The sequence below is a fragment of the Homo sapiens genome, chromosome 7, assembly GCF_000001405.40.
Source record: "Homo sapiens chromosome 7, GRCh38.p14 Primary Assembly".
In the NCBI taxonomy this organism is placed as follows: Eukaryota; Metazoa; Chordata; class Mammalia; order Primates; family Hominidae; genus Homo; species Homo sapiens.
In genome coordinates, this window is record NC_000007.14 from 128,156,585 (window position 1) to 128,271,459 (window position 114,875).

Sequence of the window (114,875 nt, forward strand, 5' to 3'; positions counted from 1 at the left end):
CCTGTAGTCCCAGTTACTTGGCAGGCTGAGGCGGGAGGATCTCTTGAGCCCAGGAGGTCAAGGCTGCAGCAAGCTGTGGTCACGCCACTGTACTCCAACCTGGGCAACAGAGTGAGACCCTGTTTCAAAAAAATAATAATAATAAGATAAAATAAATAGCCACATGCAGCTAGTGGCTACCATATAGGACAGTGCAGCTTTGGAGTAAGAAGGAAAATCAGAGCTTTGTATTCAGCCCTATCTTTGCTATGGCAAGAAAAAGATAGCTGTGTGCCAGGAAGACCAATGTAAATGCCGGCTCTGGTGTGTTTGGTTCCAACATTTTCTTGTGACTTACACTGCCCTGCTCACAGTCTCCCATCCAGGGAAGGTGTCTAGACTGTTCCTTGCAGAAGAGTGGCCTCTAATTGGATAGAGAGGTGGACTGCTGACCAAAAGGCATTCTTCTATTCACCGGTTGGCCAGAGTGAAAGAAGGTGGCCTATGATGGTGTCTCTGAAGGGAGCAGTGATGATTGGCTGAGTCTATCAGGTTGCTTTCTTTAGAATTTTTAAAGGTTTAGCCAATCAGCAGTGAGAAGAGAGAAACAGAAACAAGGAAATTATGGCTGAGAGACCTGGGTCCCTGACTGCTGTCGTGTCTTAATCCCAGCTCCCAACCACCTGTAACCCTAAACAAACATGCAAATAAAATACCCTTTCCCTTAAGTCGGATGGAGGGACTGCTTGCTCTTTGTTTCAAAAGAAATTAAGTAACTAAGATTCCTCCAACTCAGGGTATCTCAGCCTGGGCACTATTGACATTTGGGGCCAGATAATTCTTTGTCGTGGGGACAGTCCTATTAATTGCAGGATGCCCAGACATCCCTGGCCTCTACCCACCAGGTGCCAGTAGCACCCCACACCCACCCACCACCAGTTCTGATAACCAAAAAATGCATCCAGACGGTGTCCAATGTCCCAGGGTGGGAGTGGATGGGAGCAAAAATCTTCCACCCTTGAGAATCAGTTCTCTAACTGTATCCCAAATCCACCTCCTCGGGCCTTCTTAGGAGGAAAAGATAAGAGCAGCAGTTTATTCCTAGCAGAATCACAGCTCTCCCTCCTTCTCTTCTCCAGGCTAAATAAAGATAGCTTTTTTAGTCTTTTTCCTAGACTCTGTTTCACAGATACTGATGGAGACATCTAAAGATGAGACTTGGAACCATTTGGTTGGGAGGGACTCTTCTCTTACTGTACCTATTTATAGAGCCGGGGGTGGGGTGGGCAGAAACATCTGTGCAGCCCTGTGACAGTGGAAGCTCCCTGGTCAAGGAAGTGGCCGTGCTAGAAAGGAGCATCTCCAAGCTCCGCACTGGGCTGAGTGGCAAACGGCTGATTTATAAGAAGTGGGGAAGCGATCCTCTGAGGCCAGCAGGAGTTGTCTCTTACCATCCCTCGGAGCATTCCAACTGTTTCGGGGCTCTCTCCACTGGTATTCTCAGGGACACCTCAAACTAAATCAAAATAGAACTGCTTGTCTTCTTTCTCAGATCCATGCTTTTGCCAGTATTTTCCACTGTGGCCACCCACTTTCTCAAATTGAAAGTCCGAGGGTCTCCTTGTCTCATCCCTCTCCCTCACTGTCACATCTAACCCAACACTGAGTGCTCCAAATTCTTCCTCCTTGAATCTGCCCCTCCCTCCATTCCCTCCACCATGATTTTTGTCCCTGGATTATTTGATCAGCCTTTGAACTATTCAAATTGTCTCATTTCTCCCCTGCTCCCATCCACTCTGCACACTGCAGCCAATATGATCTTTAAAAAATGTATGAATCTGTTTCATGCCTGTTTAAAACCCTCCAGTTGCTACCTATTGTCTTAGGATGAGATCAGAAGTTCTCAACAGTGCAAGGCTCCCCGGGATAGGCCTGCTCTGCATCCAAGTCTCACCTCCTTTCACTCTTCCTCCCAAGGGATCGCTCCAGCCCCCATGGTCTTTGTTCAGCTCCTCAAAGATGCTATGCCCAGTGTGGACTCAGGGCCTTTGCACATCCGGGCTCTGTGCACATCCATCCTCCATCTCCTCCTCTGGAGAACTCCTAGCTATTCTTCAGGTCTCTTCAGTTTAGATCACCTCCTAAGAAGACCTTGCTAAGGAGGCCTTAGGAAGTCCAACCAGGTTCAATCCCCTTGTCATACCCTCTCGTAGAACCATGTAATTTTATTGTCTAAAGTTAGGTCCCCCCAAAACAAAGTATGGGTTAAAGACTTGAGAACAGGTCATGTATTGGAGATGCAAGCACAGAAATCAAGAGTACAGAAATGGGGAGAGATGGAGAAGGAGGAGAGGCCCGTGGAAGGGAAGGGGGTGTTACTAAGGTTGCTGGGTTTACAAGGAGGCTGACTACTCCAGGACTCTCTCCTGTCATTTCCAAGAGGGCTCACACAGAGTTGGAGAAGAACCCGGGGCAGGAAATGAAAACCTGTCAGTGCACAAGCTTCAAGGGGGCGACTTATGGCAAGCGATGAATTTGTGCTCATGCGGGACTGTCCACCACAGCCATGGCCGAAATCAGAGGTGGGTCAATGGCTGGGCATGGTGGCTTTTGCCTGTAATCCCAGCACTTTGGGAGGCCAAGGCGAGTGGATCACTTGAGGCCGGGAGTTCGAGACCAGCCTGGCCAAGATGGTGAAACTCTGTCTCCACTAAAAATACAAAAATTAGCCGGGCATGGTGGCGCATGCCTGTAATCCCAGCTACTCGGGAGGCTGAGGCAGGAGAATCGCTTGAACCTGGGAGGTGGAGGTTGCAGTGAGCCAAATTGCGCCATTGCAGTCCAGCCTAGGTGACAGAGGAAGACTCTGCCTCAAAAAAAAAAAAAAAAAAAAAGAAAAAGGTGGGTCAAAGGAATCCAAGACGAGGAACCAAAGAAACAAAGAAACACCTCCCACAACCATCTCATTGCACTTGCAATTACTACACCTGCTTAATGCTTGTCTTCCTTTATTCATGAGCAAAGAGCCTGTGTCTGTTTTCTTCATGGCTACATCCTGATGCCTGGCCTACAGCCACAGAGAATACTCAGGCACACAGTAGGTAATCAAGTAATAGTTGCTGAATTACACTGAATTAAATTGAACTGGGGTTAGGTGAGGGGTGCCTAGGAAAAAAGAGCCCTGAGGTTCTACTCAGAATTTGACAGCCCCCTATTCCTGTTGAGATTTGTAGTCAATTCATGAGTTGAATGTTGGCTTTATCATTGCCTCTTTGTTTTTGTTTTTCTCTTGTCAGTTCAGGTTTTCTTTTTGCTTTGGAAATAGACTTCCTTGCCTCACCTGCACTGTCCCATCCTACCTTCTTAGCAAGATCACGTTTCTAACTCCCTAAACTAACCCTCATTGAGCTTGATGATTAAAAATGCCAAGAAACTTCCTTACTAGTTTGTGATAGTGGAATGTGATGTAATGAGTCCTCCTTTAAAGCATCTCACTCCACATTTGTCCTCTCATTCTACCAGTTCCGGAGTGAATGTCCCTTGTCCTAGGTTCCTTTAACCCCAGCTTTTGAGGGTTCTCTATTTATCTGCTGCCCATGTATTTGAGATTTGACTGCACCCCAGGAGTTGTGCTACATTTTGTGGCTACAAAGACAGTCAGTTCTGTGCTTGCCTTCCAGGAGCTCAGAGGGGTGATAAACTCATAATCAACTGTAAAATTCTAAAAATGTGATAAATGCAGGGGTGAAGCAAGGATTGGGGTATCATGGGAGTGCCCTGGGGAGACACCTAACTGCCCTTGTGGGTCAGGGAAGATTTCCCGGTAAGGCAATGTCTGAGCTGAGTTTGGGAGGTTGTATAAGAGTTAATCACACCAAAGGGAACAGGCGAAGGGCGTTGCAGGTAGCACAGTGGGGAGGCCCGTAGCTTCAGAGCATTTGGGTCAATGTGGAAGGAAGACACTGGCAGAAGAAGAGTTGGGAGAGAGAGACAGCAGCCAGCTCAGGAAGGATTTTGTGTGCTGTGCAAAGCCTTCTCCATGGTGGTGACTGCCTCCTTTCTCATTAGCCGCTTCCTCAGGAACTCCCTACATTTGACTTGCATCCCCACCAGGCCACTCTAAACGCTCCCTTGAAAGCTCCCATCATATTTCCAAGTCCCACCCAGGGGGAAGGGTTATACAGGTGTGCATGCCAGAAGCCAGGACTCTTGGGACCATCTTAGAATTCTGCTTACCATATAGCCCATGAGTCTATGCCCTATTGCCTCATTTTTCAAACTCAAAATATTTTTTTAAAATGTTCCCAAACTGACTCCATGTTTCAAGTTCACCATTTAAGGAAATGAGGCCATGGCAGAGACAGCTCTCCCTCAGTATCTGAATTCCTTTTCTTTTTGAGACAGTGCCTACTCTACCATAGAGAATGCTGCAGAATTTTTAGCTGAGTACAAGGCCACTCTTAGCTTCCCTTGCAACCAGGTGTAGCCATCAGATTAATTTCTGGACAATGGAATGTAAGTGAATGTGATGAGTAGCTACGAGGAACCTCACTCAAGAGATCCTGGCTTTTGCTTTTTGCCAGTTCTTCTCCTTTTCTTTCTCCATGTGGATGCCGGAACCCAAGTGCCACCATCTTGTACCATGAGAATAGAGACCACACCCTAGGGATGGCAGATGAGTGAGCTGGCAGGGCCCTTTGTCTCCAGGGACTTTGTGGGACAGAACTGCCTTGCCAGCTTTGAACTGCATACTTCTGAACTTTTAACTGATAGGGATATAGACTTCTATTTTGTTTAAGCCACAGTTGATGTGAGTTGTCTGATGCTCACAGTTAGATATAATCCTAACCAACACAGGGTTATTTCCTTAGTCCCTCTAGACTTGAAAACTTAAATTTATTTTTCTTCCTTCAATCTCTTTAAGCTCTTATGTCCACCAACGCACTAAATCCTGTTGATTCTTCCTTTGTGCTTCACCTCACACTCATCCTTGCTTTTCAATTTCCATCGCCTTTCTGGTCCCACAGTATTCTCTGGATTCCATCCCCCTCTGTCCAATCAAGACTGCCAGCTCCCCAGATTCCTGAGGTATTACGTTCATCCTGAGGCATCACCTCAAACCGCTCAAATGTGGGCTGCTATTGTGCTTAATAGGATGGAGTCCCAACATCTTGCCACATCATTAAACCATTCGATAATATAGTCCTAACCTAACTTTTCTGTTTCTCCTCCCTCTGATACACACCTTCCCCAACACCCAAGAGAGCCCCCAACACAGCCCATTTTGTTCAATGTCTTTGCCTTTGCTTTATCCTAGAGGGTTTCCACCCTGGCCGCACATTAGAATCAGCTACAGAGCCATTCAAGATGGTGCCCTGTGTGTTAGCGCTCAATGCTGGAAGGCATTCTCTCATGTGAGCCACAAAACTACCCTGTAAGATGTAGTACTCTTACTGTCACCATTCTACAGAGGAGGGAACAAGAAACTTAGGAAGTTTAGGACATGGTTCCTGGTCAGATGGCCAGTGAGTGGGAAGCCAGGATTTCAGCAGATAAGATTTCCCTCTAAACCACTACTCTATAGTCTCTTAAACTATATTACAAGTTAAAAAATAATTATTTCTGATAGTATACCACATAATTGCCAATAAATCACAAAGTATGAGTGAAAATTTAAAAAATATATAACTGCGTAGATCTCACCCCAAACCAATGGCATCTGAATTTCTGAGGAGTGGGGCTGGAGTGTCTTTGCATTAGCTTTAGGGTCAGCCCAGCCTTACCCCTAAGTGATTCCAGTGTGTAGCTGGGGCTGAGAACACTTCTTTATCCAGTTGCTCCCATCTATGTCTCTTCCTCTAGTTCCTTCTCTCCACCCCACGTCCTACTGGCCTTTGGGATTCAGTCTAAGTGTCATCTCCTGTGTGGACCCGGCCTGCTTTCTCCAGCCTGCCAGAGTGCTCCATTCTCTGAACGCCAATTGCAAAACTTGTCCACCCCAGCTGAGCTGGCACCTATTCTGCCCCTCGGTTGGAATTTAGCTCTTGATTTTATGCCACTGGATCCCTGGTAAGTTTCCATATTTAGTCATTTGCTTCTCAGCTACCTCCACCTCTACCCCAAAAAGAGTGACAAGCATAATCATGCCTCTATCTGAAAGCAAGACTTGAACTCAGGGTTCTGCCAAGTGGTATTTTTGGCCCAGGGCTCTTTTCCTAGGGATTGGAAACCAGAAACATGTGGGGAAACAGATTGTGACTGAGGGGCAGGGGCATCAGCATGGCAGAGGAGTGTGGAGAGGGCCCTGCATGCCTCTCAGATGCAAGCTTGGAAAGTGGCAGGATGATGATGGAATGATGGTGCCTCTAGGGACGTTTGGACCTATGAGCTGGGAAATGTTGAGAGAAAAGCCTGGGCAGGGCCTGGGTTAGAATTTGTTGGTCACGGAAGAGGAATTGAGAGAGGAACAATTTCAGCATAAGTGACATTGGGCCAACTGAGGTTGTTGAATGACTGAATGAATGGCTCTTCAGTTGTATTCTTAGGAAGAATTTGGGGGGCTGCAGCACCTTCGCTGCCAGACAAGAGAGGCAAAGAAGGGGTCAGATGGAGGGTCTGTTGGAAAGGAGAGAGTCTGTGGCCACCAGAGGCCCAGCCAGCCAGAAGCCAAATCCCAAGAGGGTATCTCACTCGGCCATCTGCCCACCTGTAGCCCCTGGATTTGAGGGCCATTGATTCCTTGGCTGGGCCAATTTCCACTGCAGTCGAGGTCATTGCCAGGTCTCCACGTCTGTGCTGATAACTCTGCTTGATGATCCCTTTCCTCCAGTGTATGAAGGAGGTGGTGAAAGGAATTGCAGGGAAGGAGCATCACTTATCTTGAGTTATACCAGGACCTAATGGCAGTCCTGGAATCAGAAGCCAGCTCTCTTAATTCCTGACCAGGCTCTTTCTTCTTGACTCTGTTGCCAAAGTTAGTCACTTTGCCATTGTGGGGCTCAGAACAGGGCCTCTGGTTGGGGACTGGGGGGCTCTCCTCCTGGCCCATGTTCAACAGGAGGTCCCGGGTCTTCCCTGGCTGAGCCTATTCTTGCAAACTATGTGGGGGCTGATGTAGGACATAGAGTGGCCTCTGGGGAGACAGCCTTGTGGATCCTCACTAGGTCATTGGCCCTTCTGGCCCCATTGCCATCAGCGTCATATAGTGAGATCAGCTGCCTCCAAGCCCCATGGGAGGCCTGGTGTGAAGAGCTCAGCTCAGCAATGAAACCTATGGCCCATGTGATCAACAACATCCTGATCTCAGCAGACTGCTGATAGAAGGAGAGGTTAAGACCTATTCCAGAGCATGATTGGATTGGACAAGACAGCCAAGGTGCTCAACACATCAAAGAAGTCTTTCCACAAATGTGGCCATTCCTGCAGTGCTGCCATGGGGGAGCCACGACAACTTCAGTTCAGGCAACAACCCTCACCCCTCAATTGTACTCCAGCCCAGGTGACTGGGCCTGTGGGGAATGTCTAACCCAAGGGCTGTGATCTCTGGACACCCCAGGAGCCTAGAAGTGGCCTGAATCAGAGGCTCTCATTAACCTGGTGCCGACCTGAGTCATTCTGATTCTCTCCTTCATAGTAATTTGAACTGGAGATGTGGTGAGAAAGCCAGAAGGAGGCAGGGACAAATGAGTCATGAGCAACCTTCAGCGCAGCACTCCAACCTGGCATCTTGCAGCTCCTGCTGCCTCAGAGCTACAAGATAGCCCAGGGAGTCAATAGAGCCCCAGTGCCAAACAGCATTCCAGGTTCCCAGCCCCCTTCCCCTGGCCCCACCCCGCTGCATTCCAACGATAGCTAAGTCTGAACATACCTGGACTCCTAATTCCCTCCTACCCTTGTGCCTCCTCACAATGAGCCTGGTTACCTGAAGCAGCCTGTTACCAAAGGCCCCCTCAGTGGCAGCACAGACACTACTGGGGAAGAGCATCTCAGAGGCAAAGTGGGGTGCAGCTGTCCCTCCCACACAGAGAACTCCTCCACTCCCACCTTGGAGGATAGGGAGTGTTACATGAGGAGACCCGGCAGGCCCCTGGGACTCACAGGCTGCCATCAATGTGCTGACAGGCCTGGGATGCAAGGCTGAACAACCTGGGGCAACAGTGTGTCCAAGATAGGGCTGGGCCACAGAGAACCAGTCACAAGCCTGCATGTGTGTGCTGGGCAGGCAGCTGCCACATCCTTGCTGGCTGAGTCAGACCCCTTGGTCACTGAGTCTCCAGTTTATTGTTATTCACTGAATAACAGAAGTTTCTGTGGGCCCAGATGAGACTGGGGTCTGTCTGTCTTGTGATTGTAAGGCACTGGCTTTCCTGCCAAACAGCTCATTGCGCAGATCCAGGGCCTCTCTCCTTGGACCTGGGTGGACTCCAGGATCTCCTGCTGAAATAGCCAGGCCTCTCCTAGCCCAGGTCTTCAGAGATATCAACATCAGCACCACTCTGCATCTCAGGACAGGCCCTCGGCTGAGAGACAGTAAGCAGATTGCAGAGCTTCCTAGGCACCTACTGTGTGCCTGAGTGGCACAGCTGGGCCACATGGAGCACATGGAGATGGGTGAGACCAGCTTCCAGCTCTGAGAAGTTACAACCCAGCAGGGAGATGTGCAGCTTAGAGAACTAATCATCCCACATTGACACTGCAATGTGATCAAAGCCTTGAGAGCCATTCCCCATGATCCAGGGACTAACGGTAGGTGAGCTCATAGCTCTGGGGATCAGAGAGGCCTGCACGGAGGAATCAGCATTAGACCTGGGTTTTGGCGGCTGCATGGACTTCGACATGGAGAGGTAGATGGGAGCAATGGACTGAGGCAGTAGGTTCCCAAAAAAGGGACTTTCAATCTTTGCTGACACAACATTAATGTCAGTTGTGCCCAGGACTGTGCCAGAAGCAGCTGGGGGAACAGAGGTGAGTGCCATGTGGTCCCTGCCATGAGAGAGGGCCAAACAGGCAGATTTTGGCTGCAGCTCAGTGGGACAGGAGCTGCAGGTGAGGGAAGGGCAGCAGCGGTGGAGCCCAGCAAAGCAGCCTTGGTGCATGTCTTGCTGGGAAACAAGCACAGAGAGAGGGAGGTGGAGCCATAACCTGACCCTCCCCATCTCCACTTGATTGAACCTGAATCTGAAGGCATTGGAGAGCTGCTTTCGGAAGTCTGGAGCAGAGGCTGATGATATGGAGGGAAAGACCACAGATGCCATCTTTTTGGGGGCCAGCCTCTCAATGTCACTATTCTCCGAGTGTCCCTTGATCAGGTTTCCCCAAATATGTCTCCAGGGAATATGCATATGGTGGCAAGTGTTGGTTCACTCATTGCTGAGTGAACCGTGCACAACGGCAGGGGCAGGGGCAGGAAGAGGGCATCTCATTTCTTCAGCACATTCTAGGTACTATTGCTTGTCATCTTCACAACCGCCTGTGGGGTGGGCTCCATGACCCGGTTTTACAGTCGAGGCCCCTGCAGCTCAGGGCGAGACCAGCGGGGCACATGCAGAGGGAGGGCCAGGCAGCTCCCAGGGGGCCAGGCCAGGCATGTCCTCTGCAGAACTTGTTCTTTGGTGGGCTCCTACCTGAGGCGGGCAGCTGGGTTTGTTTGTCCACGAAGGTCAGTGCGTGGTTGCCTGCTCATCATCTCTGTGGTCAGCAAGGAACAAAGGCCAATAGGAGAATACCTGGGGTCAGGGGGCTGGGGGAACGGCGTGCTGTGCAAGACATCAGTAGGCTCTGTGCATGCACAGAGACCTTGGGGGACGTTTCCCTAAATCTCAGGCACACTCTTACACCCTCTAACCCCCCGCCACCCCCCGCCAGAAAAAATCTCACCCTGGGCGAGACAAGCCCAGGGTGAAATGAACCAACAGGGACCTCTCTGCGCCCTTCACCCGGTTCCTCTGGGAGGAAGGGGAACGCCAATGCCCGGGAGCGGCCTTTGGGAGGAAGGGGAAGGCTAATGCCCTCTCAAATGCTCTTCCCTGCTTCCCGCATCTACTCAGGTGTGTGAGGGAGCCCGCGGAACCCGCTCTGCCCAGCCGGCGCGCCCTCGACCGCCCTCGGAGTTCCGCGGCTCCGCGCGCCGCCTCCCCGCCTCCGCCGACATTCCGAGGCTCCGCGTTTGCCATTTCGATCTGGAGGCGCATTCTCCTCACCCTCGGAGAGAGACTGGGTCAAGGGCCCAGGCTGGGAAGAAGGGACAGCTAGTAAAGGAACTCTGCCCGCCTGGCCGGCGGAGAGCCGCAGAGAGAGGACGCTCACAAAAGTCGGTCGCTACCCGGCCCAAACGATTGTGGAGCCGGCGAGAGCAACTGGTCCCCCAGTCCTCCTCCCTGGAGGAGGTGCGGGGGCGCGGCAGGCGGGCTTGGCCCACCCCAGCCGAGGAGCTTGTGGGGGACGGCGGGCGGCCGGCTGGACCCCTGCAGGGCTTCCCCCACTTTCGGGAGCCCGAGCGGCCGAGGGAGAAAGGGCAGGGGCTCTCCGCCGTCCGTCTGGGAGAGCAGCTCCTCCCAGTCGGGCCCGCAGGTGTGGGTGGGGAGGGGCCGTGTCCGCCTCCGTGCTAGGTAGAGGGTGGGAGGAGGGACCTTGTCTGTCCCCCTCAGCTGGGTAGGAAACCCCGACTCGGACCTGTCCTTGAGCGCGGGGGATCTGGGCACCCCCTCCCCCAGCAGGTTCCCGAGAGTCCGCCCGAGGGTAGACAGACCTAGGCGTGGTGTGCACGCGCGCGTGTGTCTGTGGGTGTGCGTGCGAGCGAGGCAAGAGGGTCTTGGCGTCCCCCGCACCCTCTCTGCCGGGTTCTATATTTTGCCTTTCTTTGTTCTCAAAATAGTAGGCGAGCGCGGCCGGCGCTGCCCTGGCGAGGGGTGGGGGCTCCGCGCTCGCTCGCGCGAGCCGAGTTAGCTGCAGGGTTACAAACAGTATCTCCCTGCTCCCCCGGCCTGAATTAATGTGTTACTATTTCGGGCGAGCCAGTGTTTCCAGGGGAAACCTAATGACGCAATGACGTCAATGCAGGTCAGCAGCAGACTCTCCGGGAGGGCGGGCGGGCTCCCGGCTTTCGGGCTCGGCGCAGTCTGCGGGCGGGAGGGCGCCGGCGAGGTGGCGAGGGCGGCTGGCGCGGGGGCGCGGGAGCCCCGGCTAAGCCCGGGGACGGGAGGGCGCCCCCTCCCAGCGCCCGAACCCAGGCAACTTCCCGCCGCCCGGGCAGGAGTTTCTCCGTAGCCCACGGACATCCGGGAGGCTTGTGGAGGGCAGGCGGGTAACCCCCACTCCCACCCCACCTTTATCCAGGGGCAGCCAGAGGAGCCAGCAGGTCGGGACTCGCTGAGGGGGCTCCACGCGGGGCCTCCCACGCACAGGTACGCGCTGGTCCTCGGGGTGTCCCCAGTTTGGGAGGGAGACACGCACAGTCGCTCCCGTCCACACTCCTCTCGTGTCCTGGCTCCATGACTGGGAGTCTGGGGAAAGAAGAATGGGTGTCTGAGACCTACCCCTCCGCCGGTGTCGCCCCGCTCTTTCTGGGCGTAGGAGCGGGCTGCCTGCCCCTCTCCCGCACCTTCCTGGTCTCGGGCTAGAACTGGGGCTTCCCATCGGCCGCGCTTCCCTTAGGGGCGCCATCTGAGGTCGGAAGCAAAGCTGGAGGGGCGTCCAGGCCAGAGGACGCGGGCTGGGGCGGGAGCCTCGGCAGCCTGGTGGGAGCTGGTGCCCACTGCAGGGTGCGTGTACGGGGCTGCCTGCGTGTGCTTGGTGTGTGTCACTTCTGGGAGCGTACCCCGTGTGTCCACGGGGTGTGTATGCGCCCACGGAAGTCCTCTGTGCATGCGTGTCTGTGCCATAGGCGTGGGAACACCTCGTGCACCCATGGTACTTGCCCGGAGAGTAGGAAGCCAGCGAGGGAGCGGCCCTGCTCCAGGGTCTCTTCCCTGCTCATCCCTCCAGCTGGCCCAGATTACACCCTACTCACACCCGGGTCGCGGCCCACTTTCCCCATAGCCGCAGCTTCCGGCGGCTGCACACTTCTTAGTGCTCATCCTGCCTTCTCGCCCCAACTCGTTGTGCCCTTCCCTCCTTGGAGAGTGAGTAGAAGAGGGGATGGGGAGGAATCCGTTTCCATCCCCCGCGACCCCCTCACCTAGGGCGGAGGCGCAAGCTCTGCTGGGTGCTCTCCGCCCCCTTGATCGCCGCTCTCGGTTTTCAGCACCAGGATCCGGACAGCTCCCCACCTGGCCCTGAGGGGCCTCTTTCCTTGCCCTGGCCTGGAACGCCCCCGCCCTGGCCTTTATAGCTTCCAGCTAGCTCCAGTACCCTATCCTAGACCCTCTTCCCTGCCCCCAACACAAACACACATCCGGCCTTCCCATCCCGGACTTCTGTCGGGTGGCCAGGAGCACCCAGGGCCAGAACCTGCCTGGGAAATCTCTGAAACTGACTGGCAGGCGTCACCACATCACAGCCTGTCTTTCTCCAAAGGGCAGTGACTGAAGAGAGACTGCTACAGCCCTGCTACAGGCTCCCTTTCCCACCTCAGTTCATTAAAATAAGTGAATAAAGCCAGATTCCTTCCCCAAAGGCTAGCCAGACTTCAGAAGGCACTCTTAGATCTAGGATTTTCTGGATTCTTGAAACGCAACTGGTGGACCCTAGACCCCCTTCCAGACATTCTCACAGCCCCTCCTTCCTCTCTTTTTCTAAATCCAGGCCTCCTCCGGTGGAAGGGGATGGAATGAACCCCAACCATCTCTCCATTTCCAGCAGCAGAGAGGGTTCAGATGATGTCATGGCTTTGGGGGCGCTGGATGGGAGATGTATGTGCAGATTCTCACCACAGATGTGCCCTGGGCTCCCCAAGACACCTCTAGAGGTGACTTTTGTGGGACCACGGCTCTGTGCAGACTGCTTTCACTGGGATGTGGCCACCCAGAGACCTCTGAGGATGCTCGCATCCCAAGTGGAATCCAGGATACAGCAACTCTACCTGTGGCTCTCCCCACTCCTTTAGCTGACAAATGCTCGTATGTTGTGTGGAATATCGTCCTAGACACCTCTCCTTAGTGAGAGAGAAAGGTGTCTCCTTAGTGTCATCCCAAACCCTCCAGGAAGAGCAGAAAGGGCCTGTGTGATGCCCTAGCTGATTCAGGGATAGGTGAAGAAAGTCAAGGAGAAGTCCCCTCTCTCCATCCTGCCTATCCTACTTCTGAGAACTTTGGTAAGCTGGAGATGGGGAGCCCTTCTCCTACCAGGGAATTGGGCAATTTTTCCTCTCTCCACATTCTTCTCTCTCAGGCAGCAGAGACTAGGCCAACCTTGTCGGATCTGGCCCAGGACAGATCCATGTGTTGTCTTTGTTCCACTGAGGCAAAGGGCAGGAGAGGAGATCTGGGCTTGGAGAGGAGGGTGCCTCTTTGCAGAAGCTCTGGGACCTGGGGTGAGGCAGTCACACTCTCCGCACAAAATGGCCTTTTCTCTGAAGCAGACATTGTTCTGCCTACTGCTGAGCTACCAGAGAGAGGAGAGAAAAATCCCCCCAGGCTGGGGACAAGGGAAGGAGAGGCAGCCACCCCAGTCCAGTGGCACTTCCTTCTGACAGGGTAGAAGTCTAAGCCCAGCTCCTGTGACATTCTCAGAGTGTCCACGGGTCTCGAGGGAAGCTGAAAATGGCTGTTCTCTCAAATGAATTACTTTTCAGACAAAAAGAACAGCGTATGACTCAGTTAAGGAGGTGGCAGTGTGGACAAAACACACAGAGAGCAAGAGGATGAGCCTTCCACTAAAGGTCAGTGGTCTCCCCAGGGTCTTTCAGCCCAAATTCAGTCCCCTGGGAGTGCAAAGCTGCCACCATCTGCCTAGCCCCATGCCTGACCACTTTCCAAGCTTCTCTGGCTCCATGACCTTCCTCTGTGCTCAGCTGGGTAACATCTGGCTGCAGCCTCATGGGAAGGCTGGCCAAGATCGGGCAGGTACAGAGAAGTTTGCTTGTGGATATGAGCATGGCTTCTCTGGTTTTGCACAGCAGAGACCTTGGAGAGGAAAGCCAGGGAAGGTGCAGGACCCCACCCTGCAGGAAGCCAGCACAGTGACATGGTACTGGTCATTGGGGAGAGAGCCTGAGCCTCTGCAGTTGTCCTTGTCTGACTGCAGACATCATGGGCCAGAGGAGCTTCTGGTCTTTTAAGTGCCCTGGGTCAGGTGCTTAGCAGGGAGCTGGACTGATGCAGCACCATGCCCAAAACAGGGGGTCAGATTCTCCCTTCAGCCCCATGCTGTTTTCTTAAGCAAGTCCTTATGATGAGCCTCAGTTTCTCCATCTGCATAATGGGGGTTAACTGAAGCAGAGAAGGCACCCACAGGCTTGTCCTGAGTGTGTCTGAACAACATTTTATTTGCATCTGAAGTCAGAGCTTGTCAGGAGAGCTGGCTCCTTTGTTCACTAAAATGTCTGGGTTCCTGAGAGGCTCAGGGTGCCTTCGGGTATGGGAAAGGCTGATTCAGGTTCAGTGGTAACTTTATCATCTCCTGGCCAAGTTCTCTTCCTGCCAGGGTCTCGGCCTCTCCCTGTAGATGGAAGCCCACGTCCCACTGTTCAGAAACTGGGGACCCACTGTGCCCACGGGAAGCATGTATGGAGAACAGCTCCAGGCTGGCCAAAACCACCCCTCCCTGATTCCAAATCAGGACTCCAGCTGGCAGCCCCTATGCCCCAAAACAAAGACAGGAGGATCTATGGAAAAATGGAAAGAGTTCTAAAGTTTACTCTTGGGGACAAGAAGCTCAGGGTCTTCCATCCTACAGGAAATCATGTGGAGTCCTCGTGATTACCTCACTGTGTGGCAGCTGGACCCCTGGGCACAGTGGGGGCTGAGCCAAGGTCTGAGAGAGCTGGGATAGGTAACTAACTGTGTGCTCGTCCCCAAGTGGAGCTTCCCAGGATACCCAGATCTCATGCCCAAGGCCGCTGTTTGGATTGTGCAGCCATCACAGGAATACTCACAGTGTGAGTGCCCTCGAGCCATTTTATTGAGGGTGAAGTCCGTGAGACTGGGAGGGCATCCCCTCAGCGTAGAAGAGCACCCCGTGGGCAGTGGCTCTGCTTCCCCAGAGGCTGCAGGGTGCAGGGTCGGTGCTGACAGTGGGGAGGGGGCAGGATTGACCTAGCCCTATCTCTCCTGGCTGTGTGACCTTGGACTCAACATTTCTTCTCACAGTACGAACACAAATGAAGCACCAGCCATGGCCCTTCATGGGGCTGTAGTTACAGTTGATGAGATACAGTGAAGACAAGTGTGTCACGGGAGTGGGCAGGTACTGTTGACCCCGAGAAGACCCCAAATGCTGTTCCCTCCTGGCAAGCTCTCCTGCTGCCAGGGTCTCAGCCTCTCTCTGTGAATGAAAGCCCAAGCACCGCCATTCAAGAATACAAGGAGGTCCCCACTCCAGGAGGGGGGGATTTAGGGTGTAAGTTAGCATCAGAGTCCACAGCTTTGTTAAGTGACCTGTTCTGGCCACCTCCTATCTGCCCTGTTGGTAAACAAGGGATTCCCTGCCCTAAATAGTATGAGATGGCTGAACATACAACATTGGACAATGGCAGATGAGATTGGCAGCAGTTTATTCGCCACCTGCCTTCACAGCCTGGGGGAGGAGGACACAGCACGCCATGCAGGGCATACGAGGGTTGCAGCCGGGAGTGGCACCAGGAGCTGAGCCAACAGCAGGGGCTGTGGGAGGCAGCTTTATAGTGACAAAGGGTGTGGTATCCCTGGTTCCTGCAGGAGGCTGTGATTGGCTTGTTTGAATAAATACGTGGGCTGGCTGGGTACTGAAACCCATTAGGCTGAAGACCAGGTGCAATGCGGCTGTTCTGACCAATAGGAAACTAGCCAGGTGGGGAGCTTTTCTCCCTGGGTGGGAAAGAGCATGTCTGGAGAGAGCTGGGGAATTCGTGGTTAGGCCTTTGGGACTCAAAGATGTCAAGACAGCCCTTGCATTGTGGGCCTTATAATAAAGTGCTTCAGGCCCTGTGCCCAATCTCACTAACCTTTGCAACATCCCTGTGAGTTACATTTCACAGATGAGGAAACTGAGGCAGGGTATGAACCAAGACCACCCAGGTCAGGTTTTGTACCCAGGTCTCCTGACTCCACAGTACATGCTGTCTGTGTCTGTCAGGGAAGACACCTGTAAGCTGTAATCACTTCCCAAAGCTGGCGCAGCAAGTGGCACTGTCTCCGGATGCCCTGGAAGTTCTCTGCCCTTTTCAGAAGAGGATTCTCTGCAGCTTTGTTTCTAGTTGGGATGTAATTGAACAGAACCTCAGACCCTCTTTGGTGCCTATTGATTGCAGATTGTGGAGCTGGTAAATGGATTTGCATATTAAGTCAATGATATTTCTATTCTGAAGGTCAAGGCTTCCGAGTGTGGAGTTGAGCTGACCAGATTGGTGGGGAGACCTGGGTTCCAGCCTAGCCCAGCCCCTCCCTCACTTTGTGGCTTTGGGCAACCTTTCCTCCTCTGGGTTCAGACTTCTCAGCAGTAACCAGAGGGGACTAGATGGGCCTGAAGACGCTTTCAGTTTTGTTTTGAGATGGGATCTTGCTCTGTTGCTTAGCCCAGAATGCAGTGGTGCAAACATAGGTCACTGCAGCCTCGAACTCCTGGCTTCAAGCAATCGTCCCACCTCAGCCTCCTAAAGTGTTACGATTACAGGTGTGAGCCATCCTGCCCAGGTGGCCTTTCAGTTTCATTGGGCGATGAATCCTCAAAGTCTTTACGTGTGGAATAAAAGGTCCTATGCATGCAGGCAGAGGATTAGAAGGCAAGTGGTGGGAGGACATTTTTGCTCCTGTGGAGTCGGGAAGAGTCATGTTGACTTCGTCTTTTGGGGTTAATAGATGGTAAGATGGTAGGAGTGTAAGTCTGAATCTTTCCCCAGCCCCCAACCCAGCCCAGCCTCGCCTGCCTTAAGAAATTGACCGTACTTTGCTGGCTAAGGCCTATTTCCAGAAAGTGCTCTGAGGACAGAAAAGTCTGTGAAATTTTGCCACCTGGTTTTTAGAGCCCTGGAGCCCTGAAGTTGTCAGCCCAAACCCAGCTCAGCCAGGCAGACCCTCACCTCCAGACCCATCTCTTGGGGCATGGGCATTTGCTACACCTTTTAATGTCTTCCTTCCCCTCCTGTAGGGTTGCTGGATTTAGCAAATAAATGCCCAGTGAAATTTTAATTTCAGATAAATACAATTATTATTTTTTTAGACACAGGGTCTTGTTCTTTTGCACAGGCTGGAGTGCAGTGGTGCAATCACAGCTCATTGCAGCTGCAAACTCCTGGGCTCAAGTGATCCTCCTGCCTCAGCCTCCTGAGTAGCTGGGACTACAAGTGCCTCACCCTGCTCGGCTAATTGCAAAAAAAAAAATTGTAGAGACAGTGTCTTGTCATGTTGCCCAGGCTGGTCTCCCAAAGTGCTAGGATTACAGGTGTGAGCCACTGCACCCAGTGTCAAACAAGTTTTAATATAAATATGTCTCAAGATTCCCTGTTCCTAGGACCCAGAACCTGTCCTTATCCGGAATCTGTCTCCTCTGTCCTCAGCCTCTTGCACTTTGAAGGCCCAGGGTTTCTTCCGCCTCCAGGGACAGGAGTGTGTCAGCTTGGCCCAGGGACTTGGTATATGTCTGTATGATGCTGATAAAACAAAAAATAATAACAGCAGCTGAGAAAGCTGAGTTCCAAGCTCATATCACCAGGGGTGGGCTGGATTTGAACCTGAGTTTTTGTGTCGTTTTGTGCTCTTCTTTCAGCGCCAGGGTAGATTTACAGAGTCAGCTCACAAGAGAGGAATCTGGTGCAAACCTGCAGGCTTATTGCCGTGGGTCAGGTGGCAGCGCCGCGGTGTGTGCTGAGAGCAGCGGGTGGGCCCTGTCCCTGTGCAGGGCCAACCAGCCCACCATGACGTATTCAGGCTGCAGGCCAGATTGCTTTGCAGGGGTTGTGTTTGATTCCACCTCTCAGTCTGCCGACAAATGCAAGTCCTCGTGACTTCCCCTTTGGTGGCCTGGGCTGTTACTGAACCATCTGCTCCCTAGCTGGGCTTGCAGCTGGGAGTTCATGCATGATAGGAACTTTTCCTGCCAGCGTTTGGCGTTTGAAGCCAACCTGATGGGTTGGGATGCAGTGATGTCCTCCATATTTCGGGGAGGTGAAGACAGGCTCCTATGTGGGTACTCGTCCAAATTCCATTTGGGGCTTCATGACTTCCAGACATCTCCACTAAAATTGGGGTAAGGAAGTGGGAGCGTGAATTTTAAATCTCATTTTGGAGATGAGGCTAAATTAACTTCTCTGAGATGACACAGTGCGTAGCTAGAGAGCCTCAGGCCTGACTTCACACTTACTCTTCCTTCTGGAGTCATGATCTCTCATATCTGTGGCCATTCCTTGGAGGTAGAGCCTGCAAATAAAGGCTGTCACCCTGGCTGCATATGAGAATCACTTAGGGAGGTTTACAAATGCTCAGGTTCAACCTCCAGAGATTCTGATTTAGTTCATCTGGGTGCTGCCAGGCACCAGTGGGTAGTGAAAGCTCCCAGATGATTCTAAGGAGCACACAGGGCTAAGGGTCATCACTGAGGAAGTGAGAGATGGCGTCGGCCAGGGGCTCCCAGACCTTACTGCACATTGGAATCATGGGGGATCTTTAAAAATACTGACAGCTTGCTCCCTCCCCCGGACATTCTGATTTGATTAGTGTAAAAATCAGGCTTTTGGCCAGACGTGGTGGCTTGAGCCTATAATCCCAGCACTTTGGAAGGCTGAGGGGGGAGGATCACTTGAGGCCAGGAGTTCGACACCAGCCAGGGCAACATCCCCTGCACCCCCATCTCTATTTTAAAAAATTAAAAATTAGCCAGACATGGTGGCATGCACCTGTATTCTTAGCTACTGGGGAGACTAAGGAAGGAGGATCCCTTGAACCCAAGAGTTCTAGGATGCAGTGAGCTATGATGGCACCACTGCACTCCAGCCTGGGTGATAGAGTGAGACTGTCTCTAAAAAAAGAAAAATTTAACGTTGGGCACAGTGGCTCACGCCTGTAATCCCAGGACTGTGGGAGGCCGCGGTGGGCAGATCACTTGAGATCAAGAGGTTGAGACCAGCCTGGCCAACATAGTGAAACCCCATCTCTACTAAAAATACAAAAATTAGCTGAACATGGTGGCAGGTACTTGTAATCCCAGCTACTTGGGAGGCTGAAGCAAGAGAATCGCTTGAATCCAGGAGGCAGAGGTTGCAGTGAGCCAAGATCATACCACTGCACTCCAGCCTGGGTGACAGAGTGCAACTCCATCTCAAAGAAAAAAAAAATTTTAAGATTTTAAAGAAGTTCTTCAGACGATTCTAATATTCAGCAAAGTTTGAAAACCATTGGCACAGGATAGGGGCCTTGCTCCTCTGAGTGTGGTCAGCAGACCAGCAGCAACCAGGTCACCCAAGAGCTTATTAGAAATGCAGAATCTCAGGCTGCACCCTGGACCCATTGAATCAGAATCTGCATTTTCTTTCTTTCTCTTTCTTTTTTTTTTTCCTTCTTTTTCTTTTTTCGAGATGGAGTTTCGCTCTTGTCACCCAGGCTGAAGTGCAGTGGCACAATCTCAGCTCACTACAACCTCCGCCTCCCAGGTTCAAGAGATTCTCCTGCCTCAGCCTCCCGAGTAGCTGGGATTACAGACATGCACCACCATGCCCAGCTAATTTTTATATTTTTAGTAGAGACGGGGTTTCACCATGTTGGCCAGGCTGGTCTAGAATCTGCATTTTAACAAGATTCCCAGGTGATTTGTATACCTGTTAAAATGTGGCCTAGGGAATGATATGATGATGAGGCAAATAAGGGTGTAATGTTCAAGCCAATCCCTCTGCTCATTCATTTATGCAGTCATTTTACTGACAATCACTGACTACACTGTGTATCACTGTGCTAGCACACGCCGGGTGCTGCGTATTCAAAAAGGAACAAAGCCAGGGGTGAGGCAGGCACACAGCTCTTGGTTATAACACAAGGGTAATACCAGCACCTATGGAAGCTTGCAGAGCACACTGTGCGAGAGAGCACAGGAATGTGCCCTTCACTGCCTAGGAAGCAAAGGAATCGTCTCGCAGGGCCTGGGATGTTCAGAGGTAACAGATGCTCAGGACAGCTGCAGGAGAGGTGAGCAGTACAGGATGATGAAGGGCGCCCGTGTCCTTCAGAGGAGCCTTGGCATTCGCTGTGGACAATGAGGTGCCTCTGGAGACTTTAGATAAGAAGGAGAAGAATGTTATGAGTCAGACTGGCCTTTGTGGTAGAGAACTCTAGAAGAGAAAGTGGAAGAACTGGAATAGAGAAAACCTGGTGGTCATCGACAACAGTAGTTGGGACTCAGAAAGAATCCAGAGGCTGGCTGGGTGTGTGGTGGCTCACACCTGTAATCTCAGTGCTTTGGGAGGCCTAGCAGGGAGGATTGCTTGAGGCCAAGAGTTCAAGACCAGCCTGAGAAACATAGTGCGACTCCATCTCTACAAAAAAAAAGAAAAAATAAACGAAACAAAAAAAGAATCCAGAGGCCTCTTGATGAGGAGGATGGCAGAGGGGGTGGAGAGGAGGGCCAGGTTCAGGAGATGGTTCTGAGAGAGGATCTAGGTCCACAGGATTTAGGCAGATTGCATACAGGGTGAGAAGGAGTGAGGATGAGCATGACTCCCAGATGTGTAGTTCAGGCAACTTCGTGGAGGTGGCACCATTCAGTGAGATAAAGAACTCTGGAGCGCCGGGCACAGTGGCTCATGCATGTAATCCCAGCACTTTGGGAGGCCAAGGCGAGTGGATCACGAGGTTAGGAGTTCAAGACCAGCCTGGCCAACATGGTGAAACCCCATCTCTACTAAAAATACAAAAATTAGCTGGGCGTGGTGGCGCTTGCCTGTAATCCCAGCAACTCAGGAGGCTGAGGCAGGAGAATTGCTTGAACCCAGGAGGCGGAGGTTGCAGTGAGCCAAGATTGCGCCACTGCACTCCAGCCTGGGCGACAGAGTGAAACTCCATCTCAAACAAACAAACAAACAAACAAACAAACAAAAAACAGAACTCTGGAGGCAGAGCGAGCCTGGACAGGTGGAGCAGGAAATTGTGAATTCAGGACTGGAGCTGAGAAGCCGAGGCTGGAAGTAGATCAGGGTGTCAGCAGCATCCAGGGGGCTGCTGAAGCCATAGGAGTGAGTGGAGTAACTTAGGGTGGGAAAGGGAGAGGAGAACAGACACTGGGACCACATTATTCAAAGGTGGATTGGAGGAAGAAGAAAAGGAGAAGTGGGGAGGGAGGTTGGAGAGTGGGAAGGAGCCAGCGAAGACAAAACTTGAAAGAACGGATCAGAAGAGGAAACAGAACTCCTGGAAACAAAAACACATTCAGGAGGAAGAGCATGACTGTGGAGTAAAGTGCTGCAGAGAATGTAAGCAGGAGATGGGGACTAGCAATGGGGTTTGATAATGAGGCCATTAGCCAGTTTCTGAGCTAAGAGGAAAAAGTTAAGTGGTTAAAGATGCAGAGGGAGAGAAGGTAACTACAGAGCTGCATCTCCAGGCGCTGGGAGTAGATGGGATTCAGAGCACATAGAGGAATGAATCTTGGAAAGCAGAGGGAGATGGACGTTGTTCCCATCAGTGTTCTCTGACAAGGCACAAAGGCGTCTGCTGACAGCTGGGAGGAAATGCTGGGCTGGGCGGCCTGAGTCGGTGGCTGGGCCTCTGCGGAGTGGGACAGAGGTGGGAGATGGGGCCCCTGTCTGCAGTGGCCCCAGCAGCCTGCATTGCATTGTATTTTTTCCAGCTACAGAGGCTCAGGAGGTGAGCAGAATGAAGGTGGGTGGTTTCCCTCAAGTTTGGGGATTAGGCAAACTAAAGGGCAAGAAAGGAAGGACAAGGGTGCTGTGAGAGCACCACTGGCGCCACCATATTCAGGGTCAAATTTCCCTGCCCTTTGTCTCAGGAAGGTCAAATGCAGGGGCAGTCACCCCCACTCAATGAACCTTCTTCCTGGGGGATGTTGGCTAATGGGCTGCTGGTCCCTCAGCTGGGCTAGTTCTGTTTGGAAGGAGGAAGCCCCACAGATGTCCCCAGAGGCAGCTTCTGCTCTGTGTCCCCAGAGGCAGCTTCTGCTCTGTGTCCCCAGAGGCAGCTTCTTCTCTGTGTCCCCAGAGGCAGCCTCCAGCCCAGACGGCTGTAGAGAATGGAGACCAGCAGGCTCACCTGCCCCAGGGTTGACTCTCCAGCTCCTGAAGGAATCCGGGGATCCCGGGGTTGGAAGAGACCTTAGTGAACAACTAGTCCAGTGGTTCTCAGGCAGTGGTGACCCCTATAGGCATTTTGGACATATGTGGGGATATGTCTAAAATGGCACAACAATTAGAAGAATGCTCCCCATATTTAGTAGGTATAGGCCAGGTATGCCTGGCCTTGTGCAATGCACAATTCAATCCTGCACAGCAAATTCTGTCCCTTACTCCCATGGCTTTATTTACTTCTTTATTTATTTATTGAGAGACAGGGTCTGGCTCTGTTACTCAGGCTGGAGTGCAGTGGCACCATCATAGCTCACTATAACCTCAAACTCACAGGCTCAAGCCATCTTCCTGTCTCGACCTCCTGGGTAGCTGGAACTACAGACAGATGCCACCATACCCAACTAATTTTTTCTTTTTTTTGTAGAGATGAGGTCTTGCTATGCTGCCCAGGCTGGTCTCAAACTCCCGGCCTCAAGCAGTCTCCCCACCTCTGCCTCCCAAAGCACTGGGATTACAGGCATGAGCTATTGTGCCTATCCTCCCATGGCTTCTGAATGCCTTGCCAAGCAGTAAAAACGTGTCCAGACTCTCTGTGAACTATGGTTAACAGAAACAGTTTAATTGTCTAGGAATGTTTCTGTATATAAATCAAGGAGTACTGAGCATGGTGTATGCCTGTAATCCCAGCTACTTGCAAGGCTGAGGTGAGAGGATCGCTTGAGCCCAGGAATTTGAATCCTGCCTGGGGAACATAGCAAGACCCCGTCTCTAACAACAAAAAAAACGTAGCCATAATGTTAGTTCCAGAAAAGTCGAGAGATTGTATGTCAAAACTTTACTAAGAGTTGTGTGTCATTTTGGAAAATCACATCTCTGAAGGCAAAGCTCCCAACAGTAATTGAGTGATTAAAACAACACCACTGTATCAGTCTACATTTGCATCACATGCATTCATGATGATTCTACATATAGACGCAAGCACGTCATTATTTCATTCTATTATGCATAATCATGCCTGAAGGTTTACATGTTGAAAAGCATATTCTTATAAATTATGTCATTTTAGTTTTATATATCAGTTAGGGAATTCTATTGATTTTTAAAAATATGTCAGTTTTTAAAAAGTAGGGTTTTACTCTGTTACTTTATTTCAGGATAATAAGAGGATATTATCAAATATTTGCTATAAAAGAGGGTGTTTTTATTCTGGCGGTTATAAAAGGATCTCGTTACAATCTCTCACTCGGTGAGTTGAATTCTCTCTATAGCAGCTCTAACAACTGGCTGCCCAGCTCTGCTTGAATATCTTCAGGGCAGGGAACTCATCCCCTCTCCAGGTCATCTGTCCCATCATCAGGGAGCTGGCTGTTAGAAAGGGATCGCACACAAGGAGCTGAACCTGTCATTGAGCATCTCCCACCTCTGACTGGTCCTGGTCATGCCTTTCAAGGCTACACAGAACAAGTCAGCTCTTCTACATGAGATATCCTTAATACTTGTAGATGACTGCATTAGTCCATTTTTGCATAACTGTAAAGAGATACCTGAGACTGGGTAATTTATAAAGAAAAGAGGTTTAATCGGTTCATGGTTCTGCAGGCTGTAAGAGAAACATGGCAGCATCTGCTCAGCTTCTGGGGATGCCTCAGGAAACTTACATGGAGGAAAGTGAAGGGGGAAGCAGGCACATCTTATGTGGCTGGAGCATGAGGAAGAGAGAGAGGGGAGGTGCCACACACTTGTAAACAACCAGATTTCCTGAGAACTCTATCATGAGAATAGCACCAAAGGATGGTGCTAAACCATTCATGAAGGATGCACCCCCACAATCCAATCACCTCCCACCAGGCCCTACCTCCAACATGGGGTATTACAATTGAATGTGACATTTGGGTGAGGACACAGATCCAAACCATAACAGTGACTCTTTACCCCATGCCCCCCCACTACTCTCTTCTCTTCTCCAGACAGAATTCACCATTCTGTATGTGACATTCTTGTGCCTCCTTGTTATCCTGGCCAATCCAGGCACTGTACTAAGCATGAGGGATTCAGAGAGACCAGTAGGTTCAATTCCGTTCAATGTTTATTTTACAGATTGTTGACTGACCTATGCCATTCACTGTGCTCAGCTCTATGGACACAAAGATGATTTAGAAGCAGCTGTTGTCCCTGGGAGCTCAGCCAGCAGTGAAACAGTCCCACAAAATGGAGAATTAAACACATATTCATCTCCCTTTTCTCCCAAGACATCCTCTAGACTTATAGGAAGGAGATTTAAAAGAAAACATTAACACACAGTGAGGAAGAGAGGCCATCGGCAGATGAAGATTCTACCAAGTTCTAGAAGAGCAGGTGGAGCAGAGGTGTGGGATAGCAGTGTAACAGAGAGGAGAAAACATTAGCTTAGAGCACTCAAAGAAGGGGGTTTGGGAAAGAAGGAACTTATTTGCCCCTGGAGAATCCCTAAGAGGGGGTCCCCAAGGGCCAGGTGTGGCAGAAGGCAAGAAAGCAAGCTGGTACCAGAATAAGGGGATTATTTGAAAGGCCACTTACAAAGCAGTCAGCCCCTACACCAAATGCAGTATTTACAGGCAGAGCCCTATCCTTAGGCCAGAACATTGGAAGTCTCGTCTCAGGATGACTGAGTTGTCCCAGAGGACAGGCATGTGAGGATGCCACTGAGCCAGCTCCCACTGAAATCCCAAAAGCCACCCTCAGCTCCTAAGAAAACCCCACTCCAGAACACACAGCTCCCACATGATCAGTGTCTTATTCTTAAATATATAAATATATAGCCAAAGCTAATCCACCCCCAAGGAAAGTCCAGTGTGATTGAGACCGAGGAAAACAAAGAGAAAACCCCTGAGGGAATGGAAACAACATAAGAAACAGAAAAGAACTGAAAACAAAACAAAACAAACCTCACTTTAATGTTCACAATACTAAAAAGGAAACCTCAGAGGACAAGAAAGTGCTCTTGGAAATTAAAATATTTTAAAAATGACTGCTGCCCAAATAAAATATTCAGTAGAATTAGCGATAAAGTTAAGGAAATCCCCCAGAAAGTGGAAGATAAAATTTTAGCAGAATTGGAAAATGCAGTTGAAGAAATCTCCCAGAAAGCAGAGTAACAAGACAAAAGGAAAAGATCATCAAAATGAAAAGAGAATCAATTTGATAGGTTTATGTTGGACTATAGGAGTTCCAGAAAGAACAGAAAATTGAAGGGAGGAAGTTATCAAATACATAATACTGGAAAATTCTCAACCCTGAAGTTTAGAGGCCTTTAAAGAGTCCACTGAGTCCACCCAGCAAAAAGAATGAAAATAGATCCACAGCAATGCATGTCAACCTAAAATCTCAGAGTATCAGAGACAAAGAGAATAACCAAAAAACTTCCACAGAGAAAATACAAAATCCCAATAAATGTTACAATGGCACAAGAATTCTTTGTTTTGTTTTGTTTTTAAGATCGGGTCTCACTCTGTCGCCCAGGCTGGAGTGCAGTGGCGAGATCACAGCTTGCTGCAGCCTCGAACTCCTGGGCTCAAGCAATCCTTCCACCTCAGCCTCCCGAGTAGCTGAGACTACAGGCATGCACGACCATCCCCTGCCAAAGAATTCTTAATGACAACACTAGGCCCTAGAATGCAGGGCAACCTGGCCTTCAAAACCCAGAGAGAAAATAATTTCAATCCAGAATTCAGCACTCGGACAAAGTATCATCAAGCATGAGGGTAGAATAAAGATACTTTTCAGATATGTCAGGACTCAGCACCCTATTTATGGAAGTTATTAATCATGTGTTCCAGCAAAATAAAAAAGTAAGCCAAGAAAGCCAGACTGAAAAATTCAGAGACAATGGCCCCATTCTGGAGTGCAGTTGGGAGAAGTCCCAGGCTGATAGCTGTGCAGGGAGCATAGGGAGCTGAGGACAGAGGGCTCATGGCAGGGAGTGCCCTGAAAAGATGGAGACTTTTGATAAAGTCCCTAGGTGCCAGAGCTTCTCAACAAAGCATAGAGGAATGTTTAAAGGAGCTTATGAAAAAAAGTAAAATAAAGACAATTAGAAATCCCTGGAAAACCAAAAAATCAAAATCTACACACACAAATAAAATGTAACCTTGTACCTTAATTGATTCTGCAGCAACAAGGTTAACATAGTCACAATAATGGAAACATTATTTAACCAAAGATAGTGATAGAATAGGACAGGCAGCATGATACAACCAAGCCCTCCTCTCTTATGTAAGATGTAAAAATGACATATACATTTGATCAATCAGGAAATAACTGTATAAATATATTATTTAGAGATATGAAAATAAATACCAAAGAAACAGCTGAAGAGTTAAAAGTGGTTGCCTCCAGGCAATGGACCTGGGATGGGAGAGATGGACCTGGGTTGGATTTTATCCATTATCAGTCTTTCGATAGTTTGACTTTTTTTAACCATGTGCACATATTGGTTTGATAAACATATAAAAACCTCAAATCAAAATGTGCTCAGTGGTCAGGCATGGTGGCTCATACTTGTAATCCTAGCACTTTGGGAGACCAAGGCAGAAGGATTGCTTGAGCTCAGGAGTTATTGACCAGCCTGGGCAACGTAGTGAGACCTCAGCTCTACATAAAATTAAAAAGCGGTCCGGGCGCAGTGGCTCACGCCTGTAATCCCAGCTCTTTGGGAGGCCGAGGTGGGTGGATCACCTGAGGTCAGGAGTTTGAGATCAGCCTGACCAACATGGTGAAACCCTGTCTCTACTACAAATACAAAAATTAGCTGGGTATGGTGGCAGACGCCTGTAATCACAGCTACTCAGGAGGCTGAGGCAGGAGAATCGCTTGAACCTGGGAGGCAGAGGTTGCAGTGAGCCAAGATTGCGCCATTGCATTCCATCCTGGGTGACAGACTGAGACTCCATCTCAAAATAAAATAAAATAAAAGCAAATGTGGTAAATGACAAGCAGCATGCATTGAGGGAAGATGCAGGCAGCCTGGACCGAGAGGCTGGCCGGTGGTGAAGATGACCAGTGTGGTATTACTAGCAGGCTTTAGTATCCCTGGAGCATGATGTCCAAGATGGGCTGCCCGGAAAACGAGGAAGGCTGGTGGGACCAGGTCACAGGAGCAATGTAGACTCTGGCAGAGACTTGGACTCCATCCCTGTGGCAATGAGGAGCCGCTTAGGGGTTATCAGAAGGAAAGTGATATGATTGAATTTGGGTTTTAGAAATACACCTTGATAGCAATCATTCTGGAAGCTGATTCTAAATGGGTCAGCAATGGAAAAGGAAAATCCATTTAGGAGGCCATTGCAGCAACCAGGTAGGGGAGGATATGGTGGTCTGAACCAAGACAGTGGGTGGAGGGTTGGGGGAAGCAAATTAAGGCAAATATTTAGAGGGTAAATGTACAGCAAGACTTGATTGATTGAACACAAAGGATGAGGAGGCTTTACCTGGAGGAATGGGCAGATGACCAGGCAACTCACTAAATAAGGTAGAGGTTTGGTGGTTGAGATGTTGATTCAGTGTTGAACATGTTGAGCTTGAGGTGCTTTCAGGAAACACCATGAAGATGTCTAGGAGCCTGCTGAAGATACAAATTAGATGCCCTGGGGAAAGGTCAGTCTTGGAAGTGTAGACTTAGGGGCCATCAGTCTTTGCTGGGCAATGGGGCAGTGGCCCAAAGAGCAGCTACTGAGAAAAATGGTGGACCAGGGACAAAAACCCGGATTTTAGCATTTAAAGGGCAGGCTAATAATGCCCTAGATAAGGTTGAATATCTTTTCATCTATTCCTGAGTCATTTTTGTTTCCCTTTCTGTGAAATACCTATTTTGGGTTTCAATCATTTTTCTATTTCTATTAAATTTAAAGCTAGATCCATTGTCTAGCTGAATGATAAAACTATAGAAAAATATGATGAAACTCCCACCAGAGTAAGGAGCACTTACATGAAGTATTAAATAAAGCAGTTAAATAGGAAAAAGGAAATGAAGCACCAAATTAGAAAACAGGAAGTAATTTTGTATCAGTAATATGAAATGAGTGATTTCATAACTTGAAATCCCAAGATAGTCAATGGGAAAAAATATAAATAGTAAGAATTCTATACAATTTCTGATATGAAATTAATATGGCAAATTAATAGCACTCCCACATAAAACAATAGGAAGTTTAAAAATACAATGGAAGGTGAAAACCAATTGTAATAACAATGAACGTGCAAGGTTCATGTGAAGAATTTTAAAACATTATTGAGGAACATAATAGAAGAACTTGTGAAATGGAAATAAGAAACTCCATTCTTGAATTGGAAAATGTTGATCCGAAGTATTATAAAGTTGTTAATTCTTCTAAATTATGCTTTACACTTAAATACCTAGATAACTCTTTTCTTGCAACCAGACAAGCTTATTCTTAAGTTTATACAGAAAAATAAATATGCACAAATATCCAGGAAGTTTTCTTTAAAAAAAAAAAACCCATGAGATGAGATCAGTTTCATCATATATGAAAACATAATTAAAATAGAGAAGTACGTAGGAATATTTGGTCAGATCAACAGAACAGAATGAAGAGCTCAGAAATAGACCCAAATTTATGTGGGAATTTAGTGTGTCGTAAAATGGCATCTCATATCAGAGGGGAAAAGACAGGTGGTGCAATATATAGGGCTGGGACAGCGGAAGATACATTAGGAGAAAAGATGATTCCCACATTACTCTTTACATCAAAATAATGGAGAAAATATTCAAGTTAAAGCTGAAGTCATAAAAGCACTAGAAGAAAACACGGAGCATAGACACACACCAACACCCCTGTACACACACACACACACACACACACACAAAGTCTTGGAGTAAAGAAAGACTCATGAAGCCATAACACACACAAAAATTAAATCAGCCGGGCATGGTGGCTCATGCCTGTAATCCTAGCACTCTGGGAGGCTGAGGCAGATAGACTACTTGAGGCTGGTAGACTGCTTGAGGCCAGGAGTTCAAGACCATCCTGGGCCACATGGTGAAACCTCGTCTCTACTAAAAATACCCAAAAAGTTAGCTGGGTGTGGTGGCATGTGCCTGTAATCCCAGCTACTCGGGAGGCTGAGGCAGGGGAATTGCTTGAACCCAGGAGGCCAAGGTTGCAGTGATCTGAGATTGAGCCACTGCATTCTAGCCTGGGTGACACAGCGAGACCCTGTCTCAAAAAAAAAATTAAATCAACTATATAAAAATGACTTACTTCTGCACTGGAAAAAAGCCACATATATAAGATCTTACATTATGATAAATTGAGAAGAGATATTTAGAAGCATACGTGGCAGACAAATGACTACTTTTTTCTATATAAATAATTTTGTATAGATACAGGGTACCTTTGAAAGGACACATACATGTATCCCCCCCTTAGGTATCTCTCCCTCCCTCCTTCCCTTTCCTCCCTTCCTTCCTTCCTCCCTCCCTTCCGGCCTTCCTTCCTCCTTTCCTCCCTTCCTCCTTTCCTCCCTTCCTCCCTTCCTCCCTTCTTCTCTTCCTTCCCTCAAATGAGGAGAAAACAGCATTCATGTTATCCCAGCACCTTTTCTTGAACAGCACCTTCTTTCCCTCACCAACTTGAAATGCCAATTGGATTTTATATTCTGCTCCTTTGATCTGTCTGTTTCCTCTGACACCAGAATTTTACTGCTGCAATTACTACAGATTTAAAATATACCTTTTTCATACTTGGTATGACAAGTGTGCCCTGTTCTAATTCAGTCTTTTTCCCCGACATTTTCTTATTAATTTCCTCATACTTATTCATCCAGATTAATGTGAGATTCATTTTATCAAATTCTACTCAAAACTCAATTGAGATTTTGATTGCAATTATGGGAAATGCATTAGGTGAATTTGGGCAAGACTGACATTTTTACAATATCAAGTCTCCTCATCTTGAAACAAAGTATGGCCTCCTCTTAATTCAAATTATTCAGTAAAGCATAAGGGCTTTTCTGTACGGGGTCTTGCACTCTTCTTGTTAAAATTCTTCCCTAATATTTTATATTTTAGTTGCTACTATGAATGAAATTCTCTTTCCCATTCTATTTTCAGGTTGGTTGTTGCCACTGTGTTCAAAAGCTAAGAAAATTATCTACATTTATTTTATAACTGCCTTATTGAACTCTCTTATTAATTATAAATTTCACTTGATCTTCAGATTTTCTGTGGAGTAAATCGGGTTTTTGACTCCCTCTTTATAATAATTAAATCACATTTTTTTTAAAAAAAGAAAAAGTCTCTTTTTTTTTGTTCTTTTTTAAGACAAAGTCTCAATCTGTCTCCCAGGCCGGAGTGTAGTGGCCCGATCTTGGCTCACTGCAACCATCGCCTCCTGGGTTCAAGCGATTCTCCTGCCTCAGCCTCCCGAGTAGCTGGAATTACAGGTGTGTGCCAGCACACTTGGCTAATTTTTGTATTTTTAGTAGAGACGGGGTTTCACCATGTTGGCCAGGCTGGTCTCGAACTCCCGAACTCAAGTGATCCTCATGCCTTGGCTTCCCAAAGTGCTGGGATACAGGAAGGGCCACCACACCCGGCCTTATTTTTCTTTTGACTAGAACTCACTTTCAAACAACATTTCATGACAGCGTTCATCAAGGAAATTCTTATGCATTCACAGGTCAGAGTTTTATCTTTAAGTATAATGTTAGCTCTTGGTTTAGATTTGTTCTTTATCCTGCTTTGGGATTATCTCTTTATTGCTAGTTTAGTAAGAATATTTTTTTTAAAAAAGTGTATTGGATTTTATCAAATGTCCTTTGGGCTTCTATCAAATGATGGTATGATTTTCTCCTTTCATCTATTCATGAGATAAATTGCATTAAGAGATTTCCCAAGGCTGGGCACAGTGGCTTACGCCTGTAATCTTAACACTTTGGGAGGCCAAGGCGGGCCGATCACCTGAGGTCGGGAGTTTGAGACCAGCCTGACCAACATGGAGAAACCCCGTCTCTAATAAAAATACCCAAAAAGTTAGCTGGGTGTGGTGGCACATGCCTGTAATCCCAGCTACTCGGGAGGCTGAGGTAGGAGAATCGCTTGAACCCGGGAGGCGGAGATTGTGGTGAGCCGAGATCGCACCATTGTACTCCACCCTGAGCAATAAGAGTGAAACTCCGTCTCAAAAATAAAAAAAAAAAAAAAGAGAGAGAGAGATTTCCCGATGTTGACAATTTTCAAATTCCTGGAAAAAAACTTTACTTTGTCATTATGTTATTATTTTTATTATTCTTCTGCTGAATTCTATTTGTAATATTTTATTTTTGTTCTCACTAATGTTGGTATCTGAGAATATAGATTGCTCTTCCAAAAAGCTTAGCTGAGATGGGGAGAAAAGAGAGGGCCAGAACTCTAGCGAGACCCAGGGTGGAGGAAGTGGACATTGCGAGCATATTAATAGGCTTTGGGGATGTAGCCAAGAAGAGGAAGAACTTGGGGATATGAGAGAAGGAGGAGAGCAACGAGGCACCAGGGGAGAGAGACGGCAGCAGGGCCAGCACACCAGTGTCCTGGGGCCACCAGCAGGAAGAGAACAGAACCATCACCTGGACTGTTCTGGAATGAAGGAGGGCAAGGCGGGTGGCATAGATTAAATCTGCAGAGGGTACAACGACGTCAGAGCAGGGCACAGCTGGAAGCTTTGGTGGGCGTCAGGGCTGTGGGAGCAAGATTGTCTGCAGGGTTGGTAGGTGAGGACTTGAGGCAGATTATGAACATTGAAAACAGTTGCCAAGAGAAGTGGGGACAACCCAGAGGATTGCCAGGGGGTGCAGAGGCCCCAATGAGGTTAAAAACCATGGCTTTAGGTGGCATCAGTTTGCAAGGTTTTTCATTATTCCTCTTAGAGACACTGTGGGAGTGGGGCTGATCCAGACTGGGTGTTGATGGATGAGTGTGGAAGGCAGACAGCGAGGCCAGGGAGTTGCGCAGGTCCCATGTCAGCCAGGGAACGGCAAGGAGCAGAAGAGGACACACACAGCACGCAGGCCTCTCTGCAAGACGCTATCATAGTTTGTCTTTGCTTTATATTTCCACCTTGAGGCAAAATTTTCCATTTCTGCCCTGTCACAAAACAAACAGGATGCACCATGGCTTAAGCTAGATCACTTATGTAACGGATTCCATGCTCTGCCACGTTCTTGACAGTTACAAAACGTCTGTGCTGCTGGGACATCATGTTGGGACAACAGGACGTGTGTGCTAATGTGGAGGGCATTCTGGGACAGGGGGTGCCTGAGCCCCTGCTTCCACTTCGGGCAGTTAGGGCATCGACAGGAGAGTGGCTCAGGTGATCAGGCAAGCAGGCTGGCCCAGCCAGGGAATGTCCCCACTAGCCTGATAGGCTGGGAGCAAGGGGACTGGTGGGGACGGGGCTGCAGGGAATTGGCTTGGGTGTGGGTGCCTTAGGGAGCTGGAGGCACAGGGCCCAGGAGGCTGGCCCCAGGAACAGGCCTTTATATGGACACTGAGGTCACCCTAAATGATGCCAGGGCATGAAGTGGATGGGGTGTGACCCGAGTGACCTGCTCAAGAGCCCCCTGCTAGTAAATGGTAGGGTGGCACACACCCAGGTCTGGGGCTCCTTAGAGGACAGCAGGTGGCCTTCCTGGTGAGGGTGTGACCTATGGGCACCTGCTGTCCTGCAGGACCTAGAACCTGAGCCCTTGCTCTTCCACTTCAGGCAGTTAGGGCATCGATGAGAGAGTGGCTCAGGTGGCCTGCAGTGCAGCTCGGCCCAGACGATGCCATCATTCCTCCTTGCCTGTGCCTGGCCTCTGGGTGGCTGGGGAAGGTGTCCAACCCTGAAGGTGCCCAGGAAGCTGGGGAACACAGCGCAGCCTTCCAGGACCAAGGGACCTGCCCCCATTTCACAGTGACCGAGCCCTCACCTCCCCTTCTTGGCATGTTCTTCTGGGGCTGGCCACCTCCAGATGCCAGAAGGGTACAGTGGCTGTGAGATTTGGCTTCCAAAACACTGGGTTCAAACCCTGACTGCACCATTGCCAGCTGTGTGACCTTGGGCAAGTGGCCATCTCTGAGTTTCAGTTTTCTCATCTGCAAAAAGGGGACAAGACTTAGATTTCCCCTGCCAGTCACTTTCCTAATTAAAGCAGAGTCTGTGTTCACTGTTGGGTTCTCTGAGAGGGTGAGTGGCACATGGGGGTTTATCTGGGCATGCCCTCAGGATCCACACCTGCGGAGGGGAAGCAGGATTGGGCAGGAGGAGAGGCTAGGCTGCAGCACAGGCCCTGTGAAGACCTCCCCTGACTTCAGGGAAGCTCTGAAGTGGAGACAGCCCTGCAGAGCTCTCCAGAGTCAGCTGCTGAAGTGGTTTGCCGCGGGAAGGAGGTTTGACTTTGGATAACGTGACTTTCTTTAGTCAAGGACAGTTCCTGAGGAGGGATGAGGACTGTCAGGGTGGCAGCACTCCCAGCAGCTGGGGACTAAGTCCTTCTGTTGTAAAAGGGGATCTGGCCTGTGCATCACAACACGCCCTAATGCATCCATCAAACTACACTATTATTAGCATGGCTGCACACAGACAAGCAGGAACTTGGCTGGGATGAGCTGGCCAATGCATCGGTCATCGGAGCCTGTCCTGGGCTCAGCTCCTGCATGGACTGGCTGATTTGGAGGGGCCATGAACCCCCTAATACCATGTGAAAAAAACCTGAATATCTTTTCTGAGGTGAGAGTCCAATTTTTATCAGCTTCTAAAAGCACTCTGTGACCTTAATGTTTAGGAATCATTACTCTAGGGTCACATTTCAAGTAGAGAAGGAGGTTTCCTTTACCTTCCGCTCTGCATCCTGCCTCTCCCAGCTAACCATGTCAGGGAAGCCCCCTCCAGACCTCTAGAATCCTCTAGAATCCCTTCCCCCTCCGGCCCCTCCTCCAATCCTGTAACCACCACACCAGACCTAACCTAAGAGTTGTGTGTTTGCATCTGGATCTCAGTCCTGCCCTGCCATTCACAATCCACATGGCTTTGGCAAGTTTCTGAACTTCCATGAGCCTTAGTCTCATCTGTGAAATGCAAATGGTTATACCGATGTGATAGCTACATCCTGAAGATGGATTCTATGAGATGGTTGAGGGAAGTGCCCTGCACATCATGTAGACCAGAGCAGGTAATTCACAAACAAAAATCATTTTCTTTTGGGGGTTCAATCATCCTTTTCCCTTTCCTGTTTGCCTCTCCTAGCACACCTGAGCATAATTAGATAGCGCCTCAAAACCAGGATGGCTCAAGTCCAGCTGTTCCCAGCACAGGCCCTCACAGCTGGGTCTCTTCTATCTCCCCATTTGCAGTCCCCACATAGAAGCTGGAGCCCTCAGCAGGTGGCCTTGTTCCTAGGATCCTGAGAAAACATTTGATTCATAGGAACCACAAGTTACATCGGATGAATCCTTAAGCATTCCCAAAGGACATTCATTCCCACCTGGCTCTCATCGCATCCCTGTGTGGTGGGCAGGGCAGGGATTACGTCTCCGTTTCCCAGAGGTGGGATGGCATTCCTCCAGGCATATCCAGCTTCCCAAACTCATGTGGTTCCAGTGGTGATGTGGTTTGGCTTTGTGTAAATTTCATCCTGAATTGTAATCCCCAGGTGTTGAGGGAGGAATCTGGTGGGAGGTGATTGGAACATGGGTGCGATTTACCCCATGCTGTTCTAGTGATAGTGAGTGAGTTCTCACAAGATCTGATGGTTTCATAAGGGGCACTTCCCCCTTCACTCCCCACTTTTCTCTCTCCTGCCGCCATGTGAAAAGGTCCTTGCTTCCCCTTCACCTTCCCCTGTGATTATAAGTTTCCTGAGGCCTCCCCAGCCATGTGGAGCTATGAGTCAATTAAAGCTCTTTCCTTTCTAAATTACCCAGTCTCGGGTATTTCTTTAGAGCAGTGTGAGAACAGAATAATACAAGTGGCCAAACTAAATTCTCATTTGGATGTCGTAGTGTAGTGGTTAAGAATGAGACATGTCAGCCAGACTTACTGTCTGGGTTCAGATCCCAGCTCTGCTACTTACTAGTTGTAGAACCCTGGATGTTTCATGTTACCTATCTGTACCTCAGTTTCTTCTTCTGTAAAAATGGGGAAAATAATGGCTTCTTTGTCATGGGCTGTCCCAGGAACAGATGTGCCTGCTATTGTGTAAATGTGAGCTCTTGTGTGAATGGCGTATTATTCGCCACTGCACCTTCTCGGGATTGGAGCCCACCAGCCCTTTCTCGCCACATTGAAGCATCATTCACTGTATTCTGTTTTTTCTCAAAATGTGTCAGTATTTTCAATGGGCTTCCAAGTGCTTCATTTAAGCCCTGGGCCCCATACCCGCTTGACTCCTTAAACGTCTTGCATTTTCTTCTGTTTTTAATCATTTTCCCCAGCATTGCTTCCTTCCCCACAGCAACAGCTCTCCTCAACCATCACCCTTCCCAGCAGCTGCGCGCAGCAGCTTCCCAGCTTCCATTCCCCTGACCCGGAAGCTTCTAAATAAAACAAAACCCCTTGGGCTCCTTGACTTTCCCCTTTCCCCTTACTCAAGCCCTTACTGTGGGCTCTGCGGGGGTTTATTTCCCTGAAGCTGCTCTCTTGAGGTCCCCATGGCTGCTCACGTCCTTCCTCAGAGCCCTCTCTCCTCGGCTGGCACCGTCCCTCCTCCCCACCATCCCCCTCTTCTTCCCCTTGTCCTCCTCCTCCTCCCCTACCAGGCGTCCATTACACTCTCCTAATCTGACCCCGGATTACCAGCCTGCTCCCCATCTCTAGCTCCTCCTCATCCCTGGGCCCCGTCCCAGTCCCCAGCGGGCTGTCCTGGGACCCCCTCTCCTCCCCCCTCCACCCTTGGTGGTCCCTCTGCTCTGCTCTCAGCTCCTCAAATCCTCCTGCCCTAACTCAGAGGCTCTGGGAGCTCCAGCTTCGGGCTCTGGCTCTGGGCGGGACTCTTCCCCTGCCGCCTTATTGGGCCCTCAAATTCAAGGAATCCAAGCACCAGATTAACATTTCCTCCTTGCCCCAAAATTAGCTCCTCCTTCTGGTTTCTTTTTGTGACGGTGGCTCTGTCCTCCCAGGCACCGCAAGGGACATCTGGGCCGCGAGGCCTCCTGCCCGCCCACACGCCCCCACCCCAGACGAGCCCTGCCCCCTCCTGCACTTTGCGTTTCTGTTCTTCCTGTTACACATCATTACCTAAAAATAATTATAAAGTTAATTTTTGTTCTCATGGCGAATTCTCATGCTCATGATAGACAATTTGGAAAATAGAGATAAAGACAAAGAAAACAATAGAAAGTACCCACGATTTCACCAACCAGAGAGACAGAATCACTGTTAATATTTAGGAAGATGGCCTTTCCTCTTTTAAAAAATTTATGCTGAATATAAAAAAATTTTTTAATTCTTTCAAATTAAAACCATCTATGCAAAGTGTTTTGTATCCTGATTTTGAAACCTATGTATCACGAACATTTCCACCTAGTTAGATATTTTACTACACCTATACATTTTATTCTAAAAATGTAAGCAATTTGCGCATTGGATAAAAACTTTAAAACATGTCATAGGTAGAAAATGAACTTGTAAGGGAAGATTTGTGCTACCAGAAATCAAAAACTATCTTAATGCTACAGTTAAGACTGTGTCTTAGTATAGGAATAGACAAATAGATAAAGAGAAGTGCATATGTGGAAATCTAATTCAAGACAAGAAAGAGCACTGCAGATTTGTTGGGATAGATTGGGCTATTCAATAAATAGTGTGGGGACAATTGGTTTTCAATATAGAAAATAAAATAAAACTGTGCCCATACATCACATTCTTCACAAAACTCAATTCCATGTATACTCAGTACTCTAACTTAAAAGGCAAAATTGTATAACTTTTAGAAGATAACAGATTATCTTTATGATCTCAGGCAAGGAAGGGTTTCTAAACAAGACACAAAAACATAAGCAATAGAGGATAGAACTGGTAGATCAGACTACATTAAAATTAAGAACTTCTGTTCATCAAATGAATCATAAGTAGAGTGAAAAAAGTCAAAGTCACAAATTGGAAGAAAATATCAGCCACGTATGAAGCCAGCAAAGGCCAAATGCAGCTAATAATATATAAAGACCTTCTATAAATCAATAAGAAAAAGATAACAAAAAGAGCAATAAACAAAAGACACAACATTTTGCTCATTGTTCAGCATATATTTATTGAAACCTACTGTGTACTGTGCAGTGTTTTTACATCCTGGGGTATATTAATAAATAAGCTAATAAACCTCTCTGTCCTCATGGAGCTTGCTTTCCAGCATGGCAACACAGACAATAAACAATAGACAGAAGAAATAAGCAAATTATAAAGTATACTAGAGGGTTAATGTGCCATAGCAAAAACAAAAATAGAGGCATAGAAGCCAGTAGAGAAATCGAGAGAGAAGGCAGTTGCAGTATTAAATAAGGGCATCAGCACATGCCTTGTTGAGAAGGTGAGATGTGCACAAAGACTGGAAGGAAGGGAGGGAGAGATCCAGGGATATTTGGGGGAACAGCATTCCAGGCATAGGGAACAGCCAGAGCAAAGGCTTTAACATGCCTGGTGAGTTTGAAGAACAGCAAGGAGGCCAATGTGGCTGCAACAGAATGATGGAGGGGAAGAACGGAGGAGAGGAGGCTGGGGAGAACATAAGCCAGCACAACATGGTCTTCTCTGCTATTGTAAGAATTTCAGTGTGACTCAGAGAGAAATGGGAAGCCATTGCTGCAAACATGAGCCTTGCTGGTGATGCATGCCACGTGGAGAGACTGAGAGGAAGGCCCCACCCTTTCATTCTGACTGTAGTTGAATTTCCATTCAACTTCAATAACTTCCTTTATCATTTTTTGTATGCTTATCTGCTGACAATGAATTCTCTTAGCTTTTATTTTATTTTACTTTTTGAAACTGTATTCCCTCATTTTTGAAAAACATTTTCACTGGATATAGAATTCTGTGTTGATAGGGTTTTATTTTCTTTTAGCAGGTGAAGGATGTTGTTCCATAGTCTCCTCATCATCATTGCTTCTTATGGGAAGTCAGCTGTCACTTGTAGTGCTTAATGTGTCCTTCTTGCCCTCCCCCCACCTCTGGATGTTTTTAAGATTTTTCTCTTGTGTTTTAGTTTTCAGGAGTTTGATTATGATGCGGCTAGTGTGTTTTTCTTTGTATTGACCCTGGTTGGAGTTCCCTGAGTTTCTTAGATCTGTACATTCATGTTTTTCACCAAATGTGTGGGAATTTTCAGCCATTTTTTGCTGAAATGACTGGGTAATTTATAAAGAAAAAGAGGTTTAATAGACTCACAGTTCCTGTGGCTGGGGAGGCCTCACAATCATGGTGGAAGGTGAAAGTCATGTCTTACATGGCAGCAGGCAAGAGAGAAAATGAGAGCCAAGTAAAAGAGGAAACCCTTACAAAACCATCAGATCTCTTAAGACTTATTGACTACCATGAGAAAAGTATGGGGAAAACCACCCCCATGATTCAATGATCTCCCACTGGGTCCCTCCTTCAACATGTAGGAATTATGGGAGCTACAATTCAAGATGAGATTTGGGTGGGGACACAGCCAAACCATATAGATAACTTACATTGTTTCATGGGTCAGTTGGTCTCTGGTCATTTTTTAAAAATTATTTTTTCCTATGGTCTTCAGACTGGATCATTTCTGTTGATCTGTTTTCAAGGTAACTGTAGGCCCTTTGTTCTGCAGCCTCCAATCTGATATTAAGTTTATCCAGGAATTTTTAATTTTAGATCTCATAGTGTTCAGTTCTAGAATTTCCATTTGGATCTTTTTTATAGTTTCCAATTTTCTGCTAAAATTCTTACATTTGCTCACTCGTTATGTATATCTTTTTCTTTTAAATCCCTGACCATATTTATAATAGCTGTTTAAGAGTCTCTATCTACTAATTCTAACATCTCTGTTATTTGGAAGCCTGTTTCTCCCAAATATGTAACCATAGTTGTTACAATAAACAACTGTGGGTCTATTTTGCTTATCATGGACCACATTTTCCTGCTTCTTTTCATGTCTAAAGATGTTTTATTATATGCCCAGTATTATGGATGATACATTGTAGGGAATCCAGTTTATATTTTCTTTCTTTAAAAGGTATTGAGTTTTGTTCTGGAACACATTAAATTACAGGTGGATCATCCTGATCCTGCCAGACTAGTTTTTTTTTTTCTTTGCTATGTGTTTTTTCCTCAGTCCCAGAGTACAGCACCTACTCTAGGGTATGGTTGTTACTCCTAAAGGTGTGGTTTTTCTGAGATTACTCCTAGATGCTTGAAGTGCTCACTGAGGTCTCACTACTCTTTGCTGGACTAGAACTTTGTCTCTGGGCCCTGCATGAACTGTGGTAACCCTGTTCAGCTCTCAGCTCACAGCAGCCACTCTCTGATGGGCTTTGTGAAGTCTTTCCCTGTGTATAGCAACCTAGCCCTTAGCCAATCACCCACCAGGAACCCCTGTAGATGCTACAGTTTCCTTCTCACAGTTCTAGAGGCTAGAAGTACCAAATGAAGTTGTCTCTCTGTATGTCCAAATTTCCTCTTAGAAGGACACCAGTCAGATTAAATTAGGGTCCACCCTGACAATCTCATTTTTAATTTAATAACCTCTTGCCAGGCCTTATCTCCAACTGTAGTCTGAAGGACTTGGGGTCAGAGCTTCAACATACATATTTTGGGGGGACACAGTTCAGCCCATAACAGGTATACTGGCCCTCAAATTCCAGCCATTTCAGCAGCCCCGCAATCTGATCTCTGCCATCTAGAAAGTGCTGTGGGTAGAAATGTAAGGCAAATGCAGTTCTCACCTCATGTATTCCTCTTTCTCAACAATTACAGTCCTTCGGTGAAATGCTCTGCTGTGTGGAAAACAAAAACCAACACCAATTCCAGTCCTGTGCAGGCTGTGACCCAGTGACTGGAAACAGTTGTTCTGTATGTTTTGTTGTTCAGGTCTTGAGGGCGAGCCCAGTACTAGTGACTCCAACATGGCCAGCAGTGAAAGCCCAGCTGCAGGTTTTTGCATTCTTTGCCCCAGCTAAGTGGTAAAAATTACTCCCAATGCCAAATGGACTTTCCACACCGTGAGTTCAGGTTTTCTTTCCCTCATGCCACAGTCATGCTGTGGCACCCAGCAAATGGCTGGCACCCATTGGCCTCACTTGCCTCAAGTCTCCGCCCCAGTGTGCCTCGACCTCCCCATCCTACAGACCTTGCATGGGGATTGGGCAAAAAACACCTTCCCCTTCACTTTTGTCATTGCTTTTCCTCCTTTGGCTTTATTTATTGCCCTAGAAAGAAGAAAGTCAGATTGCTACTGGAGGTAGGTCTGATGGGGAAATAGGCAGAGAGACCGAGGCAGGGACAGAAGAAGAAGACAGAGACCTAGAGAGGGAAATCCAAAGGAAAATAGTGAGGCAGAAGGAGAGGGGAGGCAGAAGAGGGTGGGAGAGGCAGCAGGTGGCTCTTCTTCAGGGCTTCATTTAGGCCTGTGCTTTGGGCCCCAAGTCTGGGTACAACCTTCGCAGAGACAGAATCATGACTTCCCATCTATTCTCCTAGGGATGTGCCAGGGTCCAGGGCCCTGGCTGGCTAATAGTAGAGACAACCTGATGGTGGGTTTGCCTCCTGACTGTGGGTAGAAGGAGGTCAGGAGCAACTTTTCAGGGCCTCTTACATTCTTGTCCAGCAGCTGCCCCATGGCTGAGTCTGGAACCGCAACCCAGGAAGCTGTGTGGGTCACTGGAGGCCTTCTTGCCAGCCCAGATGAGGTCACTGTGTGGTGGGCAGGGCCTGGAGAGTGAATGCCTCTTCCAGAGCAGGCTGCCTCCTGGACAGAGCTGGAAAACCAGCCCAGATTCTCTGCTCCCCTCTCCCTGTCCCCAGACACTCTTCAGACCAGCTCCTCTGCTTGCATCTGTTTGAGCCAGCTCCCAGCTACCTGGCCATCCCCTTGCCCACAGTTATGAGCCCCCAGAACATCTCTGAGAGTTTCTCCAGGCAGGTCCAAGAGCGCAGCTCCCTGGGCCACTCCTAGGGTCCAACAGCATAGTTTCTGGGGCCACTCCTAGGATGCAATAGCACAGCTCCCTGGGCCACTCCTAGGGTGCAATAGCATAGCTTCCAGGGCCACTCCCAGATGCAACAGCACAGCTCCCTGGGCCACCCCTACAGTCCAACAGCACAGTTTCTGGGGCCACTCCCAGATGCAACAGCACAGCTCCCTGGGCCACGCCTAGGGTGCAGTGTGTTCACCAGCTGCGCCATTCTGTGTTGCCTCTTGTTCCCTGCAAGTTCAGGGGATGATGCCTCCAGACCTGGTCTTCACTTGCAATGGGGAAGAGTTCTGTCTGCACATGTGAATATTTGACCTTTGAGAAAAGTTCTTTCTCCCTGAGGTCAGATTCCCCCAGTGAAGGATGACAGCTTTCAGATTTTGAGGCCCCTCCCTTACCTCACAGTCCAAATTCCCAGATATAGCAAGTTCAGACGGGTGGAGTGGGCATGGGAGGTTGGATTTCTATTAGCATCAGAAAGAAACCAGGAAACTCTAAGATTATTAATAGAATGGAATTCTATAAACAGCCATATGTCGATTCATACACCATTCAGGGTATACAATAGTTATTTTTATCTAAATTATTTCCTGAACAAGAATAAGATTCAGATGTTAAATTAAACAACTGTTACTCTATTTAGTTTCATTTTATGGCTAATGAAACTATGAAGACAATAAGAACTTACAATAGATCCAGAAAATATTATTACTGAGCTGATAAAAAGAGTATAAATAGTGGCCTACAAATTAATGAGTAAAACTTGAATAAGAAATATTTCTGTTTTGCCGGGCACAGTGGCTCATGCCTGTAATCTCAGCACTTTGGGAGGCCAAGGTGTGTGGATCATTTGAGCCCAGGAGTTTGAGACTAGCCTGGGAAACATGGCAAAATCCCATCTCTACCAAAAATGCAAAAATTAGCTGGGTGTGGTGGTGTGTGCCTATAGTCCCAGCTACTCAGGAGGCTGAGATGGGAGGATCACTTGAGCCCAGGGGGTTGAGGCTGCAGTGAGCAGAGATCATGCCACTGCACTCCAGCCTGGATGACAGGGTGAGACTCTGTCCCCCGCACCCCCGCCAAAAAAAAAAAAAAAATAGAAATACTTCTGTTTTAACATGAACTAAGGATGATAAACACTAAATGGAGAAAATTACCAGGGACAGCTTGTTCTCACGCAGGTGATAAATCAAGAAATATGAAACTAAAATGAAGAAAGATGTAAAAAGTCACTCACCAGGTGGTAAAGTCACAATATTATAATGCCTACTATGTAACAGCATCTATAGTATGCAGTAGTAGGTGGGATGCCCATTTGAAGAGACCCCTTCCCAGAGCTCTCTGGAAAGAGAAGGTCATTTGAGGTCATAGCAATTATAACAGGAATACAGAGGCTTTAAAGGGAGATCTCAGTTACTGCTGGCAAAACCCACTGCCACTCATGAGGGCCCAAGAGCAGTAAGAGTCAGCCTCTGTAAGTGGCAGCAATGTGGCTCGTAGAAGAAGACACAGGTCCAAAATCAGCATTTGTGATGAGGCCTCACCCTTTGGGAGGCCAAGGCGGGCAGATCACTTGAGGTCAGGAGTTTCAGATGAGCCTGACCAACATAGAGAAACCTCATCTTTACTAAAAATACAAAAAGTAGCCAGGTGTGGTGGCGGGCACCTATAATCCCAGCTACTCGGGAAGCTGAGGCTGGAGAATCACTTGAACCCAGGAGGCAGAGGTTGCTGTGAGCCAAGATCACGCCACTGCACTCCAGCCTGGGTGACAGAGTGAGACTCCTCAAAAAAAAAGGAGGAAGCAGCAGCAGCAGTGGACAGAAAACACCCAGATTAGAACTTGGGCCCAGCGCTTCTGCTCTGCCTCTGTCCCCTGGTGGACAGGGATGAGCTGTGTAAGGTCAGTTTTCCATAGACACTGACCAATCTTCCACCTTATGTTGACCTGAATCTTAGAATACTTGCAGACTCTGGATCCAGAGATGACCTCCAGTTTCCTGCCTCTAGTCCTTCCATCTTACCTTCCTCCTCCCCTCCTCCCTTTGTCCCTCTCTCTCTCCTCCTTTCCGTCTTTCCTCCCCTCCTCCTTTCTTTCCATCCTTCTTTCCTTGTTTAATTCCTCCCTTCCTTCTTTCATTCCATCAACACTTACTATGGTTACTGGGCATATAGCAGCTAACAAGATGACACTTCTGTCCTCATGGATTTATAGTCCAGTGGGACAGACATTAAACAAACAAAACTATCACAGTGGTACGTATGTATTTGCAAAAGGAGATTAAGTGCTAGGATGTAGTACAGGGTGCTATGTAACCGACTAACAGGGTGGATTGAATTTGGGTGCTGGGAAGGTCTCGCAGGGGGAGTGATAATTAAGCTCCCTGTGGCAGGCTGCATGGGAGTTATCCAGGCGGAGTAGGAGGGAGGTTGTTCCTGGCAGAGGGGACGGCAAGGGCAAAGGCCCAGAGGCAAGGAGCTGGGAGACAAAACACTGGGAGACAGGGAAAGACTGACACAGGAGGAGCCGGGGAGTAGGCAGGTGATCAGGAGTGATTTAATTTTAAGAGTGGCAGGAAATGATTTAAAGGTTTCTTAGGCAGTGGAGGAGCTTAAGCAGATTTGCATTAAAAAATTAGAGCCACTCGGAAGGCTGAAGCAGAAGCAGGAGAATCCTTGAGCCCAGGAGTTGGAGTCCAGGCTGGGCAGCATAGGGAGACTCCACCCCCCCGCCCCATCTTTAAAAAAAAGAATTTAAAAAGTTACTGTGGATGCAGAGAAGCGCATGGATTAGTGGGGCAAATGTGGGTTTGGAGTGACCAGGAAGAATGCCACTGTGGCCAATAAGATGGCGAGGGCACGGTGGTCTTCTACAGGTCAGGGCGGTAGGGTGGCAGGAGACACGTGGGTAGATTCAGAAGACGTTTAGGAGTTGGACCCTGAGACTTTTGAGAAACGGGGGGTGAGGAAGTGAAGGTGGCCGCGGTGGCAGGAGCAGCCAGGAGGATGGAGCCTCCCTTCACTGAGGTAGGGACACCCCCTCCTTTGTGTCTGAAACTCTCCCTGTTTTACAGTTAAAAGGCGTTAGCGCTGGCCTTTGAGACAGACTCACTGAGCCACCCAAGGTCACCCGGGCAGCGGGCACAGTTGGGACTGAACGCAGGGGCTCTACCTGTGCCAGGTGTCCACACCTCGGTGGCGCTCGGCCGCCTGACCTCCTCTTGGAGTTCCCGGCTCAGGGCAGGGGGTCGCGTCCCTGCGGTCTCTGGAGGCCACGCCCCACCCGGGCCCACCGGGGTGGGCGTGGCTACGTGGCTCCCTGGCGCTGAGGCGCCTCCTTCCCAGGTGGGCGGGGCTCCTGCCGGGTCGGTTCCCGCAGGCTGCCCGCGGACCCCAGCCACTTGGCCAGGCTGCAGGGACAGTGCGAGGAGGCGCTCAGCCTGGACCACAGCGGAGGTGTGCAGGACTCAGCGAGGCCCCCAAGCTTGTACGCCTCCTTCCTCCGCCGGCTTCTCTGTCTGCCTCCCACTGTCCCTATTCTGCCCTTCACAGATCGTTGTCATTATCAAGTCCTACACTTTGAGAGCAGAAAACGACCCCGTACGTGGTGGGTCTCCGACATCTGTTTATTACGTTGGACCGCATGCTGCATATGATCCAGCCACCTCGCTCTACTCCTGTGGCTGCCCTTCGTCCTCGTCGCCGGGACCCCTCTCCCTGCCTCCCAGACGACCTGTGCCTTACCCCTTCCTGTCTCTTATATTCTCATAAATTTGCTGCCTCCTCTCCTACGTCCGTCCTTCGGGGTCAGCCTCCATCCATTACCTCTCAGCAGCATTGCGAAGCCTCTGTTTTCTCCCCGACTTGCAGCAGCCTCTCCCTCCTCCAGTCAATTTCGCAGGTTTTTCCCAAAACCTTCAGAGACTGCCCATTGCCTGTAGAGGAAAAGCAGGCTCTTCGCCTGGCACGGACCACCAAGGTTTGCCTGAACATCCTTTCCCACCTTTTCTCTCACTTCTCCCCTTCCTGTGCCTACAAATCAGCCCCTCTGTGTATGTCTCGGCCTTGAGCCTTGGCTTCTGCCATTCTCTCTCCTCCTCCTCCTCGTCTCAGATTAAAACCCCTCCCATCCTTCCCAGCTCAGCTCAAATATTACCTCTTTGGTGAAGCCTCCTTTCCTCCTCCCCTTCACCCCTTTCAGCCTGGAGAATCTTCTTCCCCGGGCCTTGCAGTACTGGGACCCTCGTCCAGTCCCCATGGATGCTGATTTTGCCCCATCATTATTTGTGCTGGTGCCATGGGAAGAAGCGGCCCAGGAGAAAGATCAGGCTCCAGGAGAGGCTGATGCGCTTGCTTCGGGATGTTTAGTTGGAAGGGCTCCGGGCACCCAAGGAGAAATGTCCACACTTCCCTTCTAATCTGGGGGCCCCTGGAGGACAGGGTCTGTGGTGGGCTTGTCTCTACATCCCCAGCTCCCAGCACAGAGCAAGGCGTGCGCAGGCACTCATTGACGTCTGCCAAGCCAACAACTGAGGAGCAGATGTAGGGCCCAGAGGCACCAGCTGCAGGGATTCAGGGAAAGGGATTAAGGTACCAAGGGAAGTTCCAGGAAAGAGGAGAGATTGATCTATCTCCACTCAGCAGGCAAGGGTTTGGATGGGGAAAGGGAGGAGAAGGGTGTATGGCGAAGACTTTCTGACAGAGGAGGAAGGAATTTCTGGAGGAGGGGTGGGAGGTAAGCTGGGACTATGGCTGGGCTTGGGAGGAGGGACAGTGCAGGATCTGGTGGTCCTGTCTGTGCAGAGGGTGCCAGGCAGAAGAGCTGGTGGGACAGGGTGGGGCACACATTTGAGCCAGAAGGAGATCCAACCTCACCACCCTGTGCCCTGTGCGATCTCAGATGCTGGTTGGGGTCCCTCACCCCTTATCCTCTTCAGGGGAGTGGCCTGAGGAAAGTCCTTTTCAGAACCTGGTCCAAAAGCCTGCGTGGGAAGAAAGCGGGAGAGGGAAGCTGAAGACCTCTGTCCATGCGCCAGCTCATGTTTTATGCTTGCCAAGTCCCAGGAGGGACACGGGGAAGGTGGGAATCTCAGCCAAGTACACAGCTTATTCCCGGAGGGGCGACGGGCCACAATCAGGAGGTTGGGCTGGTGAGGCGGGTGGCAGGGGGTCCAAGAGGCTTGTGGAGGCAAAACCTGAGGACTGATCTGAAACAGGGGCAGGGGGAGGAATCACAGTTGGCAGACAGGAGCAAGCCTGTGAGGTATGTGGCTGTGTCCACTGTCCTTGAACAGAGGTGATGGCCAAGGGGACAAGCTGGGACTGAAACCAGCTCTGGCTACGAGCCCGGCCACACTGGCAGGTCTGGGAGAGGGGGCCCCTTTCTCTCATTTGCGCGAAGGGTCTGTTGGGGCTAGTGGGGCCCTGCTTGGGTCCCCTTTTTGCCCTCCCCAACTCCCCTACCCTCCCTTGCCCCTCCTCCTCCCTTTCCTCCTAACAGGCTCCTAACAGGCTCAAAAGCCTGTTTCCCCCTCCCCACTCCCACTTCAGTGAAATGCAGTGAGTTCTGAGGAAAGGCTCCATCTCAGCCATTTTCACCTCCATAGGAAGATGCTTTCTGCTCTGTTTCCTGTTACCTTTGCAAGGAAAGCTTCCTCCCTATTAAGTGGAAGTGGGAGGGAGCAGTTTGGAGGGGTGAGAGTTGGGGGTTTCCTATGGCCCCCTTGTCACTTATAGGGAGAAACCCTCCTACCACGAATGCCTAGACGGGGTCGAGTGTTGGCCAGAAAAGCTCTGGAGGGTTGCTGGTTTGGGAGGAAAGGCTGTGAATTGTTTTCAACAAGCATAGGCTTCTGCAGCAGGAGGACCCACACAAGGGCTGGTTTCTGTTAATGAAGCAACTGGAAATGTGAGCCTCTGACGTCCGAGTCAGCCTGTGTGGATGGTCCAAGAAGTGGGGAGTGGAGAGAATGAGGCCGATGTTTAGTTGCTCCACACATCTGAGTGTTCTCTGTGTTTGCCAAGCACAGTCTCAACCTTGGGTTCATTTCATCTGTGAGTTTATTCAGTAAATACTTATTAAGCACCTACTATGTGCCAGGCACACTTCGAGGCACAGAAAATGTAGCAACGATGAAGACAGATGGGGTCCTGCCTCATGGCAACAAATGATAAAATAGAGTGTCTGGTTGTGAAAAGAACTGTGAAGTCTAACCAAGTAGGTGAGGGCATAGAGAATGAGGACACACATGTGTGCACACATATGTATAAAGACATTTATTGTAAGGAATTGGCTCACACAAATATGGAGGCTGACAAGTCCCAAGAGCTGCTAGGCTCAAGACCCAGGAAGGGCTGATGTTCAGTTCAAGTCTGAAGGCTGGAAAAAAATAATGTCCCAGCTCGAAGACAGCCAGGCAGAGAGAGTTCTCTCTTACTCAGCCTTTCGGCTCTGTTCAGGCCTTCAAGTGATTGGGTGAGGTCCCCCCACATTAGGGAGGGTGATATGGTTTGGCTCCGTGTCCCACCCAAATCTTATCTCGAACTGTAATCCCCACATGTCCAGGGAAAGACCTGGTGGGAGATGATTGGAACATGGGGGTGGTTTCCCCCATGCTGTTCTCTGATAGTGAGGGAGTTCTCAGAGATCTGATGGTTTTATAAGGCAGTTTTCCCTGCTCTTGCTCTCTCTTTCTCTGTTACCTGCTGCCATGTAAGACATGCCTGCTTCCCCTTCCGCCATGATTGTAATTTTCCTGAGACCTCCCTAGCCATGCAGAACTGTGAGTCAATTAAGCTTCCTTTGTTTATAAGTTACCCAGTCTCAGGTAGTATCTTTATAGCAGTGTGAAAACAGACTAATACAGAGGGCCATCTGTGTTATGCAGTCTACTGATTCAGATGTTAATCCCATCCAGAAACACCCTCAGAGACACACCCAGAATAATGTTTGACCAAATACCTGGGCAGCCTGTGGCCCAGTCAAGTTGACACCTAGAATTCACCATCACAGCTTCTCTGAGAAGGTATCACTTTGAGAAGAAACCTAGTGAGGAGTGGGGGTGAGCCATGGGGTTGAGCCACGGGGATCTATAGGAGAAGAGCATTCAAGCAGTGGTGACAGCATGCGCAAAGGCCCTGAGGCAGAGGCATGGTTGGCCATGTGAGGCCCAGCAGGGAGGCCAATGTGTCTGGAAAGGAGTGAACATGATGGGTGGAAGGGGAACATGGTCCAAGAGGCAGCAGAGAGTGGGGTCCGGGTGGGGTGCACACAAGATTGTGCCTGGCTTTATCATCGATGGTAGGGACTGGATTTTATTCTGAGTCAGATGGGAAGATATTGGCAGGGGAGGGGGGTGGAGGGTTTAAGCAGAGGAGAGACTGGTCTGACATTGTTTTTATTTATTTATATTTATATTTTTTTTTAGAGATGGGATCTCACTCTGTCACCCAAGCTGTAGTGCAGTGGTGTGACCGTGGCTCACAGCAGACTTGAACTCCCGGCCTCAAACCGTTCCCCCGACTTCAGCCTCCTGAATAGATAGGACTACAGGTGCGTGCCACCACACCCAGCTAACTTTTTAATTTTAATTTTTTGCAGGGACAGCGTCTGCTATGTTGTCCAGGCTGGTCTCAAATTCCTTGCCTCAAGCGATCCAACTGCCTCAGCCTCCCGAGTCACTGGGATTACAGGCATGAAGACATTGTTTTCAAGGGATCACTCTGCTTTGTGGAGACTAGACTGTGAGGAGCAAGCCTCGAAAGGGGAGAGCTGTTTCGAGGTAAGAGATGGTGGCTGGTGGAGGGGGTGAGAAGCAGGTCAGAGTCTTTTCAAAGACATAACAATGTTTGCTGATGGCGAGGTAAAGTGACAGGAAGGAGCCAGAGAGGACTCTGAGGTTTTTGCCCTAAAGCTGGAAATAGGACTTTCATTTCCTGATGTAGGAACAGGTGAGATCCCACAGGGAAAGCCCACAGCACTGTGCTTCAAGTGAGCACTGGATACACGGAAGTGCCGGACATGCAGAATCCACGGAGGAGAAGCCTTGGAAGAGGAGGCCCCCGGGGATGCCAAGAAGAGAGCACCCTCAGTGGGGGCAGGCCCCTGTGTAGGTGCCGGAGGGACCTGCCATGCTCCCCGCTGCCCTCACTAGCCCTGCCTAGTGGCCCAGGCTCTTTGGCCTGTGTGGCTCAGCTCAAGCCCACCAGGAGGGTGTCTGCGCCCCGCCACCACGAATCAATATTGTCCCTGTGTTGGTTCTGCCCCAGGCTGCAGCAAAGAAGGTGGGGCAGGAGGGAGTTAGGGACTGGAGTTCCAAGAGATTTCATGGGAACCATGCTGGTGGGGGTGGGACCCAGCGATCCCAGGAGCAGCCAGCGCGGAAAGCTGGCTGTGGGCAATTCTCCATTCCGTGGAAGACCACAGTGCCCCCTCAAGGTGTACCTGGCTGCTGCCCCAGAGTCGCTGCCAGGTACAGGGGCTCGGGCTCCAAGATGAGCAGCTAAGAAGGAGAGGCCTGCTCCATGGGCAAGAAAGGGTTTTCTCCTCTTACTCCTGAGAGTAACCCAGGCCAACCCATGGGGAGGCAGATGGATGCCTGTCCCGGCACAGGCATCCTCAGAGTCTCTCTGTCCCCAGGTTCTCCACTGCAGCCTGCTCCACAGCCACGCCCTCCCATCCATGGCTACACACTCACATTCTGGGCCTCTTCCCTGGACCAGATTGCACAGCAGGGCCGCTCTCTCCAGTGCCTCCAGCTGGCCCCTGCTGACAAGTCCGTGTTGTGTCATGTTGGGAGTCTGGGCAAGGCACGAGGGCCCCTCTCTAGCAGGTCCCGATGGCTCCTCCACACCTTCAGGAAAAGCAAGAGATAAACCATTGCATGCTGAGCTCTGCAGGGAACTGGAGGCGGACACCATCCATTCTGCAAACCTGCAATGGTGACACTTCTGGAATCTCCTTGCCTCTTCCAGGGCTGCAGCCTCTAAGGCAGGTAAGACCCAGGCCAGGTTGGCTCAGGGACCTCTGTGTAGCATTGCTGACCTCATGTTATGGAAGCAGGAGGCCACTGTGAGATGCGGGGCTTAGCTGCCACCTTGGAGAAACAGCTCATTTGAGACAGCCAGGAGCAATTTAATCAGGCTAAGTTGGCCTGGCCCTGGGACCCCTGCCTTTTCCATGACAGCAGCGTCTGCTGAAAGCACATCAGAGCCCACACTTGCAAGTTCAAAGATGTCTGTCCCCAAGGTCTCAACCAGGGATGGCATCTTCTTCTTGGGGCACTTAGCATTTTGAGACTCTGGGAGAGTCCCCTGTGGGAACTGGGTGTACTGACACTGTGGAACCAAGGAAGCACCACGGCTGCAGAGAGACCCTGGGCCAGACCATCCAAATGAAGCCCAGGCACAGCAGAGGGCTCTGAGGAGGCGCAGGATGCAGGAGATGAAAGGGGAAAATGAAGGGGAGCCGCAGGTTCAAACTGCCCCTTCCCAGGAGTGAGCTACAGCTTGGCCACTTCTGTCTCATAAGAAGGAGGTTGTGACTTTGGGAGGTGGAGGGGGATTACAGCTGGGATTCCTGTTGCCTGCCTCCTGCCTCTGGGGCTCTCAGCTTTCTCTTCTCCCCAGGACTCTTTTCTTCCTCTCCCCCCACCTCCCCCCCCACTCCCCTCCTCCCCCTAGGTCCTGGCTCTCCCTCCCCGACCCGGTCTTCTTGGTACCAGCTAAGCCCTGGAGGGGCCACAGCCTCCCCTCCAGCCCCCCTGCCATGGGATGGCTGCTGTCTCCTTTGGATCTTTTTGCGGTCTGGGCTTGCTGTTCCTCTCAACAGTAGTCAGGAAGCCCTTACCCCAAAAAGTATCTGCGGGAGGCCTTGTCCACAGGGGAGGCTGCCCCAAGGGCTCCAGGTGAGTCACAGCAAACCCAAGAACAGTGAATGGAACTGGGGTCTCCTGGCTCTCCTTTAGAGTTGCTGAGTGACTTTAAGTCCAGCACTGAGCCTCTCTGGGCCTCACTTATGCCACTCTTTTCATCATTTACCAGTGGGCAATGTCAAGTGAGAGACTCCACAGATAAGAAAAATAAAGGAGTGGCTCAATTACATGCCAGGGAAAACCGCTTTGGTGGATGAAGGTCACACAGCTCTCCCAGCATTCTGTCCTCTGTATACAGATGATCTCCTTCTGAAATCCTTTTGGGGATGACCCCCTTCCACACCATGGACACTTCTGGGTGGGTTGTCACTCAAGAGGTCCTGCCCTCTTCTGCCCACTGGGTGGACACAAGAATTGAAATCTGTAAAGGATACTGAGATTGGGAACAAAATAATTGATGCTGATTGATCCCAGCAGTGTATGGCGAGAAGATGACAAGCTTCCACTGCCTGTATCACTGACTTGCCTAATGTCTGCCCTGCCCTGGCCTGGATCTTAACCGCGCCCTTCATTCTGTGAACTACCCCCAAATCCTTCAAATAAAGTCCTTGATTGCTTGTTAGAGTCAATAATATTGCTTGCTGAGGATCCAGAGACCTCTAGAGAGAGGAGGTGGAATTGCACACCCTGGGAAAGAGGAAGGTGTGAGTTACCATCCCTGGGGGAGGCCCCACAGGTGTCAGCCCTCAGGGGGCAGGGGACTGACAGGGGACAGAGCTGACAGCAGGGGTCATATACAAGAGTTGGGTTGGGGGCCTAAGGAAACTTCCCCAAAGGTGAGAACCATGTTGGGATAAAGGACAGAGGAGGACCTATATGATATGGAGAGAAGTGAAATACAGCTAAGTGGGGTCCTCACCTCTAAAGAGGCCAGGGGCCGGGCACATCTGTAATCCCAGCACTTTGGGGAGCCGAGGTGGACAGATCACTTGAGGTCAGGAGTTCAAGACCAGCCTGGCCAACATGGTGAAACCCCGACTCTTACTAAAAATACAAAAATTAGCTGGGCATGGTGGCGCAAGTCTGTAATTGCAGCTACTTGGGAGGCTGAGGCAGAGAATCGCTTGAACCAAGGAGACAGAGGTTGCAATGAGCCGAGACTGCGCCACTGCACTCCAACCTGGGTGAGAGAGCAAGACTCCATCTAAATAAATAAATAAATGGGGCAGAAAACAGGTTATGCCAATTACAGGTTGTTGTAGATTCCCAGTCCCTCCTCCTCATGCCGGATAGCTGGGGGATCGACACTGCAGCCGCGGTGAGGCCACGGCAGGTCAGGAATGACCACACGGACATCCATCTTGTTGTCCACCACTGACAATGAGACGGATGACCAGGCTCCCGAGTGCCGAGTGCCGTAGTGCTCTGCGGCCAGGAAATGGCCAGGGGCCAGGGACCCTCCTTATCTGGAATCCTCCCACTCGGCCCTGGGGTGGCCACTTGTGCCGAGACAGCCCAAGGTTGGGGGCGTGGCATCAGGCCTCCCCAAGGCCTTTACTGCTGCAGAGCCACAGCCCTCAAGAAACAAGGCCCCTGGAAGATTCCTTCCCTAAGCAGAAGCTGCTGGAGGCCATTTTAAGGCAATATGTGAGCTGGCGTGTCGCCTGCAACTGAGTTCAGAGGTGCTAAAGGATCCTGAGTGGGGCTGGGGGTTTGCTGTGGAGGTTCAGGAAGAAAGGCTGGGTTTACGGGTCCAGGAACAATTACTGCAGGTTTGTGAGGCCAACCGAGCCCCCACTAGGTGACAGCCAGACAGCAGTGGGAGAAGGGACGATGGCGACGAGCAAAACGGCACGGCTGAATAATACCTGTGACCACGGGAGCTCCTGCCCCTGATGCTATCCTGACCCTCCCCATCCCACCCAGCTGCAAAGCAGTTGTTGCTCTGCCACCTGCTGCCAGCATGCGGGTGGGAATGCGTGTGCAGCTCAAGGGTGGCATCGTGTGGTCATAGTGGGGTAGTGCACCTCACAGCTTCCAAAGAGCTTCATTCTGCGGAGTCACTCAAGGAATTTTGAGTCTATGTGCCAGACTCTGTTCTAGGACTGCAAGATCTTTCCTAACAGAATCAGAGTTTTTGTGAGGAGCAGTCTTGAGGGGTGCAGAGCCTGAGAGGGGAAGGGGAGAAGAGAAGGAGAGAAGGAGAGAAGGAGGGGAGGTGGGAGGGGGAGGGTTGCTAGAGCCCCTTGGTGAGCGTGTCTACAGCCAGACTGCTCTAGGGCACCTTTCAAAGTGGCTTCTGGGTCCACATCTCAGGCATTTGACGACTTAACCCTTTGCATGAGCCTCGCAAATTGCAACTCAAATCCCTGCCACCCTAGAGAACCTATTCCCTCCAGAGGGAGAGGGACTCAGGAGAGGCACTATTCCAAAAAGGCTCCTGTTCCCAATGTTAAAGGAAAGAACCCAGACTTCAGAATCAATCCGATCTGGATTCAAATCTCAGGTTGTCCCTGCGCCAGCTATGTGGCCTCAGGAAAGTCCTTAGCCCTCTCTGTGCCTCGGTGTCCTCATCTGTAAAACAGGGAAAATCATGCCCCTCTGACAGGGCGGTGGGTTCTAGTCAGTGAAATAATGTCAGGACAATGGATGGTCCCCACCATAAAAAGCAAGGCCCCCGATTCTGTGTCCAGGGGTATCAGCTCTGGGGGGCATCTGCTTGGCTGCTCATGAGTGGCTGTCTTTCCACAGCTGTGTGGATGTGTCTGGCATTTAGCAGTCGGTTGTCTGAAATCAGCCATGGAGTTTTGCCCCCTGCTTTATTGCTCCCAAGCAGGTTCCTCACCTGCCGAGCGCCTGCGGCTGTGTGCCAAAGGCTGAGTGCGCCACAGCGAGGAGCAGCTGCCAGACCTGGAGTGAGCAGAGGGAGAAACTGGACTTCAGAATAATCAGAGCTGGATGCTAATCTCAGGTCCCACCTGCACTAGCTGTGTGGTCTCGGGAGAGTCTTACGGGTGGGAAGGACCAGGGCCTTGTGGGCTGAGAGGCTTGGGGAAGCCAGGGGGAGCCAGGTCCCCTCACTGCTCTCGAAGAACCGGCAGTGGTGTTGGAACTCCCAGAGCTGGAGAGGCTCAGGCCGGGAAGGGCTGTCCTGACCTGCGGGCCATCATGGCCTTTCGGGGAGGGAGGGAGGAGATGAAGAGGTGGCACAGAATTGACAAAGGAAAGGCAGGAATGAAAAGGAAGGTGGGGGAATGTGGAAGGCAAAATGAGAAGTCTCTCCGGGTGGCTGATGTCACCCTTTCTGATTGCTCGAGGTGCCAGCAGGGGCACCTTGGCAAGGTGTCCCCTCTCCCAGGAGGCTGAGACCAGGATCTGATCCAAGCTGGGCCACCTGGAGAGAGTGGCCTGAACTAGTCTCCATCATGCTCTGGGCCTGGGTTTCTGCATTTGTAAAATGAGAGGAATGTGCTGGATCAGATACAATCTCCTCTCCCACCAGGCCCACCCCACACTCGGCAGGAAAGCAAGGACTGGGGCCCCAACAGCTGTCCTTGAGAGTGGGAGCCGCTGAGGGCACAGGAAGGAGTTTTGGGGGCGGCAGGCAGGGAAGCAAGCAGGATGGGAACGCCAGGCTCTCAGGGGAAGGAACCAGATAAATCATCAGCAAGGAAAACCTATAGGTTTCCCCAAAGTACAATTTGAATAGAAATGTCAAATGCACCTGGAGTTATTACACCCTGTAATCCTAATGACATATAATCCTATACACCAACAGGATAATATCACGAGTGTGTGTGGCAACACTGCCGCATGTTAATCCTGCCTGCCTCCTGGGATGATCTTTCTCATCCCAGCAGAGCCTACAGAGCCTCCTTTGTTCTTCCCAGAAGTGGCCTCATCGGGCTGGACCTGGGGGAGGTGACCAAGGAAGTGAAAATCAAAGAGCCCAAGGAATGAAGCTGGCATGGCGCTAGTCAGGGGATGGACAGGTGTGGTTTGGTGCTTTCATTTTTTGCCTAATCTGGATGCATCCTAAGTCCCCTGGAAGTTGCCAGCCCCACATCAGCATCTGTGTTGAGGACCCTCTTCTCTCCCCGCCTACCCCCGCCCCTAACCCTTTCCTTCTCTCTCATTCTTCCTTTCCTGTATCCTTCCCTTTCTTCCCCAGCATCTATGCTCTGTTCTGCCAGGAGCACTCTCGGAGATATGGTTCGTCCTCTTGAGAGGGAAAGCCTCCTGGGACTCGCGTGCACCCGTCCTGTCCAGCTGCGCTCCTTAGTTGCGGGCCCTGGAGCCAGGGAAGGTGGGAGTGGACTTTCGCCTGAGGCAGCAGCTGCGTGGTTAGTGGTCTGTGGCCAGGGGGGCATTTCAAGGTAGGGCACAGAACTTCCAGGCCAGTGCACCAGCCCAAAATAGAGCCCTGGTTGGCTTTATCTACCGTGTAGCCTGTGCTGGTCCCCATGACATAAGCTTCTTTTGCTGTGAGACAGGAAATCTCTTTCTAGGCTCCTGGGGAGATGAGATTTTTCAGGTCAAAGTCTCAGAGTCATTCACACAATCCAGGAATCTCTTCCCAAACTCCATACTCCTATGCTCGGCCCTCCAAGGCAGTGATTCTCGAAGTAGGAACCACTTCAAGACCAGCAGCTCAGCACTACCAGGGATCTTATTAGAAATGCAAATTCTGCCAGGTGCGATAGCTCACACCAGTAATCCCAGCACTTCGGGAGGCCGAGGGGGCAGATCACTTGAGGTCAGGAGTTTGAAACCAGCCTGGCCAACATGGTGAAATCCTGTCTCTACGAAAAGTACAAAAATTAGCTGGGCATGATGGCGCATACCTGGAGTCCCAGCTACTCAGGAGGCTGAGGCAGGAGAATCGCTTCAACCCAGGAAGCGGAGGTTGCAGTGAGCTGAGGTTGCACCACTGCACTCCAGCCAGGACGACAGAGCAAGACTCCATCTCAAAAACAAAAACAAAAAAAAAAAAAACAGAAATGCAAATTCTTAGATCCCAGTGCCAAGGGTGGCTGGAGACAGTTTGTAACATCTCAGGAGAACCAATTGCACATGTCTCTTTCCTAACTCCACATTTAGTGACCATCACACTGGGGGCTTGAAATCAACCACGGTGAGAGTGTTTACACTGTGGAACATTACAAATCAGTGCTCATTTTTCTTTCTGAAAGCCCATTGTTAAACAGTTTCCAGCACACCACTGGACCCTACCCAGACCTACTGAACCAGAGCCCTGAAGGTGGAACCCCACAATCTGTGTTTCAATAAGCTTTCCAGGTGATTCTGATGCACATTCAAGTTTGAGAATCACTGTTCCCATGGGCCAGCTCTAGTGGTATCATAAGAAAGAAAGGAATGTGGGGGTGCCCAAGGAGTAGGATTTCACAAGGAAACTTTGGAAAAGGTAAAGAAAGAAGAGAGAAAGTAAACTAGGCCCTGGGGCCTTCCTCCAGGCAAAGAGGCAACCAGGCACTTGGCAGGAAATACCCCTGGACGGAGATGAGACCTGCAGCCCCAGGGAATGGAAGGAGGAAAGAGAATCTGGTGAGTAGGTGGGATGCAGCCAACGTCAAATAGTCATTTTTCCACGTATCCAGATGAGGGAGATGGCGTCAATTACTCTAAGTCATGAGATCGGAAGGGCACAGGATAATTGGCTGGAAAAATGCTCCTTTGGGTGCATATTTCTGTAACAAAGAAAAACACATTTATGAGCATTTGTTTTGTTTGTTTGAGGCAGGGTCTCACTCAGTCACCCAGGCTGGAGTGCAGTGGCACGATCATGGCTCACAGCAGCCTCAAACTCCTGGGCTCAAGCAATCCTCCTGCCTCAGCCTTCCCAGTAGCTGGGGCTACAGGTGCACACCACCATGCCTGGCTAAGTTTTGTATTTTTGGTAAAGACAAGGTCTCACTATCTTGACCAGGCTGGTTTTGAATTCCTGGGCTAAAAGGATTCTCCCACCTCAGCCTCTCAAAGTGCTTGGATTACACGTGTGAGCCACCATGCCTAGCCATGAGCATTTCACTGAAGATAGAAGGAAGAGAAATCCTACGAAGTGTTTTTCAGGGAAGGGATGAAAATGGAAAATCCTAGCAAATGCTCATTACTACTCATGTAAATGTGTGCAAAATGCCACTGGAATTTTCTTTCCTTTTTTCCGTTGTGAAATATTTCAAACATATAGAAAAAGACAAGGAGTAATATAACAAAAGCCTTGTACCTACCACCAGAAATAGCAAGTGCTACCATTTTGCCACATTTATGTCAGATCATTTTTTAAAAGAAATGAGACAGCCCAGGCACAGTGGCTCATGCCTGTAATCCTAGCACCTTGGGAGGCCGAGGTGGGAGGATTGCTTGAGCCTAGGAGTTTAAGACCAACCTGGGCAGCATAGCAAGACCCCATCTCTACAAAAAACAAAAAATTAATGGGGTATGGTTGTTCGTGCCTGTTTCAGCTACTCAGGAGGCTGAAGTGGAAGGACTGCTTGAGACTGGGAAGTTGAGGCTGCAGTGAGCCATGATCACGCTGCTACACTCCAGCCTAGGCAACAAAGTGAGACCCTGTCAAAAAAAAAAAGGAAAAGAGGAAAGAAGAAATAGAGAAAGAGAGAAGAAAGGAGAAAGAAAGAAAGAAAGTAAGAAAGAAAGAAAAAAGGAAGAAAAAGAGGAAGAAAGGAAGAAAAAAAGAAAAAAGGAAGAAAAAGAAGAAGAAAGGAAGAAAAAAAGAAAGAAAGAAAGAAAAAAGAAAGAAGGAAGGAAGGAAGAGAGAGAGAGAAAGAAAGAAAAAACCTTACAGACACAGTTGAAGTCTTTGTGCCCCTTTTCCTTCCTCCAACTGTCCTGAAGTTGGTAGGTATTCTCACACTGGTGCTCATACTTTACCATATATGTATTACTCGTAAATTACACCTAGCATTGCTTTGAGTGCTTCTTAATTTATGTAAGTGATGTCACACTAAACCCACCATTCTGGAACCTACTTTTTTTTCAGCTAAATTGTGTTTCCAAGATCGGTCCATGTTGATGCATGATACATTCATTTTTACTGCTGAATAACATGAAACTGTACAAAGATACCACAATCCATCCACTCACCTACTAATAGACATTTGTTTCCAGTTTTTCACCATCACAAATGATTCTGCAGTGGACATCCTTGAACATGCTTCTGTAGAGTAGACCCCTACAAGTGGTGTTGCTGGGCCGCAGGGAAGATGCGTTCCAGTTATTAGACATGCTGTCAATTTACTCGCTAGCTTGGCTGAGCCAGTTCACGCTTGTGCCAGCAGCAGACAAAACAACTGAAAATGTTATTTATTCAGTGTGCTCTTGGATTGGGCTCTCTTCTGAATGCAAAACCAATTATAAGGATTTTCTCTAGTTCGTTCCCGACCTTTGTTCTCCAATTCTACTTTCCCTTAAAGTCTTAAATTCTTTAGCCATAAATTCTTCTACAACTAGGGTTTTCCAGAATCTGACCTAGTGGCCAAGAAGAAATGACTGGTATGTGTGTTACAGGATGGAGTCGGGTATGTGTGTGTATGTGTGTGTGTGTCTGTGTTTGTAGCTTTGTACCAAAGCCAACAAGAAAGAACTGGAAGGACAAGACTTTCCATAGCATCTTTTAAATGATGCATCAAACCCAGGAAAGAGGGGTAACCAGTGTGACCCAGAATCCACTCTCAAGCTATAGGTCCTTTCCTCCCCCTCTTATTTGTTGGGGGTCAAGGGGGAGTTGTCCCAGGACATTACTCTGTGGCTCCATCTTCCCTGCTCCCCAAACCCACCAGACTCCAGACACTTCTCTAAGCTGTGTAAACCTAGGGGTGAGGGAAAGAGGTACTCTGTGCAGAGGAGGGGCAGCCCCATGTGTTCATCTGGGGTAAAGGGCTGACTTTTGGCCCCAGGCCTAAGAGCTCTCTGTCCATGCCAAAGATTCCTCCTGCATCTGGGCCTGTGGGGTTGGGAGAGCTGCCAAAATCCTAGACTGGGCAGTGACAGTGGAGAGCCTATATCTTGGCCACTGAGCCGATTCCTCAGCCCCAGGACCATACAGAAGTTGTCTGGAATTCCTTCCCTCACAGGCCCTGAAGCAGGAGCCTCCAAGGCCTCTGAAGTTGACTTGAGAAAAGGGGATGGGGGGATAAGGAGGGGGATAGGGATTCAAGGGACCACCACAAAGTTGCCTAGCTCAAACCAAAGACATTTCAAGAGGCAGGAACCTGAAGTGAATGAAAAAGCACAATTCACAGTTAAGCGAGAGTAGGGAGGGCCCTGACCCAAAGACTATTTTTGTGTTTTTTGTTTGTTTTTTAGGGTTTTTTTGAGATAGGGTCTCACTCTGTCACCCAGGCTGGAGTGCAGTGGTGCAATCACAGCTCACTGCAGCCTCCACTTCCGAGGCTCAAGCAATCCTCCTGCCTCAGCCTCCCCATAGCAGGGACCACAGGCACACACCACCACACCCGGCTAATTTTTAAATTTTTTTGTAGAGAAGGGATCTTGCTATGTTGCCCAGGCTGGTTCAAACTCCTGGGCTCAAGCAATCCTCCTGCCTTGGCCTCCCAAAGTGCTGGGATTACAGGAGTGAGCCACTACTCCTTTCTTTCTTTCCAACAGAAAGACTATTTTTGGATGGGATTTCTCCCCCAGCAAACACTTGAAGTGTGACCTACAGGAGTTGTTTGTTTGGAGGGGGGCATTTGTCCTTTATCAAAAAGATGAAACCTGGTTGGGTGTGAGTTTCTTGCCTGTAATCCCAGCACTCTGGGAGGCTGAGGCAGGAGGACTGCTTGAGGCCAGGAGTTTAAGACCAGCCTGGGCAACATAGGGAGACCCTGTATCAACAACAACAAAAAATTAAAAATTAGCCAAGCATGGTGGTGCACACCTGTAGTCCCAGCTACTCAGGAGGCTGAAGTGGGAGGATCTCTTGAGCCCAGGAGAACGAGGCTGCAGTGAGCCATGATCACACCACTGCACTTCAGCCTGGGCAAGAGAGTGAGACCGTATCCCAAAAAGGAAAACGATAAAGCATGAACATCTTGGCGTCCTTGTTCCACAGACTCCTTTTGGCCCAGAACAGTCTGCCCTTTGGGCAGCAGGTGGCTTGCTTCAGCCTGGAGGCCAGGAGGCCTACTCAGGCGCCCAGGGCGATTCACCAAGGGACCTCACCTCTGAGCCCCGCCTACCACCCAATGAGGACGCGCGGACATGACGTCACTGCATCCTGTTGCCCAGCCCAGACCAGGAGAATGGGACAAGCTGGAGAAAAGAGCCAGTGGAAGTGCCAGATGCCAAGAGAGAAGTTGGGGGAAAAAATGGTGGAGGGCAAATGAGTCAGCAGCAAGTTTAAGCAATGAACCATTGCATCACGGGGTGTTTCTCAAATTCTTGTCTACTTTTAGAAAAAGTACGCAATGACATTCAGTGGGCATCTTGATTCTGAAATAGCTAAAGAAAATGTTAAAAATGCAGTGGGTGAAGATGTGCCCACATTAACCTCTTTTCTAAAACAACAGTTGACAATTGTGCTACATGTCCTTAAGCAAATCTTTTAGCCTGCCTGTTCCTTAGTTTCCTCATCTGTGACATGAGGGGAATGTATGAAAAATATCTCTGGAGATTCCTTCCAGTCTAACATTCTGTGGTTTGATGATTGATACTATGCTCACATTCTTAATACTCAGGCTGTGTCTACACAGTGCCAAGACAACTAGCTAATTCAGTGAGTATGGACAAAATGTTCTTCCAATCAATTCTTTGGCACGCTGTAGACAAATTGGCACTTCTTTTCATTTTACAACTGGTTGCTCCGGCTTCTTCTTGACCAGTGCTTCTTCAATGGTGGTATCCTGACATGCTGTATGCCTGGAGCACTTAGGAGGTGTGTCCTAGGCAGTTGGCTATGGATAATGAACTGTTGAGGTTCTCAAATCGTTGATGACTTTTTTTTAATCAATTAGAACAGATTCAATATGGTCCTATAGTAATGCCCCTGCTGCTTAGTTGCAATCCGATATGCCTCCCTGAAAGGAAGAAGTGGTGGAATTACAGCTGCCGGACAGAGACTGCCTGTAGCCCTGACCCTGTTGGATGCCCATGGGAGGGTGTCATGTGTTGTGCATGTGAATGTCATTTATCATCTGCAACACAGCACTTGAGAATGACTGATGGAAACCCCTGAGACATGGTCGGACATCAAGGCACTGGAGACTCAGGCCCTGGAGAAATCTGAGCCAGCATCCTATGACGCAGGTGCAAACCAGGAAGAGTACAGAATGGAGGGCCTGTTCATTATGCCTGTCTCTTGGTCCAAAATGAATGATTTCACCATAATCTGTTCATAGCTGGGGAAGGAAAGGGGGCGTGAAATAGCGTTTATTAATCATGTAGGGGCCAAGCCCAGTGCCAGACACTCGTGGCAGGTTTTAGTGTTGCTCGCCATGTACTTTTTATTCTCAGCTGTCCAGGGGGATTACACTTCCTCCCTCTTGTGGTTTGGAAGAGTAATGTAAAATTCTGGCCAATGGGTTGTGGGTAGAAGTGACATGTACCAACTGAATGCCAGGGCATTTCGCTGATAGTTTTAGACCCTCCAGAGCTCCCTCTCCCTCTAGCATGGGAACTGGCAACAGTCTGGTGGCTCTTCCATCACCAGCTGGAATCCTGGAATACTAGGAAACCGAGCTCCGAGAAGAGACATGAGGCGTGTGTATCATGCATTGCACGTGAGGATGGAGTAAAACTTTGTTGTTGTAAGCCACCAAGATTTTCAGGCTGCCTATAACTGCAGCACAACCTAATTTTGTGCTGTCTGATGCCATGTTTTATATAACATGGTAGTGTAGTAGAAAAATGTGAGCCTTAGAGTTTAAAATGCTGGGCACGATGTCTCACGCCTGTAATCCCAGAATTTTGGGAGGCCAAGGTGGGAGGATGGTTTGAGCCTGGGAGTTCGAGACCAGCCTGGGCAACATAGTGAGACTCCATTTTATTTTACTTTTTAAAAAAATAAAATAACAATTTAAAAAATAGAGATTAAAAGACATGAGCTAAAACCTAAACACTCACTGACTGTGAGCAAATCTGTTAGCTTCTTTGAGTCTCAGTTTCTTCATCTATAAAATGGCACGATGTTTTTATTAGGTTCGGAAATAATATTTAAAAATATCTAGCACAGGATTTGGCACATAGTAGATGCTCAGTTACAATGATTATAATTTCATGTATTCCTCAAAATAATACTATGAGTAAAGAGAGGGTATGGGTGTAAGAGAAAGGATAGTCATTACTGATGTTTCAAATGCCGTCATACACTATGGAGAACACTGACCAGGGACCCCAAGGGTAGGGGAAGGTTTGAAGTCATCTGTGTCCACCCTCCCCTGAACTCAGAGAAGTCCTAGAAGGGAGAGAAGGCCTGAAGACACCATTTACAATTTAGCCTTTCCACTGCCAGAGGAAAAGCAGATTCTACTTATGGTAGTGACTATTGACACCTTCAGCATATAAAATAAGAATATAGCAGTGGAGTGAGTTAGTGTCCCTGTTAGTTTCACTGAAGCTTGTTATCCTAGCAAAGCGCCAGCCAAGGTCTTTCCCAAAGGCGCAATGAACTAAACTCTTCTCTGAAATCAGCTTATTAGTATTATCATGACCACTTCAGCTAGCTCACCCAGGACCTGGGAATGAGCTGGAGAGTGAACTACAGAGGAAGGGAGAGAAAGAGAATATCCTCAAGGCAGCAGGGGATTGAGGGGTCCTTTGTCTCCTCCTGCTTCCCAGCAAGTCTTGCCTGATGGAGGAACAAGAGCAGTCAGAGGACGGGGTGGGGAAATTCCAATTCTGTGTGTCCTTCCTTCACCATGCCAGCTGCTCTGGAAACCTCCAGTTCCAGGTCAGATGCCTGCTGCAGTTCCCACTTATATTTAATTTGGTAGAGTATATCTCCTCCAATCCCAGTTTTCTCCAAGGTCTGCTCCCAGATCATCGTTTGCCTCTTAAATACCACATCCTAGCCATGAACTTGGAATTCTGAACATTCAATGGCCTGCCCCCTTGGAACGCCTCAATTCTGCCTCTGGGATGAAAGTTCCTTGCACGTTTTCACACACATGGAGTGCAGAGAGTCACTGAGGACCCAAGGAGAACTTGAACATCACCTTGACCACCTGTCATCAGCAGGAAGTCAGGCTGGAAGCACTTGTTGAAGCCCCCACAACCTTTGGTGAATGAAAAATAGAGATGTTCCATTCCAGACAAAGCACTGCATGCTTGGGCAGCTGTTCCACCTGCCACCAATCCAACCCGGATTTGCTCTTCACTGACTTTTCACTTTTCCACGCAGACCAAGACCCCATGAAAATGCCCATGGCCAGTGGGGTGACTGATTTCCAGCAAATGTGTGGTCCTTCTAAATTGGGGAGGTTTACCAGAAGCATGTATTAGATGAACATGGATTTGTGACCTGTGCTCAGGTCCCTGTTAGTTTCACTGAAGCTTGTTATCCTAGGAAAGCACCAGCCGAGGTCTTTCCCAAAGGTGCAATGAACTAAACTCTTCTCTGAAATCAGCTTATTAGTATTATCATGACCACTTCAGCTAGCTCACCCGGGACCTGGGAATGAGCTGGAGAGTGAACTACAGAGGAAGGGAGAGAAAGAGAATATCCTCGAGGCAGCAGGGGATTGAGGGGTCCTTTGTCTCCTCCTGCTTCCCAGCACAGCTTTAAACCCTGTGCTCAGGGTTTAAAGCATGGCGAGAATGGAAACCGGATGGTGAGATTGAGTCCTGGTGGGGCTAGTTGACTTCATTTTGATCAAGATCACAGATTTTACCCCTGACCCAGATTAAAATCTATAAAATGGGCTTTTGTGACCATGAGAGACACAAGCAGTGACGTGCAGGAGCAGACTTATAGTGGCTTGTGAGAGCCAGGTGTAAAATATTCTGGAGCTTTGTAAGCCAATTTTTAAAATCATTAGTAGCTTGAAATCTATCGTGGTGCAAGTATTTATACCATGGAAATTGGTAAACCCCTACAAATCGGGGTTTCTCTTCCTCCTTCCCTCCTCCTCCTTCTTTGTGAGAGCTAGTTTACCAAGGCATGTGTGTCTTCTCGCAAAACCATTCTTTCATTGGAAAAACTATTCCAGATATGGGATCAGGGGAACAGTTTTGTATATGGGAAGAACATAGCTCTCTGGAATCACAGACAGCTTTGAGGACTCAAAAAAAAAAATCAACAACCAACTTTTAACATTGATAGAAACTTTGATTAGATAGGGAGTTGTGGCTTCAGTGACTGTGCTGAGATTTTAAATTTAAAAGATCTTGCTGAAGTGAAAATTACATGTAAATGTTGGGTTGTATAGCACTGTAGGAGTCTGTAAAAAGAGCTGTAGTAATGTTCTGTAAAAAGTCTTTATTGAATTCTCAGTAGAGCAGTGGTCTGTCGTTGATGTGGCTTCCAGGGAGGGAGCATCTGGCCCCCAATCCTTGCAGAGAGGGGCTGACACCCGGATTGCTGCTGACTGTGCCCACTGCTGTGGGGGCTGCTGCAGGAGGGAAAAAGAGCTTTGAATAATCTGTTACGAGCTCAACCGTGTCCCCTAAAATTCATACATTGAATTCCTAATCACCAATGTAACTGTGTTTGGAGATAGGATCTTTAAGGAGGTGATTAAGGTTAAATGAGGTGGGGCACCAATCCAATCTGACTGATGTCCCTATCAAAGAGGAAATGTGGACACACAGAGACACACTGGGGATGAGCATGCATAGAGAAAAGGCCACATGAGGACACAATGAGAAGGTTATGTCTGCAAGCCAAAGAGAGAGGCCTCACCAGAAACTAAGTCTGTGGGCACCTTGATCTTGGATTCTCAGCCCCAAAACTGTGAGGATGTAAATTTCTGTTGTTTAAGCCAGCTCATCTGTGGTATTCTGCTATGGCCGTCCTAGCTGGCTAATACCATCTGCAATCCAGATTGCTTATTTCTGTTCTTATCTGTTGATTGATCAGTTTTACAGGGTAATTGACCTTCCTCCACAATTCTTCAGGCTCTCCTAACCCTGCCTGAGATTCTCAATGTGCCTAGTCACCCAACTGTGACACCAAGGGGTGGGGCCATGGAGACTGACTCAGAACTTGGCAGGTTACCTTAGGGGGTGACAGTCAGATTGAACGTGTGTAGAACTTAGCTCTGCCAGCATTTAGCTGCAGAATCATGAGCAAGCCTTTGTCCCCTTTATGCCTCAGCGTCCTCATCTGTAAAATGGAGGCAAAAATATTCTCCCTTATAAGATTATGTTGATGATAAAACAAGATCATGGAAGGATAAGCACGTGGCACAGTGCTCAGTGAGCACTCTCTTCTGAAGCGAAGCAGGCCTGGGGACAGCCTGGCTTAGAGATGGCTCTGCTTGCCCTAGCACTGGGTGGGTGGAGGAGGCATCGGGGGATGGGGAGGGTGCCTGAGAGGGCAGGGTCATTCCTCTCCAGGTGACCTGCACTGTGGGGAGCAGGTCACCTCACTAGGACAGTTCCTCCTGGGACCAAGACCTTCCCCCTGTTGAATTTTTCTCCCTTTGGTTGTTCCCTCACAGAACATGCTCTTCATGGAGAATACTGTGTGGCTTAAATAAGATAATCAAGTAAAAGCTTCACAGAGAGCCTGGCTTTCAGCAGGCACTCAATACATGGTAACGATTTCTACATCTGCAGTTCCTAAAGCAGCTTTCACGCCACCCCCCAGGGCAGCTGTAGCCACAGAATTGAGGCATAATTTGGACACTGTTGGTAGAAACAGCATTGGGTAACTTTATTAACCAATTTGGTTCAGCCTTATTAAGGAGGAGAGCTCCATTCATGCCAAAGGCTTCTCCAAGCCCTTCGCAAATAACCAGGATTCAACAGCCTGAACTCCCCCAAGAATGACTCCGTGCCAGAACACAGCACAACCCAGCAGTGTGGCCCTTCCTGATTCTCCCATCCTCCTTGCCACATGGGCTGATGGAGGCTTAGGTTCTGTGGCTTTACCGAGCTCCAACTCTCTTCCTGCACTTGAGCAAGAGCACTTGGTGACCTGGTGAGATGGTAGAAATGGACACAAGCCCTGACTCCTGGCAGGAGACTTCAGACTTGCAGCATGTGCTTAAACCACAGGAAACGGTGTGGCTCACAAGTGGTCTGAGCCCAGGAATGATGAACCCCATGATGCTGGGAGTTCATCTCATCGAGTCAGCTCTGTGACATTTGGGCCATGGAGCTGTGGACCCAGCTCTCCAGGAACTTCTGCCTGCAGTGACTGAAAGCTCTTTTGACACTTTTCTATTTTACTATCCCCTGGGATCCTGCTGAGCACACAGGGAGGCTTCAGTAGAAGTCACTTTGTGTCTCTGTGTCACCTTCTGATTAAAATAACTTTAAAAGTCATGTTCTGGGCCATGCACGGTGGCTCATGCCTGTAATCCCAGCACTTTGGGAGATTGAGGTGGGTGGATCACCTGGGGTCAGTTCAAGACCAGCCTGGCCAACATGACAAAACCCTGTCTCTACTAAAAACACCAAAAAAAAATTAGTCAGTCATGGTGCGTGCACCTGTAATCCCAGCTACTCAGGAGGCTGAGGCACGAGAACCACTTGAACTCTGGGAGTAGAGGTTGTAATGAGCCGAGATCGTGCCACTGCACTCCAGCCAGGGTGACAGAGCAAGACCCTATCAAAAAAAAAAAAAAAGGAATCAAAAAGAAAAAAAAGTCATGTTCTGGAATGGCCTGCTTCGTAGGTACAAAAGAGCAGGGTTTGCAGAGTCAGGCAAAATAAAGGGTTGGCTTGCAATCTAACCTTATCAGAGACCTGGTGGCTAAGGGACCCTTCTGTGGAGATTTGCGAGAATGTACTCAGCAGAGAGGTGAGGCTCAGAAATGAATTCAGGTAAGGAAAATCCTCTGCTGATTCAGAAAAAGGGCACTCACGAGTTTCTAACATTCTGGAAACATCACATGTTACTCTATTTACTCCCTATTTACTCTCTTTCTATCTGCAGGGCCCAAAGCAGGATGGAGATAAAGATGCCCAGAAGAAACCAAAGCCTTCTTGGGGGAAACTGTAAGAAGTCAGGAGGGAATTCTTTATTAGAAATTGAAGATCCCGCTGGGCGTGGTGGCTCATGCCTGTAATCCCAGCACTTTGGGAGGCCGAGGTGGACAGATCACCTGAGGTAGAAGTTCGAGACCAGCCTGGCCAACATAGCAAAACCCCATCTCTACTAAAAATACAAAAATTAGCCGGGCGTGATGGCACGCACCTGTAATCCCAGCTACTCAGGAAGCTAAGGCAGGAGAATCACTTGAACTTGGGAGGTGGAGGTTGTAGTGAGCCAAGATGGCGCCATTGCACTCCAGCCTAGGCAACAAGAGCGAGACTCCATCTCAAAAAAAAAAAAGAAAAAGAAAAGAAAAGAAAAAAAAAGAAAGAAAGAAGTTGAAGATCAAAGCTGGAGACCAGGACTCTTGACAAATCTGACCAGATTTGAAACACACCTAAGAAATGTAAGACTCAATTAATTCTACATGAGCCTAAGAATTAAACCAAATAAAGAATGACAACACAAGTAATGAGGATACTGGCTTATGCCTAGGTGTTTGTATTTCTTTAGGTCTAACTCCAACTGTATATCCTATTTTAAATTAATATTTGTTATTCTTTGTTTTTTGTTATTTTAATAAAAAGCTCTATTTAAATGTATTTAAATAACATTAGCCAGATGTGGTGGCTCATGCCTGTAATCCCAGCACTTTGGGAGGCTGAGGCAGGTGGATTGCTTGAGCTCAGGAGTTTGAGGACAGCCTGGCCAACATGATGGAACCACGTCTCTACAAAAATACAAAAATTAGCCAGGCATGGTGGCACACACCTGTAGTCTCAGCTACTTGGGAGGCTGAGGTGGGAAGACTGCTTGAGCCTGGGAGGTTCAGGCTACCATGAGCCTTGATCACACCACTGCTCTCAAGCCAAGGCAACAGAGTGAGACCCCATCTCAAAACAAAACAAAAAGAGAACACTAATGCCGTTAGAAAAGAATGCTTTCATTACTAACACCACTGGGGAGCCAAGCAATTCAAACCCGCCTGACTCCATGTGGCAGCTTATTTCAAGTACAGGCAAGGAGACTCAAAGGAAATAAACAGTGTGTGGGGGTTCTAGCGATGCAAACCTATAAGGTTCTTGTAACTATCATAATGCTTGATCAATACTTATTAACAAACCACATTCTAGGAGGAACAAGTTTTAAAAGCCTGAAAATTGGACAGCCAACGTCCTAAAGGTGAGTGAGTAGCAGTGAGAGAGAGACCAAACACAGTGTGTCCCTGGGGTGATGCTGCTGTGCTTTAGGTGAAAATGTCAGTAAATGGTTTAGCCTTCACATACAAAAAAGCACACCAAATTCTACAGTAGTGAAAGGTGGAGGCATTCTGTGCAAAGTCAAGTTAGACTCCTTGGAGGTTCCAAGAGCTCAGAGGAGACCCTTGGGTTTTGGAGATATCCTGGGGCAACTTGTTTGGTTAAAAAATGTAGAAAAGGAAACACTGGGGACCCACAAAGAGATGAAAAACTACTCTTTTGTGGAAACTTTCATTTCTCATCAAATATCCATGTACCCACCCACTTTTCTGACCCTCTTCCATTAGTTAGGGGCCTTGTGGCTGATAGAAAAGTGACTGATGCTGCTTCTGGGCTGATGCATGTAGGAGCTGGCACCCAACATGCCAACTCGGGCCACATGCTGAGGTGTCAGGGCGGGATGTGGAATAGAGCTCCTCCTCCAAGCTGACTTGGGCGCATTGTGTAAGCACGCAAGAAGCCTGGGAGGTGCAAGGCCTCTGAGATTTCAGAGGTAGTTTGCTCCTGCAGTTTAGCCTCATTTGATCTGGTGTGTACATACTTCATTCCTATGCCAATCTCAGTAACCAGGCCAGGAGGTAATAGAACCTCTGCCATTAACCCATGTGTGAGCTTGAGGAAGTCACTCTTCTCTGGGTGTCATTTTCCTCATGTGGAAATTTAGAGTTGGGTCAGTTGGCCTTTCTGCTCTGTCAGTCTCCAATTTTGTATTTTTGAAAATTTCCATCTAATAGTGTCTGAAAAGTTGCCAGTACTAGTGTCTGTCTATCCCTGTCTATTATCTACATAGACACCGCCCCATCCACCCATCTGTCTATGTTCATCCATCCATCTTCCCAGAATCCATCCATCCTTCCATCCATCCATCCTCCCATCATCCATCCTTCCATCATCCATCCTCCCATCCATCCATCCTTCCATCATCCATCCTCCCATCCATCCATCCTCCCATCCATTCATCCTCTCATTCATTCATCCTCCTCTTCATCCATCTTCCCACCCATCTCCATCCTCCCATCCATCCACCCTCCCATTCATTCTTCCTCCCATCCATCTCCATCCTCCCATCCACCCATCCATCCTCCCATCCATCCATCCTTCCATCCTCCTATTGTCCATCCTTCCATCCTCCTATTGTCCATCCTTCCATCCTTCCATCCTCCCATTCATCCATCCATCCTTCCATCCACCCATCCTCCCATCCATTCATTCTTTCATCCATCCATCTTCCCATCCATCCATCCTTCCATCCATCCATCCTTTCATCCATCCATCCTTTCATCCATCCATCCTCCCACCCATTCATCCTACCATTCATCCATCCTCCTATTCATCCATCCTCCCATCCATCTCCATCCTTCCATCCATCTCCATCCTCCTATCCATCCATCCTTCTATCCATCCATCCTTCCATCCATCCACCCATCCCCCCATCCATCCATCCATCCGTTCATCCTCTCATCCACCCATCCTCCTATCCATCCATCCTCCCATCCACTTATCTGCCCATCCATCTCCATCTTCCCATCCACCCATTGCTCCATTTTACTCCTGTTTCATTATGAAGGGAGCTGGGACAGCTGAAATAGTGTTTGGGACTCAACAATTTGCCTCCCCTTCCCTACATCCCTTACTGTGATGGTTAATTTTATATCAAACTGGCTGGGCCACAGTACCAGATAGCTGGCCAAACACTATTCTGGGTGTTTCTGTGAGGGTGTTTTGGATGAGATTAACATTTAAGCCGGTGGGCTTTGAGTAAAGCAGATTACCCTCCACCATGTGGGTGGGCTCCATCCAATTAGCTGAAGGCCTGATGACAACTGGCAACAGCAAAACATCCTCAGAGATACACACATGAGCAGAAATGCAGGAGCATGCTCTGAATTCCCTAACATAAACATAGAAGGGCACACACCCCACATGCTTACAAACGAAAAATTCAAGGTGCTGCTCAGAATGTGCTAACACAAAGCAAATGCTGTCACAGTACCTCAGCACTATCCCTCCCGCCCGCACTCCTGCTCTGCCCAGGGTCATCCAGTGCCTCTTGGCCAGTCAGCATCCCCTGCACCAACTCTGCCACCCCCATGGCCCCTTCCTGATGGTGCTTCTGATTGGTTGCAACATGGACACTCAGAGTTTGGGAAGAGGAAGCAGTGATTGTGCTGTGCTTTGCAACCCCTCCCCCTGCCCCCACTCCCCAATTCTCTCTCTTTCTCTCTTTTTTTTTTTTTTCAGAGAACTTAGCAGTAAAGGCTAATTTATGAAGTCCCTAAAGATTTGAACTTTCTGCAGAACTGGCTGCAGTTTCCAGTGGGTTAGAGTCTACTTGGAGTAGAGCAGAAGCTGTGAGCTGTGCTGCCGAGAGGAGGGAAGGAAGAAGCCACAGCCCAGGACCCACACCCGTCCAGCATCCCCAACAGCCTTCCTCCCCTACAGAGAGCTCAAAGATGACACCGACTGTTAGGTGTGGGATAAGAGGGACACAGGGTGTGGGATGAGATCCAGAAGAGCAGGAAGGGGGAGGGGTCAGGAGCTCTGTGGTTGGAGGGACCACCTCCGTTACTAACATCCCAGTCAAATTCAGAAACTATCCAAGCCCTGGAGGCTCCTAAAGGCGCTTGCTCCACCCTTGTACCATCCCAGTTCCCTCCTAAGTTTGCAAGATCAAATCCAGTTTAAGGCTACTCCTTCGATTTTCTCATGTCATGAGCTGACACCCACTGCTGGGACCAAATATTCATTTCCCTCCCCATGAAAGCCAAAGCTCTATTCGGTAAGGATAAATTCACATTAAAAATAAGAGGTTTACAGTCAGGTGTGGTAGCTCACGCCTGTAATCCCAGCACTTTGGGTGGCCAAAACAGGAGGATCTCTTGAGCTCAGGAGTTCGAGACCAGCCTGGTCAACATAGTGAGACTCCATCTCTACAAAAAATTTAAAAATTAGCTGAGCATGGTGGCAAGTGCCTGTAGTCCCAGCTAGCTGGGAGGCCGAAGTAGGAGGATCACTTGAGCCCAGGAGGTCAAGTCTGCAGTGAGCCAAGATCGCGCCATTGCACTTCAGCCTGGGCAACGGAACAAGATCCTGTCTCTAAAACAAACAAAGAAACTAGAGGCTTTTTTTTAAATTATTTTTTAATTTTTTTTTTTTTTTTTTTTTTTTTTTGGAGATGGAGTCTCGCTCTGTCACCCAGGCTGCAGTGCAGTGGTATGATCTCAGTTCACTGCAACCTCTGCCTCCTCAGTTCAAGCGATTCTCCTGCTTCAGGCTCCTGTGTAGCTGGCAAGCACCACCACACCCGGCTAATTTTTGTATTTTTTAGTAGAGATGGAGTTTCACCATATTGACCAGGCTGGTCTTGAACTCCTGACCTCAAGAGATCCACCCTTCTCGGCCTCCCAAAGTGCTGGGATTATAGGCGTGAGCCACTGCACCCAGCCATCGAAGTAGAGGCTTAATTTTCCCTGTTGAAAATAACAGAAGAGCCGGGCACGGTGGCTCACACCTGTAATCCCAGCACTTTGGGAGGCCAAGGTGGGCGGATTGCCTGAGGTCAAGAGTTCAAGACCAACATGGTGAAACCCCGTCTCTACTAAAAATACAAAAAAATTAGCCAGGCATGGTGGCGTGCGCCTGTAATTCCAGCTACTTGGAGGCTGAGGCAAGGGAATTGCTTGAACCAGGGAGGTGGAGGTTGCAGTGAGCTGAGATCGGGCCACTGCACTCCAGCCTGGATGACAAAATGACACAGCAATACTCTGTCTAAAAAAAAAAAAAAAAGAAAGAAAGAAAGAAAAGAAAGTAACAGAAGAGACTCTCCCAGCCCATCTCACTTCCTTTTCCTAGAGCACTTACTTTTGGAAACCTGTAATCAGTAGTTCTTTCTCTGTCTCTTTTAAATGTATGTAAATCTTTTGAAAAGCTAAATAAGCCTCTTGCCAACTTTAGGACCCAGGTATGTCTTTCTCCAAGGACCTGGGAATCATCCCTTTGAAAGGTAATCATCAAGGAACATAGCTCCCCATCTTCTAGTCTCTAGAGAAGCATAGGAGCCTAACTTCAGCTCCAACTTGCAAAACTACCTTTTGCCATAAAGAAATAAGAAGTTTATTTTTCCTTTGGATAAAGGCAATTAGCAAACACAGATGGCCACTCCAATAACCAGGAGACTTTAGAATGAACTATGTGTGACAAATAGAACTAGTCCCCTGAAAACTAGTTATTGTTTAACGTGAGAACACGTATGTAACAGATTGGAGCTGCTTGGCTGGACAAAAGGTAAGACTCCTTTCTGTCTTTGCAATCTCTTCGCAGATCACCTGGCATGCGCGTCCCATTCTGGTTGAATGCTTGTGCAATAATAAAACTGTTTTCTTTCTTTTCAACCTTTGTGAAGAGGTTTTCTGAGTTGAGAGATTTTGTCTGTAATTATCGTTCCCCAGCAATTCTTGTGCTCTCCTAAAGAGAGGATACCCAGGCCTTTCAGGAGGAGGGAGGCTGAGGTAGCACCACTGGCAGGGGAGGGAAGGAGGAAGGAGAGAGGAGGGGCATGCAGGCCCTGCCAAGGTCAGACACAGCTGGTATAGCAGAGCCTGGGCATCATCCAAAAGAAACAGGCTCAATCCATCCTGTACAGTTCCCCGGCTTCCCCAGCCCCCAGCCCGTCTTCCTTCCCAGGCTCTCTGCCCTGGGTTCACTTGCCCTCCTTTATGCATCGAATGTTAAACTTCTTTTGTTTTCCCCTTCAGCAGTTCTTGCCCGCTTTGCATACAGATGCTGTGTGTAATAGATGCACGGTAAGATTCCATTCTCTACCTGTCCGCCAAGTCCCCTTTGTTTCCACAGTGAACCTCATTCATCTGGACCCCATTCATGACATTTTCAAAAATCACTTTCCTAAGCAAAGACTAAAGTGTATTTTGCTTTTTCTGTAAAGGAAGATGATGTCAAGTAAATTTATCAACAAACTTGCTGGGAGCCACTCAATTGACTTGAGATCAGGAATTGTTTTTGAACATTTGATGACAACTTTGCATACTGGATTGTCAAATATTGATTATTTTTCTCCTCCACCCTCACTCCCCACAGCTTAAATGGGACCCCAGGCACTGCCCTAGTCAGGTTGGGGGCTAGTTGGCTACCTAAGGGGAAGGCCTGAAGAAGCAATTTGGTTTAAGCCTTTGAGCTCTAATTCTCAACACTGGCTGCATTTCAGAATCACCAGAGGGGCTTTAAAGTATATATGTGAATGTGCAGATCCCACCCCCAGCGTTTCTGTCTTAATTGAGGCGTGGTGGTGCCCAGGGCAGCATCTGCCTTGACAGCTCCCGGGTGGGAGTCTCTATCACATCTGTCAGTCAGTGCTCCCTGTGAGTTCAGAAGCCTAGAGGTAAAGGCCTCTCAACTCTAGTTGCTCATTACAGCACCGAGAGAGCTTTTTAAAAATATGAATGCTGGCCCGGCGTGGTGGCTCATGCCTATAATCCCAGCACTTTGGGAGGTCGAGGTGAGTGGATCCCTTGAGCCTAGGAGTTCAAGACTAGCCTGGACAACATAGTAAAACCCCATCTCTACAAAAAATTAGCTGAGGGTGGTGGCACGGGAGGCTGAGGTGGGAGGATCACCTGAGCCTGGGAGGTTGGGGCTACAGTGAGCCGTGATCAAGCTGCTGTACTTCAGCCTGGGCAACAGAACAAGACACAGTCTCAAAAAAAAAAAAACCCAACCAAACAAACAAAACAAATTGAATGCCTGTCACAAAGCCCAGCGATTCTAGTTTTATTGGGCTGGACTGAGACCTGGGCACCGGGAGCCTCTGATGCGTAGCCAGAGTGAGACTCACTGGGAGAGGGGAAAGAACCGTGACTTCTCAGTAAGACTGACTAAGCCTAGTGTCTGGGCTCTGCTGGGTAAGTGTAAGCAGGTTGATTCACCTCTCTGAGCCTCAATTTTCTCATTTCCAACATTGGAGTGCTGCAACCCACCATGCAGGGTTGACTGCAGCTGGTGTCTTCCACCTGCATGGCCTGCGTTAGCTCTCTCAGTAGTTCTCCTTGTCAGAAAGTGGACATTTACCATTAGTAATTAACTATGTTACCAATAAGAATTCAGTTCTTATCAATAGAAAGGTGCTGCTTTTGGGGATGTGAAAAAGAAGATGCCAGGGCCCGCCTGTCCTCCCAGTCTTTGACAAGTGTCAGGACAGTGGCTCTTTTCCATCTCTCATAAAATCCTGTTTCAGGAGGCTGGCTCTTTTGAATCAAATTGTACTTAATTAAATCCTCCCTGAAACTCAGGGGAGTTTCATAGGAACTCTGCATATATTTACAGCCTTTGGCCAGGCACGGAGGTTTGCGCCTATAATCTCAGCACTTTAAGAGGCCAAGGTGAGAGCATTGCTTGAGCCCAGGAGTTCAAGAACACCTGGGCAACATAGGGAGACCCCCCTGTCTCTACCAAAAATAAATAAATAAATTAATTAATTAATTAATTAATTAGCTAAGTGTGGTGACATACACATATGGTCCTAGCTATTCGGGAGGCTGAGTTGGGAGGAGAGACAGAGCATGGGAGGTTGAAGAGGCAGTGAGCTGCGATCTTGCCACTGCACTCCAGTCTGGGCAACAGAGAGAGACCTCTTCTAAAAGAAAAACCGGCTGGGCATGATGGCTCACGCCTGTAATCCCAGCACTTTGGGAGGCCAAGGTGAGTGGATCACCTGAGGTTGGGAGTTCGAGACCAGCCTGGCCAGCATGGTGAAGTCTTGTCTCTACTAAAAATACAAAAATTAGCCAGGCATGGTGGCGGGTGCCTGTAATTCCAGCTACTCAGGAGGCTGAGGCAGCAGAATCACTTGAACCCAGGAGGTGGAGGTTGCAGTGAGCCAAGATCACTCCATTACACTCCAGCCTGGGCGACAAGGGCAAAACTCCGTCTCAAAAAAAAAAAAAAAAAGAACCCAAAAACCAAAAGTTCTGCATGCTAGATCTTATTGTAAAGAATGCATATTTGTATTACAAAATAAATGAAAAGCAAGTTAGCTCAGGAACTGAGCCTGGAACTTACTATCAGATCACATGGATTCCAGAGCATCTGTGTGTGTTTGGCTAACACCCCTCACCCCTTCCAGCCTCCATTTGCTCCACTAAATTTTAGACTGCGATTCTGAAAAGTGGGGTTGAAAATCCTGTTGCTGCTACGAAGACTGTGCAATTCTATAGCTCATTCCTAATGTCATTGTCAGCAGGCCAAGGATGCAGTTTCACAGCCCTGCTGGGTGTGACCGAAAGGCTTTCTCTAAGTGTGCCCTTTCATTAAACTTTCTGAAACTGCTATTGGCTTTGCACTCAGCGAGGTGCAGAAAGGGATAAAGATAAAACAGATACAGATTCTGCCTACCTGCCCTCAAATAGATTGAGGTTTGGAAGTTCAGACAGGTCATGCATGTAACTAACTCTAACACGCAGTAGAGAAGAGGTCTGGCTGGGAGTCGGGGCAGGCTTGCTAGAGGAGGGAGTATTTTAACCATGCATCAAGGAAGAGCGGAGTATGGGTAACGGGGCAGGTGATGCCCTTGTCCTAATGTCAAGGATGCCAAGGTCCAGGATGTAAGGAGGCAGGAGGCAGTTCCCGGAGATCTTGGATTATTTTTAGGAGGGGTGAAATAGCTGGTCAACAGGTATGCATGTTTTAAGGTCTTTACTGCACCTTGCCCAAGTGTCCTCCAGAAAGGATGCTCCAATGTACACTTAGCCAGATATTAAGATGCCTGGAGCCTTGGTCTGAAAATGCAGGAGGAAGAGGTGCAGGGGCTGTGAGGTGGAGCGGAGTTTGTCCTGTCAGCTCAACAAATATCTTTCATCACTGGGCTGTCTGTGTGGTGTGCAGAGATGAAAAATGGACACATTCCTGCCCTCAGGGAGCTCAACCTACTGGGAGAGATAGACCACAGCCCAAAAGTGTGGGCAAACCTAGGGCTCCCTTGAAAGTTATAAGCAGGTGTTGTTTGTTTGTTTTGAGAAAGGGTCTCCCTCTGTCGCCCAGGCTAGAGTGCAATGGCAAGATCACAGCTCACTGCAGCCTCAAAGTCCCAGGGTGAAGCGATCTTCCCACTTCAGCCTCCCAAGTAGCTGGAACCATAGGCTCATGCCACCATACCCAGGTAATTTTCTTTTTTTTAGAGACCACGTCTCACTATATTGCCCAAGCTGGTCTCAAACTCCTGGGCTCAATCAATCCTCCCGCCTCAACCTCGCAAAGTGCTGGGATTGCAGGTGTGAGTCATCCAGCCTGGCCTACGAGCAGGTTTTTGAGCTGAAAAGAGTCTGTCCTTTCTGGATTCTCCCTCTTTGAGGCACCTCATTCACCTCAGTGGAATTATTCACAGGGTTCCACCAGTAATCCTTGGGTTCCCTGACTCTCCAAAAGGCATCTAAGCTTCCTGGCTTCATATTGCCTGACTCTACTCCCTCCCACATTTCTTTGTCCCAGCTATTTAACTTCAGCACTGGAGGAATCTCCAAGGTGCTTGAAGAGTTCTGCCCAGCTTCCCGCAAGGCTGTGCCTTCTCAGGTCATCGAGCAAGGAAGCCATCCCTGAGAGTCTCATCCGAGAGCCCTTGCAGTGGGCATCCAAGGCCATAAATATTTGCATGCCTGTGAACCCAGCTTTCAGAAATGATCTTAAGGAAATAAGCATGAGTATTTGCAGAGATTTATCTATAAGATTATGCATGAGAGCCTTATTTATAAAAGAGAAAAATCATTGAAAATGACCTAAATTTTCATTCATAGAGTTTGACTAAATAATTTATGGCATATTCACACAATGCAGGAGTTGTAAATTACATCATGGAAGAATATTTAATGACATGAAAAGAAACTTAAGGCATTTGCAAAATACTGTGTACTACATGATACTATTTCTGATAGTAAAAAATATATACAAACGTAGAGACACAAGGGAGAGAGAAAAGTCATGTATCAAAAATATAAAACTTTCATGATTTCAGGGTAGTGGATTAATAAGAAATTTTAATTCTCTTTTCTGGATGTTTTCTATGATGTTCACTATTTGTTTAATCAGAATAAAAGATACTCTATTTTTGAAAATGATATCTCCTGGCACAGGACAATGATTCCCATCTGAGGCACATGCGGGTAGGAGGTGGGTGCTGGGGAGCTGCACTGCTTAGGCCAGGAGAGTCCCCCTGAGCTCCCGGCTGCTGGGACACACTTCTCAGCCATGCCCTCCTCTGCAAAGTGCCATACAGCAACCCTGGTTATGCAACAAGCTGCCTCGGCCCTGGGCAAACAGATCCTCTGACTCCTCGGCTCCATTACAGGCCATAATGGGACAACCAGACCTCAGGCCCGATGGTTGCATAAAAGCAGGATGGATAGATTTTTCTGGTCACTGTGTTCCACCCAGCTGAGCAGGCATATTCAGACTCCTTCCCTGCTGTACTGCTTAGCTCATGCGAAGCAGGAGCCTTCTTCAGGCAGCCTTCCGGACTAACTCCACTATGCCGTGTGCTTCAAAAGCCCCTGCTCTAATCCATAATGAACACTTGCAGAGTACTCTACTTGTAATAATCCAAACGATTCTCATGACAACACTATAAGTGGGTACTGTGATGCTTTTGTGACAAATGAAGCAACGGAGGCAGAGAGAGCACAAGCGATTACCCAAAGTACTATGCAGAGCCAGGATTCAAACCCAGGCAGTGCAGCCCCAGGGTCAGCCCGGAAGACACCACGCCATGCAGCCCCCTGGCAGATAATTGCTATCACAGCCACATTTGCATGGTGATTCTGAGTTGTTTCCAAATTTTTGCTGGAAGACTATGGATTCCTCGAAGGCATGAATTGTGACTTTCACTTCCGTGGGACCATCCAGGGCCCAGCAGAGCACTGAGTGCACAGGGCCTTCCCAGGGGCTTGCATTCTCGGCTCTGAAGCCCGCCTTCTTTCCTACTCCAGCTGCAGGTGCAAGTGGTGAATCCTACTGAGCCATAATCTTGCTGCTAGAGGCTTATCTAGAGGTGCTTATGCAAGCAGTCTGGCAAAACACCTCTTTAGGGACAAACGTAGAGCTGGAGACTTGGGACGCCTCAGGATGTGTCAGATCACAGCTTTCTGCAGGGCACAAGGCTTCTTGCTGCTTCTCCAGAACATCTCTCCAAATGCCTGTGCAGCCCTGGGTACCTGGGCAGGGTCCAGCTCTACAAAGGATCATGGCTCGAGTCCTTCCGCTCCAATGGGAAAGACCAACCAAGTGAGAGAAAGAGCATGCCGCCCAGAGGGGGAGCTGGTTGCCATTGTCCTCTTGGCTGTCATTTGTTTCTTCAGGGTTTCCAGGCTGGCTTCCAACCGAGGATGTAAGAGGCTGTTACCAAGTCCAGGCAGATCAGCACAAACATATTAACAGGGGTTATCTCAGCGTGGTGTGATGAGGGATGACTTTTTCTCATGGCTTTGCTTCTCTGCCTTTTCTAATTTTCTGCAATGCACATGATTATTTGGGCAATTAAATAATTACAGGGAGGGGAAAGTCACTGTTCTTGCTTTGTCCCTTGCAGGACTCTTTCCCCACACTTATATGGGCTGCTAAGCTCCAATGTGCCCTCTATTGCATGTGGCTTCCACCGAGCTCTTTCTGATCTTCACACCAGCAAACTCCCATCTCTACTCTGTCCTTTCCACACCCTTCACTGTGTACTGATCTGCTCAAATCCTTGCAGATTATAAAATGTTTCACTGGCCCGAGCCTGCTGGTCCCCACAACCCTGATTTCAAAAGAAGTCATCTTTTGTGTCCTTGCAGAGCGTGCCTGGATTGTGTCTCTATCCTTGGTCCCTTACCTGGACTGTAGCCCCAGTTAACTGCTGAATACCAGCAGCTGGGTGTCCTCAGCAACCATGTCCACATGAAGCATCTTAGTCTCACCCACTCCTTCTGTGTCTCTACGAGCAGCATTGAGCTGTAGATGGGAAAGTGTATGGAAATATGATCACTTTTTCCCTAGGGCAAAGAGGGTTGGTGTTCTTTTCTTCAAAATTTATTTTGAATCTGTCTTTTCTGTCTCCCCACTACCCCTCACTCATGCTCCTGAGTCACTGCTGAGCTCCAGGGCTGTACCTTTCTCATTTTGGAATCTCTAGGATCTAGCATAGTACCCAGTGCACAGTATGCCTTCAATGTATGCCTCTTGGTTCAATGAATGAATGCATGAAAAAATGGGCAAATAAGTAAGTTTTAATAATTTGTCACCTTGATTTTTATTTCTTGCAATCCTTCCTGTATTTCTTGCAATCCTTGTTTTATTCCTTGCAATCCTTCCTATATGTCTCTGCCAGTTGAATCTTCCAAAGTGGTGACTCGACCACGTGAATCTCCTCTGGTGACTTTAATGGCTCCCACTGTCTGCGAAGGCCTTTCAAAACCCAGCTGCTTGTTACCTTTCTTTGCAAGGATTTTCTCTCTCACTCCTCAAAGCTCCATTCTGGCTGACTTGGCCTCTCTGTATCCTTTCCTGCCCTTGTTGAGTTGCCCTTTTCTCTGTGTAGCCACTTAGCTGCCTGTGCTGATACTTGCTGCTGGCTAAGCTTGTCATAAGTTCAGTGTGACACCCTTTCCCGTGATGGGCTGATTACAGTAAGGTCCCAATCTAGTGGTGCCTCCCTCTATTGCTGGGTTGGGTAATCTCCCAGTTACTCTGGGTTTGACCATGTGACTTGCTTTGGTCAACAGGAAACAGGATGTTAGCAGAGACTTGAAAAGTGCTTGCTCATTGGGGTTTGCCATCTTTTGCTGCTCTAGGGAATCCAGCAGCTGTCACCATGTAAACAAGCCCAGGCTAGACCAGTTACCCTCATCATCTTAGCTGATAGCCAGCCAGCCACCACAGGCATGAGTCAGGCCATATTGCTGGACCCACAGAATTATGAGCTAAATAAATAGTCTTGGGTTAAGCCACTAAGTTTTAGGCATAGTGTGTTATGTATCTCACAAACATATAAGACTGTGTGTTTGTTGACTGGAGGAAGAGATGCTATAAAGACCACCTTTTAAAACTTCCCAAATACTGCCACTGATGTCCTGATGGAGGTATGAAAACATCCACTAAAATTTGTGGTTTATTCATTTTTCATTATTTTGTTTAAGGAGGTCTATAGTGGAAGAGGGAGATATTTGGGGAAATTTTGTATAGACTAGCTTTCACGATGTTAGGGAATTATTATTGTGTGATAATGGTCTTGCAGTTACACAGAAATTCTTCCTTATTTTTTGGGAAGCACCAAAGTAGGGATAAAATGTCATGATGTGTGCAATACACTTTAAAATGTTTTTGCCAAAATAATTAATGAAGCAAATATGGAAAATAATAATTATTAAATCTAGGTGATGGGTATATTGTAGTTCACTATAGTATTGCACACTTTTCTGTATGTTTAAATTTTTCATTTAAAAAACTTTGAGCTAGACACCAGGCTATGAGCTAGGAGCATAGCAATGACCAAATAGACTCCTACCAACTCAAAGAATGCACATTCTCTGGGAAACATGTTTCCATTAGGAAGCCTCGAATGCAATGTGACTGTGGTCTCCAGGACCTGTGTGATCCTGGCTTTTCCTGTTCCCTCCGCATCATCACTGCAGGTGTGTTTTCCCAAGTTTTAAACATTTACCTTCCCAGTGGCCTTGCGTCTAGAGGAATCCCTGTATAGTGGTACATGAATATAACACATAACAAAAATCATCTCTATGGTGTGTGTTGTTCCTGGGGTTCAATTCAGCAAATTTTCCCTGGGCACCCATGTGTTCTTGGCACTGGAAAAGTACCGGGACTGAAACAGTTGATGGCCCAATCCCTGTCCTCTTAAAACCTAAGGGAGGAGATGGAAAGGGGCACCCAACCCAGACTGAGAGACAGGAATTAGCTGCAAGGGGAACTAGGAAAAGCTTCTTTAAGGATGGAGAGGCCCTAGTGGAATGGGGAGATTCTTCCGGGAGAAGCGATGGATGCACAGTTGGGCATCCCCACAGACGGACTGGAAAGAAAAAAGGCCTGGAGGAATCAATGTGCAATGTATGTGTGTTCCCTGGTTCAAGGGCTGGGAACTTTCTCTAAAGGGCCAGGTAGAAAACATTTTAGGCTTTCTAAGCCAAGGCAAAATTGAGGATATTACATGGGTACTTATACAACAAGAATAAACAATTTACACAATTTTTTGTTGACAGAATTCAAAACTTTATAGACACAGAAATGCAAATTTCCTGTAATTTTCCCATGAGAACTATTCTTCTTTTGTTTTGTTTTGCGACAGGGTTGCGCTGATCCTCCCGCCTCAGTCTCCCTAAGTGCTGAGATGTTGCAGGAAGTCAGGGACCCCGAACAGAGAGATCGGCTGGAGCCGTGGCAGAGGAACATAAATTTTGAAGATTTCATTTTAATATGGACACTTATCAGTTCCCAAATAATACTTTTATAATTTTTTATGCCTGTCTTTGCTTTAATCTCTTAATCCTGTTATCTTCATAAGCTAAGGATGTACGTCACCTCAGGACCACTGTGATAATTGTGTTAACTGTACAGATTGATTGCAAAACATGTGTGTTTGAACAATATGAAATCAGTGCACCTTGAAAAAGAGCAGAATAACAGCAATTTTTAGGGAACAAGGGAAGACAACTATAAGGTCTGACTGCCTGCGGGGTCGGGCAAAGGGAGCCATATTTTTCTTCTTGCAGAGAGCCTATAAATAGACCTGCAAGTAGGAGAGATATTGCTAATTTCTTTTGCTAGCATGGAATATTAATATTAACACCCTGGGAAAGGAATGCATTCCTGGGGGGAGGTCTATAAATGGCCGCTCTGGGAATGTCTATCCTACGCAATGGAGATAAGGACTGAGATACGCCCTGGTCTCCTGCAGTACCCTCAGGCTTACTAGGGTGGTGAAAAACTCCGCCCTGGTAAATTTGTGGTCAGACCAGTTTTCTGCTCTCGAACACTGTTTTCTGTTGTTTAAGATGTTTATCAAGACAATACGTGCACCGCTGAACACAGACCCTTATCAGTAGTTCTCCTTTTTGCCCTTTGAAGCATGTGATCTACTCCCTGTTTTACACCCCCTCACCTTTTGAAACCCTTAATAAAAAACTTGCTGGTTTGAGGCTCAGGTGGGCATCACAGTACTACCGATATGTGATGTCACCCCCGGCGGCCCAGCTGTAAAATTCCTCTCTTTGTACTCTCTCTCTTTATTTCTCAGCCAGCTGACACTTATGGAAAATAGAAAGAACCTACGTTGAAATATTGGGGGCAGGTTCCCCCAATATCTGGTGCCCAACGTGGGATACTGAGATTACAAGCATGAGCCACTGCATCTGGCCTCTTCTTTTGATTTTTTTTTTTCAAACTTTTACAAATGTAGAAACCATTCTTAGCTTTTGGGCATTACCAAACCCGGCAGTGGCAGGCTCGGTTCACCAACGTCATTTGCAGTTCCCCGCTTTATGTTATGGGTTTTGTTTTGTTTTGTTTTTTTTATTGAGACAGAGTTTCACTCTTGTTGCCCAGGCTGTAGTGCAATGGTCTGATCTTGGCTCACTGCAACCTCCACTTCCCAGGTTCAAGCCATTCTCCTGCCTCAGCCTCTCAAGTAGCTGGGATTACAGACACTCACCACCACACCTGGCTAATTTTGTATTTTTAGTAGAGATGAGGTTTCACCATGTTGGCCAGGCTGGTCTCGAAATCCTGACCTCAGGTGATCCACCCACCTTGGCCTCCCAAAGTGCTGGGATTACAGGCTTGAGCTACCACGCCTGGCTGGGTTGGTTCTCAATGGAGTGGTTTGTTTTTGGAGCTGCTCTGCGCAGTGGGGACCAGAATAGGCCTGGGTTCCTAGCCCATTGCTATTCCTTACCAGCTGTGGATTCTAAGGAAAGTCATTTAACCTCGCTGGACCTTAGATTCCTCATCCCTGAAGCCCAAGGGTAAAACAAAACAAAACAAAACAAAACAAACCAACCCATCATGTAAAGCGGGGAACTACAAACGATACAGGTGAAACATGCCTACCACACCACTCACAGGCTATGATGACAAAAACGTGGCTACATCTGGGACCACCCCCCAACCCCCACTTTGTACGTAGGAAATACGGAGTTGAGGATGGAGACCCACAGTATGTCCAGAGTGTCCCCAAAGGCCACAGTGCCCGCCTGGAGCCCTCCAGAGAGCGTGCACTCCCTGGGGTGCCAGCCAGAGACAACTTGCCCTGAGGCTTGGAACTCGATTCTCCGCGTGCCAGAGAAGGGGTGGGACTTCAGAACCCCCAACCCCGCAATCTGGGTCGGGGAGCCTGGCGCACTGCGGGCCGCTCCCTCTAACCCTGGGCTTCCCTGGCGTCCAGGGCCGTCGGGGCCGAGTCCCGATTCGCTCCCACCCCGAAGCCGCGCCAGGACCAACGAGGGCGCAGCCGTATGCCCCAGCCCGCTCCGCGGAGCCCCTCACAGCCACCCCCGCCCCGACCGCGCCCCGCGCGGCTCGAAGCACCTTCCCAAGGGGCTGGTCCTTGCGCCATAGTCGCGCCGGAGCCTCTGGAGGGACATCAAGGATTTCTCGCTCCTACCAGCCACCCCCAAATTTTTGGGAGGTACCCAAGGGTGCGCGCGTGGCTCCTGGCGCGCCGAGGCCCTCCCTCGAGGCCCCGCGAGGTGCACACTGCGGGCCCAGGGCTAGCAGCCGCCCGGCACGTCGCTACCCTGAGGGGCGGGGCGGGAGCTGGCGCTAGAAATGCGCCGGGGCCTGCGGGGCAGTTGCGCAAGTTGTGATCGGGCCGCTATAAGAGGGGCGGGCAGGCATGGAGCCCCGTAGGAATCGCAGCGCCAGCGGTTGCAAGGTAAGGCCCCGGCGCGCTCCTTCCTCCTTCTCTGCTGGTCTTTCTTGGCAGGCCACAGGGCCCCACACAACTCTGGATCCCGGGGAAACTGAGTCAGGAGGGATGCAGGGCGGATGGCTTAGTTCTGGACTATGATAGCTTTGTACCGAGTTCTAGCCAGATAGAAGGTTACCGGGAGCTGGGGAGCGTTGGATTTGCTGCTGGGCTGTGCCGGTGCCCAGAAGGCAGGACCTTGCAGAACCAGCCAGGTCCCTGGGAGACTGTCAGACCCACCAACCTGGTGGCATTCGCAGAGCTGAGATGCATTGGAAATTGCCTTGGGCACATCCCCAAAGATCAGGATGTCCCACCCCAGTCTGAAGGAGATAAAGTTGGGGGTAGGAGAGACGCAGATGCAAGTGATCAGTCTCAGTCCCAGACATTGCCTTGCTCTGCGGGTAGGAATTCAGGATTCATTTTCCAGGGAAGTTCCTGACCTCTGAATGAGAGGGGCTGTGTAAGGCCAATGCCTGGGAGGAAGGCAAGGATGAGTAGAGGTGGGGGGAAACAAGTGTCAGGAAGACTCAAAATCTTCCAGAGAAATTGTGCAGGGTCTTACCAGATCTGTCCTCAAAGCCATGCAAATTGCCTTCTTTGCAATGCATACAATGAGGTGTCTCTGGGGGTCAGAACTGGTTATTAGGGAACTTCTAGCCAGGACTGCTAAATACGCGCTGTTGGCCCACCAGGCTCACCTATAGCCTTCCTTCAGTCTGGGCTTGGTTTGGATTTCACTGTGGGTGCCATCGCCTTTACACTCCTGTTTCTATAGTTTAAAGATAGTGGTGCTTTGGGAAAGTGACTCCTTAAATACAGTTAGGTCCAAGTGAGACAAGTGGCCTGGCTGTCATTTCAGAATAGCAGCTTCCAAGAGGTGATTAATTTCTGTTGGAAGGGTGATCTTTGGGGAGGTGGGTGAAGAGCAGAGACTTGGTGGTACCGTTCCAGGAGCACAGGCTCTCTTCCTTTGCAGTGCAGAATGACCTCTGGCAGCCGGAGTTGTGTTTGTTCTGTAGGATTCTGAGGTGGGCCATGGGCAGCTGGAACTGGGGAATTTTGCCAATCTCTTTCATATTAGGATTGTCTGCAGAACCAGATATGGAGGCTTCTAGCAACGTGAGTGCTCCTGTTCTAATGCCCTTAGAAACAAGAAGGCCACACTGATCATTTCTCTCACTTAGGCAGGGAGACAAGGCAAGAGAGAAACAGTGGATGCTTTTAGGTTCTTTCCCTTCCCAAGCAGTTGTGGACATTGGGCTGAGGGGAACATTTCCACATTGGCTAAAGGAGCGTCCTCCTCATATTTTGTACATTTTATACCCAAAATAACTCTTCTTGGTATTTGGGGAAATATTTTCCTCCCCGTCCATTCCAGGAAATGGCTCCAAGTGCCAAGGACAGAGCCAGGGAAGTTGCAATGAATTCCTGCCCGTCAGCCCCAGGCAGATGCCTTGCACGTCTGAGTGGCCCATGCAGAGCGTGGAGGTGGCCGCCACGGAACCTGGGTCAATGTCCCACCCCCGCTTAGATGCCACCAGGGGCGTGGGAGCCAAGGAGAGAAGAGGGGCTCCAGGAAGGTAGAGTCCTTGTGTCTTGTGCATCTGTGAACAGCACTGGTATGATTTAAAGGAAAATTGAGCCAAATTTTCCGGCAGTCAGTTACCCCATCCCCACCGGGGTAGGAGTCTGGCAGCCGCAGCTCCATTCTGGCCAGTCGGCAGAGAGCCTTGAAATTCTTCTTTGTCCACACAGTTGTCTCAGAGAAACAGAGAGGTTGTTTCTGCTTAAAAACAACACACTTGGTGTCTGGGCCCACAGACTCCTTTGCACTTATTCCACGTGTGACAGCCAATGTGCCTCGTTGCTTAGCAGACAGCATGTTACCGTCTTTCCTGCTCAGTTTGTTAGCTCTATGGAATGGAATTTATAATCAATGCCCATACCAACATTTCACTAATATCATAGGAGATTTAGTCTCCATCTGGGTGTACATTACATTTGCTCTGGGGTGCTCCAGGCTGGGGGGTTGCCAAGGAAGAGAAGAGAAACCGCAGAGAAGACGGGAGGGCAGGGCAGGGGTCTCTGAGAAGGGGAGGGGTCCCAGAGTGCAGGAGCAGGAGCCAGGCTCATGAAAGGGGCCACGGGCGGGAGTATCCAGGGACGGCAGTCAAGATGGAGCACAGCTTAGGAAGCTGAAGGGAATCCTGGCCCACCTGGGTGCTAGAGGGCACATAGGAAGTGCAGGAAGCAGACCAAGGTCCCCAAGAGAGGGAGACCTGGACGCTGAAGCATTTTCTGTCTTTATTAAGACAACTCCGTAAGAATTCCTGCTGGGCCAAAGTGAATTCTAGGATGCGACTTTAAGATGGGAGCAAGCGAACCATTGAGGAGGCAGGTTACCCTAGTTAGCCAATGCAGATCGAGAATGGGAAATCTTTCATTTATTCATGCAACAGATATTTAACGAAGCCCTGCCGTGTTCCAGGCCTGTGATAGATGCTGGAACAGGTACAGAGATACAGGTGTCATTAATTGATCAGGGCAACCTCTCCTTCTGAGTCTTGCTGGAGCTTCAGATGCCCCTCACACAGAGCTCGAGGGAGCCTCAACAATTGATCAGAAGTCAGGCACCATGGCTCACGCATATAATCCCAGCACTTTGGGAGGCCAAGGCAGGTGGATCACTGGAGCCCAGGAGTTCCAGATCAGCTGGGGCAACATGGCAAAACCCCATCTCTATTAAAAAAAAAAAAAGTAACTGGATGTGATGGTACACACCTGTAGTCCCAGCTACTTGGGAGGCTGAGAGGTGGGAGAATTGCTTGAGCCCGGGAAGTCGGGGGTCCAGTGAGCCTTGATCACACCACTGCACTCCAGCCTGAGTGACAGAGCAAGACCCTGACACACACACACACACACACACACACACACACACAGATTAGAGCTGAAACAGGAGTAGAAACCTATCTGTATCTCTGATGAGATCAGATCTTTCTGATGAACAGAAAGAATGTAACCCCTGTACTCACACCCTCTCTGCTGGTTACATATGTTAACACGATTTCTCAAATGAGGCTTTTGGTTGCAAATAAGAGAAAATCACTCACGCTGGCCCTGTGTTTTTCAAATTGTTTATTGTGATCAACATTTGAAAAAAGAGCCGAGACTCTCAAGAGTGCATTACCCACGGTAAGGGTGAATTTTACTTCTTGACACTTATTTCTCTTACATGTATCTATCTGTCTCAAATGAAAAATATATTTAGAAAGTTGAAAGCTATCCAAGTGAGTATAAGAAAAGAGTATCTCACCCTGAAGGCTAAGGACAGGGAGGGCCACCAGGCCTCACGAGGACCCAGGAACCACAAAGAAGGCTAGGAAGGAGCACAGGCGGTGACCATACTCTGGCTCAGTGGCTATGTGGGCTCTGGTCTCTCTCAGCTGTTCCATGCATATGAGGCCAAATGTGGCTACCCTAGAGCTTCTGAGCCCTCAACAGAGATGAACTGGACTCTCTGCAGCCCCACTCTAAATTCCTAAGAGAGAAGTTGATTGACCCAATCAGGGTCAGGAGAAGGAAGGGAGGAGGAAAGGGAGGAGAGAAGAGCCTCTTCGTCTCTTGCCTACCACTGGCCAGGCAATTGTAGCCAAGGGGGCTGGAGTGTAAATGCAAACATAGCCATCAAGGGTTGTGTATGTGTGTGTGTGTGTCTGTGTGTGTGTATGTGTGTCTCTTGGGTAGGTTAGATCTCCCAGGAGGTCCCTACTAAACAGACTTAAGCCCGCAAAATTTTAGCTCTCCAGCCTCACACACTCCACCCCTCTACCATATTGAATCTTCCCAAACCAACTATGGCTTTCCCTAACTCCGGAGCTTGGCCTGGAATGCCCTGCTTCCCCTCTTTCCCCTGGGGAACGCCTGTCCTTCAGGCCTCAGTTCACACACTGCCTCCCTTGCAAAGCTCTCCTCCCATCCCCGGAGTCCCTCTTCCCCTTTGTTCTTTGGGTTCTATGCTTCTTCCCTCATAACTCCCACCAGGTTGTGTTAAAATGAGTTGTTCAAGGTCCTGTCTGTTCCACTAGATTCTGAGCAACTTGGAGAACGAAGATCCAAACTTCGCTGCCTTTATTTCCTCCTTTGTTCTTTTCTCATCCCCAAGTCCCTTCCAACTTGGAGTTATGAAGAAAGGAAGGAAGGAAGGGTGGGAGGGAAGAACAGGAGGGGATCCCACAGGAGAATGTGTATAGGGAGAGGACTCAGACTAGCTAAAGCTTTTCCCTCATAATTAATAGCAAATACCATGTTACCTGAATTTAATTCACAGTAGCATACAAAAGACTCGCTTTGTTCTCCCCATTGATGTCATCAGAGGGCTGTGGGCAGGCCTAATCTTGGCTCAGGAGGCCCTCCAGCCTGGATCTAAAGAGCAGCAGATGGGCCAGGCTCGGTGGCTCATGCCTGTAATCCCAGCATTTTGGGAGGCCGAGGCGGGTGGATCACGAGGTCAGGAGTTTGAGACCAGCCTGGCCAAGATGGTGAAGCCTCGTCTCTACTAAAAATACAAAAATTAGCCAGGTGCGGTGGTGGGCGCCTGTATTTCCAGCTACCCGGGAGGCTGAGGAGGCTGAGGCAGGAGAATCGCTTGAACCCGGGAGGCGGAGGTTGCAGTGAGCCGAGGTCACGCCACTGCACTCTAGCCTGGGCAACAGAGCAAGACTCCGTCAAAAAAAAAATAAAAAAATAAAAAAATAAAAAAAATAAAGAGGAGCACACATCTCTGCCCATCCTAACTCCCACTTTGACATTGAGGTCCCCAGGATGGAGGGTCTGCCTCCATCTGCCTTGTCCCCTGCAATGGTGGGAAGGTGATGGAGCTCAAGTCTAGAGGCCACCAGCTTCTTAGGGAGGTAGGAGGTGGAGGGTGGGGTGCGGGCCCTGCACACAACTGCCAAGTGAGGATGGGGGTGGGGTCCACCTGAGGATAAGTAACAGTGAGGCTGGTGCAGAGGACCCAGGTGGAGGTAGACAGCAGAATTTGTGGTGGGGTGGATGGCACATTATATAAGCCTCTCTTGCTGCCCTGTTTACTGAGATTGTTTCATTATCTTTTTTGGCTTTTGTTTTTAAGAGATGGGGTCTTGCTGTGTCACACAGGCTGGAGTGCACTGTGTGATCATACCTCACTGCAGCCTCGACATCCTGGGCTCAGGCAAACCTCCCACCTTGGCCTCCCAAGTAGCTGGGACCACAAGCGTTTGCCACCACACTCAGCTATTTTTATTTTTATTTTTATTTTTTTTAGAGATGGGGTCTTGCTGTGTCGCCCAGGCTGGTCTTGAACTCCTGGGCTCAAGCGATCCTCCTGCCTTGGCCTCCCAAAGCCCTGGGATTATAGGCTGAGCCACCACACCCAGCCACATTTCATCTGTGCAGCTCCAGGGGCTCCACATTCTACTCTTCTCATTTCTTCTCCAGGGTACCCATGGCAAGGGATGAGGGTAGAAGATGGGGCAGCCAGGCCTTGATTAAAGGAGAAGGAAGGCAGCCTGTGGAGAGGGCAGCCCAGGGAGTGCAGAGAGAAGTGGGCCATGAGGGAGACAGCAGAGTGCAGGCTGCGTCCCAAATGAGCATACAGCCCACTGTGAGCCCACCATCTTCCTAGAGACCCCTCTCCTCTCCAGGAGCTGCTTCAGTAGCACTCAGAGGAAAGAATGATGCTGTATCAACATTTCAGCAGCTCATCTTTTAACTCTAAGAAAATGGCAGCTCCTAAATGTTCAAAACTGCTTTGGAAACTTCTGGAGAGAGGTTTTGCAGCTCAGGCAGACAGCTGATCGCGGCCTTTCTTCCACCCCAACCCATGCTCTCCCCATGCTCTCCTGCCACAGCTGCAGCGGGCCCCTGGGTCCTACATTTGCAGCCCTTTGTCTCTGAGCTCAGACTTCCAATTCCAAGCGGCAGCTGGGCAGGCTCACCAGCATGTCCAGCCAGTACTAGGACATCAGCAGGAGCCCAACCACCTCTTTCCAAAATCTCTCCTCATGTCTCTCCTAGTTTCCATCTCCATCCTTCTAGTCAGCCAGGCTGAAAACATTTGCTCCTCAGGGTGCAGAAGGGAAAGCTTTGCCTCCCTTCCTGGTGCTCACTGCCCCTGCGATTCCAGCCCAAGCCCTCCCCGGCTCCTCACCCTGGTGTCAGCTGGAAGCCACCATCTCCTAAACCCACCTGTGTTCTTCCACCTCTGCCAGGGCTGCCCTCTCCTCCACCTTCACAAACTCAATTCCTACCCATTCTCAGGTCCCTTATCAAATGCCATCTCCTCCATGATGCCTCCCTGATTCCCCTGCTGGAAATAATGGTGATAACAGCTAAGGCATTGGGGTTGGCTACGTGCCAGGCAAGGAGTTGGCACTTTACATGCTTTATCTCATTTCAGCCACATAACATCGACAGGTGGCATTATGATTCATATCATCCCCATCTGATAGCCAGGAAAACTGAGTCCCAGAGAGGTTAGCCACTTTCCTAGGGCCCTGTGCTCTGACTCAAGCATAGCTCTGAGGAACTCTAGCATTCATCAGTTTAAGCACCATGACTTTCTTTGCTGAGTCACCCAAGGCATTTCTTCATTTAAATGTTCTTCCTTGGCCAGGCGCAGTGGCTCAGGCCCAATGCGGTGGCTCACGCCTGTAATCTCAACACTTTGGGAGGCCGAGGTGGGCAGATAATCTGAGGTCAGGAGTTCAAGACCAGCCTGGCCAACATGGTGAAACCCCATCTCTACTAAAAATACAAAAAAATGAGGCTGGGCGTGATGACTCACACCTGTAATCCCAGCACTTTGGGAGGCCAAGGCAGGTGGATTACATGAGGTCAGGAGTTCGAGACCAGCCTGGCCAACATGGTGAAATCCTATCTCTATTAAAAATACAAAAAATTAGCCAGGCATGGTGGCAGGCACCTGTAATCCCAGCTACTTGGGAGGCTGAGGCAGGAAAATGGCTTGAACCCGGGAGGTGGAGGTTGCAGTGAGCCAAGGTTGCACCATTGCACTCCAGCCTGGGCAAAAAGAGGGAAACATCGTCTAAAAAAGAAAAAAAAAAAATTAGCCAGGCTGGGTGGTGCATGCCCGTAATTCCAGCTACTCAGGAGGATGAAGCAAGAGAATTGCTTGAACCCAGGAGGCAGAGATTACAGTGAGCTGAGATCACAACACTGCACTCCAGCCTAGGTAAAGAACAAGACTCCATCTCAAAAATAAATAAATAAAAATAAATGTTCTTCCTTGCAATGAAGTTAAATATGTAAATTCTCAAACCAGTTGCTTAAGGGCACAGTTTTGTTCTTTACCTATATTTTTAACAAATATTTTATGTAAGTAGTTGACAAAATCAAATACTGTGTACACTACCGAGGCTTCCCTGGGAAAGCCATCAGCCTCTGCCCCATCCCTTCCCACTCCTGATTCCACTTTCCTGTGTTTCCATATCTTTTTCATGTCTGTTTCTGGCCCACAGTGGGCGATCAATACATGTTAGCCACCAACCATCAAACCTATATTGAGTAATTATGGTATGTCAGGCACTATGCTCAATGAAATTGTATTAGGCTTGTACAAAAGTAATTGTGGTTTTTAAGAGTAATGGCAAAAACGGCAGTTACTTTCGCACCAACTATTTGCTGCCTTGAATTATTCCTCCTCTCCTCATCCCTAAACCCTGCTCCTCCCAGCCATTCTTCCTCCCCTTCTTGGGCCATGGCCAGGCCCCACCCAGGTACTAAGACTCAGGTGAACCAAGGAAGACTTAATGCCCACTCTTTTCTGATGCCCATGTTGGCATGTGTTAAGTCGGTTAGCATTAAGTTTGGCTGCATTTAGCAGAGACCCAAAAGAACAGTGCCTTTTAAAAGGCAGAGGTTATGTCTCTCACACACACCCAGCACAAGTCCAAGACCAGCATGGCATCTCAGCTCCATCAACCTCAGGAACCGAGCTCCTGCAGCTCCCTGCCCTGCAGTTGATAAGGTGAGGTCTTTGTCCTCCTGGTTCAAGATGGTGCTAGAATGTTGGCTACCATATCTATAGTCCAGGCATCAGAATGGAGCAAGGGATGAAAAAGGAAGAGATGAAGGCACACGACAGGTTCCTGAGAGCTGGCACAGGACACTTCTGCTTATATTTCACTGGCCAGAACTTAGTCACATGGTCACACCTAGTTGGGAGACTCTGAGAAGTAAAGTATTTATTCTAGATGGCCATATCCCTACCTAAGACTTGGAGTTTTCTATGACTGGGGAAGAACGGAAGACAAGATATTGGGAAAGACTAGCAGCCTCTACTAAAAGGGTGATCTGTGTTGATGTGCGTGTGTGTGTGATGTTTGTATGAGCATGTGTGTTATGTGTTGTGTGTTGGTGGGGCAGATTCTTGCGAGCACTTTGGTCTCAGATGGACCTGCTACCAGTTCTCTCTGCAGACCCCCATAGGTTTCTCCTAAACCTGGCCTCTCCTATTAGGCAGCCTTACTCAGCGGCAGCTTCTCAGCTCCATGTTTTCAAGGAACCACAATTTATTTCCAGCATCCACTGAAGCATATTATCAGTGGTGATAGAGGGGGCTTGTAAAACTGTTTTTCCACTTAGGTATTAGAGGGTGGCCATTATTTGAGAGTGACTATGACCACAGTTAATCTGGTAATAAATTCTCTTGGGTAGGAGGAAAGGAAAGGATGCTTTAAGGAAGCATCTTGCCAGGAGACACAAAGCTAACAAGAGTGGAGCCTGCAGCTGGAGCCGCAGAGCCTAATCACTACACCCGCCCATCTCTGCTAGGGTTTCATGACTTCGTATCGGGGATTAGCAGTATTTAACTCTGTTGCACAAACATTTGGTGTATTATTCAGGTAACAAGTAGCTAATAGAGGAAGTTTTACTTTTTTAAGACATAAATTTGCCTTTTCCCAAATTACTTGGTACATAGTACTTTTCATGTTTGAAGTTGAGATGTGGGTACAATACCATAGCTTTATTCCAGAGCAGGGTATTTGTTTCCAAATGCCATGTTCCCAGCAGCTGCCCTTGACTGGGAATTGGGGTGTGATTTGGGCTTTTCCTTAAATCCTTGAGGAGCTGGAGGGGTGGGTGGCTCGCACTCCTGCTTTCTGGATCTGAATCCTGACTCTGTCATGGACCTGTTTGACTTTGGGCAAGTTGACTCCTATTCCTGAGCCCCATATTTTTCTCTTCTGTGAAATTCAGATTAAAAAAACATGGCTTTGATCAAACATTATAAATAATATATAGACAGACTGCTTGTTTTTATTGTATTGCCAGAAATGAATCCTACTAATATTGCCATCTATGGACAGAAAATGTATTACCTGTCTTCATCAAGACCCAGACGAGGAAGAACACGAAAAGCGGAGATTAATTTTACTGCCATCTCCAGAACCGTCATCCTAATATTTACTTACATTTTATTATTATTTCAGGCTCATGCACATATACTTAGCATGGATCATTGGCCACAGACTCGCATACATTTAACTTTATTACCTTTTGCCTCATGTATCTCATTAAAATTTTGCTGCTTAATCAAGGATCTGCATATTATTTTAATTTTAGAATTCACAGTTCCAAGACTTTGAAAGTTTCAAGCGTTCTGGGTGAATGTGTTATGCTCTCTCCCGCCACCATGTCTTTATACCCCCTGATTTCTCAGCCACTATGGCAACCACTTTCTACTCTTAGTAGCCCATATTTAGTCCAATCCCCAGCTCAGGAGACACTTCTTCCAGGGAGCCCCCTGTGCCTTCCAGTAGTATCTTGTACCTGCCCTTTTTGCAAAGCTCTTTCCTCCTGGCTTAGAATGGCCCATTGACCTGTTTGTTTCTCCTATTAAACTGTAAGCCACTCGAGGGTAGAGAGCATCTGTTGTTCACCATTGCATCCTCGGTGCTGAGCACTGCGTCTGACATATTATTTAGAAGGTCAGTAAGTGCTAGTGGGATTCAGGCTCCCAGTGGGTGGGAGAGAAAGGACGTAAGGAAGCAAGTGGTAAAGGCCCTCACAGAGTATCAGCAGGCTGGTGTGAGGGAGAAATGCAGAGGATGGGTGAGTAGCATAATCGCTAATGATAGGGTAATGATAGAGCACATTTCACAACACCTTTAAGCCCTTTCACGTGCATCAGATAATTTGATCCTCATAAAAGCCTAGAGATAGATATATTACAGGGATGAAGGTGGAGTATTTTGTGGTTATGTGATATGTTTAAAATTATGCAGTGAGTAAATGACTGGGTTCAAACCAGACCTTAAAAGTCTGTTATCTTTCCCTCGAGCATGCAATGAAGTCTACATCATCCCTACCATGTCCATTTGATCACACCCTGGCCTCACAGCTCTGTGGTCTACAGGATACCTCATGGTGGTTTTATTGACCAGACAATAATCCTCTTTCTAAGGGGATGCATTTCATTAATACATATGTAGATCATGAATTGTCTTTGACTTTGAGGGGATGGTAGCCAGAGCAGAAAGCAAAGCTGATTTTCATCCCCGTCTGGTAATGTGGTTGGTAATGTGAAGATGGGTGTATTCTGAGATACCGGCTCCTTGCAGTGTGTGGTTCCTTCTGTTTTCAGGCCCAAGAAGCCCATCCTGGGAAGGAAAATGCATTGGGGAACCCTGTGCGGATTCTTGTGGCTTTGGCCCTATCTTTTCTATGTCCAAGCTGTGCCCATCCAAAAAGTCCAAGATGACACCAAAACCCTCATCAAGACAATTGTCACCAGGATCAATGACATTTCACACACGGTAAGGAGAGTATGCGGGGACAAAGTAGAACTGCAGCCAGCCCAGCACTGGCTCCTAGTGGCACTGGACCCAGATAGTCCAAGAAACATTTATTGAACGCCTCCTGAATGCCAGGCACCTACTGGAAGCTGAGAAGGATTTGAAAGCACAGGGCTCCACTCTTTCTGGTTGTTTCTTTTGGCCCCTCTGCCTGCTGAGATTCCAGGGGTTAGTGGTTCTAATTCTAAACCACTCCAAGAACATTTGATTTTGCTACATGTTTCCATTTAAAAATCATAGGATTTGGGCTGGGTGTGGTGGCTTGTACCTGTCATCCCAGCACTTTGGGAGGCCAAAGCAGGAGGATCATTCGAGCCCAAGAGTTCGAGACCAGCCTGGGCAGCATAGGGAGACCCCATCTCTACAAAAATAATAAAAAATGTTAGCTGGGCATGGTGGTGTGTACCTGTGGTCCCAGCTAGGGGAGGCTGAGATGGAAGGATCACCTGAGCCTGGGAGGTTGAGGCTGCAGTGGGCCCTGATCATGCCACCGTGCTCCAGCCTGGGTGACAGAGTGAGACCTTGTCTCAAAATAAATAAATAAATAAATAAAAGTCATAGGATTTGATCAGGCATGATGGGTCACATCTGTAAGCCCATTGCTTTAGGAGGCCAAGGTAGGAGGATCAGTTGAGGCCAGGAGTTCAAGACCAGCCTGGGCAACATGGCAAGACCTCTCTCTCTAATTTTTAAAAAAATAAAAATTAAAGATAAGAAAAAAATCATAGGATTCTCATGAGGCCTCACGTGCTTATTTTCAACCTACCAAGGGGAAACCCAGGCCTCAGCGATTAGCTGAGCCACATGCAGGCACAGCCACTGTCTCTTTCCTTCCTGTCCCCTCTGTCCCCACCTTCTGCGCTCGCCTTCCTCCCTGACTTCACTTCCTTGAATCTTAGTGCCTACGACCAGAGGGAGCTGTGAAGTTCCTTGTGTCCCATTGGCAGGAACAAGACCCCCAGAAGCATCTCCTCAGGGCCTCTATCCCATCTCTAGATGTGCTTGTCATTAGGGTTCTTGTAGTTCCAGCTGATCTCTGGCCCTGCCGCTCAAAGATACCCAAAAGAGCGAGTCTACCCTTTTTCACATTCAACCCTCTACTGATTTGCAAATAGCAGTCAGTGCCCACCCTGGTCTTTTCTCTGGGGTCCAGCAGGCCTAGACCTTCAGCCATTTTCCTGATGAGGTCTGTATTTGAAATTAGGAAGATTAAGTTTGAATCTTCACACTTCTGATGTCTGTGAGATCTTCAGCAAGTTCCTTACTGTCTTTAAGCCTTGTTTTCATCATCTGGATAATGGGGATATCACACACTATTCACAAGGTTGTTATGAGGCCTAAATTAGCTAAAGCAATTGAATCCTCCTTACCCCCTGCATGGAGCTCTCTGGAGACTTCCACGTCTCCTGGTCATTGTGGGTGTCTTATGGTAGTCTTGGGCAGTTAGGGAGAAGTTAGGTGTCTGGAAGCAAAGATGGCTCAGAACTAGATAGAGTCTTGGGCATTTTATAGATAAAAACTCTTGTCTCCTTTAAAAATAATAAAAAAAAATTAGCTGGGCATATTAGCCACTCAGCAAGACTGCACGTGATAGATCCCGAGTGCCCCACCTTGGGTGGTGTAATACACAATATCACGGGAGCCCCGGGTAGTAACCACGGAGGTGTCAGCCTCAGTGCTGTGGGCAGATGGATGGGGAGAGCCTCCCGGAACTGGAGTCACTGGAGCAGGGTTGGGGGGCCTCACTGAGGGTACGGCCTTGATCTCTAAGGAGGAGGGACTGCCTGGAAAAGCTGACTGGGAGGGAGGACTCGGCTGGGGGTAGAAGGGACTAGGGAAGGCTGGGGGTGGGGGTGCTTATGGAGGACCTCAGATGCCTGGGGAACAGACTCCACTAAATAAAACATATGAAACCATGGCTGGTTCTTCAGCAGAGGCCATGTAGAGAAAGGAATGACCTAGGAAAGTTGGCCTGGAAGTGGAGGGAAGGATGGTGTGGGAAAAGCAGGAATCTCGGAGACCAGCTTAGAGGCTTGGCAGTCACCTGGGTGCAGGATACAAGGGCCTGAGCCAAAGTGGTGAGGGAGGGTGGAAGGAGGCAGCCCAGAGAATGACCCTCCATGCCCACGGGGAAGGCAGAGGGCTCTGAGAGCGATTCCTCCCACATGCTGAGCACTTGTTCTCCCTCTTCCTCCTGCATAGCAGTCAGTCTCCTCCAAACAGAAAGTCACCGGTTTGGACTTCATTCCTGGGCTCCACCCCATCCTGACCTTATCCAAGATGGACCAGACACTGGCAGTCTACCAACAGATCCTCACCAGTATGCCTTCCAGAAACGTGATCCAAATATCCAACGACCTGGAGAACCTCCGGGATCTTCTTCACGTGCTGGCCTTCTCTAAGAGCTGCCACTTGCCCTGGGCCAGTGGCCTGGAGACCTTGGACAGCCTGGGGGGTGTCCTGGAAGCTTCAGGCTACTCCACAGAGGTGGTGGCCCTGAGCAGGCTGCAGGGGTCTCTGCAGGACATGCTGTGGCAGCTGGACCTCAGCCCTGGGTGCTGAGGCCTTGAAGGTCACTCTTCCTGCAAGGACTACGTTAAGGGAAGGAACTCTGGCTTCCAGGTATCTCCAGGATTGAAGAGCATTGCATGGACACCCCTTATCCAGGACTCTGTCAATTTCCCTGACTCCTCTAAGCCACTCTTCCAAAGGCATAAGACCCTAAGCCTCCTTTTGCTTGAAACCAAAGATATATACACAGGATCCTATTCTCACCAGGAAGGGGGTCCACCCAGCAAAGAGTGGGCTGCATCTGGGATTCCCACCAAGGTCTTCAGCCATCAACAAGAGTTGTCTTGTCCCCTCTTGACCCATCTCCCCCTCACTGAATGCCTCAATGTGACCAGGGGTGATTTCAGAGAGGGCAGAGGGGTAGGCAGAGCCTTTGGATGACCAGAACAAGGTTCCCTCTGAGAATTCCAAGGAGTTCCATGAAGACCACATCCACACACGCAGGAACTCCCAGCAACACAAGCTGGAAGCACATGTTTATTTATTCTGCATTTTATTCTGGATGGATTTGAAGCAAAGCACCAGCTTCTCCAGGCTCTTTGGGGTCAGCCAGGGCCAGGGGTCTCCCTGGAGTGCAGTTTCCAATCCCATAGATGGGTCTGGCTGAGCTGAACCCATTTTGAGTGACTCGAGGGTTGGGTTCATCTGAGCAAGAGCTGGCAAAGGTGGCTCTCCAGTTAGTTCTCTCGTAACTGGTTTCATTTCTACTGTGACTGATGTTACATCACAGTGTTTGCAATGGTGTTGCCCTGAGTGGATCTCCAAGGACCAGGTTATTTTAAAAAGATTTGTTTTGTCAAGTGTCATATGTAGGTGTCTGCACCCAGGGGTGGGGAATGTTTGGGCAGAAGGGAGAAGGATCTAGAATGTGTTTTCTGAATAACATTTGTGTGGTGGGTTCTTTGGAAGGAGTGAGATCATTTTCTTATCTTCTGCAATTGCTTAGGATGTTTTTCATGAAAATAGCTCTTTCAGGGGGGTTGTGAGGCCTGGCCAGGCACCCCCTGGAGAGAAGTTTCTGGCCCTGGCTGACCCCAAAGAGCCTGGAGAAGCTGATGCTTTGCTTCAAATCCATCCAGAATAAAACGCAAAGGGCTGAAAGCCATTTGTTGGGGCAGTGGTAAGCTCTGGCTTTCTCCGACTGCTAGGGAGTGGTCTTTCCTATCATGGAGTGACGGTCCCACACTGGTGACTGCGATCTTCAGAGCAGGGGTCCTTGGTGTGACCCTCTGAATGGTCCAGGGTTGATCACACTCTGGGTTTATTACATGGCAGTGTTCCTATTTGGGGCTTGCATGCCAAATTGTAGTTCTTGTCTGATTGGCTCACCCAAGCAAGGCCAAAATTACCAAAAATCTTGGGGGGTTTTTACTCCAGTGGTGAAGAAAACTCCTTTAGCAGGTGGTCCTGAGACCTGACAAGCACTGCTAGGCGAGTGCCAGGACTCCCCAGGCCAGGCCACCAGGATGGCCCTTCCCACTGGAGGTCACATTCAGGAAGATGAAAGAGGAGGTTTGGGGTCTGCCACCATCCTGCTGCTGTGTTTTTGCTATCACACAGTGGGTGGTGGATCTGTCCAAGGAAACTTGAATCAAAGCAGTTAACTTTAAGACTGAGCACCTGCTTCATGCTCAGCCCTGACTGGTGCTATAGGCTGGAGAAGCTCACCCAATAAACATTAAGATTGAGGCCTGCCCTCAGGGATCTTGCATTCCCAGTGGTCAAACCGCACTCACCCATGTGCCAAGGTGGGGTATTTACCACAGCAGCTGAACAGCCAAATGCATGGTGCAGTTGACAGCAGGTGGGAAATGGTATGAGCTGAGGGGGGCCGTGCCCAGGGGCCCACAGGGAACCCTGCTTGCACTTTGTAACATGTTTACTTTTCAGGGCATCTTAGCTTCTATTATAGCCACATCCCTTTGAAACAAGATAACTGAGAATTTAAAAATAAGAAAATACATAAGACCATAACAGCCAACAGGTGGCAGGACCAGGACTATAGCCCAGGTCCTCTGATACCCAGAGCATTACGTGAGCCAGGTAATGAGGGACTGGAACCAGGGAGACCGAGCGCTTTCTGGAAAAGAGGAGTTTCGAGGTAGAGTTTGAAGGAGGTGAGGGATGTGAATTGCCTGCAGAGAGAAGCCTGTTTTGTTGGAAGGTTTGGTGTGTGGAGATGCAGAGGTAAAAGTGTGAGCAGTGAGTTACAGCGAGAGGCAGAGAAAGAAGAGACAGGAGGGCAAGGGCCATGCTGAAGGGACCTTGAAGGGTAAAGAAGTTTGATATTAAAGGAGTTAAGAGTAGCAAGTTCTAGAGAAGAGGCTGGTGCTGTGGCCAGGGTGAGAGCTGCTCTGGAAAATGTGACCCAGATCCTCACAACCACCTAATCAGGCTGAGGTGTCTTAAGCCTTTTGCTCACAAAACCTGGCACAATGGCTAATTCCCAGAGTGTGAAACTTCCTAAGTATAAATGGTTGTCTGTTTTTGTAACTTAAAAAAAAAAAAAAAAGTTTGGCCGGGTGCGGTGGCTCACGCCTGTAATCCCAGCACTTTGGGAGGCCAAGGTGGGGGGATCACAAGGTCACTAGATGGCGAGCATCCTGGCCAACATGGTGAAACCCCGTCTCTACTAAAAACACAAAAGTTAGCTGAGCGTGGTGGCGGGCGCCTGTAGTCCCAGCCACTCGGGAGGCTGAGACAGGAGAATCGCTTAAACCTGGGAGGCGGAGAGTACAGTGAGCCAAGATCGCGCCACTGCACTCCGGCCTGATGACAGAGCGAGATTCCGTCTTAAAAAAAAAAAAAAAAAAGTTTGTTTTTAAAAAAATCTAAATAAAATAACTTTGCCCCCTGCTCTTTGTTTCCTGTCGCCGTTCCTGGAGGGGCTTCGGGAGAGCTGTTTGTGTGTGACAGGGCAAGGCCTGGCTGGCCCCCATCCATCACTGGGGTCAGCTCCGCCCCAGGCTTGGCCACAGCCAGCCGCCAGTTATTCAGGCAAAAGGATTACCCTGTAAAGAAAACAGAGCTGGGTTTGGACGCTGAGAGGACTGGGAAACAGGTTGCAGGGAGGCACAGGAAGCACACACCAAGAGCCAGAGAGAGGCCTCTGTGCCATCCCAAGGAATGAGGACAAAGAGAGGGGTCCTCGGGAAGAAGGGATCCACTTTGGAGAGGCCCCTTAACACGGGACAGAGCAAGGACAGAAAGAGGCATCCACTGGGATGGAAGAAGGACAGGATCCACAGGGAAAGAGGGATGAGGGGAATGAAGAGAGAAGAAATAAAGAGTTCAGCATCACCTCATGATGCAACTAATTTGGCACAATGCCCAGCACAATGTACCCCTCCATTCTGATTTGGTGGCCAGAAGAATTGAGATTCTTGGGCCAGGCACGATGGCTCATGCCTATAATCCCAGCACTTTGGAAGGTCAAGGTGGGTGGATCACTTGAGACCAAGAGTTCGAGACAAGCCTGGCCAACATAGCAAAACCCCATCTCTACTGAAAATACAAAAAGTAGCCAGGCATGGTGGCACGTGCGTGTAATCCCAGCTACTTGGCAGGCTGAGGCAGGAGAATCGCTTGAACTCGGGAGGCAGAGGTGGCAGTGAACCGAGATCATGCCACTGCACTCCAGCCTGGGTGGCAGGTGAGACTCTGTCTCAAAAAAAAAAAAAAAAAATTGAGATTCTTGGATAGCAAGCCCATTATTTAACATGTAAGCAAATTATTCAAAAAGCTTAAAACATACCTATCAAAGGTTAGACTCCTTATTAGTATTCCGCTTAATCTTAATTTGTTCAACAAACCATTCTGAGTTCAAATAGAGGTCCAAATCAACTGTATAAAAGATAACTTTGAGATGAGGAAAATTTAAATGGGGGCTCTGTTTTCTTTCTTTCTTTCTTTCTTTCTTTCTTTCTTTCTTTCTTTCTTTCTTTCTTTCTTTCTTTCTTTCTAACTTTTTTGCCAGTGACACAACCTCAGAAGTTCCTGAGAACATGTGTCCCAATTCCATTTCAGATGCTGATAAGAAATTCTAGTTAATTTTACTAGGTATAATGATGGCATGGTGGTGTAGTTATTCTTCAGTGCTTCCTTATGCATTCGTGATAGATGCAAACAGAAGTTTAGGGTGAAATAGCACAATGCCTGGGATTAACCTTAAAAAACTTCAGCAAAACAATTTATCTTATAATTTTTTATAAATATTATATAAACTTTATATAAATAACTATATATCTATATATATATATCAACAAGATCAGCAAAATGTTGAGAATTGCTAAAGCTAAGTGACAGATACATGGGAGTCCATTATACCAGACCCTTTCCTTTTGGGTGAAATTTCCAGAAGAAACACTTTTTGGAAATGTCCAGTTCAGCCTGGCCCGTCCCCTGCCTGGGCAATGTTGCATTCCTGGGAAGGAAGGAGAGGAGGTGGGGAGAGAAGAGGGAGAAGGAGAATATGACGTGGAGCTGAGCTGTATTTAAAGAGCACATTTGATTTCACTGCCTGGCAGATGTCCCAGGGCCTTGGGGGGACAGCAGACTGTCAGTGCGGGTGTGAAACAGTGAACTAAGACAGGGATTTAGCAAATCAAACAAGGAAGGAATGGTAAGAACCAGCTGCAAGGGGCAGGGAGAGGCATGTCCTGAAGCTCACAGGAAAAAGCCAAAGCAGCAGACATCAGGGCCTCAAGCTCTGCCCCAGTCCTGCTGGGCCTCAGGTGTCCCACAGAAGCCAACTCCCCCCACCCAAGGGGGCATCGTGGTATTCCTGCTGTGCAGCTGTTCCTCCATATTAAATAACACTGTGTAGGCAGAGAAGCCTTTAGACCATTTGTAACCACGCAATGGGTTCACCTTGCCTGCTGCGTAGACAGAACCGATTTATCAAGACAGGGGAATTCCAATAAAGAGTAATGCATGCAGAGCAGGCTGTGCAGGAGACGGTAGTTTTACTATTACTCTAATCAGTCTCCCCAGAGCAGGGGGTTTTAAAGATAATTTTGCGGGTAAGGGCTTGGGAAGTGGGGAGTGCTGATTGGTCAGGTTGGGGATAGAATCACACCCGGTCAAGTTAGGTTTTCTTAATGTCTTCTGTTCCTGGGTGCGATGGCAGAACTGGTTGGGCCAGATTACTGCTCTGGGTGGGGTCAGCTTATCCATGGAGTGTAGGCTCTGCAAAATATCTCAAGCACTGATCTTAGATTTTACAACAGTGCTGTTTACCCCCAGGAGCAATTTGGGGAGGTTCAGACTCTTGGAGCCAGGAGCTGCATGACCCCTAAATTGTAATTAATTATGCATGACCCCTAAATTGTAATTTACCCAGGAGCTACATGACCCCTAAATTGTACATTGTAAGCCTCAGAAACGAGGCTCCTATTTCTCCCTTCACAACCTTGATCCAGCAGCAGCCTGTGGCCGGCTCATCCCATCTCTTCCCTTGCTTACTTAGACCCCTTCCAGGGCCAGGGGCAGGTCACTACTCACATCCTACCCCACCCACCCCAGACAGAATCCTCCTGAGTCCAGGAGATTCCAAGAGTGCAGAAGGAACCACCAAGGGGCCTGCCTGTTCAGAGGCCTGCCAGCGTTCCCTCTGGGGTTTCCCTTCAGCCAGCCTAAACTGGGCCCTCCAGCGCCGGAGGCTTCCAGACAAAGACGGACCCTCCCTGCAGAAGGTTGGTGTTCCATCTGGGGAAAATGTCCCCAGTCACACCTCAGAAAAGCACCCCTGCCCCACCCTTTTCATGCCTTAATTTCTGAGAAACACCAACCCTCACAGCTTCGCCCTTTCTGTGTAGAAAATGTGCGCATTTCTCTGAGGGAGAGCTGTAGGCGCTGTGCCAGCCATATGGAGCAGAGCCTCCCCCACGCAGGCCCGAAACAATCATAGAAGTGGGGGCTCCCTTCCTCTCATGGGCTTGGACTTTGCCTCTGGATTTTGGACCCAAAATCTGGAGCCGGTCTGCACAGCCTAGCAATGATCTGGGGCTCATGGAAACAGTCTAGGAACCCCCACCATACTTCAGGATGGAACAATTGAGGGTCCAGCCCAGCCTTGGGGGAGCATGTCAGGGTGTTCTTTACTCAGTCAATTTAAATGGATGACAGAACTGACGCTTAGAAGCCTCATAAGACCTGCCCCCAAACAACTCACATCTGAGGATTAGAACCTGACTTGCAATGCCCAGGTGACATATATATACATGTAGAAATACAAAGACAGAGATTGATAGATATTTCTTTACTTGCCCCATCTGTGCCCCAAACACATACACACAGAGATTTCCAGCCGTTTTCTGCTTGCCCACCCATCCCCACCTCTCCCCAGAGGGACATCCATTAGGAAATGCACTTGCAGGCCATGTCTCTATCCTAATGTTGTTTTTTGTTTGTTCTTATTGTGCTTATTTGTTTGGTTTAGTGATGGAGTCTCACTCTGTCACCCAGACTGGAGTGCAGTGGTGCCATTATAGCTCACTGCAGCCTCAAACTCCTGGGCTCAAGCGATCCTCCCACCTCAGACTCCTGAATGGATGGAACTACAGGAACATGCCACCATGCCTGGCTAAGTTTTTTTTTTTTTTAGAGATGGGGTCTTGCTATGTTGCCCAGGCTGGTCTCAAACCCTTGGCCTTAAGTGATCCTCCCATTTCACCCTCCCAAAGTGCTGGGAAGTGTCCTAAAGTTGAGGAGCTTACAGCCTGGGTTGACTGTACACACACACACACACACACACACACACACACATATGCACACACACACAGAACTGGCTCCAGGGCTCACCCACAGGTCTGCCCACCTTCCCCACCAGCACTGCCGGAAGCCCCCTCCATTAGTCTCCTGTCCTGCTCCTTCTCTGAGATGAAGAGCTCTTTAAATCATGGTCATTGTGGCTGGGTGCGGTGGCTCACAAATGTAATCCCAGCACTTTGGGAGGGCAAGGTGGGTGGATGACCTGAGGTCAGGAGTTCGAGACCAGCCTGGCCAAATGGCAAAACCCCGTCTCTACTAAAAATACAAAAATTAGCCAAGAGTGGTGGCACATACCTGTAATCCAAGCTACTTGGGAGGCTGAGGTGGGAGAATCACTTGAACCTGGGAGGCAGAGGCTATAGTGAGCCAAGATCTCGCCACTGCACTCCAGCCTGGGTGACACAGGGAGACTCCGTCTCAACAACAACAACAAAAAAAAATCATAGTCATTTTTTTCCTGTTCCTCATCCCATCCACTCGTCTTCATTTTCATATATTTTACTTGTACATTTGTTTATTAATATCTACCCCATAAGAATGTAGGCTCTGCCAGGCGCAGTGGCTCACTCCTATAATCCCAACACTTTGGGAGGCTGAGGCACGTGGATCACCTGAGGTCAGGAGTTTAGAACCAGCATGGCCAACATGTATCTACTAAAAATACAAAAAAATTAGCCGGGCATGATGGTGGGCGCCTGTAATCCCAGCTGCTCGGGAGGATGAGGCAGGAGAATCGCTTGAACCTGGGAGGCAGAGGTTGCCGTGAGCCGAGATTGCGCCATTGCACTCCAGCCTGGGCAACAAGAGCGAAACTCCATCTCAAAAAAAAAAAGAATGTAGGCTCCCAGCAGGCAGGGATTGTCTTTTGGTCTGTTTTGTTTCCCGCTAGATCCCCAGCATCTAGGCTAGATCCTTACACAGAGTAGGTACAACCTGTTGGCTGAATGGGTCTCTAACCTCAAGAGCTGATGCCCCATGTCCCCTTTGCATTTGGGTACAAAGAAGTGGCATGAGGGGAAGTGGAATGCTCAGCAGTCTGTCCACTTAGAGGATTCCAAGCCAGATATGGTTGCCAAAGTCCTGTCATGTGGACAAGACTGGAGGGAGATTGGGGATCAACAGGTAGAATGTGGCAGAAGGCAAGCTTTGGCTTAGTCGTACCATCAGAACTACTCTCCGATAGGAGGGCCAGCTGGGGCAGGCTGTGGGCAGATTGCTGTGGCAATGGCGCCCAGGTGTGACCCCTGCCTTCTGGTGTCCGCCCTCGATGTAGGCTCCCCACAACACTGACACTGGGCTTGGCCACGTGACCTGCTTGCCACAGTGGGACAACAGCAAACAAGACACAAGCAAAGGTTGGAAAAGTGCTTGCCCATGGGGGCTTGTCCTCTCTCGCTGCAGGGAAATCTTCAGCCACTATGCGAAGGAGCCCAGACTAGCCTCCAAGAGGATAAGCGACCCTGTGGAGAGAGGCCCCAGCCCCAGCCATCCCAGCTGTATTAGTTGGTCTTTTTTTTTTTCCTATATTTTCTGATGCTGTGACATCTTGGAACCTCACTGACACTGCAGGGACCGATCCTCCCAGGGTTAGCTAATTCCCAGAGATAGCAAACAGCTCAAGGGGTGCATACCTTTCAAATGCAAACCAACCAATCTAGAGCCCACACCCCAACCACCTCCTCTATTGGGCTGTCATACTCAGGGCCACTATCCCCTACCCTAATCTTCCCAGGGCCAGGTACCAGACAACTAGAGCCAGCCCCCATGCTCCAGAGCCCACTGAAATTACTCAAACTAGCCAATCCTAAACTTGCTTACCCTCACTTGCCTTGCTTTTCCTATGCAGTTGAACCAGTATTCAAACCATGTCAACGGGAATCATTCTCCATCTCAGCTTTGTTTCCTTTGGCATTGGCTTTATTCTTAGACGGTGGCAAAAGTGATCATCAAAAACTCCAGTCCTATACCTTCCAGGTTGGCAACTCCCCAGGAAAAAGAGCTCTCCTTCCTAAATGTTCCGGCAAAAGCCCCAGAGCTGACTCCCATTGGTCTGGCTTGAATCACATGTCTATTGCTGAGCCAATCACTGGGACCAGGAAAATGCAGTACTCTGATTGGTTAGATTTGAGTCGAACCAAGGAAGGGGTCAATTGCACTTGGAATGAGAATGGGGATAGGGTAGTTTCCCAAAGGAAAAGAGGGTGTGTTACCAAAAAGCAGGAGAAATGGGTCTTGGGAAGGAAGAAACAACAGATTTCCTCCAGGAATGCTCTGAGCCTTTCTTTCCTGGCCTGTCTGATTCCTGACAGCTTTCTGGAACCTTGTCTCAGTCTGGATTTCTTTCTGAGAGAAGGAAGAGACTCACTCCCTTTGACCCTTTACTTTTGTATTGAGAACCAAAACCAGCTCTGACTGGCTCTTAACTTCAACCACACGGCATCAAATAAAAAATAATGTTTGACCCCGGACTTAGAAAAGGGTGGAGTGATTGTCCTTGGCTCTGACAACTGCTTCTGATAAGTATGAAGAACATTTTTGTTACTGGTTATAGTGGATTGGGGCTTGATATTAAGTCATCCAAATTGTTATTGCTCTCATTGGGGTTATTTTACTGGTCTTTCTGCTTTGTCGGGGGGTCATTCTTTTCCACTGGGAAATTTGTTCTTTTTTTCTTCCCTTTTAATGGAGGTCGTGTTGTTGACACCTTATGTTGTAGGGATGGCTGTTCTGATTGCTTTACAAAAAGCGTAATGATCAGAAGGATTCCTTACAGCAGAACAGCACCTTGCCATCTATAAAGCACTTTCACACACGTTATTACATTTGATCTCTACAATAAGCAGCATTGAGGAGAACAAATAGTATTATATCCACTTTCTATAGATATGGAAATAGACCCAGAGAGGTTAAGTGACTGGTTACAGGTCACAGAGCTATGTTGCCTTAGGTAGCAGGAAAATATTGGCAAGGAATAAGCAGGCATTTATTCAAGGCTTGATTTATTTAACAAGATAAGGCTTTATTGTTACAAAGTTCATCAGGGCTCAACTCCCCAGCTCCCTTCTTATTTTGGTACACAAACTACATAGCTCCAAAGGGACACACACACACATGCACGCACACACACACACACCCTGGGCCACCAATAGCCAAGGCTAGAGCCCAGCCAAGCATGTCAGCATGCAGGCTCACCCACAAGCAGGTCTGGGAGATGCAGGCCTGGCTCATGGGCAGGTGCCCAGGAGCCCACAGCTTGGTTCAGTCCTCCCGCAGAGCTCCTCACCCAACCCAGCACCTTCTCTCCTCAAAGGGGGTGGTGGCTGGGGCTATGGGTAGGGCTGGGGCTTTGTCAGGAGGGAGGAGGCAAGTCTGGGAGGGTCTGGGGAGCTGGGGAAATTTCCTGAATGGAAACTCCAGGCTGATATGCTGGGGACATTCCTTCCAGGGACTCTCCTCTCCCTCCACATCCTTGCCTTTTCTCTCTGTGCCTGAACCCTGGACAGAAAATGAGTAGACTTTATGGGTCACGTGGAAACCAAGGGGTAGGGCTCACCCACAAGCAGGTCACAAGACAAAAGCAGAGAGCAAGGTCACCAGAGTAGGTGCTATCTCCACTGTCCCTCCTGTCATGGGAAGAAGGGCCTCCGGGAAGCCGGGAAGCCCCCCACAACACCTCTTGCTGTGGTCCTAGGAACCTCCAGGCAATCCTCTCTGTTCCAACACTCTGCCTGTGTCCTAACAAACAAGGTAAGTGGCAACTCCTGCAGAAGTGGGCCCTGACCCTGACCCTGTCATCTCACCTCTGGGACTCATTGTGGAAGTCCTGGGCATTCAGCATGACAGACTGGCCAGTGGGGAAGTGACCCAGCCCCAGAGCTCTCTGGGAAACCTCTGCATTGGCCCCTGACCCCACCCTGGGGTTTTCATAGATCCAAGCACCTTCCCAGCATCCAGGTGAAAGGCCCAGCGCTTATTAAACCCTGCCCAACCTGGCCTGGATGCTTCCTGGATGTGCACTGCTGGGAGACTTCTATTCTGGAAGATCCTGTCACAAAGAAGAATAGGAAATGCCAGAAACTCATCTATCTGATAGGATTTGTTTTTCCCCATAGGAGAAAAACCCAATCACACCATCTCCCACTTGGAACAACTGCAATTACCCACTCCCCGTAAGTGGAAGAACACCAGGGCTAATCAAATGACACCACTCCGGGAAGCCAATGGCTCCCAGTACCAATCTTTTTGAAAAGCCCATATGGAAAGCTACAAATTCTATTTGTCTTGTCTGGGGGGGAAATGAGTTTTAAATATGTTGAATCAAAAATGATATATACCAGACACTAGTGATCCAGAACAAACGCCTTGGGAGAAAAACTACTCTGAAAACGTTCAGTATTCAGGTTGCCAAAGAACTGGGAATTTAGGCTGAAATATACAAGCACAGAACATTCACACTGGACAGCCACATGTCCCTTACCAGGCCCGGATGGAATTGGTCCTCAGACAGAGCCCTGGTTCCTTCCTGAGCACTGGCCTCAGCAGCTTCCCCCAGGGACACTCCCTGCCACCTCCTGGTGAGCTTCAATGTCTTCCTGCTGGGCCAGGCTGCCGAGGCCTGAAGATCTCGGGTCCACCCTATGCAGCCAGCCTGACCGGGTTGAGGAAAGGCTGGGGAGGTAAAGAAGAGGTCTGCTTTCCACCAGATTCCCAAGCCCAGCAGACAATTATGCCATTAAATAGTCAGTTTACAAACCATGGAGGGCACTGATTGTTCTCTTCCAAGACAAACTGGTGAGGTAGGAAGCTCCTGGGAGTAGGCACTGGGAGACCTAGGTTCTAATCCCAGCTCCACTAGTAGCTGCTAGTGCCAAAGGTCTTGGACAAATCCCTTCTCCTGTCTAGTCCTTAGTTGATAAAATAAGAAACTGAATTTAAATGCTCTCTTTCGATTCTACAACTAACATATTTTTTTTTCTTTTCACTCTTTCAAGAGTCTGTAGAAAAGGGTAGGAAAAGATCCCTCTTTTTTTTCAAGAGGGTAGAGAATGGTGAATAAGAGCAGTCTTTCAAATCAGCCTGCACAGGTTTGAATCCCAGCCTGGCTCCTTTCAAACTGTGTGACCCTGAGCAAGTGACTTAACCCTCTCTGTGCTTCCATTTTCTCTTCTCTACCATGAAGATAGTAGTATCTGTCTCACAGCCTTGTGAAAGGACATGATGAATTAGCATTCAAAGGCCTTTCAATAGCTCCTAGCACATAGCTATTATTTCTTCAGCAACTACTGTATACCACGCTCTGTCCCAGGCACTGCAGAGACAGAAGTGATTGAGAGCCATGGTCCTTGCCCTCCAGGATCGTACTGTCTCCTAGGAAAATGTTGCCCTGGCAGCCTCTCTCTGATGGTCACATGTTTGCATCCCTAAGGGTAGGATCGTTCCTGGCCTTCTGCCCAGGCACGGGGTTGGGCATGAAACAAGTCCCCCCACAGGTCTCTGAGGCGCATACCAGCTGCCTGACTCTTGATTTTTTCTTTCCCTGCTTCTTTACTGCTTTTCCCCTCCTGATTCCACTTGATGTCTAACTTCAAAGAGAATAGAAATAAATAAAAGCTCCTGCAAAAGAGGCTGTCTTCCTCCTCCCTCTGCATTCCCTCTCTAATCTTCTCTCCAGTCTCCGCCTGTTGGTGTTGCATCATTCCTGCTCACAGCCTCGCTCCATTTGCCCCGTTTAGGGAGCTACGAGATCCCTCGGTGCCTCCTGCCCTCCTAAGAACACACTCTGGCCTTGCTCTTCCTAGAACCCGACATGGCCATAATCTTCTTGGTTCGTGAGGACATTGGCTGCAGGAACATTCAGCTGTGTTTTCCCAGGGGATGGGGGCGGGGGCCAGAGAAATTGTTCAGCTCCTGCGCAGTCAGCAGGGAAGGTAATCGGGATTAATCTGAGCACTGCCAAATGCAGATGAGTCCCAGCCAAGGAGGGAGGGCAGGAAGCTACTGTCTCAGGGGCCAGCTGCTGCTGCCGCCAGGGGGTCCGGGGAAGAGGAATGAGGCACTGGCACAGATCAGAGAGCCCCAAGAGGTTTGGACAGCATCGTGGAGGTCTGGGGCCGCCCAGCCCAGTCTGGCCAGGAGGGCTGCTTGGTGGATGTCTTTCATGGCATGTTGAGAGCTGGCAGGCTAACTGTGTATGCACAAATGCACACTGGCTGTTTGAGGAATTCCCAAATCCCTTGCTGGAGGCTAGATGATGAAAAACAGGATTCTAGAGGAATCCTGTGGCCTCCCGTGCCACCATGCTCATTCTTGGGCTGCCAGGGGTCGGGGGGTGCTGGGAGGAGGAGTGCAAATGGCAGCCCTTTGGCCAATTCTGGCAGGTCCTGGGTCAGACAGATTAAATGATGGTAAGCGAGGAGTTGGGCAAATATTTCTGAGTGCCTACTATGTGCCCGATGCTGTGCCAGGCTCCAGAGAAACAAAACTGAACAAATAGAGGGGCTCATAGCCTGGTGGGAAGACAGTGGCACTGGGGGACACAGAGGCTCCCTGAGCTGTGGGAAACATGTGGAGGTGATCTTTGGGGTCCTGGCACCCCCTCCTCCATGCCCCTCATCCCTGCAAGTACCATAATCCTTTTACAGTATTAGTGGCTGATGGAGAGTTACTTCCAGGATGATTTGTTTAAAGAGGAAATTCTTGAAGCCCTCAAACCCTCCAGTGCTAACAGGGGGCAGGGGATCAAAATGGCAACGTTTTAGGCCTCCTGCTACATCTGGGAAGGGGGAAGAAGTAATCACCCACTGACCTGAGGTCAGGATGTCAGGGGCCTGGTCCATGCCCTGTCACTCCAGGCTGGGTGAGCTGGGGCAAGTCACTAAGCTCTCAAAGCCTCCCTCCCAGGTTTCTGTGCAGCTTAGAGGAGATGCTGTAATTGGCAGGGAAGGGGCAGACCATGGTGTGATGCACGGCTGGAGCCTCCCTGTCTTCATCTTGCAGTAGCCCTGTGGCCCTTTCATATCCCTGGATGCACACTTGCTGCTGAGTTTCCTATGGGTCATGTTCACATTGATTTATGTGTAAACAGTTGTTGAAAATAATACAATATTTTATGAGGCTAAACAGAAGACAAGGGGCCCTAATAAAAGCAGATGCATAAACCAGTGGAACAGAATAGAGAACCCAGGAACAAATCCACACATCTACAGTGAACTCATTTTCAACAAAGTTTCCAAGAACATACATTGAGGAAATGTATTTAATAAGTGGTGCTGAGAAAACTAGATATCCATAGGCAGAAGAATGAAACTAGACCCCTATTTCTCACCATATGCAAAAATCAAATCAAAATGAATTAAAGGCTGAAATAAGACCTCAAACTGTGAAATTATTACAATAAAACATTGGAGAAACTCTCCAGGACATTGAAGTGGGCAAAGACTTCTTGAGCAATATCCCATAGGCACAGGCAACCAAAGCAAAAATGGACAAATGAGATCACATCGAGTTGAAAAGCTTCTGCACAGCAAAGGACAAGATCAACAAAGTGAAGACAGACGCCACAGAATGGGAGAAATATTTGCAAACTACCCATCTGACAAGGGATTAATAACCAGGATATATAAGGAGCTCAAATAACTCTCTGGGAAAAAAATCTAATAATACCACTTTTAAAATTGGCAAAAGATCTGAACAGACGTTTCTCAAAAGAAGACAAACAAATGGCAAATATGTGTATGATCCAAAAGACAGGCAATAACAAATGCTGGCGAGGATGTGGAGAAAAGGGAATCCTCATACACTGTTGGTGGAAATGTAAATTAGTACAACCACTATGGAGGACAGTTTGGAGGTTTCTCAAAAAAAACTAAAAATAGAGCTACCATATGAGATCTGCACTCCTATGTTTACTGTAGCACTGCTCACAATAGCCAAGATTTGGAAGCAACTAAGTGTCCACCAATAGATAAATGGGGCTGGGTACGGTGGCTCACAACCATAATCCTAGCACTTTGGGAGGCCAAGGGAGGTGGATGGCTTGAACCCAGGAGTTTGAGATCAGCCTGGGCAACATGGTGAAACCCTGTCTCTACAAAGAAATACAAAAATTAGATAGGTGTCATGGCATGTGCCTATAGTCCCAGCTCCTTGGGAGGCTGAGGTAGGAGGATCAATTGAGCCCAGGAGGTTGAGGCTGCAGTGAGCCATGATTGCTCCACTGTACTCCAGCCTAGGCAACATAGTGAGACCCTGTCTCAAAAAAAAAAAAATAGACGAATGGATAAAGAAAATGTAGTACATATATACAATGGAGTACAATTCAGTCATAAAAAAGATGAGATCCTGTAATTTGCGACAACGTGGATGGAGCTGGAGATCATTATGTTAACTGAAATAAGCCAGGCACAGAAAGACAAACTTCATATGTTCACGCTTATCTGTGGGTGGTAAAAATTAAAACAGTTGAACCCATAGAGATAGAGAATAGAAGGATGGTTACCAGAGACTGGAAAGGGTAGTGGGGGTGGGGGGAGGGGTGATGGTTAATAGGTACAAAAAAAATTGAAAGAATGAATGAGACCTAGTATTTGCTAGCATAAAAGGGAGACTATAGTAAAAATTAATTTAATTGTACATTTTAAAATAATTAATGCTTGAGGGAATGAATAGCTTATTTACCTTGATGTGATTAGTACACATTTGCATGCCTGTATCAAAATATCTCATGTAACCCATAAATATGTACCTCGACTGTGTACCCACAAAAATTAAAAATTAAAAAAAAATTAAGGCCAGGCACGGTGGCTCACGCCTGTAATCCTAGCACTTTGGAAGGCCGAGGCGGGTGGATCACTTGAGGTCAGGAGTTCGAGACCAGCCTGGCCAACATGGTGAAACCCCGTCTCTACCAAAACTATTTAAAAAATAGCTGGCTGTGGTGGCGTGTGCCTGTGATCCCAGCTACTCGAGAGGCTGAGGCAGAAGAATCGCCTGAACCCAGGAGGCAGAGGTTGCAGTGAGCTGAGATCGTGCCACTACACTCCAGCCTGAACGACAGACTCCGTCTCAAAAAAAAAAGAAAGAAAGAAAGAAAAAAAGAAAAAATTAAAAAAGAAGACAAGGGACCCTTGTGGGGTGTGGGGAGGGAGCATCTGTGACCCACATATTCTGTGGCCAAAGGGGCCAAGTATCTGAAAAGGCAGCCTCAGGACCATTTAAAATAGGCTTGATGGAACCAGGTACCCCCAGGGCCTGGACAGGGGAGGCCGTGGGTCTCCAATACGCGCTTGCCAGTCCTTTAAGCTGATTGAACCACGGTTTGTGCCCAGCGCCCGGTGGCTACCCAATAAACGTTGGCCCGTGCTCCTCTCGCCAAACTCAGCCACCACATGGGTCGGGGCCGCGGTGTCTCAAGCCCTTCGTAGGCTTCCACCGTCAGGCGGCGCTCGGCCTAGAGGCCCAGCCTAGTCCCCCACGCCTGGATGTGGAAAGCGCCCTCCACCTTCTCCGGGGACCCCTCTGCCTCACCGGGAAACCGCTAGGGGTGCTGGGCAGAGGCAGTGTGTTCCCGCTCTGCCTCGCGGCTCTTCACGCGGCTGAAAGGGGTGGGGGTTGCAAAAAGCAAGGTCCGGGGCAAGGACGCCGTCTTGGTCAAGGCTTTCCACGCCGGGCTGGGGAGAAGAGCGCAGCCACGTGGGAGAGTTAACAAGGGCCCCCCCACTGGGATGCCAGCCACCAGGAGTCTAATCCTGATGCTGTGTGGCCTGGGCACACGTTTTCCCCATTCTGGGCCTGTTTCCTCAGCTGAAAAATCGCATCCTAGACCCATTTGCTTAGGTCGATTCTGCATCAACAATTCCACGATTCGGTAGATAGGTGTATCCGGTAGGGTGACACCCAGTCAGACCCCCCAGCAGCC

General features: G+C 48.8%; 1 protein-coding gene, 1 long non-coding RNA gene and 1 other non-coding gene across 4 annotated transcripts, besides 21 other annotated features; all 3 read left to right on the forward strand.

Moving 5' to 3' along the window:
- Positions 10,711-11,547: an enhancer, noted in NCBI's record as "H3K27ac-H3K4me1 hESC enhancer chr7:127807348-127808184 (GRCh37/hg19 assembly coordinates)". NCBI's record gives its function as "activates a minimal SCP1, AML or CMV promoter by ChIP-STARR-seq in naive H9 embryonic stem cells {active_cell/tissue: H9 hESC(naive)}" and the evidence as "EXISTENCE:reporter gene assay evidence [ECO:0000049][PMID:30033119]".
- Positions 11,548-12,384: an enhancer, noted in NCBI's record as "H3K27ac-H3K4me1 hESC enhancer chr7:127808185-127809021 (GRCh37/hg19 assembly coordinates)". NCBI's record gives its function as "activates a minimal SCP1, AML or CMV promoter by ChIP-STARR-seq in naive H9 embryonic stem cells {active_cell/tissue: H9 hESC(naive)}" and the evidence as "EXISTENCE:reporter gene assay evidence [ECO:0000049][PMID:30033119]".
- Positions 32,978-33,477: an enhancer, noted in NCBI's record as "H3K4me1 hESC enhancer chr7:127829615-127830114 (GRCh37/hg19 assembly coordinates)". NCBI's record gives its function as "activates a minimal SCP1, AML or CMV promoter by ChIP-STARR-seq in primed H9 embryonic stem cells {active_cell/tissue: H9 hESC(primed)}" and the evidence as "EXISTENCE:reporter gene assay evidence [ECO:0000049][PMID:30033119]".
- LOC124901744 (uncharacterized) lies at positions 49,712-68,025 on the forward strand. The gene is made up of 2 exons (XR_007060516.1): positions 49,712-50,491; positions 67,449-68,025. It is a non-coding gene; the product is annotated as an uncharacterized LOC124901744 (long non-coding RNA).
- MIR129-1 (microRNA 129-1) lies at positions 51,288-51,359 on the forward strand. Its single transcript, NR_029596.1, has one exon. It is a non-coding gene; the product is annotated as a microRNA 129-1 (primary transcript).
- Positions 80,511-80,650: an enhancer, noted in NCBI's record as "active region_26595". NCBI's record gives its function as "activates an Ori minimal core promoter by ATAC-STARR-seq in GM12878 lymphoblastoid cells {active_cell/tissue: GM12878}" and the evidence as "EXISTENCE:reporter gene assay evidence [ECO:0000049][PMID:35858748]".
- Positions 81,772-84,722: a promoter, noted in NCBI's record as "-2.9kb/HindIII to +30 promoter fragment". NCBI's record gives the evidence for it as "EXISTENCE:reporter gene assay evidence [ECO:0000049][PMID:8643605]".
- Positions 82,139-82,172: a protein binding site, noted in NCBI's record as "-2548 SNP probe; binding preferred on AA genotype at rs7799039". NCBI's record gives its function as "mediates response to insulin" and the evidence as "EXISTENCE:protein binding evidence [ECO:0000024][PMID:19408304]".
- Positions 82,238-83,153: a mobile genetic element, noted in NCBI's record as "LTR from HERVK-related endogenous retrovirus HERVK11".
- Positions 82,743-83,148: a transcriptional cis regulatory region, noted in NCBI's record as "-1951 to -1546". NCBI's record gives its function as "mediates response to insulin to promote transcription" and the evidence as "EXISTENCE:reporter gene assay evidence [ECO:0000049][PMID:23718986]".
- Positions 82,743-83,148: an enhancer, noted in NCBI's record as "-1951 to -1546". NCBI's record gives its function as "enhancer in JEG-3 and JAR choriocarcinoma cells" and the evidence as "EXISTENCE:reporter gene assay evidence [ECO:0000049][PMID:9374555]".
- Positions 82,744-82,767: a protein binding site, noted in NCBI's record as "PLE1". NCBI's record gives the evidence for it as "EXISTENCE:protein binding evidence [ECO:0000024][PMID:10542267]".
- Positions 82,748-82,807: an enhancer, noted in NCBI's record as "60 bp core enhancer". NCBI's record gives its function as "enhancer in JEG-3 and JAR choriocarcinoma cells" and the evidence as "EXISTENCE:reporter gene assay evidence [ECO:0000049][PMID:9374555]".
- Positions 82,765-82,800: a protein binding site, noted in NCBI's record as "PLE2". NCBI's record gives the evidence for it as "EXISTENCE:protein binding evidence [ECO:0000024][PMID:9374555]".
- Positions 82,785-82,820: an enhancer, noted in NCBI's record as "PLE3". NCBI's record gives its function as "enhancer in JEG-3 and JAR choriocarcinoma cells" and the evidence as "EXISTENCE:reporter gene assay evidence [ECO:0000049][PMID:9374555]".
- Positions 83,152-83,181: a protein binding site, noted in NCBI's record as "HRE-3". NCBI's record gives the evidence for it as "EXISTENCE:protein binding evidence [ECO:0000024][PMID:17653093]".
- Positions 84,052-84,081: a protein binding site, noted in NCBI's record as "HRE-2". NCBI's record gives the evidence for it as "EXISTENCE:protein binding evidence [ECO:0000024][PMID:17653093]".
- Positions 84,476-84,722: a promoter, noted in NCBI's record as "-217/KpnI to +30 promoter". NCBI's record gives the evidence for it as "EXISTENCE:reporter gene assay evidence [ECO:0000049][PMID:8643605]".
- Positions 84,565-84,588: a protein binding site, noted in NCBI's record as "HRE-1 (-116 HRE); HIF1alpha/beta site". NCBI's record gives its function as "mediates response to hypoxia to promote transcription" and the evidence as "EXISTENCE:protein binding evidence [ECO:0000024][PMID:12084725, PMID:12215445]".
- Positions 84,640-84,648: a transcriptional cis regulatory region, noted in NCBI's record as "CEBP site". NCBI's record gives its function as "responds to Cebpa to positively regulate transcription" and the evidence as "EXISTENCE:reporter gene assay evidence [ECO:0000049][PMID:8643605]".
- Positions 84,664-84,668: a TATA box. NCBI's record gives the evidence for it as "COORDINATES:motif similarity evidence [ECO:0000028][PMID:8643605]".
- Positions 84,694-101,045, forward strand: LEP (leptin). 2 transcript variants are annotated; one of them, NM_000230.3, is made up of 3 exons: positions 84,694-84,722; positions 95,407-95,578; positions 97,820-101,045. In NM_000230.3, the coding sequence occupies exons 2-3, from the start codon at positions 95,435-95,437 to the stop codon at positions 98,177-98,179; spliced, it is 504 nt and encodes a 167-aa protein (NP_000221.1). In that variant the 5' UTR covers positions 84,694-84,722; positions 95,407-95,434; the 3' UTR covers positions 98,180-101,045. The 2 variants fall into 2 exon arrangements, with proteins under 2 accessions (NP_000221.1, XP_005250397.1); XM_005250340.6 differs by having other exon boundaries at positions 97,823-101,045.
- Positions 105,713-106,213: an enhancer, noted in NCBI's record as "H3K4me1 hESC enhancer chr7:127902350-127902850 (GRCh37/hg19 assembly coordinates)". NCBI's record gives its function as "activates a minimal SCP1, AML or CMV promoter by ChIP-STARR-seq in naive H9 embryonic stem cells {active_cell/tissue: H9 hESC(naive)}" and the evidence as "EXISTENCE:reporter gene assay evidence [ECO:0000049][PMID:30033119]".
- Positions 110,938-111,667: an enhancer, noted in NCBI's record as "H3K27ac-H3K4me1 hESC enhancer chr7:127907575-127908304 (GRCh37/hg19 assembly coordinates)". NCBI's record gives its function as "activates a minimal SCP1, AML or CMV promoter by ChIP-STARR-seq in naive H9 embryonic stem cells {active_cell/tissue: H9 hESC(naive)}" and the evidence as "EXISTENCE:reporter gene assay evidence [ECO:0000049][PMID:30033119]".

What these genes read in the sequence shown, in the direction of transcription:
- LEP (NM_000230.3), top strand. Translation starts at nt 95,435, where the DNA reads ATGCATTGGGGAACCCTGTGCGGATTCTTGTGGCTTTGGCCCTATCTT. An exon ending in TCAATGACATTTCACACACG is followed by an intron (nt 95,579 to 97,819) that starts GTAAGGAGAGTA and finishes CCTCCTGCATAG; the next exon opens with CAGTCAGTCTCCTCCAAACA.